Source organism: Rhea pennata, chromosome 1, assembly GCF_028389875.1.
Source record: "Rhea pennata isolate bPtePen1 chromosome 1, bPtePen1.pri, whole genome shotgun sequence".
NCBI lineage: Eukaryota > Metazoa > Chordata > Aves > Rheiformes > Rheidae > Rhea > Rhea pennata.
This window is the reverse complement of record NC_084663.1, coordinates 116086428-116230606: the sequence shown is the minus strand read 5'-3', so window position 1 is coordinate 116230606 and position 144179 is coordinate 116086428. Positions and strand designations below refer to the sequence as shown.

Genomic DNA, 144179 nt, shown 5'->3' with positions numbered 1-144179 from the left:
GTAACTTACCAACGATGAGTAATTCTCCCAGCGCAGAGGCAAAGTTTTTACATGCAGTTTTTGGTGGAATTAAGTCACGCCGTAGCTGTTTTAAATGTTATAGCCACAGTCGTTTCATTTAATATACCAGAAACCTGTTGTCAAGGCAGCTATTAATTCTTTGACAGCATTTCCATATTGCAGGAGTTGATTTAAATTTTCACATGTGATTAGTGTTATGGAACTGAAGAAAGCAGGTTTTGTGGGTGTTGGTGGGTTGCTTGTTTTTTCTCCAATCCCTTTGGAGTCAAGGGTGATCTGTACATTATGAAAAATGTGTGGAAAATTGCTGTGTTTAATCATGGCAAATCAAGCCAAGGAATCAAGTGCAAAAGTGTGGTTTGCCTGGTTACACTTCCTCATGGAACTTACTCTTTAAAGATGCACGTTTTTAAGAGTGCTCCAATGTGTTTTGAGGTGGAAACACTTTATTTTTCCAGAATCCATGCTGGGGAAAATAATAACCCCTGCCAAACCATAAAACTGTGTCGTTTAAGCATTTACTACTATCATCACTTGATGCTTTTGCTCTGGGAAATCGACGGTAAGATTCCTGCTGGCTTCAGTGGCATAGGACAGGCACTGATTTTGCACCGTTGCAATCCATGGGAGTGCAGGTGTGGGAGCAAGCCTCCTCTGAGCAGGCTCATTTATCTTTAAATGAAGTTACATGTTACGGCTTGAGTCGCACGTAATGACTTTCTGAAAATGAGCCCCATGGAAAATATGTACAGCTTTCTGTACAATCATTGACCCGGACCGATCCAGCTCAGGGGCCAGTGAGCAGCAAGGTTGGCCCAGGGGACCCTGCGGCCAGAAACTGGGACAAAAGGCTGGGTGGGGGGGAATGGGAGCTCCCCACTTTGGGCAACGGTGAACTATTAGGCTGGCTCAGGTATATAACAGGTTGCCTCACCAGATAACGTTGAGGCTGAATGGCATATGGCAGCAGAGGGAAAGAGCCTTCTGCTCTTTATCACTGCCCCAGTGCTCTGGCTTTGGTTAGTTAGCCAGTGCTGGTCTTCTGCCATGCTGTAAGCATTAAAAGTGCAAGAAAGTAAAGGGTCTTTGGTGGGGAAAAAAGTTACCAGAATGAAATACCAAACTCTTTACAATGCATTAAAAAAAAGAAAAATAGAACGCAAGAGTAATCTTGGTGTCAAATCACTAAACGAATTTAGCAAGAAAGAGGGCGTCTCTTGGTAATATAGTCTCTACTGAAATGTCTTTCTCAGTATTATTTTGTTAAACTGGAGACTCTGCTGTGCGTTCCAGGGAGTTTTATGGAACAGTAACTTACTGCTGGATGAGAGGAATATATTATTTATAAGTTAGTGTTTTAACATCCTAGCATGGGGTTGTTTAAGGAGGTCAGAATACAGAGCATTGGAAATGGGATTAGCCCAGCTGTGCTGCAAGCAGTGTGAAAGCAGAGAGAAAAGGAAAGTTATCATATAAATATTTATTTTTTAATCATGCCTCACAAGGCATAGGTCACACAAGATTTAAGGATTTCTAGAATCAAAATGCAGTTTGTGTCTTTATTGGTTGCAACATCTCAAATTTTAATTGAATCGTAAACAAACACGAACATCCTTTTTCCCTAGCTCAGCAGGCTTGCTATCTGCAGCTTGTTTTCTTTCACTGTGGGATGGTGTCAAAAGACTTTAGGAATGGAGAGCATTTGTAATAAATAACAATCCCCTTTTCCTTCCAGGAGGAAGCTGTTGTTTTATTTCTGTGCATGACACCTCCGTGAAGAGCTCATGCAACATGAGCTGAAAATACAGTTGCGCTGGTCAGCATTGCAGTTGGTTTGTGAGACTTGCTAGCAAGCTGGCATTTAGTTGATTCACTGCAGTGTGCTTTTTATGTAATTGCTTTTTAAAACTTCCAATTATGTTTCCAATAAGAATTTGTATATGATGTGCTGAAGTAACTTAAGAAGTTCCTGTAAAGCAAGTAAGTGTTCCCGGCGGTAACCAGTATGGTAGCAGCGTGCCTGTTACGCAGGAAGCGTAACATGGGTGTCTGTGCTTGTGCGGGGTCTTCTCTGAAGGCACTCGGTGCTGAGCCTGTGCCTGAATTTGGACACAGCCCACGCAAAAGGTTAAGTGGACTCGCTGCAACCAGTGCAAACAAAAACTCCTGTGCTCTCTCTGTACCTCTGCTAATTCTGCCGAAGGAGAGAGCTGCAGAGAGAGATTGGGGGTGAATTCATGGAAGACCAGCAGAATTTTACCTCTTGTGCTAAGTGTCTAGAATTGGTCCAGATTATGGAGTAATTAAGAGCTCAAACTCACAATGTTGTTAATGCAGTTTAACAAATTGCCAGACATTAGCCGAGCTGCAATAATTGTGTGTGCTGTTAGTGTGCAGCAAACGTGCTCTAGCGCAACTTTGCTGAAAGTGGTAGAAGATAAATCGCATTACCTTGTATTTGCCATGAGTGTAACCAAGTTACAGCTAATAAGCAGTAACTCTATAAGCTTAGGCGGCTGGCTGGAGTCTGACTGTAAATCTTGCACGTGTCAATGGCCCTGTGATGGCACAAGCATTTGCAAATGGGGAAACTTCAGGAGCTGTTTGGGTCAGTTAGAAGAGCGTGTGGATTTCTTGCGACTGTAATGTCTGGCCAACCAGTGCTACAAGCTGTTGGATGCAGAAATGTTCACATGTATAAAAGCCACCATAGGTGTGTTATTCTTTAGATGTACAGGCATAAACGGCAGTGCTTGTAGGCAGCAATGGTGGTGGTAACTGTTGTCTTTGTGTGGGGTGTTTGTTTCTGAAGAGGCAGAGGTTAAGAAGTGGTTTTCAAGTGCAAGTTATCCAGTGTTTCTGTTTTCACTTCCAAATGGCTTGGACCTGCTGGGTTCGGTTTCATACAATTTGTGCAAGAAAATATCTTGCTCTTTGAGGATTTTTTTTTTGTTGCATATTAAGCACTGAACTAGCACGTGCATAGCATTGTCTTTATGAAACAATCTTTTATTACTAACTTTTTTTGGATCAATATGTGCAGCACTAATACTGTTGCCTAGATGCACCTTAGCTTACTGAGATGATTGTACAGGGTTGCACAGTTGACTACAGAGTGGGAGTGAGGCACAAAGATGAGAGACCTCCTGGGGCTCAGGCATGCGGAGATGCCTGGCAGAAGTGAGATGCTTTAGAGAGCTGTAGCTCTCATATGGGGCGCAGCCTCTGCCCCCACCACTACAGAGCTGCCTTTGCTTCCTGCTCCGCAGAGCTGAAGCTTCCTCTGTGTGTATACGGAAATGTTTTTTCTCTTTTTCCCCGCATACTGGATGAGTTACGGTGGTGTGGTGGTTGTGCTAGGGTCTGATGGTGACCGTTCTGATGATAAGGCTCTTTAAAGCAGATTGTGTAGGGCACCGGTGAGCAGTAAATGCAGATTGATGAGTTAGGAAACTGCCAGACCTCATCCGTAACAGTTTGTGGGAAGCAGGAAAATGATGCTTGAAAGTCTGTAAAAATAGTGGAGGCGGGGAGGAAAAAAAGGAAAGCATGTAGATTTTGAATTAATGTATATATTTTTTAACTTCCATAAGTTCTTTGAGCATACTGTGTGCCCAACTGTCTTTTAGAATAAAAATGCCTCCACTGTTTTCATAGGATGCACAGGATTGCATTGATCTGTTCTTTCATACAGTGCATTGCTGTGCGGCTGCTGAAAATATTCTAGCAACAGTTGGGCTTTTGGTGAGAAAATCCTCACATCTTGTATTAGACCCATTGTAGGCTCTGAAAACCTGATTTCTTGACTTTCACAGATGGGCAAATAACACTCTCTGGTCCTGTAACTGAATAGTTCTAGTTGTCAAGTCAGGGGAGAAATAAATAAGCCTCCTGTTGTCTGCTTCCCAGATGAAAACTGTTTTGTTATTCATTTGCATTAACCTGGGTAGAAAAAGGTATATCAAGAGTATGCTCCAGGCTCTCTAGCATTTGAATGGAGATAAAGACTGCCTGGCAATCTCCCTGCAGTGCGAAGCCATCCAGAAATGAGTTGGGAAGACTACTGAGTGCATCTGAGTCCCTGTAGGTTATGCCCGATCACTATGGCAAGAAAAGAGTCCAAGTCCTGGCCAGGAAATGAGGGTGCAGGAGAAGGGGTATTAAATCGTTACTATAAAACAAAATTCACTTGAATGGCATTTTTTCACAGGCACATTTTTAGCATGCTGACTAACATACCTAGCTGGAAGAAGCTAAAATAATTTCAAAACAGCATGGGAGTAAGCTAAACATTGCCAAACCCCCAAATCCATTGTATCAAAGGACATTCATGATGTGGTGTAAACTTTCCAACTTGAAATTATTGAACACAAGTGATCAATCCAAGTTTAAGAAGTGCCGATCTGAGTTTAAAAAGTGCATTTATGTGTAATAAACAGAGCTTTGAGGGTCTTCTCATGGATAGTATTCAGGGCAAGAAGTGAGGACCTGAGGCTGTCAGTCTCCCGTCTGCTGTGCCCAGCCTCTTTGTGCAGGGCTGAACTGGGGTACTGGGCTCAGGTTGAAATCCTGCTGCTTGATGGCTCCGTGCCTGTGGCAAGTGTCTCAGAATAAGATTTTCAAGTAATTTCTGGCATGGGAAGGCTCCATGTCAGTGTTGAGATCAGACAGTTTCATCTCCGAAGGGATCAGATGCTTCGTAGTCAGCCAAGTTCTGCAACAGTTAGTATTTCAGCTTTCCAGTGAACACTTTCAAAACCTAGAAGACCCAAAATAGAGGTTGCACGTCGACATGTCGGCTTTGTCCTCCCTGTTCCTCACTACCACTTCCTTCACTTTGTAAATCGCTTCTTCCCTCATTTAGTGAGATGGGATCCAAACCTAAAGTGCCTCTAAAGGAGGAGAGATGCCGTGTTGCAGTGCACAAAGGCTCTTGCAGGCAACTTGTCATCAAAATGTCCTAGATTTGGAGCAGAATTACTCCCAGGTCTCCTATATGGGGAATAATTAACTGATCACTGCAAATTTGTGCAGTGAATTAAAATGATTACTGCAAACATTTGCCAAACCTCTCATAACTTTCACTGTAAATGATGTGTAATACATGCCAAAGGTTGTTCTGTTCAAAAATGACTAATGTGTAGTTTTTCAAGAGTAACAAAGGTTCTTTTCTATTTTTCTCTGCACATTTGGTGATTATTTTAAATGTGGCTGTAATACACATAGAGGAGAGAAACTGTGTCCCTACCGCAGATCTGTATCAAACATGTGTAATCAACTCCTGCACGTCTTTGTGTTGTTTTCAGAGTCCTTCCTGGCTTTTTCAGAGATGTTTGTTTTTGCTAGTTTTGTTGCTGTCTTGTATTTCTTATCCTCTTAGGCAGCTGGACAGTAGTGCCTCCCATAAAGGCAATAAAGACAGTAAGTGGGATCTGACATACTTCTACAAATCTGTACAAATTCGGAACCCTTATTTTAAGTGCTTTTCTTCAGAATTCATCTGTGCCTGAGCACCTTATAAATGATGATTATTTTCTCTTGTGATGCTGCCTGCAGGGCTGGGGTCAGACCCCCATCCTCAGGGTGCAGCGTGCCAATGCTGGAGAAGGTGCCAGCCCCGCAAGGTCTGTGGCTGAAAGAGTAGCAGGGGGAAGGGCTTGCAAACCAGCTAGTGTGGCAGCTCTTTGCTGTTTTTCTAAACGTATGTCTGCCAAATTGGTGTTAGGACTTTTTTTTTTTTTTTTTTTCCTTCCCCTGGAAGTGATAAAATGGTGTGGGTAAATCTGGATTGTGATGGAATAGAGACTGGTTTGGGTTCACGAAGGGAGGCTATGGCAGAGTCCAAGGCAGCCATGAGTTCTTGTCTTAAACTTTAACAATGGAAATGTTTTCTTTCTTTCTTTCTTTTTTCTTTCTTTCTTTCTTTCTGAAGAGGGGTGAAAACTGCATTTTTCTTGATTTCTTTTTTTATGGCATTGCAGAGTAGAATTAGCAAGATGCTGCTGCAAGAGATGCAAGTGTAAGCAGTGTACACCAGAAATGCACGTAGCCTTGGTAAAAGACCCCAAGGCAGAATACACAAGTAAACATAATTAGAAGTTGCAAGATGAAGGTAATAGGAAAAAAAGGCTAGTGAAATTCATTTTCCTTCTGCTTTTATCTTTTTAAGAAAATTCATCTTAATGTTTTAGTAACATCTGAATAATTTCTTGGTAAGTTTTTTCTGGTGAGCACCTTGCAAAAATCATTGTAAGTTACTAACCTGCTATTCTGTAAAAATTGAGAAGTCCTAGTATTTGATGATCCTTCAAGCTGTCGTTCCTGGAGGCATATGAATGAATGCATGACATTTCAGCTTTTGCAGCTTTTGTTTATTATTTTAAAACAGGTCTTTATGCTTGACGTCGTTAGCTGAGCATATCATTGAAGTTGGTATTTGGTATGGTTTTTTAAAGAGAAATGAGAAGAACAAGAGATTTTAAAGGAGGAAATAGGTGTAATCAGTTATTTTGGGAAACCTGGACTTGGTAAATCTATATAATATCTAGGGCTACGTGAAAACTTGGGACCCATTCATAACTTCCCTTGAAACCCTTGGTCCTTCCTTGCAGCGGTGGCTGGCAGAGCAGGTTGTGGTTGCTGGCTGGAGGAGAGCTGGTACTTTTCTTCCATAGCCTTTTTTGACAGCAGGTAGTTGAGCTCAGTGGTAATACTTAGGAGGGCAAAGTTGTGCATCTGCTTAAATATTAAGAGAACTGGAGTCTGTATTTTGCAGTAACATGAAGTAATTTGGGGATTAAGCAGAATGTGGCCATTAGGGATTCTTCTGGAACACAGTAAAGCAACAGTATGTACTGTAGTTAATATCTGATTTATGCTTTTGGGCAAGGGAAAATCAAGAAATCAAGACTTTCTGGGAGCATGTCCTTGAGTGAACACACTGGAAAGTAAGCAGGGTTGGCAGTGCTGGAGCTGCCGCTTTGGGAGAATGGGGCAGGATTATTTGAAAATAGAAGTTGTGGAAGGAAGTTTTATGTACAGTTTTGTTAGTGTGCACAGTGCTTCACAGGTAGGAGAGAAGCCTCATTTTTCTGAAGGTCTTACTGTTGTCCCAGTTGAGATCTACTAATTCAGGGAATTATATTTGTTTGAAACCTCTGTGACATTAATGGGGCATTTAATAGGCAGGAAATCAGGTTGCTGCTGATGGTGTGAGGGTTATTATGTGTGGTGAGGGAATCAGTGGGAGTGTTAGACTGGGAGAGGAGCTGTGGAAGACAGCTGGAGAAACGAAGGCATCACATCATGGAGTCATGGCTGATGAGATTCAGTGGGGAGGGGATCTATGGAAATGTCCATGCAGATGTGACCCAGAGAAAGAGGAGAGATGTATTTGATAAGGAGGCAGGAAGGAGCTGGGGTGAACAGGTTGTGGCAAAGATTTGGGATAGGAGATGGGGATGGAGAAGAGAAGGACCGAGAAATGGAGATTTGTCTCAGTCTGAATGTGGCATATTTGCTCTCACTGTGGGGGCTGGAGGCTTGTCATATCCAAATTGGTGAGTTCTCCTGCAAAACAAGAGACTGAGCCACTGTACACCTGCAAGAAATCTGTTCTCTCTGGTTGAATAGTTGGGCTTGGTCTCCCAAAGTGTGAGGTGCCATGTGAAATGGGAGCTGGGACTGCCTTGGCCCTCTCCTTCTGTTTCTGTTCTGGGAAGAGTGAACAGCTTCAATGCTGCAGGACAGGCCCGCCTGGGCTGGGAACAGCATGTGCAGGATGGGGGAGATGATTCAAGGCTTAGAGCTGACATCCCCAAGCAATTTGGCAAGGTATTTTTGGTGGAGGCACTGGAAACCTTGTCTGCCCAGCTCCCTCCCAGGCAGAGTGGCTTTTAGAGGGCAGTTCACAAAGACCCTAATTTTAGGCTAATACTCTCCAGTGCCTACAGATGCAATGTGGGAGACTTTGGGAGGAGCAATTTTGGCCATCAAAGGTCAGCTGTGCTCTCTGCTTTTCCCTCCTGGGACGTTTCTGTCCTCGTGGGGACTTAGCAGGCCTGGGCACAGAGTTTGGATCCAGCTGTGGATGCTCTTCTCTGTGCTCTTCATGGGGTGTTTGTCATCCGGGCTTGTGCTAAACACAGTGAAGTTAGTACAGCCCTAGAGCTGGGGTATTGTTATAGTCCAGGCATTAGTAAAGCTTTTATTATTTAGATGTGCTCAAAGAAAAGTTAAACTGAAAATAAGAATTTTATTCCAAAGCTGGATGCTTTCTTTCAATTTTTTGCTATAAGAATAATATCTAAGGGCCGCAATCAGTGAGCAAAGCCTATTTCTGTGAGGCTTTCCTCCCTGCCTTCGCCAGCACCACATAAATGACAAGGAAATAATTGACAGTCGAAGTCTACGACAATATGGAAAATACCTACAGCTTTGTACGAATTCCTGAATCAAGGATTTTGTATCCCTGTGTGTTTGTATAGCAGTTGGCAACTCAAGTGTTAGTCCACATTGGAGCTTTCAGATGCTACTGCACTATAAATAAAGCATAAGCCATGCTAAATTCTTGGGAGGTGATCTGGGTGGGTGACGTCTCAGAAGAAAAATATTTCAAGAGAACATGCCTCTTGTGTGCATAAAAACAGATAAAACAGCCTGGAAAATGTATAGGCAGTATGTCAGTGGGGCATGCTATTTTTGCATAATTCTGCAATGTAGAACATCAGTGAAATGTGTCTTGTGAAGGTAAACAGTGAAGTGCTTTGACAAATGTTTGTTTGATGCTGAGTGCAAACGTGTGAGGAAAAAAGGCTGAAGTCTTTGGAGGCTCATTGAGGGACCCAGTAAAACCACAACTCCTGGACAGTGAGTTCAATGACAGATAAAATGACAGATAAATCCATTAAGAGAAAAATCAACATCCTCTTTACTAAAATGCACAGAACTATAGACTTAGCGTGATAATAGAAGCTCGAGCTCATGTTAGGATGTTGTTAAAGTAGAGTAGCAAAGAGCTTTTAAGTTACCCAGGGGTAACATCTGATTCCTCAGAGACTGCCTTTCCGTCTGCAGGTGCCAACAGAGGCCGGTGTTGAGTGAGGGTCTAGGGGATTGATTCGCACCTGTAGCGTTGCTTTAGGAGGTAGAGCGCTCTGCACATGATAACGCTAACTCACATGTAGTAAGTGAGGTTTTACAAGTAAACTTTAAGGTCCCTGCGCCTGCTCCAGCTTTGCTTGTTCCTGCCCACGCTGAGGCCAAGCCTATGAGTTGACTGTCATATATTTTGAAATGGTTCCCCTCCCAGTGATGCCTCCCAGTGATCCCCATCCAGTTGGGATTTTCCTGAGCACAGTGCGTTTAGGAGAAGCCCAGCTGGCCCCCGTAGCTTGCCTGTAATTTATGCTAGTTAATAGGCAAGCTGCAGACAGGCAGCTTTTAAAGAACAGTCTTGAACCTGCTTTCGGAGTGTACGGCTAACTTCAAACTCACGGAGAGTGGCCAGCTGCTGTGAGCTATTTCTGCACAGGAATCCCTTTAATGTTTAATGCACTTTTTGCTGATTGAGCCCCAAAATGAGTCACTTCAGGGAGCAGCACTGGACTTTCAAAGCTTCTGCCCACCTGTTGCTTTCATTGACTTTTCTGTAATGTGCTCAGGCCCCAAATGAACCAGAAAGAGAAGTAAAACAAATCCAGCAGAGGACAGCTGGAAGAAATAAAGCATTAAGCATTTTCAGCAGGTATTTGAAGTTGTTTTACTTCTATTGAATTCTCTCAAAAGACTATATTTGAATATGGGAAGATGAAAGCTTTTAGAAAGTTTTATTCCTCTCTGAGCTACTGATTCATTCTATAAATGACAATAAAATTTCTTGCTTCACTGCAATCTATAAAAAGATATTAGTCATGTCCTAATGTTACTCAGACTTTGGTACAGAAGGGAGAGACCGCAGCTTCATGCCTTTCTGACTGTACTTGCTTTTCACTGCTCTCTTCACACCAGAAGGTACTAAAACTCATTCTATTGATTTTTTCTGAAAAATACTTAGGAGGTCTCAGAGATAAATTAATTTGTGCAGAGGCCTTTCCAAATGCTCTGCACAATGCGCTTGTCCACTTTCACAGCCCCCTCACTAGAAGGGCTTCGAAAAGCCTGGTGGATCATCTGCGTTGAGTTAGCCTCTTTTCAAGGCTGGGCCACACTACGGCTGCCTTAAAGATGCTAAAGACTCCCCTTTGCTGAGTGAGGCTCCTAACTGGAGTTCTTGAGAGCCAGCAATTTGGGATATTGCCATATGAATGTCGTTTTGTATGGCTAAAGAAGGGACCAAATTTCATGTTTAGAGTCTCTGCTAGTAAAACTGACAGAGCAATAAGAGGATTATCTTCTTCTGACCTCCTTTTTTAAACCTAATAGATGAATGCCAGAGGCCAGGGATTCATTTTCCACCATGCCTGACCTATAATTTGTTGCAATATTATGTTGAAGTAATTGAGTGAGTCCTAAAAATCTATACATCAGTTTAATTCTGGTCATCTTTTAAGGAGGTACCTATGATTCCTTGTGATTTATTTTAGAGGCCTTTTATATTAAGTAAAATTTCATTGCATTTTTTGGTGCTTTGGTGAAATTATGCTGTGCTGAGCACAGTCACTTTTACCTAACTAGACATTTGTGTCATCACCACTGTATCTGTCTGACTATCTCACACATACAAATTAATTTATTCTCACTTTACTTTAGTGATACAGGAAGGTATTTTCTCCATCTGTAAAGGGGATATGAGACAGAGGGAGATTTAAGATGTTTGCCTGTCAATTCATGGAATTTAAATTTGAATGTAGAGTCCTAATCTAGTACCATAGCTATAAGATACGGCCTTTTAAGCTTCATAAATAAATAAACTAAGAAACCTAGTAGAAAGCCTGTATGCTGCTCTCTGAAATACACGACTTGCAAAGGAACAGAATCCTCTAGAATTTAGAAATTCAGAAAAAAAGGTGCTGCAGCTATAAATGCACATGCCCTTCTTTGAAAAATATCCCCCATGTGGTTGATCCGACTGTTCTCCTGAAACCCTGTTGAATATGTGAAAATAAGCATTGGTGCAAAGTGTAAAGAAAACAACAGGAACATAAGTACACCTGATATAATGACTGCAGTTTATTTCATCAGACTAATAGCAGAAAATGAGTCTAGCCGATGGGACAGCATTATATAATGTTGTCTAATTTATTGAGCAGTACAACATGATCTGAAATGGACTTGTTAGCATTAGCTGTTTCACTGTAAATCATGAATCTGAGGACTCAGGGTTTCTGATTGTTTCTGGCCAGATGCAGTTATCTCAACAACAAAGCTTGAAAGCCATTATTTGATTTTTATTGTGACATTGTAAGAATGCTAAAAGGATTAAACATAAATATATGTGAAGAGTGTGATTCCTGATGCTGTGAGGGATACAAACTGTGCAGCTTAACTGTGCTGGGTTATCATGGTTTCATGTAGAAATTGAATATTTTTTTGCACTTTGTGACAAGCTGGGAGGGTAAATTGTCACTAAGCGGTGCAAATAGCTGTTTTCCTTGGGCCATTGTAGGGGATGTGTATGCACATAGGACTGTGCAGTTGGAGTTTGAGGACCCGCTTCATGAGGATGCTCTGAGAGCTGAGTCAGAGAGCAGTCACTGAGCCCGTTTGGAAATACCTGAACTTTTGCAGGCCTCCCCAAAGAGGGTTTCTCTATGTATGGTGTGGTTGAAACAACTCCCTTGCTTCATTCGGCGTGGTTGGTTTTGCCAGGATCAGGAATACTACTGGAGTTTAACTTAAGGGTTCAGCTGTAGCAGCAGAGGGCACCTTTGCATTAATGTAACTGCAGCCAGGTGGGATTGCTGTGGTCATCTCTGGACAACTGACGTCAGCACGGCTGGCGTCGTCGTGTTGTGAAAAGGGTGGTATGGCGACCAGGGTTAAGTTTCTTCATGTGCCTAAGGCTCCCACTAACCCAGAAGAGCTTTGCACGTGCATCAGCATACACGCAGGGCTGCGACACGCAGCAGCAGCAAGCAGCGTACGTAGCGTTTGTGAGATGTGCTGGGTCCTGAAAGTGCAGGAGAAAAGGTAGCTCAGGGTGTTGTCTTATATGGCAGCAAATTAAACTGGGCACTGAATCAGTTGCTGCCCGCAGCTGTCCATACTGGTCCTCTATTGGAAGCTACCACCCTTGCAGCAGTGATGGTGAAATATTCATAATGCAGCTGCTTAGCATATAAGCCTGAGTTTGTAGTAGTTGAAGTAGTTTACTTTGGTGCACCAAAGGTGATCATTTCAGCTGCCACAGTTTAACCAACCTTCCTGTTAATAGTTATGGTTCTGCGTTATAGATGAAGAAATAGAAAGCAAAGGAATAAATTACAAAATGTAAGAATGGAGAAAACAAACTATTGCGTTACCTAAATTTTTTATTAGTGAAAATAGCGTTTTGAACTTCACTTGAACAATGTGATTTGTTTGTTTCGACGTTCTCATTAACTCTCAGTGGAACTAATATAACAGTGCTCTTCTTTGCAGCAGAATAATCCATCAAGTTGCACCTGATTTTTCTTCCAAGTCCTGTGGATTAATCTTTTAATTAAAAATGCTATAATTTTAAATGCTTTTTAAGTAAGAGAGTGGTGAAAAACATTTGAATGCAATTCTTCATTAGTTCAATGCAAAGCCTTTTTAATTTATAACCAACAAAAGTTTGAGCAGGTTTTCCAGAATGATTATTGTTTTTTCATTATTTCTGTCACTTTCCTTGATTAAAAATGTAATTATTTTTCTTCTAATCGTGAACTTAATTCTATTTACTCACTTGGCGTGTAAAACTGTTTCCTGGCTTCTTTCATGAAAACCATTGTAATCTCACTGAAAAAGCTGAATAGCTGTTTCATCAACGTGTCTTCATCTAAATGGATTTGAAAATATTGGTAGAATTTTGAGGTTTTACTTGAGGCTTTTCTACCTGGCAAAACATTATTGTATTTAAACCCGATGCTGAAGAAGCAAGTTAGTTTATATGATCAGTCACAACTTCATGGTCAGTCCAGTCCAGGATGTCGTGTTTGCTATCATGTCAGTTAAATTAAAATTAATGATTACCTGTCGTGATACTTAATGTGATTTATCCTGATTTATTCTTCTCGATTTGCAAATTCAAATCGATGGCAGTGTGCATAGCCTTTACTCTTGTGCAGGGTTTTCCAACAGCGTTCCGTGGGAAAACTGTTCCACCAGAGACGCGAATCTTTTGAGTGAAATCAGTACGCAGCGTGCTGTGTACTCCATAGGCGTGTGGACGTGCTTCCTCAGTCCCCTTCTGCAGATTCCCACGGACTACTGCAGGGACCACACACCACAGTCCACTGGACAAGCTGCTGAGATATTCAAGTATGGACTTGAGACATCACTCCAATGCCATGAGCTAGGCTGGCTTTATTGCTTCAAATTATCGTTTTGATACCTGCTGGTACCACAAGGTGGTCTTTGTGAATTATATCTTTTCTCAAAAAAACTATAAAAATGATATGCTTGGCATAGCCACAGAAACAACAAAATTGCTTCTAGTGTTAACAACATTTAAATGCTTTCATTTTATATTAATATGGAGAACTGCATTTACTGTTGTTCAGTTATGTTACTTAAAGCTTTAAATAGGGGCTAAGCTGGAAAATATGTACAGCGGGAGATCTTACATATATGTTCACGCAATGTGGCATTCCTCTCCTGAATATTTCCCTCAAACTCCATTATTGAATTAATTGGGCAAAATCACACGCCTATGGTTGGCAAAAATAACTTTTGTTTCATTTTGATGGATAGTATCTTAAGTGATGTACACTGCAAGGAAACCTGTAAGTAGCATTCTTATGGGATCTACAATTCGGAATTCAATTTAGTATGAAGTTGCTGGCTGACAGGTTAACCTGAGAGCTGTGCACTCATCTCCATTAATCTTCACCTGGAAGTTCACTAGAAAAATTGTAACGCGGAGATGGCTTCATTGCCAATATGCATGCTGACAGTCCTGCTTTGCATTGATCCTGCTTCCAGCTGCTCGCTTGAGTTATGAGCTAGTTCTGTCTGGAACTCTGAATAATTTTTTAATCTTGTCTCTTTTTAGTAAATTTCCTGTCAGGCTTATATCTAAAGTTAAAATCTGAATAAAGAACTACTTGTTGCATCGTGGGGTGAGATTTACCTTAGTCATGTAAGTATTCGTATAAAAATGTCCCTGGAGTTCAGTGGGAGCCAGCTTACATTACACCAGTGCTGAGCTTTTTTCAAATCTGGTCTTACAGCGTTTAAATATCTTCTTTGCGAATGGTCATTAAACTTCTGTGGGGAAAAGAACATGGATTCTGGAAAACTTGAATAAACAAATTACACTTGGCAAGCAGGATGCTGCTGTGTTTTCTCTTCTCGCAAAAAATTCCAGTAAAAAGGTCTCTTGGTCATACAAAAATGTACCCAAAACACAAGCTTTTTTTGGGATAAACTGGAGTGCGAAGCGAGGCCATACCTTTTCCTTTTCCTTTTGAAACAGCAGCTCCCCTATGTTTGCGTTTTTCATGTTATATTGACAGAGAAATGTCAGGATATGTTTCCTGAAAACAAAGGAATGAATGCATGCATGAATGAACGAAGTCTTTCTCTCTGTCGTTCCTGAAACTGATTATGGGCCCTTATTATCCCTAAGCCCTGCTAGGTTGGGCTTAAAGAACCCAAACAATACAATAAAACCCAAAGCGTCAGAGCAGGTGTTGCCTGCTTGTTAAGACATGTATAGGGCTCATTTCCTTTTCAAAAACATCGTTGGAAGTCAGGTTTTAAGGAGGAAGATCAAAATGGACCTACTGAGCATAAATTTAAAAAATTGGATTGTGCTCTAAAATTATGTGTCTTAAGTGTGGTATTGTAGAAAAAAACATTAACCTTGCTGAACCGCTGCAAGTTGCAATAAATCCCCTTATAGAGCCTTCCTAGAGTTTTTCTGGCATTCTTACTCATTAGTAAGATTAATTACAATCCTTTTAGTTTCTCGTCCGTTACTGATATTCCAAATCTCATTAGTTGCTTTTCTTAATGTTCGTTTCTCTCTCTCTCTTTTTTTAAAATACTTCAGCAAAAAGCCATGCCTCAAATTAAGCACTGTATTTTTATGAATGAAGATGCTCAAGGCTTTCTGGCATGCTCTTGTATTATTCAGCAGGCCTTGTTTTCTGCATGCCCATGATGAAATCATTCTTGCAAAGATTTTTACCTGTTGGCATACGTACCTCCATTGGTTAAAGCCATCCATTTACGGTTTTCTAGTCTTTATTTCAGGCAGATAATGGAAAAAACGTTGAAGCATGCTGTGTACATGCTTACTTTGGGCTCTGTGAGCCTTATTTCTGCAAAACCCCAAAACAGCCAGCTTTTGCCTCCCAACCAAAGAGGAGCCTGACGCGAGTGAAGCCAGCTGAGCAGAAGACGTTGGTTCCAGTGGAGACATGGAGATGCCATTGGCACATATGGCCAAAGTTTCCTATATCTCCTGCATAGAAAAACCCCATTTCACGCATTCTCTTTCTTTCACCCACATATTCAAATTTCGCTGGCGTGTTTTTCCCAGTCAGTTTGGGAGCAGGCAGCATAGCCCTCTGCCTGAGTTACTGGGGCTGGGGGAAGTTGTTTTCCTTCAAAAGTTCAAGGCTCCCATTGTGTAAAATGTTTTGCAAGTTAAGTTACGATGGGAAAAGTACGTGTAGGGCAGCCTTTGCGAGCTGGAGCGGAAAGGTACCCTGCAAAAGTGATTATACATTCCTTTTCATGTTTTTTTAAAAGGCGGAGAATATGTTCGGGCATGTTAAAACCTGTATGAAAAATGATAATAGAATGCCTTCATCCTTTCCCACAGCTGGGTGGAGATAAGGCACACCAAGCTTCACGTCTGCTTTCTTTTGTCCGTAACCCTTTCCCATTAGGCCTACTGTATGGTCTGCATTTTGAGATTGGATAGAAGTGCAGTAGGGAGCACTCCAAAAAACGAGGAGACGGGGAAGGGACGAAAGCGTGCCCTCCCCGACTGCATGGCACTGGCACCGCAGAGCCGCGGCCGTGCTCCCTGTGCGGCCACCGGCGTCCTGCGGGCACCTTGCTGGGGGACAGAGGGAGGGGAGCAAGGGGGCCCCCCGGGACTGCCCTGGGCTCCACGGGCTGCCGCTGAATTATTTAGCAGGAGCAGGTCGGTTCTGCCCTGCTCTTTCCATCTCTCTTTCTTTAATAATGTATTTTTTTTGTTTTGAAGCAGTGTGTTCACTTTGTGCAGAATTGCCTAAGTCATTCCTTACGAGTGATGTGAAACCAAATTTAAATCTTTCTATCTCACGAACCACTTTCCTCTCCCCTTTCCCTCTATCCGGTGATGTTAATAGAGAATATCAATCAGAATAAAGTGGAACTCGTCATGGGCAGGGGTGCTAGAAACCAGCCTCAAACCACCTCTCCAGCTGTCTCGACAGTAGTCTGTTTGGTTCGTATCAACCCCATCACAGGCACGGCTGGTTGAAATTACTTCTCCCTTGTGGTCTGCTGGGCTGATAAGTGGTCAGACTAAACGATACCCTGTTTATTAATTGGTGTGCTGGGATTTCAGATGATGCTTGGAGAAGCAACACTCTTTCTTACAACAATAAGTTGCTCTTCAAATGTTGTTATCGTTAAAAGGGATTCCCTGGCTATGTACATAATTATTTATCTCATAATTAAACACAAAATGATCCCTGAGTGTTGAAACACGGTTTTTCCCTTTGAAACACTGCAAACAAAGGAATCCCGTCGGCTTGTTCTAGCTCTTTTTTAAGTATAAGCCTCCAGAACAAACGAACAAACAAAAATGCCACAGAAAATGTTACAGCTAATGGGTTTATTGTTTGCTATACTAAGTGAGATTTCTGAACTATTAGTAGGCTAATTGCAAGCTTGCAAATGTCACCCAGAGGATGATACAGTGGCTGCTGCAGCGTGTGAGCTGGGCTGCAAGGAAAGATGTTTGTTCCCCAGTCTGGACTGTCAGCGTTTGGCTCTTGAAAGCTTAAAGGAATGAACTCTTTTTGCAGAGAGACAGCAAAGTCTGGTTGTTTTTTAGATACTTGCCTAAATATAGCTGCTGTGGAAATTTCAGGTGTTTCTTTTTTAAGAAAAGATGTTTTTGTCTCTACCAATTTCTATCTTGTTAACAAAGGGGTTATCAAAACATTTACCACAAGGTTCCTCTGAAGCACACCAGTTTTTCCAAATGGAGAAGTGAGATGTGCTGCCCTAGGGGTGGGGACCTGCGGCTCTGCTTGCTGCTGTGTTTGGTTCCTCCTCCTCCTCCTTGCTGGGGCTGCAGATCTCCTGGGCCAGAGCAGGGGAGGAAGAGACTTCTCTGCGGCCAAACGCTGGTGAAAGGGGCAAGGGGAGCAGGCTAGAGGCTGGGGAATGGGGGCACTTTGGGACTGAGCCATGGTTTTAGCAAGCAGGCCGGAGTTGCTCAGGCGCAGCCTGGCCGGTGAGAGGGACTGCGGACTGGAGAGGGAGTGCTAAACTCCTCTCCTTGATGGTCAGTTTTTAGAAAAGCGTTTAATAACGCTTTGTTTCTTTGATATTTTAATTTACCTGTTTTCCTGTACTTTGCTCTCCATGGTCTTTTTCTTTTTTTGACGTGAAAGTGTGTGCAAGAGGCAAAGAAGAATTTCAATTTGCGATTTAGAAACCAAGGAGGCCAGGCTTACCTTTTTATTTTTGTGTGAACTCTCCAGACCTCCTTGTTTCTTTGGGCATCTGATCCAAAGCCCATTGAATTAATTTTCCACTGATTTCACGAGGCTTTTGGGCCAGGCCCAAGGAGAGGTGTTTAGGAGAGCTGCTTATTTTCTGCATGCGGAAGAGTCGCCGGATTACTCGTGTGGTAGCTTGTTCGGGGTTGGACTGATATGCATAAGCTCAACAGCTTCCTTTTGAAGAAAAAGAGTGCTTCAGCGGGGTGGAAAGAGACTTTTTTCCCTGACAGACCTGAGGTTTGTGGCCAGGAATTGGCGCGTTTGCAGACTGGGAATATCGGTTGTAGCGTCTCAGAGCGTCCGTCTTGCTCGGCGCTGCGACGACCGGCCGCTGTCGGAGCGCCCCAGCGAGCAGCCGGGGCTCTGCGCAAGGGAAGACTCGCTTTGCCCTCTTCCCAAACCGAAAGTGCCAAGACTAACCTAGGGGGGAAAGAAAAAGGCATCACGTCGGTTAAGTACGGGCACAGCCGTGGGGTACAGCAGCGCAGATGCGTATTAGCGGCACGCTGCTGGTATGGTGCACCAATGCCGCACACTGGTGCAAGCTTTCTTCATGTGGATGGCACTTAGGTCGGCAAAACAAAACAGCACTTTTGCTGGCTTAGCTTATGCTGAGCTTTTTTTTTTTTTTTTTTTTTTTTTTTTAAAAAAAGTGTTACTACCAGCCTTGTCACAGTTTAGCTAGTGCAGCTGTAGCATAGTGGCCTCTGCAGGCATTAGCAGAGGTGACTGGTGACTGACACCTCTGCGCTGGCAGGTGTTTGGAGCGGAGATCTGTCCTGAATCTTGAGACCCTGCTTAGATTTCTGCAGCGCGCAGAGTTGTTTTTCCTCCGTTAATGTGCAAGAGAGAACTTCTTGAGCCAAATCTTCTGTGATTTGAGCTGCTTGAAAACTGCAAATGATAAAGTGCAAAATACTGTCTTTTTTTTTTTTTTTTCCCTCCTCCTCTTCTAATTGAAGAAGGTTGACTCTGAAAAGTGGTGGAAGAGACAGAAAAAAACCCCAACTAAACAAGTTGGGTAGGGAACTGCGTTTGACACGTTTTGATTTTGCTGTTGTATGATTTGAAGGCGGATGCAGCCCGTCCAGGCTGGCCGACACTTCTGCTATCTTTTAAGCTGCAAAGGTTGCTCCTGATGGCAGAGCTCCCGGAGGCCGCTGGAGCATCGGCAGGGCTGCGAGCGATGGCGAAGCTTCGGCGATAAGGGCCTCTGAAACAGCACGGAGAATATTATCTTTCCGAAACAGATGCAAAGGCTGGTGCGGCGGCGCAGTCGTGAAGGCCGCCGCGGGCAGGCCAAGAGGGAGAAGCGGGAGCGGCGTACGGGGGTGGTCCCTGGAGACGTGGCAGTTGTCTCCGTCCTGGGGACGTCCCCGCGCGGCACGGGAGAGCAAGGCGCGCCGAATCGGCGCGGGCGGCCCGGCGGGGAAGGCGCTCGCGGGGCGGTTGGCGGACGAGGCGGGAGACCTGGCTTCCCCGAGGGCTGAGATGAGGTGCCGCAGCTGAGGGAGCTGCAGTTCAAGCCGTGCGCGGGGGAACCGCGCTGGGCTCGGGTGGGCCGAGTAACTCGCTCGTAACGCGGGCGTGGGGGAACGCGATCCGTGTGTCCGCAGATCCGCGAGGCGTACGTTTACTGCGGTTTTTATTTTCATACGGGCTGGGAAGGGTGCCACAGAAAATATCAGTAGCTTTCTCAGCCACTAAAATCATCTACCACTCTTTAAATTTAAAGAGGAAGTGAGCTGTTTTCTTTTAGGACTATTTTGGGCCGTATACCCGTGTGGAGCATTGGAATAATGGAATGACACTTGCCGCTGCTGAAAATACAAGGTGCTGCGTAGATTTACTGCGTCTTCATGTGGTGTTGTGGCGGGTATTTCACCAGCCTGGCGTTTTTGAAGAAGGACAGCTATTGTCTCGTGCAATGTTTGCATTTGGAAAATGTATTTTAGAATTAAAAAAAAACCCAAACCCTTAGTTTTTTAGCACGTTGTAATGTTTTCTTTATGCGACTATACCCTACAGTAACTGCTACAGGTAAGAAAAATAGTCTTCTTATAAATATTAAGGCAGAACATTTTATTAGTGACCTTCTTTTATAAAAAAGCATTGAACCGCAGCTGACAGTAAGCAGTTTTCCATGAGCTATCTGGTTATGCTTCAGTCAGGCACAGTCCGTAGCACTCTCTCTAATAGCTCTGCCTGGTGACTTTCCAATAACGTTTCACTTGGGGCTAGACAATCAATTTTTCTTTTTTGGTGAATGGTTTATTCACTGAAATGTGGTTTGTGAATTTGGGACGGTTAGGAAACTCTGGAACCGATTATAACGTGCAGAGGTTCAAGACTAAACAACCCTGCTTAGTGAGAGCTCGCAAACGGAATTAGGCAGACTTGCGGTGGGATCCTTGGCCCTGAGCGGTCGCTGAAACCGCAGCTTTGACTTAAATTCACTAACCATTTTCGACTGAAAAATTCATTTTCCAGATCGATTAGGAGAACGGAGAAAGAGAAAATGGTGCGGCTGCAGTACCTTCACCCCTGCCACACACATGCACCCGCACGCACATATGCATGCACACATGTGCTGCTTTCCATCTTGTGTGCAACCAGATGTCATTTCTCCAAAATATGGGAGCTCCAGACGAAAGTCCTCTGGCAAGGCAAAAATCTCCCTTTTCCACATCTCCTGTGAGAGGCACCTTCGCAGGAGGGGATCTGACTTACTGTGTTATAGGATGTTGCTAGGAGAGCTGTCCTCAGCTTGTCTTGTAGACAGTTGCTTATTCTTTCTACATAATATGTAAATATTGGAGCACAAAGTGAGAAGTCTGGTACTGGAAAACTCCAACCTATGATCTGGAACACATCTTCCAACTCCTTCTCTGATTTTTTTTTTTTTTTTTTTTTTTTTTTGCGGGGGGGGGATTGATTTCAAAAAAGAAGAAGAAAGCTCTTTTCTCAACCTGCTCTGATGTCAGTCAGGAGCTCAAATGTTCAGAACCGTTCTGTAATGCTGGCTTAACACACTGATTGCAGGTAGCTTATGTGCACTGACAGCAGCATTTTGCCTCTGTTGACCATATTTTGCAAAGCCAGAGGAGAACTTGAACAACTACTGTAACTGCTAAAGCATGAGGAATAAGTCTGCTCCATCAGTGTGCTATGCCTTTCATATTGCTCAGAAATAGCTTGAGTTTCACATCTTTTGGAAGGATGAACGCTCTCACTTGATGAAACTGCAGTCCATGAATCCCAAAGTTGGTCAGTTCATAAAATCCAGGGCAATGATCATCTCCTGAACAAGCCATTAGGATCTACCTGGATTTCTAGTGCACTAAGCTTCCTAGTAGTGACTAGTGCACTACCCACTTGTGTCCCATTTTACTAAAATTTTGTTAATCTAGAGGTCTAGATTAATCTGTCCAAGAGAAATTATTATGCAAAACTTGTATAGTCTGCAATCCTTGTTCATTAAAATGCATCCAACAGGTATTGGTCATCGAGACACTAGAAGTACTGTGCTTTCTCTTAGTCCTTTGGCTTGGCTGCGTGCTCTCTATCAAAAGGAAAACATCACCAGTACAGAACAGTAGAAAAGATAACAAAGCATATGCCTGCTGTTGCCAAAAACTCGCACATCATTACTCGTGTGGAAGAAAGGCCACCTGACTGTGAGCTCCCATGCCCATCTCTGGAGTCAGCTTCAGAAATTGAGATTTGCACAGTGATTCCTTGTGCCGGCAGCACTAGTCATGCTGGAGGCAGCTGGCACCTGCCTGCAGTTTGTGGCTCGTCATGGGAGATACCACACGCAGGCTGGGTGGTGGCTGGTTTTAGGCTGGTCTCCCTGCATGTCTCCTGGAGCTGACTTCCAGGGGCACTTGCCAGACTCCAGACAACTTCACCATTTGTGAAGGAGAGAGGGAGCACGAAGAAGGCACAGTGTATTTTAACCTTGTCTTGCTTGTTTTGTGAAGATGAAATTGCTATAAATACAACTATTTGAATTTATGTTTTTTTTAACTTAGCCTTTTCTACTTGTGAGCATAAATAATATCTTTTTGCGGTCTCTTTCTGTTGCAACATTAGACAATCCTAACTGTTGTTTTTACCTCTGAGAGTGAAGCTCTCTATTCTTCATTGTATCTGCCTTGCTTTTTTTGAAAATGTTGTGGCCTGTATTAACCTTTACCGCGGATGACAGGGATTGCACACATTATTCCAGATGAGGTCAATATCTTCTCTAGCAGCATTCATACTTACTATTTCTGCTGGGAAAGGCTTACTTGATGCATCTTTTGATTGTGTCTGCTTTTTTGTCACTATTTTATCACCCTGTGGCTCATAGCCCCTTGTGATCAATACGAGACAAAGGATCTCTTCTCTGTTATGACGTTTTTCCAGCTTTGTGTCATCAGCACATTTCATTAGGACATTTTTTTCTTTGTGTGTCATCACTGATAACATTAAAAAAAGCTGGTCCCTTAAGCCAGGTAATTCTTTCAGCACAACCTCTTTGCAACTTCCTTATGCATCTCATAATTCCCATGCTAGTTTTCATCATCTTCAGCTTAACTAACAGCTTCCCAGAAAGATTACATCTTCTGCCCTAAAAATGGGTAATCCTTTTGGAGAATGAGATCAGATTAGTTTGGCACAATCCGTGTTGAATTTTATTCAATTTCCCATTTATTTCCATATTGTTCGTTACTCTTTCGCTCAGATGCTATTCAGGCCAGATGGACGGGTATGTCATTGCTTGGATTTCTCTTTCCTTTTCATAAGGACATGTACCTCACTTGTTCTCCAGAGCAAGGCAGGATCCTGATCCACAGGTTTTCGTATAAAGTCCTTGTACTCTGTACCTGCAGCTTCTTATACCACTTTTGTCATAGTTTTGGAATGCAGATTAAAAACTTGAGACGGGCACAATGAAACTCTTTGAATTTTGCCTCACAGTTTGTCCTCCACCATGCCCGCACTGAAAATTCGGGCAAAGCATGCATTTTATTTTGGGGGCATATTTAGAGTAACTTCTGTATCAGCCCCTGATCTATGCACCATAGCACCTCTTCCTTTTCCCCCTTGTCCTCTTGTGACTGGTTTCAGTTTCCATAGCAAAGGTACTGTAGCCTGACTTTTGGCAATTCTGCTTTTCCCTTTTTTTTCTGTCGGCTGTGGAGCTCTCCCCTGGGATGTGCTCCTTTCGGATTAAAATTCCTCAGAGGTTTTCCCCCTTTCGAATGAAAGAAACAACACCTGAATTGTGGCCGTTGGTGTTGTGTGCTCCTTCTGTGGGGAAAGAGCTATCAGCAGGAGCTGTGTCAGGAGATGTGATATATGAGTTGTAACTAAAACCAGTAAGCCCAGTAAGAATTCATACTGCAGTATGAATTCGTTTCTGTGACTGCGTTTAAATGATCAGGTTCTTTCAGGATGTGCAAGATAAAATCTGGGTGTTTAATTTAACTCTGACAGTGGCAAGCTGGTACAGACCAGCTGAATTTTGCATGAACGCTTTCTCTCCTTGTTAGAGAAGCAGTAAGAGCTTTTATGCCATTGTAATGCCAGGCTTGAGAACCTGCCCTGCTGCGGTTGGTATGATCACATAGACAAAAACAGGAGCTATTTGGTCATCTACTTGCTCGCTTCTCCTTCTAGGCTCTGGATAACCAGTATTTACAATTCCAAGTGGCTGTTTTTGCAAGACTACATCTGCCTCTTTACCTGGTGGGGCTCCTCTTGGTTTCACCTGTGCGTGGTAAACAGGCTTCGTGCAGTCATCGTTAGTCTTTCTTTTTGGCCTGGAAGGAGATGGCTGTGTGAACTCCTGTCTCTAGTGTTTCCACCTTGCTCTGTCCTGCCAGAGCAATCAGCTTGTGGTGTCACTGCCTACGGCATCCCTGGGTCCTTTTCTTGGTTGATTCAGTCTCGTTCTCCACAGCTTTGGAAGCACTAGTGCATGTGGGTTATTTAAGGGATATAAAATTACCTGCTTTCTTCTGGGTAAACTTGGCTTTCCTCTTTGGAGTAACTGAGTGCCCTTTTAAATTTTAATATGGCCGTCTTGGGTGTTTCTGTAGTGTAGGAGAGAGGAAAATGAGATAGCAAAAGACTGTTTGACTTGCCCAAGATCAGGTAAGAGCCAGACTGCCTGGCAAAAACTGAGCCTTGTTCTGCCAAATGAGGGTTGCAGCCGCTGGCCTGTCCTTCCTAGCCCAGCCTATGGGCCTTAGCAAATCGTTTTAGTGAAGGCTGACTTTTGCTAGGTATTGTTTTAAAACTAGGAGCTCATGGAAGAGATACAGGTACCAAAAATTTTGCAACGCGTGCTGTAAAATTAAAAGGACATCTTCCTCTCTAGTATTTTTCTGTAGTTTGGCCTCATTGCAGTAGTTGTTATTGCTTTTACATCTTTTCTACTAATTATAAGACATACCTTATAATGCATTTGTTCCTCATTTATCAGAAAGAATGTGCCTGCAATGTGAAAGCCTCTCTGATCTTGCATTCACTTGAGTTTAATTTGCAGAGTGTTTCTGTAGACCTCTGGAATCCCTCTCTGCTTCTTAAGTTAGGGTATCTAAAATTAGACACTTGAGTTCATATCTTAGGCACCATCTCAATGATCTGTGTGAGGTCTTTGGCATTGCTTGAAAATCAGATTACGTACCTATGTACTTAAATGAGGATAAATACTTCCTCTCCAATCCCTTCTCCCCCAATTACTGACCTTATTTTTTTTTTGTCTGCAATATTGTTATCCTTCACATCCTGAATTCAGTGGCTCCCCAGTCACTTACAGCAAGAGCTTCAAACTTTATTGCTCTAAACCATCGCGCTGGGTGGTTCTTTCATCTTTGCACTCTCTGCCAGGTCCCGGTTCTGTTCTCCCCTGTCTTCTCCAGCTGCCTCACTGTTAGCAGTGCTGTTGCTGCCTGGCTTCAGTTAAGCAGCGAGTGCACTGATACAGACATTTGGAGGTTTGTCTTCTGTTCTGAACATCTTTTTCTTGCTACTTCTAAATTTCTCTTTATTATGTATTTGGCACATCCTGGCCTTGTGTATCAACAGTTCTCTGCTCATTTGGCACAGGCAGAAAGTGCTTTTCAAGCTTCGTGTAATAACAATAATAAATAACCTTAAGATAAATAAACAAACCACACCCTATTTTTATTTCAACTGCATTTTGGTAGTGCTTCTTTCCTTTTTTTAAGCAGCATGTAAGTGCACACACAGTCCTTACAGCTGCCTTTCCCGCTCAAGTCCTCCTCAGAGGCGAAGTGGGCTCTTATTTCCAGCAGCTCCCTCGCGGCTTAGCGCTGGAGTCCAGACTCCCTCCAGAGTCCCGGAGCGGGTTATAGCATCCCTCCACTTCCCAGGAAGCAGTGCACAAGCTGCTGCTAGGCTGCCCCACAGGCCCCAGGGAGTTCCCCTCGTGGCTTCCCGTAGATTTGCTTATGTCTTATGATCTGAAATTAGAATCCTTTCCCTGCTTCACCCTTTTCTTTTAACGTGTCAATCCTTGCAGTTTGCCCGTAGGGAAGAAAGGGGGATTTTCCCACTATTAAAAATGAAAGGGAAGGGAGGGAGAGAAACTCAAACACATAAGATACTTTTAAAAATATTTAAAAAACAAACCAACCCCCATCGTGTCAATTATTCACATCCTTTTGTATAAATATAGAAACCCTGAGCGGGGGGCTTTCCCTTGGGCTGGCTACCTTCTCTTCTTCTCCATTAATCTATTATCAAGGCTCCATGAAGCTTAGTCAGTGCCATACTTCTGTTTTTGTTTTCTTTGCCGGTGACTTGAGGATGACTAATTGCCGGTTATACTGAGGTTGCAGGTCTCCTGAGGGACCTTCCTCCCTCCCTCTCTTCTTGCTTTTTTTCTCCTTCCTTAGAGATTCCCCATAGCAGTGGTGCTGCAGCTGGAGGAACAAGGCTTTCCACATCTTTTCTTTATGAATTATCCACAAAGATAATTCTGTGGGTTTCTTTTGCTATCCCCTTCTTCACCTGGAGTGATCTCCCAGCCTTGTTCTCCTAGCCATGACAGACGCGACTGTTGTGTATTAGTGAGCTGATTGTGAAGAGTGTTTGCAATTCCAGCTCTGCTGGCCAGCTACAGCTGACCAGGCATCACGAGGACATTCACCCGTACCCTGTCTGGCTAATCGCGATCATTAGACTCCAGTTTCAAGAGGAGCCATTCTCTTTGCCTGGTACTATTTGTTGTAGTTGGCTTAAAGTTCATTCTCCTCACAAACGAAAGGTTTCCATGACATTTATGTGTATGTATGTATGTGTGTATATATATATATATATATATATATATGTGTGTGTGTATATAAAAAACCACAATATTTATCACTGCGTTTCACTAGTTTAAAAATCAATCAGCTTTGGCAATTCACTACATTTGAGCTTGGAGCTCAGTGTTACATGTAGTTTCAGTGCTGACAGCTAGAACGGAGAAGCCTGGAACATTTCTGAATAATATTTCTGAAGATGAGTGTGCACCCCAGCCTCGCCACAGAAAGCTGCCTCAGCAAAGATCTGCGCATATAGCAACCTCTCTCCTTCCATCTCTCCGTTCCCTGTGTGTCACCGTGCTCCATATTTTGGAGGGCAGCCCAGGGGTGTGGGATGGGAGCCAGAATCATCAAGAGACCAGGACGCATGGTAGAGCTTGTACCTTCTTCTCAGGGTAGATGCTACCATTGCCTTCAGTGGCAATGCACATTAATAAGCACTTTCTGGTAATAAAGGCTAACAGGATATGGCCTCCAGTCACAAATAAAGGGTCTGATTCTCCATTCCTGTAGACAGGATTGAACACCAGAGTTTCAGAGGCATGGAGCTGGTGTAGTGGATGGGAAATTCAGCCCAGAGCCACTGATTAGTATTAGATATTTTTGGTATGAAATGGCTACTGCATTCTGTCTATGCATATAGAGAGATACATCCTGACAGTTTACGGTAGATTTACTGAGGATTTCACAAAACTAGATGAAGATTTGGTTAATGACTGACCTCACATCTGCAGTTGCATTTTGAATCTGACAAAAAAGATACATCATAAAATCAAGACATAAAAATAGAATTGAAAGAGAGCTGTCATTCTTCTAGCCAACTTATCATGTTCACTGGACAAGAGGATATACTTGCATGCTAATTTTTGCTAGCTGGAAAGGAAGAATTTTGCTTGAAGAAGGAGGTGTTTAGAAAACCACAGCTTCCATATTCTTCATCTATTAATGTTCATGTCAAGTATTTGAAAGCAAAAAAAAAGAATAGGTGTGTACTCCCCCCCCAACCTCTTGGCCTTGCAAACTCCTCCTCCCTAGAATCACAGATAGCAGATGTGGTAACAATTTGCTACTGTAGTATATGCTCCTTCCTTGCTATGCATTCATTTAATCTATTCATAGTATTTTGCTCTGAGCTTCCTCTGTTTGGATCGACTGAAGTTGTGTGCTGAGCCCTGTGGGAACTCCTCGGCCTGATTTTTCAGGGCGCTCTTTTGTGGCCATTAAATAAAGACAACTGTGTTATTTTCAGGTCTGAACGTGCAGTCCACTTCCCCATCGGTCAAGCTCCGCCACCAGAGCAAGTATCAAGCCGCAGCTGGAGCAGAGGCGCCTTGCGCGGGAGGGGATCTAGACCGGGAACTGAGCCATAGGGCTGTGCTTTTGTTCCCTTCACTCCTGCCTTTCCTGCTGGTGGAGGAGCATGTAGGTCCCCTTTTGCCCCAAAGAGCCTCTTGGAGAGGAGGCCTTGTCCGAGTCTGCTTCAGCACTGGAAACCCACAGAATTTCTGCTCCGGCAGAAACCTGAGCTGTTGAGGCGAAATGGGAAGTTTGGGGGCGAGGAATGCTCCAGTGTGTCTTAATGGCAAACAAAGAGAAGTATTAAAAACGTGTTCTCGAAACGTATGGCTTGATTTTGTTTGGGAAAGCCTCTCTTAAACTGTAGAAGTTAATAGGAACAAACCTTTTCAGAAAAGACTGTGGATAGTGATAGATCCTTTTATTCAGGAGGAGCCATGTGCGCATGTGTACTCGTCTGTTTGCAGAAGAGGATATTGCCAGCCCTTTGATGTCCTAGAGTTTTCTGAAAACTTGGATAATCGAATTTCCAGTTGTAGATTTTTTAACTTCTTTTCTTTAACAAACAAGTCTTTTTTTAAAAAAGACTTTCACATACAGATGGAGTACAAGGGAAAAACTACTTTTGTCAGAGGAGCAAAGACCATGTGTGTGGGGGAGTGACACCTCCATTGGTCTCTCATCGAAGTGACCAGAGTTCATTTCAGCCCAGAGCAGATTTTTCTGGCTGAATTGCAAACTTCTCAAAACCCTCATCAGAATGGAAAGTCTGATAATGCTTGGCCACATCTGTGTGAGTTTTTTCTTTTCTTTTTTTTTTTTCTTTTGGGACAAGTTTTCTGTGGCAATAGCAGACGGAGCTGAAAAAAAGATGATCACAATTGCTTTTTGTGATCAAATATTTTTTTGGAGGTGAGGAGCGCTCCGTGTGGGGTTATTCTCCGGGCTTTGGATGCAGGTGGAAAGCCACTTGCCTGTAGGACCTTGTTTGTCAGCAAAATTGCCGCCTTGTAAATTATTGGCAGCTGGCATGGTAATGAGTCCATTTCAATATAAATGAGCTTTGTTTTTATTAATTTCTGCCAGCTCCTGAGCAATTCATGAACTGCTTTTCAGATCTCAACCAACAGCTTGGAGGAAGATGGGAAGGTGGGGAAGAGAGAGGGGAACAGAAAGGGGAAGAAAGAAAATGAGAATGTTTTTAATTTTAAAAGGAGCTGGTGACTCTCATTTCTGTTTGAGACTCCAGCCAAGTGAGGATCACGGTTTCCCCACCAAACAGCTCTAATAACATGAAGGACATCAGTAATCTCTTTCAAAGTTTCCATTCCTTGCTACTTTTGGAAATATTACTAACTTGCAAAACTCAGTTTGCAGTGTTTTCTTGATGTTTCGCTACTTTTGTTTGGCTGTATAAAGTGAGGGGTCGTGTGACTCAAGAGCTTGCTTGGGCACAGCACCCAAAACGCCAGTGAGTTTACAGTTCTTGGTGTCCCACCTTAAGTGACTAAGAAGTACTTGAGAAGAAACTTTCCAGTGGTATCAGGCCAAGAAAGTACTGCGATTTTTACACACAAATGCACATGTGTAGCTTAAATGCACGTGTGTAGCTTTCGGACTAGCCTCATGACTCACCTTGGGTGTGAAATAGGTGCAGCCTATCTTGTAGCCGCAGCCTCTTGCACCTGTGCTTTTGGGGATGCACGCGGTCCTTTGACTGTGCAGAAAAATGCACGCAAGTGCTCCACATCTGATTCGTCCTTGTTACTGCTAGTGAAATTGCTGCTCAGATTGCTCCCCTTTCCTTATATTAGAGAGTCTGCATAGCGAAATTTCGTCCGAGATCTTTCCCTTTCAGGCCCTTTTCCCTAGGCAGTTTGAGTCCTCACTGCCAGCAGAAGTTAAAGAACTTGGAAGTGCAGAAGTTAAGCTATTGTTTGTTGATCAGGGCCATTTCTAGTGTTCTTTTCCTGCGCCTGTCCTGCAGAAATGGATACAAGTACGTTTTCTGACCCCACATTTTCTAGGCCTGTATGAGAGTGCTTGTCCTCAGCAGTAGCGTGTTAATTCCTGTATGAATTTTTATTGTGAAAAGTGGTGGGAAGAGGAACTCAGTGCCTTCTGTAGTTTGGGCTCGTAGTGTTTCAGCGAGTTCTTAATTTATTCTGTTATCATCAGATTTTATAAATCAAATTTAAACACAGCATTTATGTGCTATACTGAATAATGTTTCTTAGGTAAGTGATGATAATAGGACTTGGCGGAAAATGTCCGCCTTTATGTCCGTTCCTGCTAATCCTTTGTCTGATTTTTTTTTTCTCCCCTCTTTCTCCCCAGGTTTTTGGCATATAGTCATAGACTCTGACGAGAGAGTAATGGAGTCGCTGAGTGGCAGGTGCTGACAGATTCTGCAATCCCAGTAACTGTTCATTTTGATATCATTTGCAATTCTATACCTCTAAATGCCACAGTTCTCTTGGGGAAAGTTGCGCTGGATACCAGTATTGCCTTGTAAGGTACATGTGTGTCCATATATTTTCTTGAGGAGTTTGCTGTGTTGTATAATGGTACGTGGGAGGGGAAAAATTGGCTAAGCTGCATGTGGTTTGTGCTTACACCCATTTAGCAATACAAAGACATTTGAATTGCTATCAAGCAGCTACTGATGACATCCCTTCCTCCCTCTCCTTCTCCTCTCAGTTGAATTGCCTGCAGGGCTTTTTTGGAGTCCATCCCGTGCTTTAACATATGCAAGAGTGTCTTACAAAAAAGAAATGGCTGGTTAAAAGGTTCTTATTTGAAAACAATTAAACATGCTGTTGGAGTTTCTGAGAAACCCAGAGGCTTATTATGGAATTTCAGTCACTCTCTTGCCCTTTTGCAAAAGCACATTTTAATTATAATAAAGTATGTGTGTTCACACTTAGCTATTAGCCTTGTACATTTTTCTATGTGGTTGTTGTGAGTTGAGTAATAATCTTTGTTGTTGGCTGGCAGATTTTAGCAAAAGTTTACTTCCGTAGAATCATTGCTTGCTGTGGCTTTAGTCATTGTTCTGGTTCTCACAGCCTTCAAGCTCAGCTCCAGGAGAAAAATACAGATTTGTCACCAGGGCCTCCCACCAGAATCTAATTTTAAATTTACAATCTGTTGTCTTGCGAGGTGCTTCAAATTTATTTGGAAAGTTAATTTATTTCAGATTTTCTTCTGGAATCTAAAGGCCCAACTTTTGGCAAATCTGAGAGTTAGTACCTAGTTCTAGTTGAAATGAATATTTTGTTTTTGTGATTATTATAACAAATATTTAATATGAGGGGAAGGGGAGACAAAGGAAAATGACTATATCCAAAGAAAATGAAACTCTTAAATGGGACTATCATCAGCCATTGTCTAGAGCATGATCCTCCTCCTTAGATAAAACAGATCACTATTTTATCTAAGACTCATCCAGCGAGAACTCAATCTCTCTACTGAGTGTAGCTGATATTGTCTCTTAATGTGCAAGCTGGGTAAAAGGTGACTTCCCTATCCCCTTGAAGACTTCCATGATTTCCAAATTTTCCTCACTCTGAATCAGGAAGAAACAGATCCATGGAAATGGTGAGGCCTTTCCCAGACAGCTGGAGGATTATGCCGCCTCTCCAGGATGTGGAGGAACAAGTCGCGCCCCCCTCACTGGCCTGATGTAGGCTGTGGATATGAATTTTCCCCACCTTCAATCTTGATGTTCCCCAGCTTTGGCAAGTGGCTGAGTTACTGAGTTGCTGCCTCTTCCAGGAGATGTTCACATCTCCCTGCTTTGCTTTTCAAAATTCGCCCTCTTGGATTGAAGAAGCCTTTCGTCAAAACTAGTACATTCCCGTGAAAACTTTGGGGTTTTGATGAATCAACATTTTCTGTTGAAAAATTTCCTACTAGTACTGCTTACGAGCCACATTTCGCATGTGCTGATCTTTGCCATCTTTGGAGAATAATTCAGAACAGATTTTTGATGCGTTACACTCCTTGGCTATGCTTGATAGACCTGTTTTAAGCATCAAGGCAGGTCACACTTGATTTATGTAGTGTCCTGTAGGTACCTTGACAGCACTTTAATGGTCACCTTTGGATTCAGTGGGTGAGCAAACAAGGGGAGCCTTTGTCCTATCAGCTTTTGTGTGCAGCTCCCATTAACATTACTCATTTTCTTAATTTGATACAGATTTTTTTCACTAAGTATGCTAAATTCAGCTAAGCCATAGATGGGTAGCATCTGGCAGTTGTAGCTGGAGCAGTTTAGGATATTTCTGCCCCACATGTTTGCTGCTGCCCTGGGGAGCAAAGGTTAGGGCTCGCACCCTCTGTCCAGTGCTTGGCTGTGCTAGCAGAGGGCTCCTCATCTGCTTCAGTGAGAATTTGGCCTTTACAGGGGCACCTTTATGCACCCATGCAAGCCAAACTTAACAGCTCACAGCTGCCAAAAATGAGGGAAGCACTGCCCCATGCTGCTCATTCTTCCCTCTTCCTCTAGCCCCTGCTTCGCTCCCTGGCCCTTGGGCAAACTACCCCTTCCTTGCTGTTCTCTGGTTTCCATGTGCCTTCTTTGTGCTGGCTCTGGCATGCTTCAGGTCAACTCACCACCCCTGCAATAAAAAAAATCATATTTTTCTAGATATGCTTTCTGCTCTCTTAGTGAACCCAGCTGGCTTTACTGCATGGTCAGATAAGTGCCTGAATTGGTTTAAGATAACTGATGGAAATGCACAGCCGGGAACGCGGAGTGGAGACAAAAACAGGGGGTAAGAGGAAGGGGTCCCTGTTCTGATGAGAGCAAGTGGTCATTTGTCTCAAGCCACCCCACCAACCCAACACCCTTAGCTTGACGTCAGCACCAGCGAGGCTGGACCTCTCCACTCAAGGTGCGTTCAGGCAGTCCCGTCCTCTCAGCTTGGCTTTTGCTGAAGGACAGCGATGCACTGCGGGGGTGCTGATGTCTGGAATCACTCCGGCTAGATAAGGGGGGTGCTGATGTCTGGAATCACTCCGGCTAGATAAGCTAGACCTGTCCTCAGCTGAGTTTCACTCTCCCTGCAGTACACATGCCTACCTGCAACACGATGCCAGTGAAGTCGGTGTGATTGAGGTAAGGCCTCCGAAGTCACCCTTCCCAGCTCAGGGCGTGAGCTATGGGCTCATCAGCCCACTGCTGTCTGCAGAATTTGCAAATGTCTCCTCACCTAAAGCGCCAATACACCGAATTCGAAAGGGAAGGCTGTTTACTTTGAAGGCTGACACTTCTTGCCAGCATCTAGCAGACACTTCTCATTGTGTGAAGTTGCTCAGTAAACATTGCTGCAGCCATCTGCGGGAGGATGGCCGTGCTTCTGTCTGCGGAGAAAACACTTTCCTTCTCGCAGGAGAGTGCTTTCTAGCTGTGTTACTTCCTCACAGGACACAGCCTGAGCTGCTATTCCTTTTCTTGATGAGTAGGTTTTGGTTCTGTTGCTTTTGATTTGGTTGAATTTTGCCTGATCTGCATCGAGGTGGTGACGCGACGCTGCTTTCTCTGTCCTGCTGCCTGAGCGCAAGGCAGCCCCAGGGTTTTGCTCAACATGTGTGCCTTGTTTGTATGATGTGCTAGGGACACTCCTGCCCGTCCAAGGCTTGGCATTTGAAGGTAAAGAGCACTCGTCAATCATTTGTGTTTGCAAGAGAACCGTTAAAACTGCTATTTCTCCTTAAATTGATAGCAAAAAGCAGTTGCATGCCTTGAGACTGGGGGAAGTGACTGCATGTGATGATGGGCTTTGCAGCTGGTGGAAATCCTTGCAAATGGAAGTGTGGTTAGTGAGAGCTTTGGAGTCAGAGCAGCTAGAAGCCTTGCCCCAAGAGACTTTCTTCTGCAAGACTAGGAGTGTTTAGGTCTGGTTTTAGGCAACAGCATAGAAAGCAAAATGCAGTTTTTGTGCTACCCTGAGTTGCTTTAAAATATTTTAGAAGTAAAAGCTGACTGAAATTTGTTTTAAGTCTCACCCTTATCAAAGGACTGTCTCTTTTAAGGAATAGTAAACTCGGTCCATGGATTTATAATGCTGTCATTTTTTTTTTTAGATCAAAACTTGCCCTCTGTTCACTGCATTTATATTTCTAACAGGTACATAGTAACTAAATCTCATGACAGTCAATGGGAGTTCAGCCCTTAATTTCGGTAGACATAGGGTATTTCCTGGTATAGTTTACTTGACATGGGATTATATTTATTTTAGATACAGAAAATGTATAGATATTTCTGGAGGTGCTTGTTGCTCTAGTGCTGAACAGATTTTTAGCCTCAAACATGACCTACTTAGCTGGATAGAAGAACTGAGAAATATAGTCCTCTGACTGTTTTCAGAAATATTACTGTAGAAGTTCAACTCTACCATATGGGCCAGAACAGCCTAAAGCAGAATTGCTGTGCTTACGTTTAACAGAACTGATTCATCACTTTTTGTGTAATTTATGTGGGATTAATTTAGTCTGTACAGTAGTGATAGTGTGCGTTTGGATGGTGAGGAAGAATACATGAACATACTCATTGTGTGAGCATCTGGCTCAGTACCCTTTGGCATATCTTTCTAAACGAGAAGAAATTGCCCTGAAAAGAGATTGTCCCAAGGAAAAAAAAATAGATGATTTTACTGTCAAAGCAGCATTTTTTTAAATCAAGATTACTAGAATAACATCAAAACTAGAAAGATTTGTCTTGGAATTTAAAGATTTATGGATTTATTCATCAGATATAATTCTTATGTGTATTTCAGGATCTCTCCTATTTCATTTTGATTAGCAACATACTTTAACATTTACTTTTCTTGCTCTTCTGCTCTTTGGCCAAAAAGAGCCAATATTACAAATAAAACGTTTCTAACTCTTGTCAAGTGAGATCACAGTTTGCAAAGTATTTTGCAAAGCTGATCCAGATCATTGCTCCCATTTTCTAGACAGAGAAACTGTTTTATGAAGGGGCTTGCACAGCTTAACACAGGACGTTAGAGACAGAGCTTGGGTCTCTCAGTTCCAGCTCAGTTTTCTCTTTGCTAGATCAAAGCATTTAGATCTAGCTCTCTGCTTCAGAGTGAGTAGGAAGGAAGGGTTATTTTTATATCGTCTGAGTCACTCATGCTAATTTATTTTTCATAATATGGCTTTCTTGTGTGAGGCTCTCTGTACCTGATTAATGTTGCACTATTTTTTGTTCCAGAAATCAAACCTATCATTAGCTTGCTGCCGAATAGTTGAATTTGTACTTTGCTATTTGGTGCTTTGAATTGGAGCTTCTGGCGAAAAAAGTAAAATCAAAGATCAGGCATTTATCCTTCTACCTTTTGGCATCTCATTACATGCAAATGAACAATAGCCGTTGATTTTTTAATTTTATACTGTTGGCTAGGATTGCAGAGGATTAACTAATGTTAATAGTCAAATAAATGCATGCAAAAACTGAGATTACCAGTGTACTTTTGTGATAAATTGACTCCAATTCAGAGCAGTATTTAAGGTTCACTCCTCATTTACACCAGCATGGCGATGGTCTTTGATTTTTTCCTATGTACAGATTTAACTGCATTATATTTATAAGTTTACGACACGGCTGGTGGCTCCCTTAATTAATGCTGTTGAATTAGTTTGTGCTGTTAGAGTAAGTCCTGCTAGACGCAGGAGGAGCTGTAGCATTCATTTCTGTGTGCAAGTGGAAAGTGGCTCAGGGGATAAAGTAGTGCTGGATTTGCATGGGGGGGACTGGGTGCGCGTAGTGTTTGTGTTACTTCTTCTGGGCACGCCGACTTTAATGGTTCCTGCTCTTTCCCCTTGCAGACTGTGAAACCATGGGAAACGCAGAAAGCCAAAACGTAGAGCACGCTTTCTACGGGGACAAACACGCCAGCCTGGGCCGAAAGCATACTTCACGCTCGCTTCGCCTCTCGAATAAAAGTTCTCGCCGGACGAGGCACGCTTCTTCAGGAAAAATTATCCACAGGAATTCGGAAGTGAGCACCCGCTCTAGCAGCACCCCCAGCATTCCCCAGTCGCTGGCAGAAAATGGTCTGGAGCCGTTTGCGCAGGAAGCCAATCTAGAGGACTTTGGGAGCCCCATTTGGGTGGACCGGATGGATATGGGCCTGCGGCCTGTCTCTTACCACACCGATTCCTCTGTTACTCCCAGCGTGGACAGCAGCACTGTTCTCACGGCGGCCTCCGTCCAGAGCATGCCGGACTCGGAGGAGAGCAGGCTTTATGGTGACGAGCCTACGTTTCTGGCTGAGGGCAACGGCAGGCCACATCGGTATACTACAAATGGGACGAACTTCATGGAGACCGCCAGCTTCAAGAAAAAGCGCTCCAAATCCGCAGACATCTGGCGCGAGGACAGTTTGGAGTTTTCACTTTCTGACCTCAGCCAGGAGCATTTGACGAGCAACGAGGAAATCCTAGGCTTGGCAGAAGAGAAGGATGGCGAGGCGGCCCGCGGGACAGAGGCAAGCAGCAGCCCCCAGCAGCTGGTCACCTGCCAGCGCGCCAATTCTATGACTGACTTGTATTCCCCCCAAACCCCAAGTGCTACGATAAACGGAGGCCCACGAAATGCCTTTAGCGGGTACTGTCGGAATTTAATGTCCGATATCCCAGATCTTGGGAGCCATAAGATGGCATCAGTTACTGCTGAGGACGCACCTTCCTACAGTAATTATAATACGCTTCCCTGTAGGAAATCTCACTGCCTTTCAGAAGGGGCCACCAACCCGCAAATTAGCCATAGTAACAGCATGCAAGGCAGAAGGGCGAAAACTACTCAGGTAAGGCAATTTTATTCTATGTAAAATGGAAGTGCATGACATTTGCTAAGCTTCTTTTGTAGATGGAGATATTCTGGGTTCTTCCAGGCTCTGATTTCATTCAACACCCCCTTTCCAAGAAGGGGGAACAAAGGGAACTGTAATCAGGAGAGAGCCGAGTGAAGTAGCCACAGGAACTGTCTTGCTCCTATTAATGTTCCATTCCTTATCCATAACTTCGTTGGGGCCTTTTCCAGTCTTCCATTCTCTGGAAAAGACAAATCTGCAGTTTGCCAACTAAAGATTTTTCTGTATGTTTTGCAGTGCTGACAGTGCCTTTCTTTTCAGGGTAGCTGCCAAAACTGATCACTCGGGGAGCTCGCATGCATCAGTTCTCCCTTCTCTGCCCTCCCTGCCCCTTTTTCATCCCACTGCATGCGCATGCATACCCACCCTTCAGCTGTTATGGCTGGAAGCAAAGGAGAGCCCTGTGAGCGTTTCCTCTGCCCTCCATCAGAAATCCTCACTGGACTAAAATTTCACTGAAATTTCAAATACCTGACATTCACATCTGTCCAAGACAACACTCGGAAACAGTGCTGTCCCCTTGGAAGAGATTGGCAGCCCTGCAAGCTCTCGGGCTACTTTTGCTCATCCACTGTAAACTGAAATGTCTGGAGAAGGTGCTGCTTCTGCTAGCCATGGAGGACAGAGGAGTACCTTCATCCATTAACAGACAACACACAGCCACGATGAGCTTTTCTGTCCCGTGCCCCTCCTACCTTCTGAACACTATCCTTGTGACCATTGTTTTGGTGGCTGCAACTGTCTTTGTTATGGTTTTGCCCTTTTTTTCTGGCTGTGCTACGTCTGATTGAGCTACACTGCACTGTCTTGTGCTGCAAACAGCATTTCTGCTCGTATGTGGCAGCCTGCCCTTATAGGGGAAAAAACAGAATGGGTTACAAACCCCATCCACCTGTACAAGTCACATATGATGTATACATGCAGGCATATTTTACTCATTTTTAGTTCATTTGGCTTGCCTGCTGGACCCTCTCAGATCAGTGCTCCAGCTGCCTAATGGAAGAGACTGTCTGTGACATCTTTCACGTTAACTACTTTCTAGCTGTGGGCATCTGCTCAGAAATATGGCCAGGGGACACAGACAGAACAGTCTGACCGCACAGGTCAGAGCTGTGCACTAAATTGCATGGCTCAGTGGCTCCCCTGATTTTTATCGCATGTTTTAGTACATGTGTCATGCAGTGTACACACCATGCCACGTGACCCAAGGGGGAAAAAATAAAGCAGCACGTTGCATCAAGGTCGGAGGCTGGCAGGCTTGCGTCCCGCTGCCAGGCTGAGCTTCTGGCAACGCATCAGCAGTGGAGATATTAGGCTTGACAGCGTGAGTCAGGCAGGTTGCAGTGTGCCACAGTAGAGGTGCTGGGCTGCGCTGGCGCGGAGGGCGAGAGGAGCCCCCCCAGCAGCTGACGGGGTGGGTATTGGCTGGCACTAACTTGTGAGCGCGGATGGAAAGGGGTTGCTGAGTGACTTCCTGGCTGTGCTTGATCTATGGAGATATATACTGCTTCTAAATATAAAAATGACGTCCTGAAACAGATGCTGTAATGTCCCACAACTGCAGCTTTGTACTTCAAAATCAGCTATGTATTTTTGGAGGTATTTTTACAGCGCTGGCATAGAAACTCTTTGGTGCTCCATTAAGACAGCATAGAATAAAAAACAAGAGAAGAATGAAAAAAAAGGATATTACTTGGAAGTCCTAAACATAGCAGCTTTCATTAAAGATTGTTAAGTGCTACTGCTGTCTCCTAGCCCTCTTTCAAGTGTATTTAAGAAAAAGAGAGCAGTGTTGTTGGTGAACAGTGAAACATTTTTTTTTTCTTCTTGATGCTTACTGCTATTAAGAAGGTTCTTCTGAGGCACTTAGTGAAAATCATGAATTTGTTTTCCACTTTGTGAGGCCTCAGCTCTATCCTGTGAAATTGCTTCGTGGGCTGGTTTCACTAAATGCATCTCTTGCGCTTGGAGACAGTGGCTGTAAGGAGTCTCAGCAGTGATTATTATTGCCATGAATAAAATCAACAAAATTAAAGCTTTGGAAAGGTCAAAGACTTCCAAGTCTTTAATCCTAATGGCAAGTAGTAAATATAAGGTACTTTGTCAGCAATGATTTCCATGTTAGCCAGACCTACCTTTAAGAAGTTTAGGGAAATGACTCTCATTATGTGTTTAATAAATAGAGTGAAAGGGATGTACAAATTTGCACACAGAATAAAAGGATTAGTTTCTTGATGAAGCTGATTAGGCGACTTGGATGGGGTGAAGGGGAAGGAAGCTACGAATTTATCTTTGTACCAGGGCTATCTGTGCGGTCCCCAGTCCTGTAGTATCTCAGCACTTTGTTCTCCCTCACCCAGACCCACTGGTGTGAAGTACAACATGATGATTACCCTAATTTACAGGCGGAAGCTGAGACACAGAGCAGGTGGCTGTGGTGCACCATTATTGTGCTCTGTGGGTCTGCTTGGTCTGTGCCAGCTGGTACTTGGGCATGCTTGGTACATGGCGGGTGGCATGCCCTGCCAGTGGTACTGCTTTGGCTCCCTCTACCCTTCTCAGTCTTTCAAAACTTTCTCATTGGGCTTCATGTTCTTGCTGATCTTCTTGCGCGCTGCCCCAGAGCCTGCAGTACACAACCTCAGTTTCATGCTCTAAAAACAATTTAGTGGCCTGAGGCAAAACTTTCTTGTTATTTCTGCAATTGTGAATGTCCATCCCCTGCTCCCACCCCCCAAAATAGTAGCTGTGTTGTAGGGACTCCACACAGGTGACCCAGGCAAAGTGCAGTGTGGTGTGGATGCAGTCAGTTTTTCCTCTTTGCCCCCAGAACAGCAAGCATTCACTGCCCCTCTTTTATTTAACAATGTAGAAGAAGCTAGGGACTTTGAGAAACTTACTCAAAGTCACCTAATTTAGTCTTAAAGCAAGGATTGAGGTTTGTACCTTGATCACTGTTGCCCATCCTCACAAAGGTTTGGAATTGTAATTGCCAATGTCTTTTTCACCTTCTGAAAAATCAGTGGTGAGACACTTGCATGTTGCTTTTAGTCTCACCTGCCCTGATGCTTAAAGTGCTGTAAGATCCCAATAGCCACTTGTAAGTAGTTCTTCACTAGTGCAGTTGCCCAAGAGGTTCCTAAGAGCTGAAGACACTGAGCACATGGTAGGACTGAGACCGTGGCAATAGAACGGTGCCCTTGTATTTGATTGCTGAATCTAGCCACTGTTACATGCATGTTATGTTTTGTCTAGGGGCTAAGTATTTTAGAAGTTACCAACTTCTTAAAGTTTCTGTGGTGTACTGACCACTGCTGCTGGAAAAACACATCCTTGCATGTATGACAGAAAGGTGGAGCTGGAATCACAGCCATACATGTTCTGGAATAATGCTTCATCCCATACTTTTTACAAGTATGTGATTTCTGTTTTAAAAAGATAAAACCCTTCTTTAATGGCCATTGTATTTAAGAGGATTTTTAAAATTTCCCTCTCTTCCAAATTTAAACCTTAAATTGAAATGTGGGAGTCACTTTTCCTTAATTGAGAAGGAGAGCCTTTAACGCTGGAGAGACAATTATCTTCAACATGCACAGCAATTAATATTCACAGAGTGGCTTTGGGGCACCCACGCAGCCATTCTGCTTTTCATAACATTTTAACATTAAGGGTTCAGATCTGCCGAAGCCAGACTTCCCATAGAGCTCTGTTGGAATGCTGTTTGGCTTTTGGAGCTGATGTGATGTAGGTGGAAAAGCTTAATTGGCTGACATTTTCACCCATTTTTGCTTAAAGGGAGGCTAGTTCCTGTTGGCTACAGCTTGTTCTGACTGTGAGTTGTGAGATCCCCAGGATCCTGCAGTTTGCTTATTGAGATCAAGATTTTTTGAAATGGCTCTGTTACGTCCAGCTTGCAGCTAAACATCTGCCTCCAAGATCTGCCTCCATTTTCTGGTGTCTGTTCAGAGAGAGGCTTAACCTTGTCTTCCTCTGCTGTCAAGAGCCCTAATTAAAGTCTCTGGAGGGGAATTAAGGAAGGGAAACCTTGAGATACAGTTTTGTGCCATTTCCACACCTGTCTTGCCACCTGCTTGTTCCATGTTCTCCCTCTGTGGGTGATTTTTGACTGCTCTTTTCTCTAGACCCTCAAACTGAGAGGATAGAAACCTTGCATAGGGTACGACCCCCTTCTGACATTACCAGCTTTAGTACGAGAGCGGTCAAGGGGACATATCCTGCACATACAGAAGATGTTCTGGCCACACAGCATACTGTGCTCCCCATGCTGCTGGGCCAGCAACATGTCTGTTGGTGTCTGCAGCGCATCAGTGTGAGGCAACCCTAACCGCTGCTGGTCTCCAGCTCTGCGAGCCCTGCTCCTGCCTGGCTGATTTTCATCCTGGTCAAGGTGGTGATGGCAATGGCAGCTGATAGCAAGTGGCCACTGACGTCTGGGATGCCTGCAGGTTTCCAGCACTGCTGTTTGGCTTGTAGGGAGAGAATTAGTGGTGGTGCCTGGTAGGTGTGAAGCAATGGACGGACTGTCTTTGCTGTGAGGAGTGATTGTGTTTTGAAAGCTGTATTTAGATTATGTATTCAGGTCATGATTCCAGTGTGCATTAAAATCCAAAGAGAAACAATGTCCAAAGGCAGTTCCACTTGGTGGACCTGTCCTACACAAGATGGGGTGCCTCTGTCCTCTTGTAGTGGCTAGCCCACTTGTGAGATTTGCAGGCCTGTTTGCAGTGTGTTCTGGATTATTCTCAGGAGTTTCAGCTATAGCATTAGTGTTGCAGCGGTGCAGGCCAAGGATTTTACGTAACTTTTAAGACGGAACAGCAGTAAGATGTGCTTTGACTCTGCAGGGAAAGCAAGTTCCTTCACAGCGTCTTCAGTCCAGTGTTTGTTGTGAAACTGAACAGGGGGAGAGTGAACAAATTTCCTGTCTAACTCATTTGGAAACAGCAAGTGTTTCAGTGCCAGCCTCAGACTACGTCCTTGGCGCATTAAATCCCCTGTAGTCAGATTTTCAGTTTTTTTCTATTTTTAGGGCTGTGCAGAGAGCCTGAAGGAATATGGGATTCATTAAAAAAAATCCTTTATAAAAAGTTTTGCAGAATAAGATAGGGATGAAATCAAGGTTTCCATGGGAATTAGATCAGGTTGTACACAGAAACCAGTCTAAAACTAATTTAGAATATCCTTTAAGTAGACAGTGGGGGGGGGGGGGGGCTTTTACCTTTTTTCTTAACCACCTTACAGAATTTTGTGTCAGGTTTGTGTTTCATTACATTTTGTAGGATAGCTACCCTCTAGAGAGCTGATACTTTTCTATAGAAGCTATGTAAAAATTCTTCACAAATGGTGCTCATTCATAGAGGCTATAGCCTGGGAGCATAAACAGGACCGCACTAGGTCAAATGAAAGATCCATCCAGCCCAGTACCTTGTTCCCCGGTTATTGAGTGCTCAGACAAAGAAAGAAACTGGGGGAGTTTGGGGTGATCTTCCCTTCAGGGCAAACTCCCTAATCCCAGTGATTTGCAGCTTCCTGAGTGAGGAATGTATCCAACACTGTCAGATCAACCTGTCCCCCATGAATTCTCTTCTCTGAATTTTCATTTTCTACTGTTGGCTTCCCACAGTATCCTGTTCACTCTCTGCATACCATTAGTGACCTTACAGGCTTCTCTTATAGCCCTCCTCAATTACCTCTTTTCCAAGTCTTCAGCTATTGAATCTCTTCTCTGATGGAAGTGATTCTGTGTTTCTGTATTCCAATTTGTAGTCTGGGAAACGTAGCTGTTTTCAACCTAAATACCATTCTTAATGATACTGACCCAGATCACTAAATCTTAATCATTTGAGTCCAGATGGAATCAAAGAGAGAAATAAAGACCATAGAATCATAGAATCGGTAAGGTTGGAAGGGACCTCCATGCTGATGTTCTTTATCGTTAAATTGCAGTTAATGACACATAGCTTAATAAATGCCTAAAAATAAAATGTTACAGTTTTTCTGTGATAGTGTCCGTCTAGCTGTTTCATATCCCTGTTCACGCAGTTCTGTAGCACCTTTCAGACTGAGTCCTTCCGAAGGTCTGAGATGCAACCTGAGCTGCTCTCTGAACCTCAAAAAGTCAAAGATCCTCAAATTGACCGGTTTAGCTAGCCTGACTCAGGGGCTGAATCCCATGGGAGAGCACTCATCAGCCAAACCACTTTGCTGAGCCCACTGAAAAACAACCGTACTAAAAAGATATGTACAGCTATGTTTTCAGCTACTAGCCAAACAGCTGGCTGAGCGCCGGCACCAGCTCAAACCAAGGGGTGGAAGAGGGCTGGGGGGGAAGGCGTAACCACCAGTTTGTGGCAGCCCAAGCTTAAACCAGTGTAAACTGCTTGTGAATCCACATCTTTGGTGCCAGTGGTTACTTGCGCTGGGCACCTGGATACACAGGGAGTGTTGTGGTTCTCAGTGCATCTGAATGACCAGACCCATCCGACTAGACCAAATGAGCTGTTTATAGCCTGGCTACCTGGAAGTGGATTCAGCATGAGTTTGGCAGAAAAACTTGAATAGAGGGCAAGAGGCCTTGGCTGCTGTGTCACCATGCTCCCATTCCCAGATGGATGAGATTAGATCAAGTCAGGATATTTTAAAGCAAACAGCAGTCACTCCCTTCAAAGAGCACACCTCTGCCTCGGTGTTGTCAAGGAAAGGGGCATGTGAAAATGAATGTTTTAGTCTCTGGTTGGCAAATATTTTGATCCTCTTTTGAAGATCTTAATTGTTTTTCTGCCTTTGCTTTTGGTCTGCAGCCAGTGGAAAGAAACCGGCAGTCCTGAGATCTGATATAGCTCCATTCAGTCAGGTTTTTTAAACAGCAGGACTTTGACATTTATACATTTGAAGTGCTTGTACCACTGGCAGTAATTGTATTCTCTGTAAACCTATATATGCTGTGTGTTTTTAGAAGTACTTTCCATTTAAAAATCACAGACAGGTTGCTCCAGCTGACTGACTGATGGACTGTGCTTACTTAGATGGATGCAATTTGCAGTAGTGATCCTTTCCAATGAAGCATTCTGCTGAAACGTTTCTTTTGAGAGTGCTTCAGCCAGCGATCCTGTGACTAGTCATCATCCCAAATGGCAGACGTTTCCCCGCTCCCTTAAGTTACATGACTGCTCAGGTGAAACCTCCCAAAAGACATATTTTGATTTCAAGGTGCTGTTCCAGGCATTCTTTTCCTCTTTCCCTCTTCTACCCACTTGGTTACATTTCTTAGGAAGAATTGCCTCTTCTTGGCACTGAGTGAACAATAAGTAACCTAATCCTGTATTTTACTTTGAGGATTTTGGTCAAGCATGTTGCCATTTATTTAACTTGAGCGTGGTCAGGCTGTTTGCATTAGTTTATGGTTAGCTCAGTCCCTGTAGAACCTTTCTTCGTCTGGGTGGTCTACTGGGATAAAAGCAGGATAAAGTTTTGTGGAGTCCTTAGCATGTCATTTGGGAACAGAGGGATTAAATACTGCAGTGCTCAAGAACTGTGAAACTTCCTCCCGCTGCTGGAGGACCAAAAACGAATTTCCACCGCGAATCTGGACAGGTATCACAAGTTGTGTATTAAGGTTCCGTGTGCTGGGACCACACGGAAAGACACTTTACTGGATTATAGTTTGATTCTCATTCATGGTATTATATACTTTAGCCCCCAAAAGTTAGTGCTAAAGTCAGGCAAAAGCTGATTTGTTCAGATCCCATGGTAGAGCTTCGAGCTGTTTCTTGTTAAGGGGTTTGTTGTCCTTTAACGGTGTATTCTCTAATGGACATGGATTTCTCTCTCTCTCTCTTTTTTTTTTTTTTTAATTAAGGAAAACCAAAACATCATCCCACTTCCCCTTCCCTAATACTTTAACTTTCAGAGATGCAAGAGTAACTTTTCAAATATGAACAGATTGCAGACTGATGCCACAAAATTGTCATGAGTTGGTAAAGAGCTCCAAACTAACTTGAAGAGAAGGTTAAAGCTGTCCCTGCTATTTTACTGCACTTTTGTGGAGGACAGTTTCATTTGCAACATTTTTCTGTCTGTACAGCCTTCACTAAGACTTACACTGTGCAGATTCACAAAGAAGTTCTGAAACCAAAATGCACTGAAATCCATTCCTTAATACTCTCTGAGGGAATGCACGATATTGCCCAGAAACCTGTGACTGTGGCATAAACTGTTCAAGATAGGAATGAGGCTTACTGCTAGAAGAACTATCTAGAGGTCTGGGTTAGTATTATTTTGTCTTGAGTAAATTGCAGTTCAGAGAATCACAGCTAAAGTTCTACTTGCTGATTAAACCACTCCAAGCAGCTTTAATAGTGTATATATGTGGGGTTTTTAATTCCTTCAAACACATGAAGGACTGTTGCACCACTGTTGTGACTGCACAAGGGGCAGGAACCAAAGCTGCTTTTATATATCAGTATCTGATCTCCTTGAATTCCCAAAGTGTCAGCTCAGTGTCTCTTTCTGGTATCCCCATACAAAGCATAGCTGGCTTGTAAGTGTGCCTCGCCGGACCTCAGAGCCCTCCTAGGAAGTGTAAACCCGTCAAACAGAAAACTCCTTTGGTTTGCCCTGCATTGCTCATGTTGATTTGTGCCTATCAACTTATTTCTCTAAAGCCTCCTAGCAATCCAGTATAGCCCGACTAAGTCTCATATAGTATTGCCCTGTTACACACAGGCCTGTAGATACCTTCTAAGCATTCTTCAGTATCAGCTCCCAGTGTCCAGCTGACGTTGTTCGTTATGGTACTAGCAGATCTCATTCATGTAATTCTTATAATCCCTCTGACTTCATAGTGAATTGTGTGGACATGATTCAGTATGATTTTAACAATTTTCAAACCTGTATTCCTCCCAGAGAGAATGAGCTATTGAGCTGCTTTTGTGTTCTCCATTGCAACCTTAAAACCATTTCTCCCTATTAGGTTTAGATGAAATTTATAAATGGTCCAGCTTCCTGGAAAGTTTTGACTCTTTTCAAGACAGGTAAGTGTAGGTTAACAGATGATCAAGTTACTCTGGTGAAAGGATTTCATTTTGATTTGGAGAAAATTGTACCTAAACAGAACACCTTTACCACTGAATGATGATACAATTAGCACTGAATAGAAAAGAAAAATAGTATAAGGACAATCTTTTTCTATATAGGAGATCCTGTATAGAGATACCAGGCATATAAAAGCATGCTAACTTTAAGGTTGTTTAGCTATTCTGTTTTAAGTTTATTCTGTGGTGCTTGCCTAACTAGCAATCAGACAGGTTATGCGCAATTTCAGGATGTTGCTGAATGTTCACAGCTAATTGCTGTGTTGCTAAATGGGACAGAGGAACTGAGAATTTGTGTCCTCTTGAATGGAGCTCCTTCCAAGAAAGAAAACATTCTGGCACCTTTTACTAGCCAGTAATTTCAATCTAATAGTTAATTTAGAAAAAAGTATTATCCAAGTAAGGAATTGTTTATATTAGAGAAGTAAGAGTTTTCCTGCTAAATCGGTCCAAGGTGCCTAAAATGCCCATGAATCACTGCTATCAGTCAAGCAGAAGAAAGTGATTCACTAGTGTATTTAGCAGTGCTTTTGGTGGAAAGTTTGATAAGTGCATAGCTATTGTAAGCACTCTGAATGTTTCCAGTCATGAGCCAGAGTGTTTGGGGAAGATTTATCCCATCCAGTGGCCTCTTGCTAACAGAGGCCAGTACCGACTGTGTTCAAAAAGCTGACAAGCACTCTTGGAACCTGCCCCCAAAACTTTTCATCTGATCCTCACCAGCTGAAGGTTACTCTTTTTCTCTAGTATAAGGGCTTTTGTATATTGTCTAAATCTAGCAAGCATTTTAAACAAATGTGACCATAGTGGGCATCCAAAGGTAGTTACCTCACGAGAGTGCAGAAGGTAGAGCACCGGTATGTTAGCCTTGTATAGCTTGTGTTATACTCTTCTTTCCCAATAGCTTGCTTTGCATGAAGCCCCGTGTTTATGTGAGATCTAAAACATATATTTAAGTGGGTTGCAAATGCTTCTACTAATATTTTACACAATTGGTTTATCAGTAAAATTGTATTTGATGGGGCTGTGATAATTCCACTTCATTATGCTTGGCTGTTATTAAGGCTGCTTTAGCTGTTCTGGCATGTAGCCTTCTTGCTGGGCCTCATTTCATTGCTTTTAATAACAACGACAGCATTCAATCTGCCTCTAGTTTTTAACTCTGCGGTGCATCCATCTGGCCCAAGGCATTCCACCTTTCACTCCTATTTCATTCCTTCTCTGTGTGATAAATTACTGTCTGCTGAACTTCTTTTCATAAATTCTGGATATTTACAATCAATAGGATAGCACTGTCAATGTAAGAAATGATGCAACGACTTCATCATCTTCAACAACAGCAGGGGTATAGGATTTTGATGAAAGTTGCATTATCAGTTGCTGCTTTGCTATCAGGGCAATTAGATAATGTGGTACAGTCACTAGAGCCTGTTTAGTTCTCTTTAGCCAATAGTTTTTATGCTATTTTCTCCCTGCACTTTATGTAACAATATTAAATCAAAGCCACAAAGCCTCTGTTTATTCAATTTGTCTTCTTCATGGATTAAGACCTGTTCTGTTTGGAAAATTCCAGGAATTAGTATTCCCATGGCTTCCATGATCGGTCTTGGGTGAAATGCCTTTTTTTGCTGCATGTTTTCTACTTTGTGCGATCAGTTTAATGATTTCCACCTCCCTCTTGCTTTACACTCCAGCCCTCATATGCCTGAAGTTAGGTAAACAGCAGTAGGAAGCCTAAGGGGCAGTACAAATTTTAGTTCCAGTCTTGCTTTTGGTTCCTGTGATACTCTCTCTGGGCAAATATGTTCCTCTGCTTGGACACAGCTGTTTGCCAGGCTGAAACTATAAAACATAGGATCTCTGGCAAGGTGCAAAATACTGAGTTCAATGTCCAGATTGTTACACAGAGTTAAATAATTTTTTTTAAAAAAAACAGTGAAATGAAAAGGAGCCCCTTGATGATAGCCATTTGAATTCCAGAATAATTTGCTGATGATTAGTTATAGTCTGCTTGTAATGTCCCAAACTCCAGGCTTCAGAGATATGCAGATCACAGTGCTCAGATGTCTCCCAGCTCCTGCAATGTGGCTGGCACATGCCAGTCTGGATCCTAATGGGCGGCTACAGAGACTCTGGGCAAGAGTGAGAGAGGTGAATTTTGAAGCTTGGGCAGTGCCTGTAACTAACTGTTGACCTCAGAGCCTTTACCTGGGAAGTCCTTTCATCCAGGAGTGAGATCTTTTCATTAGAAAGCTCTTGTGGCATATCCTGTAATGGCAGCAGAGCAGTAATAGGTCTTCCTTGGAGGAGACATTGCTGTCGTCTGTGGGGCTCTTTGAGAAATGGAGCAGGAAGCACAAGTAATTCTTAAACAGGAGTACGTGGTGTTGCGTTTGCATCTGGGCAGTACCCTGTGGTGGCCAAATCAGTAGGAGCACTGAAGGCTGGATCCCAAAGCCAGGAACCCCTATCTCCATCGATCTCGGCACTGGAGAGCAGCACTGCTGACAGTGCTGGTGCCGTTTGGGATACTTAATCTCAAGCATCCTAGTTTGAAAGTTTGCCGAAGTAATTTTGTGCCCCCGGTGATGGCTAAATCCAACCCTTCTACTAGATATTGCTTACCTTGGAGTATTATCCATTCAGCCTCGGCATATTTCTGAAGAAGCATAATACTGAACCTCTCTTAACTTTCTGCTTAACTCTTTAATTGAATGCCTTTCAATGTGCAGATTACAGCACCGTGAGATGGCCACAGCAAATCCAGTCTGATTCTTGAGAGCTTTTCATACTGTCCAATGAGAACTGGCTGACATAACAGCACGAACTCAAAAAGTCAAAGACCTGTGTAATGAATACTCTTAACCCTACTAACCCTTACAGCAATCATCGCATACAGCAGACTTCATAAAGCACTAATCTCACTGAATGCTACATTTCATAATTCATGAACATGAACAGTATTAGCAGGCTGTAACTTTTGAACCATTCTGGCCTTTGTATACTCAGGCACTCATCCTACCAAAGGGCTTGAATCGTTTGGCTAGCAATCTCCGATCGAGAGATTTAAGAGAGGAAAAGGGAGTGCAGAGAGCAGAGGAAGATTAGGGGCGCAGCTCTATCAGTATGGTGGAAAGATCTTTTGACCCATCCAAGCTATCACTTGCATTATGGAAAGATTATAAAGATTTTTGCAAAATGCACCAGAATTTAAGCACTTGACTGTAGATGACATTCACTCTTTGAGTTTTCTGTCTTCCCATTTTTCTGTAAATTGGAAGCCATTATGCTCTTACATGAGTTACTCGCTATAATTCCCACTGGGATGGAGAAACCGAGGCAATTAATGCTGTGTCTCATCAGGGTTATGCAAGCAGGCTGTGTCACACTGAGCGCTAGGAGTCCTGAGACCCTGCATTTCAGCACGGTCCCTAAACGCCTCCAGGTAGACTTTGAGTTGTGAAAAAATGCTCCACATATGCTGAAAAAACCCAGGAAGGTTACTGGCTGGTTTACAACTCCTATCTCCTTCAAGTCTGTGGGTCTGCTTTAGTGGCTCTCTTTTTCTTTCTTTCTTTCTCTTTTTTTTTTTTTTTTTGGAACAAACTAATTTTAGATAACTACTTTAAACAGGCTTTCTGAGAGTTACATAAGGTAGGCTTTTCAAATTAAGTCTGTATTTTCTATATAGCATGGAGAAAATAATTACTAGAAAGTTATTGATTAAATGATTTATCTAAAATAAAAATCTCAAAACCTCAAATAATTTTTGTGGCCACAGTTACATAATATTCACTGCAAAATGCAAATTTGTTTATGCTATAAGAGTGACACACTTTTTCCCTTTTAAAAAGGGTGTCGATTTTGTAGAGAAGCTGCAGAGGGGGGAAAAAAAAACCAACCCAGAAAACAAATGCAAAAAGCAGTCATTCTGCTTATATAACCATCCTGGTAAACATCATGGACCCGACTCCGTTCTGTGGTGCTCCAGTTTTAGGCTGAGGGGACTCTCTCGACAGAGAGGCAGTTACTCGGGTTTGTAAGCGTTGCGAGTGTATAGCTATCTGCCGGTCGTGGCTCCCTGACCGGGGTCACAAAGCAGTGTTACGGCCCCATCCAGCTTTTTGTGATGAGTGCTAAAATTCACTCCTGGCACTGTTGTGGAAACACTGGTTTCTGAGCAGTGCTAGTTCTGCTCCCCAAACATCCGTGGTTTGCGGTGTTGTAAGAAACGGGAAGATAATTGGCCTCCAAAAACAAGTGCATTGGAACAGCAGGAAAAAAAATGTGTTGTTATGAAACCTGCTCTGTAGGAGTAGATCATTGCACTTACAGGAAACCCTGCTCAACTCATTCAAATGCAGTGGGAGTAAAGGAATATTGGCCTGTCCGGAGCAGCTTGTCTATCGGCTATGTGTTACATTAAATAACCAGACTGACTAGGATAACTGTGTTCGCTGAGCGGGGAAGGAAGTGGTTATTCTTCCAGCTGGACGCCAAGTCTCCCTCGAGAGGTAGCATTTATAAGGAACTAGCTCATCCATTGCAAATTAATGCCTTGTAAGTTAGTCAAATTCAGGAACATAAACCCCCCCCCCCCAACCCCGGTTGCTTCATACAGCTCTTGCGCCACAGGAGGAGGAAGATTTCCAGCAGAGCTTGGTGGAGGGTTTCTTAGTTTCTGCAGAGCAGCTCTTGGTCCATAGACTTGTGCTTGAATTGATGCCTAGAAGTTAGTTTTCTTTCAAATTAAATATTCCATTCTGCCACCTCTTTTCAAAGTATCCTCTTTTTTCATTAAAAAAAAAATGTAAATCAAGCACCAGCCTCTTTCGTAGGAGTGGCAGAGGCTGAAATTCCTGTTGTTTTGGCTGCATTTCTTGCCTCTTTGCATCTTCTTCGCTGGCTCCCTTGTCTTCCAAGCATCAAACATGAGATACGTTTCTCCACTGAGGAGACTTGGTCTTTATTAGGCTGCTATTCTTAGTCTGAGCTGCCTGTCTGTCAGCTGCTGAGCTGCTCCAAGTTGCTGCTCAGCATTTTAAGACAAGCTGCAGTTGATGACAGCGAACCCGAAAGTGCCTCTTTAGGCAATAGCCGGCACTTGCACGCCACCCTCCCAAATCTCAATTCTGTTGTGTCATCTCCTTTCTTGCTCAAGCTGTCCATATTCTCTTCTGATTCTTCAGCTGCGAGTTCTCGCAGACGAGGAGACGTCTTCTGTTCCTTTTGTATTTTTGCAGGGGCTCTTGCAATAGGATTCTGGTCTGTCGTAAGACTTGGGATGTGGAGATAACACAGACAGAAATAATTTCAAATACGTTAACTTCTTAGGAGAAAAAAGTACCTTTGCAGTTATGTAATTTGCAAATGACAGTCTTGGAATATCTAAAATCTATCTTCAACTGTAGGTGTACATGCACAGTATCAGTGTTTTCTTTTCAAAATGTGTAGGTTGGTTGCTACTTTTCCTGACACTGTCAGTTTTTGCTACCATATGTTCTTCTTTTGCAAAACCTTTAGCACTGTTAACTTAGCCTAATGTAAACAGATGAAGTTACATGTTATATTCCAAAATACTAAGGTTGTAGAGGCACCTCCTGAAATTACACTTGTGTTTAGTCTTTCCTAAACTATGCTGCAAGTTCTACTTGTCTTACTTTTTCTTCCACTTGTTTGTCTTCAGAAGAAAGATATGAGGAATTTCCAGTGCCAGAAAAAAAAATACTGTGAAAAAATGTGTTATGACTTGGGAATTTCAGATTCTGTTGGTGTCTCCAGACATCAGGCTTTGTCAGGCAGTGCATGGCAGTCTCTTCATCTGATGTTGTCTCTTTCTTGTAACTAGGATGTAAACGCAGGTGAAGGGAGCGAGTTCACTGACAGCGGGATTGAGGGAGCAGCCACAGATACCGACCTCCTTTCTAGACGCTCCAATGCTACCAACTCCAGTTACTCTCCGACGACCAGTCGAGCGTTCATTGGCAGCGATAGCGGGAGTAGCTCAACAGGTGATGGCCATCGCCAGGGTGTGTACGAGAACTTCCGCCGGGAGCTGGAGATGAGCACCACCAACAGCGAGAACTTGGAGGAGGCCGGCTCTGCCCTCAGCGATGAGCAAAGCAGTGGTACCCTCAGCTCCCCAGGACAGTCCGACATCCTCCTGACGGCTGCCCAGGGCACGGTACGGAAAGCCGGAGCTCTGGCAGTGAAAAACTTTCTGGTGCACAAAAAGAATAAGAAAGTGGAGTCGGCCACGCGCAGGAAATGGAAGCACTATTGGGTTTCCTTAAAAGGTACAGAGCGAACGTGCAAGTGTTCCTTCAAATAGGCATCCAAGTTGTCATGTGGGATATATATTAATGCAGAATTTGGCCCATAATTCAAAGTCTGGAGGTTGTAAATATGATTTAGTGTTTAAATACTACCGGTTTACAAAGACAGGCTCCAGTTCTACAAGGGGCTGTATTTATAGCAGCTGCTTGGGGGCCTGAATGTGTAATGAATTGTTTTCCATCTAAGACAAGTACACATATGCTGCTCCCCCCCCCATTAAAAAGCAAGATAAAGAAACCAATAGCGTAGATTCTTAACAAAGGCTGGCATGAATTTCAATGTAATTAATAAGAAGTATCAGGAAATGTCCCTTATTTTTCAGAGTAGGGTTTTATTTAACAGTGGGTGACAGGCGCACATTGTGCCCTGCGTGTAGTCAAAGTCATATGACTGTGCTGCGACTGAAGCAGGGTTCATACCATACCACAAATGCTACTGGCACCATCTAGGATGGCTTCTCTGGTCACTGGATATTTTCCTTTAGGAAACATGTCTACTGCTTGCTGATAAACTAAATAACCTGCTGCAGCCAGCACGGATCAGATAATTGAAGTTCACTAGAGACGATGGTGGCTGCCAGTGTGCGTTCAAGCAGGAGACTTATGTTTGTGCACCTTTCTACAGCGCTTAGTGTTGTTGGTTTCTGATTCTCCAACGCTTCTATCTGATTCAAGGATAAAAAAAAAAAAGACAGGAGAGTTACAGCACAGCATGAGACGTGGAGAGGAAGCTGTGGTTTGGTCATCAAGACTGGCCTGAGACTTAGGAGACTTCGACTCTGGTTCTCCAGCTCATCTGCTGCATGTGGTGGGCAGTCACTTCAGCTCAGAGCGCTCTGCCCTCCCACTGACTTCCGTAGCTTTTCAGGCCACCAACTCTTTTCTTTCTGTATCTTTACAGATTCTGGTAGGATGGTGCTCTGATTTGGGGTGTGAGTACTTGCAAATGCAAATGAGTATTAAGGGAGCAGCAAAGATTACGGCTGGCCTCTGAAAGCAGCCTCCAATTAATCTTTGTGTAGCAGCAAAATGGAAAGCAAAGTTTGCCGTAACTGGGACCTTCCTTTTCCCAGCTACAACTGACTTGATCTGTGATTCAAGTAGGAAAGTGTCAGAAGAGGGCGCAGCACCAGGCCACATACCCTGATACAGATGGTATTACCCAAAAGTTTAGAAGGCTGAAAGCCCTGTCCTTCCTGCAGAGCGTTGGAAGCAGTATTGTAATACTAAAAAGCATGGTGTGTGCTAGCTCTTCCCTTGTTGGAGGGACTCGGGAAATAAATAAATAAATAAAAAAAGCCAGCTTGGCTGGGTGAGAGGGTAGAGGGAAGCCCTAATCTCCTTGGAGCGGGGACCCTGTGGCAGGAAGGTCTTGCTGTGAAGGGCCGGTAAACAAAGGGCCATCTGGAAGGAAAAACGGGAAGGATGAGCAGAAAGGCAATGTTATTGTAAAGCACTTTGACTCAACTTGAGTGTTTGCTCTTTAGATTGCTGTGCCTTTAATAGTGTCAGTATTTAAACGAGGCTTTGAAGTTAACAGCTGCTTTTGTTTGTCTGCAAATAGTTTTCTGAGAGGCTGAGCTGACTGGGAAACAGTGCAACACTTTGCACCAAGAGGACTCTCTTCGGTGGGAGAAGATCAGTGTGCCAGGTTTAATTTAAAGCAGTGTAGATGATGGTGAAAGGTGGGAGAAAACTGAGGCAGAAAAAAAGGAGACCTAAGGCTACAGATTTGCTACACCTTTTTTCCAGAAAATCATATTGTAAAGGTGATTTTGTAAAACAAGTAGGTTGTATGCTGTCCTCGACTAAAAGGGGTTTTGTTTTCGACTGTGTCACTGTGACTCACCGCTGAAACCTTATCATAGAATAAGGATTTGTTTTGTTCCTTCTTTTCTTTTTTTTTCTTTTTTTTTTGATATGTCAGTCTTCTAGCGAGCACAGCTCCTTCCAGACCATTTTTCTTTCAGTTATTCATCTGCATCCAGTAATTAAAAAACTTGATCTTTGCCTTCAAGGGACTGCAGTAAATAGCAGCTGCAAGAGGCTCACACAAGGCAGTTTAGGTTTGCCTTCGGGCTCGTCTGCTCTGCAGGTCTGGCAAGGCCAGCTCGCAGCTGCGGACTCTGCGAGGGAAGCTGCACTGCCATCCTTGCTTTGGTCACCTTGGTGGGACAGGATGGCCTGAGAGCCTCCCTGTAGAGATTTGTAATGCTTTTTCTTAGCCTGAGCTGCACTTTATCACCCACGATCTTCTTGGCTCATGGCACTCTGTTTTACCAGTCTCAGGGCAAACAAAATGTCCCTGCAGAAGGTGCACCACGTACCTTGCTGTGTGCCAAGGTGCTCCCCTGTGGCGTGGAAATTGCTGGGTTGTAGGGCCGACTGGACTTCTGCTCCTGGTCTCGACAGTGAGGCTGAAAAACATGACCGGGTCCCGGCAGATTAAGTGTTCTTTCTCATCCCTGTGGCAGTTGTAAGGATGATTTGTGCTCCTGATTATTAGCACTGAATAGACATGGGATGGCTGTTGCGTTTGAATGCGTTGCTTGCTAATATCTAATTGTCTTTCTTAGGATGTACGTTATTTTTTTATGAGACTGATGGCAGATCGGGCATTGACCACAACAGCATCCCAAAGCATGCCGTTTGGGTGGAAAACAGCATAGTGCAAGCGGTGCCTGAACACCCCAAGAAGGATTTTGTTTTCTGTCTCAGCAATTCACTTGGGGATGCGTTCCTCTTTCAGGTTGGTTGTGTTTGTATGTTTTATGTAGTTCTCTTTTTCTCTCTTTTGTTCATCTTGTTCATCTCACAGACCAAGGAGAAAATCTTAGCTCTGTTTCAAATCAGTGGAAAAATCCTGCTGACTCCAATAGGTTTGGGATTTTCCTTGGGCCAAGTAAGGGGAAGGATGCAATATATTCCATAAATGCCACTCAAGAGACCCAACACCAAATGTGAAGCACTGTCAAATCTGCTGTTTTATTGCCTGACTGGATCCTCCTTGTGTAGATGGTTGAACTTTGCTGTTAATTCCTTGAGAAATATTGTTACATTCCCTGTAAGAAATCAGGAATTTTGTATTGATTGACAGTGTGGTTATAACACACAGATCAGGCCACCCATCATACAGAACACATGGTGGTGCCTTAAATGTGCTGTAACACTAGCTGCATCTTACAAGAAACAGATATCAAAGATAGGACCTTACAGAGAGGCTGGAGGGGTTTACATGACCAAAAGGTGTTTGAAGTGCGAGAGAGTGTTTGGAACTCCAGATGTTCTTTTCATTTGCAGTGGCTGTTCACAATGCGGTTGCCATCTAATCAAATAGACATTAATCAGGATTTTGCTGTTGTCTGACAGCAGACTGAAATGGTGTATTTTTTTCTTTTTTTAAAATCAGAAAATAGAAATGTCTGTCATTCACAGAGTACATTTTTTAAAGAAAATCCAGAATTTATATCAAAGGCCGAACTTTACCTAATATATTTCACTGCAAAATATTTCTACTTTTTGGTTACTACTATGTTCCTTTCTTACTGCTAATTCTCACTAGTCAAGATTAACATTCTTTTATTTGTAATTACTAGTCTGTGTTGAGGTAGTTCTGTTTCCTCCTCTTTCGATCCAGTTTTCTTCACTGGAGGAATACCTTATTTATTTCGCTTTCCAGTGACAATGTATTTAGAATGTCTTGCCTTCTTAAGCCACAGGCTATTCCATTGTAGGCTGTGCCCCCTGCCATCACTCTCATACTCCAGAACAAATTCTCTAGGTGACCTTGCTGAGCGGGGAGGTTGGACTAGACAATCTCCAGAGGTGCCTTCCAACCTTACTGATTCTGTGATTCTGTGAAATCTTTAATAGTATGTTGTCTCATTGGACCTCTCATCTGTTAGAAAAAAAGGGGCTAGAGTCTCAAACTAGAGCAAAACAGCACAGGTTTACTGACTCAAAGTGGTCTGGTTTACATCCTTGAAGATGCTGAGTATCTGACTGTGCACTGGAAAACTACATTTTTTGTGAACCTCTGCCACTTCAGTTTGATTTTTTCCTCAGTTCATAATGGAATGCTATGCTGCTCCTTTTTCCTTCATCCCTTTCTCTGAGAGGGTAAATGTATTTTGCCACCTGGAGAGCTTCATTCAGGAATTAAGCGTGGTTGCTTATGGACTCAGCATGTATTTAAAAGGCCATAGTACTGCATCACCTCCTGATCTACTGATAAGAATTATAAATTCTTTTACTTATAGTTTTCTAAGGAAAAAACCTTCATTCTCATAAAGTTAATGTCGATGGAGGCTAAATACTGGAAAGGTCACATTCAGTACATTTCTTTTGTGGCAACATTGGGCTTTATTCATTAAGAGCTCTGTGTCATTATGTCATGGGTAGATTTTCATCCAACTTTGTGGAAAAGAGTAAAAGTGAACCTTTTCAAATGAAAAACAATAATTTATGTTGCCTTGTGGAAATCTCCTCTGTTGTGGAACCATGCAACTCTAATGAAGCAGAAGCAGAAGAAAAAGAAGGGATGGATCTGGGGAGAAGGGAAGGAGATCAGCCATAATGGTGGAAATAATGTGCAAGTTATTTTGCTGTAGGGCTTGCTCTGATGGATGCAGAGCAGCTGAGCATGTGTATGTTCAGGGGTGTTACTTAGTTACTAATGTTTTTCACATATAGCACACTTAACACACTGTTGTAGTAGCTGTTGTGTTGAAAAGACACCACAGAGCTGAAGAGGGCTATTTCTATCCTGTGGAGACTGTGTAGTTAGGGAGAAAAACAAGATTGCTTTGTAATGTGTACAAATACCAGGCATCTTGTAACAATCCTTCCCATTGCATTGCATCTAGAGACATCATACACCTCCTACATTATGATTCCTTGCTCAGTCAGTTCTTATCATGCCTACACAAATCCATTACTTGCAAATGTCACATGCATATTCCAGAAGCTCAGAGCAACTTGTGACACCTCATGCTTATATATCAGATGTTTGCAGCCTGTTTACATGGTCCTTCCCGTTGAGAAGTAGAGAGATTCCCCTTGCCCACACATCTACCAAAAAAGTCTTCAACTCTCCTTTTCAGATTTTTTTTCCCTCTCCCCAGAAAGCCCAAACAAGAATTGAATCTAAGGACTTACAGATAATGCTTTAAAGTGGAATAAAATAAAAATATGACCTCTTGCTGTTATGAATTTGCTAGGAGTTAACAGAACATGCCATCTCATTTCAACTCCAGTGGTACTGCCTTCCATACAAAGAATGTCTTTATAGCTGGTGGGGCGAGATTCCACCACCTGACTTTACCCAGGCTGTCTCTTACTCTGCAAATAATTTCTCTAATTTCAGCAGAAACTCCTCAGCAAGGAGGGATCAACATATCTTCAGCAGTGACAGTAAGACATTGAAACCCACATTTATTAATGAGAGCTGGTTTGTATTATTACCTGGATAGTGAGCCTGTTAAAATTAAGCATGGGGCCGACTGAAGACACAAAAACAGAATGGAAATTATCAGTCTTTTCATTGTAGAGCCTACCTTCTCCTTAGGTCTTCTAACCTCAGTTAAGGAAAATGATGTCATTGTGGGACACATGTGCCTCACCTCTTTCAGTCCCACAGAAGTTATGGGAGCATCAGTTTGGAGTTTGGCCTGTGTGTAAGAGATTTTCAGAATCAAGCTTCTATAGGAGTCTCTCCTTAGCTTTAGTAAGCTGCATCCTTTGCTGTTAATTGTGACTGCTAGGAGAGCAATGAGGATGACCTTCTTCATCTGTGATAGCAACTGGAGAATCATACCGTGCTGTCTATTTATAGATCAGCTATCGTCAGAAAGTTTAATTAGAACAAGGTGGCTTGGCACCTTGTTACTTTTTCAGCCATAAGCCAAATACCAGTGTGATTACTGATGAAGGTTGACACTTGGAGCAAGTATGCTGCAACACTGAGTTGGCTGTAAATTTTGTTTTACAACCTACTCTAAAGGGCTGAGGTTTAGTAAGAAAGCTAAGAAGATTTGCTTTTTATTTTGAAAGGCTGGAAAGGGAATGTTTTGAAGTATTTTTCTTTCTGTGTCAAAAGCCTCTAATCAGAATAGTCCTCTTCCAGAAAAATATACTGGTATCCCATGCACCAGCTAAATATCTTCACTCTTCCCAAACTGTCACACACATGCTGAGGGCGGGACAGTACAAGAGCCATAAAAATTATGAGAGCCTGCCTTTAACAATACAGGTCATTTTCAAAGTACTTTGACATCTTCAGAAATGGGAAGGTTCTTTATATGTGCATCGTAGTAAAGCTAGTAGTAGATATCATGGGCGTGTGTTAGGCCTTTGATTTATTATTAACTGTTGCATGCCAAAAAAAAATCTCTCCATACTGGGGCATTCTCTGCCTTAAGGAACTGGGAGTCTAGAAAACGTCATTAAATGAAGAGCTACCAATTATGACACATTACATTGAACAAGCAAGGTAATTCTTAAGCACTTACTGGGAAACACTATACAGCTGCCAGACACAGATATAGGTGTAATTGTAAATGCTGACTGCCTGATGCTGAGCTAAAAATGACCTGCCTAAGAATGATTTTTTATATTACTTCTCTTATAAGTGGATTTAAGGCTTTGATTCTTAAGATCAAAGGGAAATCAAACTCCTTGGAATTGCATTTGTTAATCTCTAATAAATTTTAAAGAGAATCCTGACTTTTTTTCCCCTTTTTCCCTCTCTTCAGACCTCTAGCCAGACAGAGCTTGAGAACTGGATCACTGCAATCCATTCAGCTTGTGCAACTGCGGTGGCAAGGCAGCATCACAAAGAGGACACAGTCAAACTTCTGAAAACAGAGATAAAAAAGCTAGAGCAGAAGATCGATATGGATGAGAAAATGAAGAAAATGGGTGAAATGCAACTCTCCTCAGTAACAGACTCCAAGAAGAAGAAGACCATCCTGGATCAAGTAATCTTGCTTGCTTATGTGAAATAGGCCCCCAGCAAATTATTAAGGCCTTCTTCAGATTAGCTGTGGCTATGTCAGCTCCCTCTCTGCCGTATATGTGTGCTGGCAGAGCACCCAAGTGTAGGTGGGATGTATGCTGGCAGGAGAGTGGTGTTAGCTGCCCTAGTGGCACCACTTCTCCAAGCGACGTATCCTAAGGTAGAGCACAAGTGCTCTTCTCCTGGCACAGCTGCCTCCACTTGCGGGTTTGGCTAGCATCAGGGATGTTAAGTGAGGGCTTTAGGGGAGGGAAAAGCCTGCCAGGCCACAGTAGCAAAATGTCCTAGAGAGGAGCTGGTCATAGACCAGCAAATGCTGCTGTCCTGTTGTCTGAAGTGTGGAAGAGGTTGCTTCTTCTCTGGCAGATGGGTTGAAGAAGCGTTCCCTGGTTCTTGTTTGTTGCGAGAGTCGGCCTTGCCTTATGGCTGCCAACCCTCATTGCCTCTTGTGACTGGTCCTTCCAACTTCAAGTGGACAACTTGGTTGCATTTGGGAAGCAGCAAGCCTAGAGCAGATGTCTCTCCCGCTGTCACAGTGGCACCTTATTTTAGGAAACTAACATACGGCGCCTGCTTCATTAGTTTGTAGCTCTTCTACCCTGGCTGCCAAATGCACTTGGAATGCAAAACGTGGGGAATGGCGGGGGCCTTCGTGTGCTACGCTAAAGAGATTTTGTACCCCCTAGAAACCCGTGAGAAGGGGTGGGAGAAGGGAGAGAGACTTTACCTCTGTTCAAAGGGTTTGTTCAAAGGCTGTCAGTCACAGCAAGAGGATAGAGCAGTCTCTCTGTTTATGTAACTCAATTTTTCAAAACACTTAGAAACTGTTTCCTATCAGCAATTTGAATTATTTAAATAAGCCCTCACATGGGCTGCTTATAGTGCTCTTCCACTGATAAGATTAATTATCCCCAGTGTGCTTCACTTTTTCAAGTATAATAGCAAGCTGCGTTGATTCTTACAGCAGTGCTGCTGTTGCGGCTGCTGATCCAGGGTGCTCTGTTTGTGGAATCTGGGGAGTTTTGGTATTTTGGTTTCTCAGATGCCCTTGATGCATGAAAGAAGCCTCTTAAGGGACTGCTCAGAAGAAATCCTGGAATACAAAGAAAATCAAAAATGGAATTTTAATCCTATTAATTAGCATTGTATCAGAGGAGCAGTTGTCCCATGAGAAAACTTCTGCCATGAACACAAGGAAAAGACTTTATTTTCCATTTAATGACAACTTTTCTAAAAAAAGTGGGGTAAGGAGGGGAGGGAAGAGTGAGGAAGAAGGGGAATTAAGGTTTCTTGTTCTTTGAAAATGAGATCAGCATTGGTAAAAGAGATATATTAGTGGGAACAGTAACATTTTTTCAAGATGTTTATCACAATGTTCTTCCTCATCTCTCTTTCTCTTTTCCTGCATCTCACTCCTCAATCTTTGTTGTATGTAGATCTTCGTTTGGGAGCAAAATCTTGAACAGTTCCAGATGGATCTATTTCGGTACCGCTGTTATTTGGCTAGTCTCCAAGGAGGGGAGCTCCCAAACCCTAAAAGACTGCTTGCTTTTGCCAGTCGTCCAACTAAAGTTGCAATGGGCCGCCTTGGAATCTTTTCAGTCTCTTCGTTTCATGCACTGGTAAGTTTGAACGGAGGCCAGGGGTCATCTTTGCCAACCTGCAAACGGCTTCATGTGTTCAACAGAGAGGTTAAGTCAACCAACAGCAGTCTGTTTCTGTAGGGTGAGCCCTTACCTTAGCATGCAAATTCTGCCTCCTGTGCATCTTGGATGTAAACTGAAAAGCAGATGCTTGCAAGTCCTGGCCTTATGAAAGCAGAAGAACCATGTTACTCATAAAAAAGTGATTTTGAATTTCCAGTTCTGCACTGTAAACATGCTTTCTATAAACAGATCTTCCTGTTACAAGGACAAAGGCTCTGAGAACTGCTGGAGGCAGAGGGTGCTTCTCTGGCTGCTCACAATGAGCCGGTCCCAAAATACAAAGTCTGCGTTTGGGATAGTCTGTATCTGTTCTTTGTATCTTGTTTCCATTCTCCTACTGGCCTAAGCCAGAAAGCTGGATGTACATGATTCTGCAATTTGGAAAGACTAAAATCTGGCTGTGCAGGCTCATCTCTAATGTCTGTGTACGGGGGCTTAATCCAAAAGCCCAGTGAAGTCAATAGGAGCCTTTCCCAGGCCCTCACTGTGTGTTGGCTTAGACTCACTAGGGCATAGCTTGTTTTCTACCATATGGATGAAACTACTGACCAATTAGTCTAATATCCTGCCTCCAGTGATCAACACCTGATGCTCCACAAGGGAGGGGAAATGTGCTTCTATACTACTTATAATGTGACAAGCAAGTCATCAGTTGTTTAAAATGGTTGTTCGAATTTAAATAATGTAACAATCCAGCTCTTTAAAGTACAAGGAAGTGTATTGGAAAGTGGTGGGTTTTTTAATGAATTTAAGTCATGTGGCTGTAGCTTCGGCTTGGGCTCCTGGTGCTTCACAGAAGTAGCTGAGCTCCACTGTTCTGTACGTGTCAGCTGTACCCTTCAATTGAATCCAGAGCAGTAATTCAGTCCGGGCCATTTTTATTCTTTTATATATCAAAAGATTAGCGTCACATCCTGATAATTGCTGGTGGATTTATATTTTTTTAAGTAGCGGTCTGTAATTTGCATTTGTGCTTATTTTTTTGCATCTAGCAAAGCACTGAGTGTTAGCTTGAAAAACAGTCTGCCTCCTCATGCTGGTCTCTCTTGAGAGCCAAGCGAAAAAAAGATATTTTGAACACGTTGTGTTGGAAAAGACATGTGCTTTCTTTTCCTTTAAGCAAACTCTTGTGTCCCCCCTTACCCTCAATAGCATGTAGATGGTGCAGTGAGTCTCAGGATTTTGAGCTGGATGCCAAACAGTGATAGCATGGCACCCTTAGCTCTCCTGAAGATGTTATTCAATACATCAGTATGTGTTAAGTCTGCCAGGTGCCTCTGCAAAAGTGACCTCGAAGTAGAGATAAGAAGCTGCTCACACCAGTCTGGAAATCAAGAAGCTTGCAGTAGTATTTCAAGTTCTCCTTGTCCTTGATTTCTCCACATTCCTGAAGGAGAATCACTGCTACTCACAGAACAAATGTTCTCTGGATGCCCAGGCCAACACTCTGTTGTTCACATCTTTATATAGCATTTGAACTTACTGTACCCCCAAAAAACAGCTTCTCAGCTCCTTAGCTTGGGGCATCGCTCACAAGTTTGGCTCTTCTAGCTGCGTTACGGAATAGCAGTCACATTTTGGTAGTTTTGTGTGTGGGCATCTAGTAAAAGGATGTTCCAGGAAGCGTGTCTCCAAGCCTATAAGGTGACGTGTGTGCCTCGCCATACTTCTTGCACTGATTCTTACCCGCTGTGTCTCTCAGCAGCCCCTTTTCGCGGGAGAGGAGCTCGGTGTCCTGATTCTACCTCGTGATGGGAAATCTGCTTAAACTTTGGCCTAAACACTTCACCTCTGACTAACATACCACTAATTTCTACTAGAGTTTCTGTGTTTGGAAAACACTTCCAAAATATTTGATCTGATAAAAACAAACAGCTTTTCATGCTGAAAGGGTTGCCATGGGCCATTCTTCAAGTATCCAAACTGCTAACACTTCTGGGATTGAACGGATCATTTCACTCATTTTTTTCCTTCTTATGTTTTGCTTACTCCTTACAGATAGCATAAGGAATATGGGATATGGGAATATGGGGCATAAGGAATATATTAAGGGATATACTTAAGGAAGCATAGGTTTTAAATACTTTGATCCATTTGCAGGCCTTTATCTGGCCGCCTAAAAGTTATGAGTCAGTTCTAGGATGCCCAGTGTGGTTTCACACAAAATAGCAAACAGAAGACCAAACTTATTTAAAAAAAAGGGGGAAAAAAAAAAGGAACACCTTCACTGGTGCTGAGGATTTACTGTGTAATGATTATTCTGCTTTAAATTATCTCAGATTAAATGCGGTATCGACCCTTTTACTTTTTGATGTTTGATGTCCAAAGAAATTAGTTGAATTATGGTGGGAGGGAAATAGGCTGGCAGCATCAAAATTGTCCCTGTTGTGAATACATATTGTTACTCTAGTATTTGCCATTTTTTTCCATCAGATTCCACTGTTAAATTATGTAAGCAATGATATGGTGGGATGCTGCAACTTTTGATTTTAAACCATATGGCAATGACAGGTGGCGGCTCGCACAGGGGAGTCTGGAATGAGAAGAAGGACACAGGCCATGTCCAGATCTGCCAGTAAACGGAGAAGCAGGTTTTCTTCTCTTTGGGGGCTGGATACTACCTCAAAGAAAAAGCAAGGGAGGCCAAGCATTAATCAGGTAAGTGGAGTGAAATGTGTGATATTTTCAAGGCTTATTTGTTAGCATGCAGAGCGTAGCTCATGCAGAGAGTCACTTATATCAAGCGCCGGCACATCCAAACTTCAAGTTGCTTGTTTAATCTTTTGCAGTGCATAGTCATCACATTCCACATCCTCTTCAAAAATCAGTTACTGTAATTACAGATAAATATATATAGCAACTCCTGTTCAAATGAGGTTTCAAGTTCACACCTTTTTTAGTGGAATGGGTTGCATTTCTACTGTTTCTACTTTTGCTAGATACTTTCCCTAAGCTCAGGGGTAACAAAGCAACAGTATAAAACAGACACAATTTCAGCAGAAAAAAGTAGATAGTAGTTAGTTTCCTTAAATTAAAGTTTGAATTTGTAGATGATGATCAACATAGCTTAACTTGGGGAAAACTTCCTAACATAACAAAAAGCTTTGTATTTAGTAGAGGTAGTCCCAATTTTGCTTCAGATATTGAGAAAGCATAATCTGTAATGTTCCCACCCAGTCACTCCCCAGATCTTTTGCTAGAAAATGAGTTTCAGCGTGCTAGAAAGGTACTTCCCTATTATTCTTTCCAAACATTCCTAATTACAGCTTTCAGTTTTTGAGAGCTATACCTCATCTAATTGCAGGAAATGTAGGCTTTTATTTTTTTTTTTTATTTTTATTTTTCTTCTTTCACTTTTTTGAGGGGAGAAAAGATTGAAGCATGTTTTGTTTTGTGACCTCTGATTTATTCTTCCTTCTGTTAAAACGGCAGTGAATGTTCTGTTTAGCAGAGAATATGCTGTAAAATTATTTAGTTTGTTTTTAGCGAGACATTAAAAGTTTACCATTAGGTAAACTAGTGGCTGAGCAAAAGCTCTCTGTTTCACTAGAAACTAGCAGATGCCTCCATGAAAAAATTCTAAAGTCTTCGTGCAGGTGCAGTGGCACCCGCATTGCTGGGTACCTCTTTTCCCCAAATCAAGCAAGCCTTGTCCTGAGCTCGGATTCTGTCCGTACTGTGACACTAGGTGTTTGTACCTTGGATTTTTCCTGAACCCAACATTTTTTTCATTCTGTAGAGATAAATGTGTCCTTTATGCTTCCTCCCTCTTGCCTTCCACATGTACACACACACACACACACGCGCATACATGCAGATCTCTCACTCCTCCATAGTGCACAGGGATGAAAAAAGATTTTGCTCCAGATTAAAAAAAACAAAACAAAACAAAACAAAAAAAAACAAATTGGAGAGACTCAAAAGTGAAGTTTTGGAAAGCTGCCGGTATATCTATAGGTCATGTCTGAATGTATTCCCTCAGCTTGTATGTAGTAGTGCACAAAGTACTTGCAAAATCGAAGCAATGCATTCTGAATTCCTAAAGAGAAGTGACCTTTTCCCATCCTGCATTGTTCCTGCCTCATTTTAGGCACAGTATGGTTAATAATCAAAACCAGCAACTTGATTGTAAACCTGTGGTGGTGTGAAATTATAAAACATAACTTTTCAGTTTTAATTACAAGCTTCTGCTGGAATAACCGTCCTGCTTTTATCTCCTGCAGACAGCTGATAGGTAGTGTAGAGCTGTGCACATGGTAGAGTGGGTTGCTGCGTTTTGCAGGTGTACCAGCCTGATGCAGTCCCATGCTGATTTGAGGTCGATCCTGTAAATATTCCCATTCTGTCATTCCTCAGGAGGCCAGTTAATTTGGGTCTTTGACTCATGCTGGATCATCAGCTCTTACTTTGTTAGAGCAGAGTTACGCTGAGCCCAAACTTGTGGTAGTTGAGTGTTTGCTAAGTGCTTTTTGAAAGCTTATTACAAAAACAACCACCAGCTGCAGAGCTCCTCTTCTAAAGATTTCATAGCCTTAGTGGATAAGCCTTAATTTCCCCCATTTTACAGAGGGAGAAACTGAGCACAAGAGGAGATAAAATTTGTCCAACTCAACAGAGGAAATCAATGAAAGTCCTGTAAACGCAATCAGCCTCTAGTCTTTCAGCACTGCAAACCCTCACTAGCTTGTTCTTCACCCTCCCCTTCCTTTTTAACAAGCTGGTATTTTCCTCTTCTATGTTTTTTGAGATGAAAATTTGTATTTTTCAGTTTGATTTCCGTATTAGGCATTAGATACATTGTTCATTCCCCAGCCCTTAAGATACAGCACTTCAATCAAGTCAGGCTGTCCGTACCGGAGATGGTGCAAAGGTGCTTTTGCGTTTTAAAACTGCTTTGTTCTCCTCTTCAGGTGTTTGGTGAAGGAGTTGATTCTGTAAAGAAATCTCTAGAAGGGATCTTTGATGATACGGTCCCGGATGGCAAGGTAAAACACCTGCTCCCCAGCCAGACTCCTTAGCCAGCTTAAATGCAGCTTGGGCAGATGCTGTGGGACCTTGTCAGGAAGGCGGCTTTGCCACGCGGAGAGCTCCGCTGGCAGTGAAACCGCCGCGGCTCGCTCAGGAGGGAGGACAGGGAGCCCCCAGAAGAGAAGCGCACCCGCTGCACACTGCAGGGCTGGCGGCAGCTCACTGGGGATTTGAGCCCATGGTCAAAACGTTTCATCCTGAGACCAAACGGAGGTGCCAGACCCAGAGGGAATATTAGCACTCAAGGGAAGTGCCTGCCCGCAAAGAAGGACCAGGCTCCGCTGATTCTGCAAAATGACTAATTATGGTGGCCATATGGGGTTTTCATAATTTAGCATTATTGCGGCTAGAAAGCGCAGAATTTTCTCTGTCTTGTTTTCATATGCTTCTGTAAGCTTCTACTTTGCAGTAACTGTGACAACTGCTTTCTCTTTGCCCGGCTATAAAACAGCAATAAGACAGTGCCAAGGTGCACAGTCTTCATACAGTGAATGTGGATTTAGCTGCATGAGCCCACTTGAGGCAAATAGATGTTGTGAATCTCCATCATTCTTCAGAGATTCATACCTTGAGATATAACTTGGATGTATAAAACACAGGAAATTCAAAATAAGTGCTAACATGTGCTATTTTGCCGTTCCTAGGTATAGAAACTGTAGCACCTACAACAGTTCTGTTTGTTTTGGATGGGGTAACTGGTACAGTGCATTGAAGTTTTAATTTTAAAGCTCTTTTTTAGCCTTGTTATTGTTTTTGTTACATTCTTAGCATTCTCAATAGCCAGAGGGTGAAATCCCAGGATAAGTACCTTACACTAGTGTAGCTGTGTGGGTGGCATGGGGAGACATACTTTATAGGTACTCAGGTAAAATACAAAATTTTCTAGTTCAGACAAGCCTTTAATCTACATTTATGAATAAAATGTCTTCACTACAAGAGGACTTTATGATGCAGCATATAATGTTCCTTACGCTGGTTACAGATGAAGAGAGAGATTTTATTTTGCTGATAGAGTTGTGATGAATTTTGTCTGTTCAGAGGGAAAAAGAAGTAGCGCTGAGCAGTGTCCATCAGCACAACCCTGACTGTGATATTTGGGTTCACGAGTATTTTACCCCGTCTTGGTTCTGCCTGCCGAACAACCAGCCTGCTCTCACAGTGATCCGTCCCGGGGATGCCACAAGAGACGTTCTGGAAATGATTTGCAAGGTAAAGACTGCGAGCACTCCCGGGAGGGTGGGGAGGCGCGCGCAAACCAGAGCCCTCTCACTTGAACCTCTTAGTGACTTTGTATTCTAGTGCTCAGACCACATGCTGTGTTTGAGAGGTCGCATGATGGAAGAAAAATCTGAATCATACTGAATTATTCAATAAAATTAAGTTAGCACTGCATACAGGAAAAACTCTTACAGCTGTAGCTAGAGTTGACTTGGGTAAAGGAAGAAGGATGTAGGTTGGTTTATGTCTTTCCCATTCTGGATGCTGTGCGTGAGCCTGTGAAGTGCCTCTGCATCCTCACTGTGCTTCTTGCTGCCATCTCTTACCTATCTGCCTGCTCTCCCTCTGTTGGAGAAAAGCCGTTTTCAGGACACTTGTCCCCTGGCTCTGGCTCAGCTGCTGGCCCCCAGCTAGCTTGCTTTTGCTGGAAGCCCCCATGGCCCAGCACTGCAGTCATCTATCTTCCCTGCCAGACCTTGCTGGACTATGGCTGAGGGGAGAGCAAGCTTCTGCCAAGCACTCCCTTTACCCATACCCTCCTCCCTTGGAGGACTGGGATGATATCACCCTTCCCCAGGTGCCAGGCGGTCCCCATTTCCAGGTGTCCTTCCTCCTTCCTTCCCCTGCTGCTTCCTCCCGCCCCCGGCAGGCACGGCATGGGGGAGGAATTTCAGAGAGAAAACAGCAGTGGAAGGAATAGGAGAAGTTGTTTGTGTTTGTTGTCTGCATTGCAGAGTCACATTTGCCTTGTGTAGGTGGCAGGAGGGAAGAGAGAAGAAAGCTTTTATGTGCGTTTTGAAAGGGGGGAAAAAAACACCTAGATTTCTTTACAAGATGAAGTATCAGAGACATATGGCCATTAAAAGAGTTACAGTGCAGCAGTGAAGTTTGAAGCTTTGACAAATTAAATATAAGCTTTCAGTTCTGGCATCCACATAATGTATATTTTCCACTAAGCAGCTAACTGCAAGCTAGACCCAACTCATGTCATGAGCTGTTCTGAAAACTGAGTCCTCTTTTTGTACAACAACAACAAAAGAAGAGAAAACATTTATTGCTATTAAGAGCTTAACTTTGGGGACTTTTAGAACATGTTGCATATATTTCTAAAGAAATAGAAGGTGAGAGAAAAGCGTTTGTTTAGAATAATTACACCATGTGCTCATCTCTCTGCCAGGTGCACTGTTAAAGACTGCTGCAGCTTGTGAAAGCTCTTTATTGTAGTCAGGAAAAGATGACATTTTTGGAGAGAGACATACCAGGGAAGCTGGATGACACATTATTAGTAATGTTTTATTTTTAGGATTTTGTATTTTCCCTTGGATAAGATGATTAACTGACTGGGCCAAATCCTTAGCTGGTGTAAATTGGTGTAGCTCCATCACTTTCAATAGGTATCTGCTGAGGATCTGGTCTCTCAACTGGTTTTTGGTTGTTGTGGGTGGTGTTGTATAAGGCAATGGGGAGGTGGGTGAATGTTTGTTTTTCAAAAAGCTGTTATCTATTTCTTTCCTATCTGTTAGAGTTTTCATTCTGGAAAACACTGATGGATGCATTCTTTTCTATAGCAATTAATAATCAATCTCTTTCTTCTGTCTCTTGCATTCAGCTCATTTTTTCCCCTTTAAAATCTGATCCACATCATTTCACATGAGTTTGCCATCTGCCATCTGAGAACCAGTCAAATTCTGGTACAGTAAACATTTCAAGATCTACATTTCATATAATCCTCTTCATGTTTGTAGATGTGGTTAAATCTATCCATGCTGTTAAACTGAGCTTGATTATTCAATGGGGGAACATTAAGTGCACTCAAGTCACTTTAGAAAATGTGTTCTTATACTAACATTGCTGCTTGTTATTATATAGTGAGTTAGGTTTTGGAGGCTGTTCTGTGACACTTTTATTATTCAAGATTAGTGTGGGGAGATTCTAAAGGATATTTTGAAGTGGCTTATTGAAGATTTCTCTAAAGATTTAACTAATAACCTCATTTGGAAGGCAAGAAAAGTCGGTATATATGCATTAAATTGATTCCTGTAGGTGACACCTAGCAGTGTGAGCACGTGTATATGTACTACTAAATTTTGCATAATGGTATGTCTTAAAATTCAGTACAAACACACACACTGCATGTGGATTTAGGCAGAACCCGTATGGAGAGAACAGTACCAAAACTGGATCATGGAAGACTCCATGGTGTTTAGTTTTTTTACTGAGCTGGGTAAAAAGTAAGAGAGAAGTTGTGTTTCCTCACAATTTACCTTTTTCAAATGGACTCTGTGTGAAAGGCAAGAAACAGATTTCTCTTAAGTCTTTGGATATGTGCTCAAAGTCTCTGATAAGTTACTTAAGCATGACGCTTTATGAGCTTACTTTGATTTTGATCTGGCACATCTAGTAAAAAGACTTGGACCACAAAGATGCAAAATGGGAGTAATATGGTGGGATCACTCGCGTGTTTCTATGCTGCTGTCATTTCAGTGCTAATGAAAGGGTTTCCCACATCAAGCTGAAAGAATGTGCATTTAAGTTACGTTGGGATAAGGAGGGCAGGAATTCCCAAAGATGGGAGCACCGTTTGTTACGAGTCCCTTTGCATCCTGATCCTTCGCCAAGGCAGGAGGCCCTTGAGAGAATGACAATCCCAGCCATTTCGGACCTGTCTTAAGTCAGCCTGAATTGCCCTCTGAGGAGCCTACATCCCTGCTTTAGCAAGATGGGAGCCTAAATGGACAAATAGTTCAGATTATGTGCTGAACTTCTACACTGATGGAAATCTGTTGAATTGGATTGCACCCCAGACTGTAAATTCTTCTTCAAGAGCATGTCAGTTAAGCTGTTGAGTTATGCTTTAAATGGGATTAGCTGCTTAATGTAGTGCAGACATAGCCAAAGTTATTAGGAGAGAAATAAATAAACCAAGACACCTACTTGGACTGCTAAAAGGTGCTTTGGGTGGTCTCAAAAGGATATTAGTATCATTAAAGCTGTACTGTTTCTGCTCCCGCGTTCCCACATACGGATACAGCTAGACTAGCAACAAAAAAGAATGGCTAAAGAGGGACATTTAGGGCTGTCTAGCTGTGTCCACTTTAAGAGGACCTTGTCCTTTCACTTCAGTAGAAAATTGTGCCCCTATTTGAAACACTTTAACTAATGTAAAATTTCTAGGTAGCAGGTCTCACCACAGCTATACAGATTTTAATTAACGAGATGTTATGGCTCATGTGCTGTACCATTTCTACTTTAATGGTGATGACTTGCATTTCTCGACTTGGTTGAGGTTGCGCTGCAGTGGATAAATGGCATCCACCACAGCTAATGGTGTTTCTTGGAGTAAGTGAATGGCTCAAAATACAGGAGTTTTATTCAGTGACCCCTTTAGACAATACTGTGCTTTGGAATATATCGGCGTTCTAGTACCGCATCTGTCATCTTTGTATGTGGCTCCCTCCTAACGTCTAAAAAGGCCAGCACGAGGTAATTTTCTCCTAAGCAAATGTCCCTGCAAAGACCCATGCGAAAATGGGAGCGTTGGCGCTCTGCTCCAGGCCTGATTCAGTGCCCATATCAAAGCAGGCAGAAGGTCTTTCACTGACTTTGGCAGACTGTAGATCAAGCTGACTGTGGGGAAAGCTGCTCTTTCGAGGTGGTATCGGAGCGAGAATTGAGGAGCGCGTTGCAGGCATACGTGAGCCCACCCTGCCGGCGCCCCGGGGCGGGCGGCTGCTCTGAACTGGAGGCCGTGTAGCCGCCGGGGGGGCTCACGCCATGCCTCCTGGCCATGCGGGAGGGCAGGTTAACTGGGGCTCTGTGCCTTGCTAGTGCAGCTAATGCAGCTTCTGGCCTGAAGCTGTCTTGCACCCAAAAGACTTGAGGCCCAGGCTGCATAAATTTACATCCCCCTACAACAGATTGTGATTTGTACTGGCCTTCTAAATAGCCCCCTGGCACACTGAAAAAAGGTCTCTTTGCATGTTCTCTGTGATAGGAAAGACGTTCAGAATTGCTCTTTGGAAGCTACAGCAATGCTCAGCTATGGGTGGGTGCCTTCTCTGAACCCAGAACTTTATTAGATTTCATTTAACGTGTCAGCTTAAATCTGGCCGGTGGGTGGTTTGCTCAGTAGCCCCGTCTGGCCATATCGGAAGGTGAATGCAATGCAGCATATGTGAGAGATCCTTGGCACAAGAGCCCACGGGAAGACAGAGTTGAGTGGTAGGAAGAGGCTGCTAGGTTGCCTGCTTCCTTTTTTTGCTACTATATTCCTTCCTTATAATATTTTTCCCTATCAGTTTTGTTTTAAATGACTCACTCAAGCATTTCACATACTTTCAGTGAGACTTATCAGAGAATTTTCCTTCTGACAACAGCGGTGCAATCTGTGTTTTTTTATCTCTTCTCTTTTTTTTTAAATTTAATTTATGTGCAAGACGTTTTTGTGTCTGACTGTTTGTGTCTATGGATGATAAACTAATCAGACCAGCAGCTAACCTAGGACTCATATGTATCATTTTTGAACAATTAACACTATTTCTGCTTCCCTTTTATTTCTGGGACATTTGTATGTCTGTGCATGTAAGAGAGGAAGGTGGTAAAAATGGTCAGTAAACAATGAGTGAAACTTGGGAAATGTTTTTCTAAAAATAAGAAAGAGAAAAGAGGGGAGAGGGTGAGGATCTTCTATATTCAGCTATTTTTATTTTGGCCATTGATTAAATTTTAAATTGCTGTAATTAACCAGGTATTTGTCCAGATTACGGAGATTGTCCCATTTCGGATACTCAGTCCTGTATAAGGAGACCTTGGTCTTTGAGCTGACCGTGTTTGAAAGTCGCAATATGCAGAACGCAGCAATAGGCCTGTCGGCAATTTTTTTGTGGTAGCTCTTTTCTATTCACGGGCCAGTCCAGACTTTCAGAAATGTTCAGCGTGTTCTGAATATTTGCGGAAGGCTTTGCTGGGTCGGTGTGTGATCTTTTCCACAGTCACTGCTGCCCATTACTCATAATCCGCGCTGTGTGATCAGTCAGCTGAGTCCCGGTGTGTCATCTTGGCTTGAATCGGACGAGCGAACCTTTAAAAAAACACGAGGCCAACAGAGAATGAGTTGGAAATAGTGATGTTCTTGCATGAGTTTTCAGATGGACCATTGCTTTTACTAAAGCCTAAGAAACTTTAGAGATTTCTGAGTAGAAAATGGTAAGAGAAATGTGTAAGACATGGTAATGGGATTCTGAAAGTGACGGTGAGGTGAATTTACCTGCTGTATTTGTGAATCGCTTTGGGGTTTTTCCTTAGCTTTAGTCAACAGTTTATGAACTTCAGAAAGTAACTTCTGAATGACATCCTTTGTGTTTATCATCTTTCTAATGTGTTTTGATTACACACTGCATTAACCTCTGCTTAAATTGAGCTTATTATTCGTGCTGAGAAAAGGTCGTTAACATCTCCCAGACCAAATGCCATCTCCTCAGCTAATTATAACTAATTCATTAAAATAGCGTGACCTGTTTCCACTGGGACATAATCCAGTATGCAACTCTTGGCTTCTTTAACTTTTTAAAGCTAACCTATCCTGTGCTGTTTTGAAATTAGAGGACATATACAGGTATTTTTATATAAACCTTCTTGAAATTTTCCACGCCATACCTACTTGTTAAATTATGAAGAAGCTAAAAACCAAAACAAACAGGAAAAAAAAATCTCCTTTTACATTTTTTTATTGTTAGCAGAACATTTATTTTCTTCCTTGCTATTTTAAATGCACTTATGTACAAAGGAATGCTCTGATTATTCTGCTTTAATCAAGTTTGCTTAGTTTGACAGTAGCCTGGGATGGAGTGGAAGTGCCAAATAAGCAGAACTGAAGAGGCTGCATAGAGTAATAGCGCTGCCCTTGACAGGAACATTTAATTTCTGGGGAAGAAGAGAGTGTTCAGGTTCCTGTTTAGGTCAGGAAATCCTTAGACCTCTTACGAAAGATGGTGCTGGGACAGTCCCACCTCTTTCTTTCTCCCTGTGACTGCCTCTCCATTCTGTGACTGTAGATAATTCGAGACATTGCTTTTCTCTTCTAAATCCTCTTTTCCACTTCTTGCAGACCCACCAGCTGGATCACTCCGCTCACTACCTGCGTCTTAAATTCCTGATCGAAAACCAGATTCGATTTTATGTACCAAAGCCAGAAGAGGATATCTATGAACTGGTAATGCTGCATTCAGAGCAAAATTAAATGACACTTTGTAGGATGCTATTAATTAGTGTTTGTCTGGTATCTGTAATTTGCAGAGTTATGCTTTTTTACTTACAATTAGAGTGCTCTGCTGGCCATAGCAGCTTGGCCTACAGTAAAGCAGTTTCCCGACACATTCCATCCTCAGGAAAGAATTGGTGTTTTGCTTGTGCGTGTGTGAGGGTCTCATTTGCTTTATAGTCACAGCATTGAGGTCTGAATATTCCTTGTTTAGATTTCTTTGTCTGACTTTTTAAAGGGGGTTTAAGTGCGTAAGTTGTTGTTGTTGTCTTTTTTTTTTTTTTTTTTTTTTTTTTTTTTCCTAACTGGGAAGGTAAAAGTTGAGGTTAAAAAGCTCTGGAGTTGTGTGTGAAAATATGCTTTCCTAATTGCTTCGGTCAGATGTTTTCATATCATGCATCTCAAAAGCAGACTTCAAAGGAATTCTGAAATGAGAGATGAAAAAAAAGACCAAACAGAGTTAGTGTCATGTTTTAACTCTATAATTTTAGACATGCACACTGTAAAGCTTTTTAAAGCCTTTTTTATTGGTAGCTGTTTTATTTATAAAAAGCAAAACTTTGCCAATTATGGATGCTCTTGTTCATTTAATAATTAAGTTCTGGGGTTTGCCGTTATCAGTGTTAAGAAAAAGAACCGGTGAGAAATAGTGTTAGTGGAGCACTAAAACTGGGAAATTAACACGAGCTGGGAAGAATTAAAACTTAGAGGAGACAGATTTTAACTTTCATTGCCTCGAGGAACTTTTGTGACTTTTCTGATGCTGAGGGACTATAGAGTTGACATAATCATCAGTTACTGTTTATTCTGCAAAATGTAAAGTTAAGCCAAAACTCTACGGTGGGAGAGACTCTGTGCATGCTGAAAGATCATAATATAGATAAGTACTGTCAGATTGTACCTAACCTAATATCATGAAGACAGCTTCCATTTGTGTGATTGCCTGTTTGTATGTGTGTGGTTATGTCATAGGAAAATTTGAATTACTTTTATTTAAGTGTTTGATTAAATGACTCTCTTGCAATATGATATAATAACACGTGCATTTTTGTACTCTCCTGAATGGCTGTTCATAGTATCATTTAATGTTGATGTCACCTTGCTAGAGCTACCTTCTTCTAATAAAGTGCTTTTAAAGTACATTACTGCAGAAAAGGTAAACGTAATTTCTTAAGACGATATTCCTTTTCTTGCAGAGCAAATCAGCTGCTGAATTTAAGTCAGAAATGGAGGTTAAATATCTATTTTCATTTCCTTCTCAAAACATTATAGGTGATGCTTTGTATTCTAACATCATCTTTTAAGAATTCACAAACTCACTTTATTACGTGTTAAAAAATATCACTAAGGGCTCAGGTGGAGGGTATTTAGCACTGGGTATTCTACCAGGCAATAATACCTTTAAGTACCTTTTATTGTAAAATAAGTGCTGGAATGTTTTGGCTGAAGCTTTGCGTGCCAGACTTTCTACTTTTGGTAAGATTTAGGTGGCACTGTTGTGTTAAGCAACCCACTGCTTTAATTACAGCCAGGAGACCGAAGGCCTCCCCAAAGATCTTGCTGGTAGGATGAGGCTAGGGTGAAGGCACTGGAGCTACTGCCCTATACTGTTATTAAATCTGCCCGTGTGGAGCAAAGATGAGTTGGTGCCTTCCTTGTCCGAGGCAGGGAGACCGCTTTGGACTGTCGTCCTTTGGAGTAACACCATCACCGTCTCCCTGCAGAGACCGGTGGTGCCTCCAGGGCCGTTGGAGGCACAGCGTCAGGTGCCGTGGCCTCAAGTATCCAGCTTGCCTCCAGCGTCAGCAGGTCCTCGTGGCCCAGAGATGTAAGCGCTGCTGCCCGGACCAGCGCTCTGGTTTGCATGGCTCAGCTCAAGCCTGTGGATCCCAGTTATTTGCCTCTCTTTTTGTAGAGATTCTTGCTTGAAATGGCACTTTGGGATGTGGACGGTGAGAAGCTCCCATGTCCTTGTCACAGCACGAGGACCCTCCCCACTGGCTCCAGATCATGCAGGATAGATGCTGCTCCTCAGGATAGCTGCCTTCATTAGATGCTGCCTGGATCAGATGCAGTTCTTGTTCTGAAAATACTGTGTCTGAAGAATCAGTGGAAGTCATTTTTTTCTTCTTTTTTTTTTTCCTTTTTGTCTTTTTAAAACCTCTGCTGGAATCTGATGGTGATTTTTGTAAATATCATTCAACTGTTCTAAAAGTCTTTAATAATAGATTCCTATACTTGAAAACTACATTTTAACCATATAGCTAATAAGGCATCCTCATTGAATTTTACAGCACTGCTATATACAAAAATTTAATTGGTTATATGATTACTCTGTTGTACATAACATTTACAACTAAACACATGCATAAGTATCAATAGAAGCTGGAGATAAAACTAATATTTACCTGAGGGCTCCCAGTCACCTGTGGGTGTGATTTTTTTATTATTATTATTTTTTCCAAAGAAGAAAGGATGGTTTGATACTTAACTTCTGGCCTGTGCTATGGAAAAACAACTTCAAACCTGTGCTGTGCCAGACTTCATATATGACTTAGGGTACGTCAGGGCTGACTGCCAGAGATGTCAGGTCAGAGCCTCTAAATATCTGGCCCAGGTGACTTTGTCTGGAATAATGTAATTTCCCCATCTCAGATGGTGCGACAGGCACCAATTCAAAGGTATTTGTTAGAACTGGAATGGAGTACTATATGACGCAAGGCACAAGAATGTAAGCGATTGAAAAGCACAGTTCCTGTTAACTTAAGCTGCAAACTCTGATGAGGGGATATAGCCCTGCAGAAGTGTTGCTTAGCACCTGAAGGGCAGAGTGAATTGGGACTGTATGTTTAGGCTTCTAAATTATTACTTGGAGCTGTGAATTTGTTCTGGTCTCCCAGTGAGGATGTTTATGATGATTTCAGAGGTTTGGGGGGATATTAAAGGTGCAACTTCTTGCTGAAAAAAAGAACTGTATATAAAATCTGAGAGTCTTATAATTAAGAAGTAGATTTAAGAAACAAGGTTCCTCTATGCGATTTTAGGACTATAAAAATAATTAAATTCCTGCAATGACTTATTAAATTAATATGAGCAGCAAATGTTAAATAATGACTAGTTATTAAATACAGAAACAGGATTGGAAGCCCTGTTTCTTGTGCGCTCAAAATTGCATTGACTGAGTAAAATAGATGTATCCTTGCCTTTATGTTGGCAGTAGAAAAATGCCACATTCTCCTTTAAATGTGTTCCTAACAATAAAGCATAGCTGCACTACTAATACATTTCACAGGTGTGGAGAAAATTGCTCAATAAATAAATAATGACCACAGTCCCTTTCTTTCTCCTGTAATTAAAAAAAAAAATATGTTCAAAATGAGTACAATAAACCTGTCCTCCCACAGTAACATACTGTTTTTTGTTTTTTTTTCTATTCAGCTATACAAAGAAATAGAAATCTGTCAGAAAATTACTCAGCACATTCAAATAGAGAAGTCTGATGCATCCTCTGATACTTATGGTAAGCTTCTCTCCCTGATCTGTTTTCGCCTTCCTACCAAGTCAGTTCTGGAGTAAGCAGGCTCTTACTTGCTAGTCGTTAATGTACCTGAAAGGCCCGTTGAACAGCACATCTGATTTCTGTGCCATCCGCAGAAAGGCAGCACTCCTGCCCTGAAGCGGGACGGCGTTTATTTGTAGTGCGCCAAACACAGTTTCTTCTGGTGCTTGAACCAGGTGGGATGTGTAGCTTTGAAGAAAGTTACAGTGACAGAGAGGACAAACGCTTTCTTGGTTGTGCAGTTCCTCAAAACACAGCCTGCGGAGGTTGCGCGGCCGAGGCACGTGCACGGCTCTACCACCGCTTGACGTGGCAGAAAAGAGCGTCCTGCTTTTGCGGGCGGTCACTCGCAGTGTGAATATCTCTTTCAAGGCATTTGGGGCGGCTTTGCAGCACGCCCGGTGCAGAGCTGAGGTTGCAGCGGGGCCACAGCGGGCTCCCCGTCCGCGTCTGGGTGCACGGCCACCTCCGGCCGGCCCCCTGGGGTGCTCCCTGCGGTGGGCAGCTGCTGCAGGAAAGGCTTGTTAGTCCTTTCGCCGTCCTGTCATCAGCACCCACTGGGGGTTCCTGTTTCACCCAACTGTCCCTGAGGTTTTGGGTTTTGGGATGTGGTGCACACTGCCCTTACACGGAACCATCATGGGCTTCTCAACCCAGAATTTGACATGTTGCACCCATAATTCTATAACTACATATATGCATAATTATGTGTAGTGTAATTTTCCTACTTTTTATATTGAGGGTGGTGGTAGTTTTTAGCCTTCCAGTGTTTGAAGAGCTAGACCTTCAGCCCAGTGAGTTTGCCCTTTGTTTTGGCAATTACTGTTCCGTTGTGTTTTTTTAACATTATTTTTGCAACCTACCCTACAGGCAACCAATCTGCATCTTTTAGTGTTTATCTAAATATTCTGTTTTAATGACTAGAATAATTCTGAATCCCCAAACTGCTTGTTATACGGCTGCAGGCCATTCGAATATTGAGCTCTGCTACAAAGCAGTGGTACTGACTGCGGTTTGAATCCTGAAGGCCTAAGAAAGAAATAGTAAATAGCACAGCAATGGCCATAGGTTCAAAAATTATGCTGTGCCTGAAAGCACTGCAAGAATTAGGGATGTCTCGGCATTTCCTGTTTATTCCTTTCCTCCCCCCCCCCTTTTTTTTAAGTGAAAGAAGGGAAAGACAATGAAATGCACTGTAATGTCCTGTGAAATGAGATCAGCTGTTTGAGACATGGGGTGTAGCGTATCATTGCAGCGGCCCTGACCCTGCACAGAGTGCATGCTGAACGGACCAGAGCCAACTCTGAGAGTCTCATTGAAAGAAATGGCAAAACTTACTTTGACTTTAAATGGCAGCAGTTTCTATATTCTGTATGTATCTTATAGAAACGGTGCTCTGTCCGTACAGTAACAAGTGTATACTGAAATGCTTAGATGTGGGGGGACAGCTGTGTTGATCGTGCCTTGGTGTCTGGTGTAAGCTGGGGTTCATTCTGAGATCCTTTACAGTCTTGTATGTTAAGTACATTTGAGTTTTTAGTACTTCCATAGTGTCTTTGCAGATTTAACATTGGCAATATGTGTTACACAATCTAGCGAGAAAGCTGAGTACGTTCATTAGCTACGGCAACACAAAGATCAGAGCTTTGTTGTTTTGGCATAAATTCTTTTAACAAGATTGCCTAAGGGTTCTTGCTACTGGTTTTATTTTTAAAAAAATCTTAATCAATAATATGACTGCACAAAGTATCTAAGTACCTGCATAAGTCTTTCTGTGAGCAGAGATGCTTTGGGGATTGGTTCTTAATTAACTGGGCGGCACTTGAGGCTAAGCCCTTTGCAAAAATTTCAGTAAGTGTGTGGGACTGGGTCAAGAACCAGTATCACAGTCGGAAGTCTGGGTTGCTAAACGATCTTGTATTCTGATGATTACTTGTTCTGTTCCGCTTCATTCAACTCTTCTCATACTTCTTGCACATTTTAAAAACAGAGGTTTAATTTCCCTGTACCTGGATTTCTCCAGAAGAATTGGAAAAAAGTTCATTTTGAAAATGTGTAAGATTATGAAAATGACCATGACGTTAGTTGCTGCTGTTACTAGCAATACAGCTATAGTAATAATACTGCTAGTAATTATCTGGAATTTTCAAGATACTTCAGAAGCAGCTATTAATTAATTCTGACAACGTAGACTTAGTGCTGTTATCTCCATTTAACAGATACGGCATCAAAGGTGGAGAGGTGAAATGCTTTGTTTAAGGCTACAGTTAGACAAGCCAGTTCAGCTCACTAGCCTGGCAGAAAAGTAAAATAACAAAAGTGAAGAGATTTCTGCTGGCTTTACAGGCTGTTTCAAGCCACTTAAGACTTTCTGGTGGCAGGGAAGGAGCAGAGATGCTCCTTTGCGCATTAGCAGGCCTTTAGGGGCACTTTGCCATCATGTCTGAGCACACCTTGAGTTCAAGTGATGTGAAGAGGAGGGAGCAGAGCATTGCAGGGAGAGCTCAGCTAGGGACATTGTGCAGTATTTCTACTCCCACTAGTGTCCTTGTGCTAAGGGACGTTCCTGAAGCATCTGACAAGCCTGTTGCACCTTGTCTTTATTAGATTTGTCAGCTTGTTGCTGTTGATGTTGCTGAGCACATATGTGCACACCTATACATTATGTATATAAGTATGTATGTATTTGTACATACATATACATACACACATATATATACATATGTACATATGCACACACACATTTATATGTATTTGACCAAGATATATCTCATCTGGGGCAGTTCCCTGTTCTGGTGTTCATGGATGTGAAAGCACTGGTACCCCAGCTGCTGTCACAACTGCAAAAGTAAACACTGTTTAGCTACACCTGGGATATGGTCACATACCTTGTCTGCAGAGGACCTCAGTGTACTTGTGAGATGACCGCTTTGAGGCTGTTGCCAGTTGCATCACTCAGCTGATCTTAAACAGCACACGTAATTGCTCCCTACACCCACTAATTACTGCTCAGTTTGTTGTTGTTGTTGTTGTTGTTTTTTTGACTGAAACCCAAAGTAGAAAGCAACTGCACGTGCACTTAGCCTTGGCAGACTGAAGGAGGTAGTTATCCTCTCACAGAAGAGAAATGGAGCTTTGAGCCAGGGTGGGTGCACTAATCTCTTCACAGTTTAGCTACAGCAAGAACTTGAGATGCAGTCCAGCCTTGTTTTAGCTCTGTGGTAGTTTGAGTGAAGGTAATGCTGTAAAACAACGTTTATATTTCAAAAGGGTATTGTATTGTGCTGACTCAAGCTGCAGTCTTCTGCTAAATGCATCACTATGCTTCTGGTTTAGGATTTTCCAGGTAAGCTTTGCAGTGATGACAATGAGTAGTTACTATATTTTACATCTATTGTTCTGTTTAGTCAGGAGTTTTTCTCTCCACTGAAGTAGATGTGTTGAGTAAGCTTCACAACTTTCATTTTAGTCAGAACTGAGAAGCCCACAAGCAGGTTCCAAGTAGCTCAGTAAGTCATGGATCACCATATGCTGCTAACTGCTAGGCTGCCACATTCTTCTTCCTTTTTTTTTTTTTTTTTTTTCTTTTAAATGATGTATGAAAAAATAACTTCTCATCCATAAACATCAACTTAAAGGGAGTCCTAAGTAAGAATAGGCTCTCAGCACATCTGCTTCCTCTTGGCTGGTGGCTGATTCCATGACGAACAAATATCTCCCCCAACAGGTTTATAAACGTTTTTCTAGGAAACAAAAAAGAGACCAAATGGTTGCCTATCCCCATTTAGGGAGTAAGTTTCAGAAAAGCAAATGTTCTACTTTAGATAATTCTCAACAGTAAATAAATAAAACCTGTTTAACCAAACACAGTTTCCTTTACACATTGTTATCTTACACAATGTCAGATCCAAATGGCAAGAAAATCACTGGCAGCAAATGTAACAGTACCATTTGCACTGCTAAAATTAAGGTGGTGTCAATACTTCCATTGTAAGGCTGTTCTGTGGGTTTACAGCGTAGCTACAAAATGTGTGCTGAGCTGAGATTTGGCAAATAACAAGTCATGCAAGGAGCAGCTGAGAAAAGAAAGGGGGAGAAGAGGAGGGAGCATTTTTACAAACTTGTCTAGTCCAGGAAATTCAAAAAATAAAAGCTGATATTCTGCTGTTATGCTGCACTGTTATGCCCTGAGTGGGTTAAGGATGGCATGCCAGCAATAATTCTTAGTTTCCAGGCTTGCATTGTACAGCTTTTGTCTGCAAACAGCAAACTTCTTGAAATGACCTTTTGTGGCAAGAGAATTTGAAGTGAGTTCAACACTTTGCAGCTGTGATAGCCGCAAATAAAACTGTAAATGATTTATATAAACTCAGAAATTAAAATCAGGTTTTTCTTATAGCAGCTTCTATATTTCAACTTTCCCTTTATATTTGTAAAGTTTTAAGAAAAGGGAGAAGGGGGGAAGTCTCATGCTGAAAGCCTTCCTTACACAAGCAGTGTTCGTGATTGCATGGCATGGGTGTACTTTCATGAGTAAAGGCTAGCTATGTAAGTAAGGATTTTAGGAGCGGGCTGCTGCTTTGTCAAGAATTCTGCCCACTGTGGAGAAAAGAGCCTTATCAGTAGAGCATGCAGTGGTTAGGAAATGCTGAAAATGATTAGCTTGTCCTAACCGCGTTGCTGCGTGTCTCCCTAGGCTTCTCGCTGTCCTCTGTGGAAGAGGAAGGGATTCGCCGGCTCTATGTGAATGGTGTCAAAGAGACGGGTCTGGCTTTCAAGAAAGGTAAAAGATACCTCCCTATTTTAAAATGCTTTTGGTATTCTGTCTTTTTTTGTTTGTTCTCCTAGCATAGACCATGAGCTTATGGAGATGAATGCTTTACAGTCCCACCAAACCAAGATCCTTGTCCCAAAGACATTATGGTCTTTTGGGAAGAGCCTGAAATACTCTTCTGTTCTGCTGTTAGAATCAACTGTGCTGTATAGTCAACCTCTTTTAATTTTGAGTTGTTATGTATATAGCATGGTTAGCATGCCCCTTGCAGCTAGAAAGAGTAGCAAGGCCCCTCTCAAGTCAGTTGCCTGGTGAGAAAGAAGTAGAATAAAAGTCATCCTGTTGTCTTCGGTGGCTGCGACTCTACTGTTGCTTCCAGTGATTACCAGAAGCATGGCAGCACTTGGACCAGAAGACAGCAGAGATAACTAGCTCACCAGGTTAGTCCTAATGCAGAACAGAGTATGGTTTCACTGCAGCTTAACTAAGCTAAAGTCACCCCTGAGGCTTTCATGCCCTTCCCTTTTTTCCCACTGTTGGTCACCCGTTTTTATTGCGCTCTGTGATACACTGGCACTGCACAGTTCATGCAGTCACGGGACGGGCTGGTCAGGGAGCTGGGCCAGCTGAAACCTAACCAAGTTTTTAAGAATAGTAAGGGGAGCATGCAGAGTGGGAAGACTATCTTCTCATTATAACCCACCAGTGTACGCAGAGTCCTCAAAAACATCTTCAGAGTTTTCTTGGTGAGTTATTACATGCTACTGCACCACTTATTCAACAGTTTGCTGTTGCTGAAAGCAAAGTGGGCTATTCTTCCCCAAAACGCTCCAGCTCTGTGCCTTGTGCTGACTCTTTGCTAAGCCGATTCAGCTCACTGACATGACAGAAAACTGCCGATGCAGAAATATATGAGTGGTCTTCTGACTCGTTTGCAAATGGAGTTAGCTTGTGTTGCAGTGAAGCAAGTGCCTGAAGTGGCACAGTGGAGGGTCAGGGCTGCGTGGACAGAAATCGGGAAGGAGGAAGCAGAGGAAAGGGGAGGGGGACTGATCTTTTGGCTGCAGGGAGCCTGTAGCGTTTATCTATACCTTAACAAAACAGTGTTGGTAGTGCTGGAGGCTTCTGCGTATATTGATGAAGCAGGAAAAGCCAGTGTTTCCCTCTCCTGTCCCTCTTTACCCCCCTCGCCCGTGTGCTAGCGGTGGTGATTCCCTGGCTGACCAGGACAGGGGATCTGCCAAAAGCCCTGAACTCAGGTGGCTCCCTGCCAGCCTGCAGCAGGAAAATAAAAGTCTGCGGGTGTCTTGTGGCGAGCAAAGAGAGTATTAGAGTCGAGACAGAGGGGGAGTTCTCAGAAAGGCTTCCTTATTTTACTTTTAGAAAATGTTTGAACAAGAATTTAAACAAATGCATGAACATAGGCTGCCTCCTGGGGGCTGAACTGCTAAAACAAGCTTCTAGTGATATTTTGCTCTTAATAATTGATATAAAAAGCCACGTCTGTGTGAGCACTCCTTGATGGGATATTTTTATGAGATACCCACAGTTACAGAGAGCAGTTCCTCCCATTATTTACATTTATGTCTGCATTTGACAGCAGTCAAATGCAATCATATATAGTAAGTTTAATCAGAAGAGTTGCAGTGTTTTCAATGTTTTTTTTTCCAGTTAAAAAGTCTTAAATACTATCTTCTCCTCATTATTTTTACCATTTATGATTTTTTTGTTGGTCTGCTTTAGCTAAGCCATTGTTGGAGTTTGAGATGCTTGATTGTACTGAGATATGTATGATGCTTTATCCCAAATGATATAAAAACAGGATTACAAAGAGTAAATGAAACCCCAAATACAATGTTTATGGTTGCAGGCATATTAATGTGCTACTATTATGACATGGCATCACTAAGTAGAATAAATGAAATAATACGAAATGCTTGAGTTGCTTCGTTTTGTCCTTGTTTCAAATATGATTTTATGGTCCATTTGCTTGGTAGCTGTTCTATTTATTTCATTTTATTCTTTCTGAAACCGTGTTCCACACCACAGTTTCTGGGCACAATTACATGCATTTAGAGAGATCTCAATTTTCCGAAAGAGGGTTAAAGCTCTTAGCCTCCTCCCTTCCCCATTTCAAGCTTTTCTCTCAAATATGGGTATCCTGTATCCTGGAGGATGCAGCCAAGCTCTGCTCCCAGCTCAGGCTAATTAAGCCATACCTTTCATCCTGCCTGAAGGGTGGTAAGGCTCATCAGTAGCCTGATCTCCCAGACCAGATGATTGCACTGCACTAGGGTGCTTCATGGGCAAACAGCAGCTCTCAGCTTGGGGAGCAGAGAGGTGGGCTCTCAGTTTGACAACAGGGAGCCCTACCAGGATGATAACTGGGATGCCAAAATGGTCCTGCATTTGGTGGCTGCTGCAGCATGAGCTTTCCCACTGTGTGAGGCTTACATCAGTTGGGCCCACAAGCGGGACCTGGGTGGATGCAGGGACTGGAGTAGAGCCAAAAGCTGGTGGCGGGTGCAGCTCCTGTGGTCTGTGCTGTCAACAGCAACTCCCTGATGTGCTGCTCTCTGATAGAAGATTATTTGGGATTAAAACTTGGTCCAGCATGCTGCTGCCAGCTTGGGAGCAGGCCCCACTGGCTGAGTAGAAGGTCAAGTTTCCTGAGGGACCTTTGGAAGGCTACCCATCACCTGTTGGCATTGCTGCATTGCCCCAAGGCGAGCAGGAGCCAGCTGTTTTCTCTGCAGATCTCCATTTTCCGTGGGCATTGGGGCTATAAAAAGCTCCTGAAATTGGATTGAAAAAAACATGACTAACTTAACATGCGCTAGAATTTACCTTTTGAAGATTTGCCTGTTTTGTTTCTTCTTAGATGTAGCAATGAAAAACATTCACTTATATGGAAAATGATAAACTGGGTAAAAGAAAGAACCAACCTAGCCTAATAACATAACTGTCCTGAGAGATTCATTGATGTGTTCCTGCTGAGGTCCTGCTTCACCAAAAGCAGAGGCATAGACCCAGTTCACACTTGCTTCACACCACTCCTTCCTTCCCAGGCATGGGTGGAGAGTTCAGAAGCCTGAATCTATCCATAAATGCAGAGTGATGTGAAGAAAAAGGGGATATCTTGCTGTTGGTACATTGTGAGAGACTGCCAGGGCACCTCAAGCTTATAGATAATGGAATACCAGCTTGACAACAGATCTTGCAGAAGTCCATCAAATTTCTGTATCATTTGCAGTCATAAATGTTTACTTTATGTCTAGACATAGCACTGTCTGGCACTTCATAAATACCGTAGCTGAGCTCCTTGATGTCTGTGGGTAACAGAAACGTTACTGTGCAAGTCTTACCTGTTTCTTTGTACATTGCAGGCCTTAAAGCTGGCGATGAAATTGTTGAGATCAACAAGAAAGCTGCTGAAGACTTGGACTCAGCTTTGCTGAAAGATGTCCTTGTTCAGCCGTTGCTGTGTCTTACAGTGCGTACATATCCTGAGATAGAGGAAGGACAGAAATTAATGCAACCACCGCCACGTCGCTCGGAAAACCCATCTGACCTGAGCGACAGCATGCTGACATTTGCTGGGAGCAACCAAGGTATTGGCTTCACTGTGGAAAGTACCATGAGGAGGATACAGATTTACAGTATGCTGATGTGATCCCATTGATCCGTGTTTGTAACTTCTTTGATGAAAGTGAGAGGGATTACAGCCAAGATGTGCTGGGCAGATAATAAAAGACAGCTCTGGAAACAGTAGGATATAATCTGCAGTAGCAATGAACATGGTCAGGCTGTGAAATATATGTTGTCATAGATCCAGATATGCCTTGGGCAAGTAGCAGGACTGATTGCTGACATACTTCTGGTCTGCTCGGGAGATAGCTTTGTCTCTGGATTTGCCCATAGAATATATGAATGTCACGGCAGGGAGAGGGGACAGGCATTCATTCACCCTCTCTGCAGCTAGCCAAGATGAGACACATAGATAATGCATAACGACAGTTCAAAACCTAAAGGCATGGATTCACATTATGGCCAAACATGTCTAACTGGTCCCACAGCACATGGTGGTAGGAAGAAGCATTCTTGCGCACCACAGTGGATTGTTCAGAGAACTAAACTGGTAGAAAACTGGAAAATGTGAATTATTTTATACCAGTTTAGCTTCCTGAACCAGATAAGGAGAAGCACCTATGCCGGGATGAAAGAAATGGCTGCAGAAGAGCAGGACCAGCTCTTTTGATGGCTGCTAGCCGTTAGATCTGTACAACAGCAGTACTGGAAATTGCACTGGGATAGTAGGAAAGTTCCTGCACTGTGTCTCCTCCTACCTGTCCTGCATATTCAGAGAAATGTTTCTTAATGCCCTCTTCTCCAAGCCGGGAGAGGATACTGGGTATACATGTTTGCTTTATTTTTTTGGAACAATTTAAAATATAGGAATGGCCAAAATGTAGTTTCTAGATATCCCAAACCATTTTGAATTGAGGTAAATACTGTCTTCCAATCAAAAGTGAATGGATTTTGAATATGTCAAAATGCTTAGTTATAACGTCAAAGTAAAGGTTTCAGAAATGTCAGAATAGTTGTTTTGACATTTATAAAACATTTTTGTTTTGGACATTCTTAATAAAAGCTGAAGCGAGGGGGAGGGGGGGCTGGTAAGGAAGCTGGTCGAGCTAGAGCTGCACAGCTGTTAGGTAAAGGAACTTCTCCTTTCACCCATCTGCTAAACTCAGCATTTTCAGGAGGACATTTTTCTTTTTAATTTTCGCTGAACTTTTCCCAGTTAGTTGATTTTTCAGTACAAAAGCCTCTTAAGCTCACCTGGTAAATGTCTGTAGCTGACCACAAGATGTCCCTATTTCCCACATAACACTAGTACATTGTGTGGGGGGGGGGGGGCATCCTCTTGTCTTCACCTCTGCTTTTTCACTGAAATGCATGCCAAGTATTGCACCCCAGTTCTTCACTAAAGTATATGTCTACCTTGGCTGTGAAGAAGTGGGAATTGGGATTTTCATGTCATGCAACATAGTGATTTCTAAACTATGGTGGTCACATTTGGTAACAGAGCTGGTCTCAATAAGCAGCGTCTCTGCCACCGTCATTGCTCTATGCGTTATCATTTTGAATAGTTATGTCATCAGGGGATCCTTTTCCTTACTGAAGCTTATGGTTTGCCAAATCCATCTGAAGAACATCTGAAGTGTTATTACTGATTTGTTCAGTAATAACACTGTGCATTATGTGAAATGAAACCATGGGACACAGCTAATCAACATGTCACACCAAAATTAGACCACCTGCCTCTGCCACTTTGAAGATTCAACTTCCTCTGTGTTGCCCTCTTTGAGTAATGTCTGTCCTCGTAGATTTTATATGATTTTCCCAGACTGGCTTTTGCATTTACTGTAGTGCAGTGGAACATCTGCTTTTTCTCCCCATTTCCTGCAGTAAGCATGTTAGCTGTCTGATGGCACAAAGTGCCTGTTTCTTAAATAGCTCCCCAAGATTGAGGCTGAGGCTCTCGCTTCCTTTTGCACTCAGATTTCTCTTGGCACAGCTGTCTGTTGCTTTTGATGTGCTGTAGTCAGGTCCTTCATTTTTTTCTTTCATGCAGTAGGAGGTAAAGAAGGCTAGGACTCTCTTGACGCTTACTTTCCTTCAGATTACCGCAAATGCTTAGGTGGGAATTGCTATCATTCCTCCTCAAAGGGGAGGCAGGTAGTTCTTTAACCAACAGAAGCAGCAAAATAGTGCATCAGCAGATGTGCAGGTGTTTATGACAGCTTCTGAAAGTGCCTGTAATTGCTATACGAAATATGCCTCTAAAGAATGGCATTAAGACTGTGAAAAACTAAACAACAGCGATGTTCTAATTTGGAATTACTTAGCCAGAGGTGGGAGCAAAATCAGTGATCTGCATCAAAATTTAAGGCAGGTGTTTTGATATTCGCCATCAATTTCTCTTTTTAGATGATAGTGGAATGCAGTGTTTTACTGAATGGTTACTTACTGAATGAAAAAGCCCTGTGCTTTTTCAGGGATTTGTTATCTAAAATTATATCGCTGTGAAATTTGGAAAGGAAGTGTATGGTCTTATCTGGGGGGTTGTAGCTGATTCTTAGATTTTTGGTCTCAGCTCTGCAGCTTCTTGTGGGGAGCAGTCAAGTATGAAATACCCACTGACCCATTTATTTGTATCCTTGTTGATTACTGGCAGCTTGGCTGGCTGTGCAAATCAGCTCAGTGATTTCTATTATATGCTTTATTTATAGCATGAAGATTTATTTTTCTGTCCTGAACTAGTATAGCCTCCATTTCAGCAGGAGAGTGAAACATGATTGGGCCAGAATACCAGCAGGTATAAATCACCTATAGATCCACCCATTTTCCACAAATTCAGGATCTGGCTGACTGATTACACTCATGTTCTGTCATTACCGTTTTTCACTGTAGCAATTCTCCATGTGTCATGAAGGCAGCAAGGGACAGAAGTTTTATGTAAGGCAAATGATTCCATATCTTTTCACTAGAAAGGTATTGTGTTACAAATTAATTTTTTTAGGAAGCTTTCCTAATGCCTTACTTGCTGGGAGGTCTTCCATGAGCAAAGATTGCTCTGGTTTTCTGGGTTGACCTCCATGGAGTGACTGCCAGCGGTCTTGTTAAATGTGATGTGATTTACAGCTGTTTCATTATCTGGAACTACATTATATATACTGAGGTTGGGGCTAGTGCCTGCAGATCAGCTCTGTGGCAGCTGTTATTTCATTGTGTTTTCTTAATAGATTATTCTTGAGATGACCTTGGATTTTACATCTCTAATTGATATAAAAAGTAGCATCTTGGATATGATGTATACTTTCCCCTAGGAATTTGCTCTGCTCGATGCTTACAAAACCGCAAGTTTTCTTTCTTTCATCTATTAATATTTGTTCCGGCTTTCAATCTTCTCTCCTTCTGACACAGTCTGCATAAAGCTGGTTGAGGAGGACTAGCTCTCATTCTGTCTGGAGAAACACAACATGTTTTCCTTACTGCCTAAAAGGAGCACTGAGAGCTGCCTCCCTTTGCCACATGCAGTGTTTTGTCTCCAGGGTCTGCCCCATTTGACCCAGTGAATTCTCATTAGAAGCTGAAAACTCACACTTGCATTGCCCCCAGATCCAGCAAAGCATAAGGGAGATATTTTGTTATTAGAAGAAGCTTTGGAATTTGGGAATGTGAGTAGGGAGTAGTATCTGTATTTGCTTGTGGTCTCCCCACAACAAAGTACCTTTTCATACTCTTTTCATATTCTGAGGTAGAATTTCTGAGGTCTGGGCTTTATATACTCATATATTTTAGAGACTCTAGCACAAGGTGCAGTGTGTAGGCATTATCTGGGAGCCATATAAATCACTATGTAGAAAGTAGCTGCTAAAAAGGAAGTGTACCACTATTTTGAAGGAGTATATTAATCTTGTAGATATGAAGCAGCTAGATATTTTTAAGGAATCTATTATTTTGCCGTTCAGAAAGTAGGAGAACCAAGCTAACGCATTCACTAACGAATGTGGTATAAAGATGAAGCAAACTTGCAAATGCACTACCATTGTTTTCTACTCTGTCTTTGTCCTCTCTCAACAGCTCTGAAGTCAAGTAATTTGGATTTCAGAACACATTGAAACTAACAGTAACCTTAATTTCTTCTGAGTTTTTTTCCTAAGGCAGGCAACTACTTTCATCTCTTATGTAGCATATCAAAAAATATTGTTATCTTTCAACACCTGATGTTGCAGTTCTAGTGGCATTTATAGCAGCAGCAATCTGAGGGTCTTGCATATAATTAACTGCAGATGTGCAGAACTGTTGTCACAAGATCTGCTTTTTAAAAAGCTTAAAAGCAAAAAGACTGTAGAAGTTTTTCACTGATCTCCTCTGTCTCGGTGAGGACTGTGTTTTGAAGTCTCCCTCCTGGCTTTTCTGAAGTCCCTCTGAGCTGCTGCTGAAATAAGCAGCGTGGCTATTAGCACTTGATTTTTCAGACTGCAACGCCGCAGTGTCTGAAGCTACCCGTTCTCGCTGCGGCGCGCGCGCCTGCTTTACCACGGGCAGATGTATAATCTGAATATTCTGAATATTCTTGCTGTGTTGCCGCTCCCCCTGCTGGCCCCGTGCGTGCCTGTTGGCAGTGCGCTGGAGCTGAAGGGAGGTCTGCGCTCAGCCCGTGAGCTGCGTCCCATTACTTGGTCTTGGTTTTAAAATCCAAAGTCATTTAATGTAACCGTATACTGAGCGATAGAGTGAAATGCGTTAATCGCGGAAGGAATGGCTGTTTTATTCTAATCACAGTATCCTTGGTTTCCAGTGCATGAGCACATGAGTATTCCTGTTTATTCCAACCAGACTACTCAAGTACATGACCTTAGACACGTGTTTGACTAGGCTCCTGGACAGGTCAGGGTGAAAAGTGACTGCAGGGCAGCTGAAAAAGGGAAGGCTAATTTTGCCTGCATTTTTCAACATAGAGGTGGTTTCATTAGATGACATTCTGCAAAGATATTTCCATATTTGAACAGTGTATTATGTATTTGAAGTACAAATGCAAGCAGCAAGATTCTATCAAAAAGGAAAAGACATTTACAGGATTTGTTCTATAGCCCTCCAGAAAAGGCAGTTTTCCGGTGTGTTCCTATACTGTCCTTTGCTCATTCTGTTGACTGTAACTGAGACAGTTGTAGTTGAGTTTTGCAGTGTCTTTGTGAAAGTTAATCAGTTCTGTAGGACTTCCCAGTGGGACAGAACAACCCAATGTAAAAATGATGTATCCTTCTTCTATGTTTCCGTGTTTGAAAGCCAATCAGAATTCTTCTAAAAAGGAAAGAAAATTACACTAACCTTTTGTTTAGTGGATTTATAAATCGAGTTTTGTCCCAAGTAAAACTTAATCTCAGAGAGACAGATCCCTAACTATTTGCAAGCAAACTGTTCAGTTTAATGGCAAATTTTATTTCTGAAAAGGCCTCAGTTGTAGTAGTGGGGCTATTTACCAAGAGCAGTTAGGAAAGTCACTTTCTGTTTAAGGAAGTTATTGTCCAGGTAAGTTACGTGCTTCTAAGATGAAAGTCAAGCATGGATCCCCAGAAGCCTTTGGCCACCGGCATCTCCACAATACTTCTTGTAAGGGTGTTCACACCTGAGTGTAAGAGTAAGAGACACCTGAGTGTCTTGGCTAGGGTTCGACTTCAGGCTTCACATTCTGGCAGATCTTGATTGCAGATCACTGCGCTGGTTGCTCCGGGTCACACACCGGTGCCTTAGCAGCCTCACAGCCTTGCCTTTGATGGCAATGTCAGCTAAGATACCTGTAGTGGCCAGGCATAGGTTTGTTTCCTACTCTGCTGTCCCTTTTGCATCCCCTCTGTCACCTCTGGCTGAGGGACAGTGAGGAGTGGTAACACATTAAACAGCAGCACTCGGATTTGCTGGAGGGCATCTTCCTCCGGGGCTTGTATGAGGACTTGGGCACTTCAGTTCTCATTAGCTCCAAAATTAGCTCCAAAAGCCCCACTCAGCTGCTGCCTTGATGCTCCTAAGGCTGCAGGTGTACCAGAAGCATCATGACCGCCGCAGGCGGCCCTGGGAGTTTAGGCAGCTCTCCTCAGTGGCTCTCCCGTTTCCCCCGAGTTGTACCGTAACAAATGCGTGCAGGGCCGTGCGATGAACTGGATTAGGGAAGCCAGCAAAAAATAAGTGGATAAGTGGTTATTTCTGTTCAACTCATTGCCTGGCTGGGCGGCAATGGAAAGAAGAGAACAAGTAGGCCTGGCGGAGCCGAAAGACAGTGCGCCCCTACTCAGTAGGTGACTTCCGTCCTTTCGACTTTCAGGTTCCCCTTTGTTTAACCAAAGTGCCTTGCGGTTTGCGCGTGCCTCCGTGAGAGATGAAGGCACCGGAAAACCATGAGGCAAAGGTTGTAGGTGGCCAACCTTGTTGCTTGTGACTTGCAGCACTTCACATGCTGGCGAGGGGCTGCCTTTGCTAGCGCCTCCTGTTGCTGCCCGGTGGCCGGTTCAACATGCTCAGGAATAAGGCATCAGGATCCTAAAATGATAAACGTGTAGGCTCTTTTGTATGCTGCTTTTTGTGCTAGCAGGATGCACACTTCTGAGCCACAGAAGAAGAAGATGCACACTCCACAACTGACAGGGCTTGGCTAGGAATATTTATTTCCATTCCAGTTAAAAAAAAAAAAAAAAAATCTGGCACCAAGAGTCAGGCTTTAGGAGCACTAAAAGATATTATGGGACTCTTGTTAAAATCTCAAGCGATAGCAACCCTGCAAATTGGAAGTGTGGAAAATTTTAGCCAGCCGTTGGCTGGTACTTAAGTTTGACGTAATTCTCCAGGCCTTGAAGCCCCAGCACCTTTGCAGCAGTGGTATAAAACTTCCTTTTATGTTGTTAGTTCAAGCCGTAAGTAGAAGTTATTTAACGGGCTTTAGTCATAATGTCGTGGGTATTATCCTGCCGAGGCAACCTGGGAGCTCTTGAGACCTCCACCCATGCTTGTGGCCACATAGACCTGTCCCCTTTTCCTGCTGCTTTTTGGGTTTCCCTCTGCAATTCCTTAAGGCCAAGCGGAGCCCACACGTTGTTGTCCTTAGCAAGCCGTGGCGCTGAGGCAGTGTTCAGGTGCTCCAGGAGGAAATGGGTGCGTTGTCCTCAGAGCTCCCTTGCGGAGCTAAGTAAAGATTTACAGGGCAAAAATAAAATGATGTAATGAACCTGACAGAAATGGGACAGTAACGGTAAGGCATTAAATAGCTGTTTCAGGAATGTGCAGCGTTATTGAGGTGGTTGCCTGTGTTTAACAACCAACAGATAAACCTGCTAAAGTACACCTTGCCTTTGGCAGCTTAAGACTATTAGAAATGCCCTGAGCACATGTACTGTGTGACTGCTCATTAAGACGTAAGTGAAAGATTGCTGTCTACTGGGTAAAAGCGTTTACACTGCAGGAAACAGATTAAGTGGTGTCTTAGTATACAGGAAAAGAAAAAGTGACAGTTTAAAAGCAAAAAGCAACCCCTCCCCAAACAAACATTATTTGCCGTGGCTCGATAAACAGCTGCAGGATTCATTTCACACAACTTCTAGTGGAAAATTAATTGTAATGAATAAATGCGGATTGCTCTAACTGAATTATGACACCTAGCAGATTTTTCTTTTATAGCATAAGGGTTTTAAGTCTCTTTTTCACACATTAATAAACAGATCAGAAGGCAGTAAAGATGGATATGAGCAAGGCACAGCAAGAGTAACTTTGTACAGAAGAAAACACTTCTTCAAATAGATCTTATATTGCCAAACATCCCTTACAAGCTTTTACATCCTTTTAATTTGATTTTATTTGGTGTCCAATTTAGATACAATCTAGTATGCGGAATATTTTCTGATTTTAGTTCCAGATTTCTGAATTTCAATTTTCTACATTATTTCCAGACTCAATACGGTGGAATTCTTGTAAGATTGTGCCAGATTTTTTTTTTTTTTTTTTTGCTAATAGTGGTTGAAAGCTTGCAATAACAGCAGCTGAAAGTTGAGTGCTAAAGAACACAGACCTAGATCTCTGTCCTCAGACTTGATTTAGAGAGCCTAATCTGTGTTCTTCAGCCAGCTTTATGTATTAACATAACACTCATTGAAACAAGAGCAGTGGCTTTTTAATTGCAGGAAAAGGACAACAGAACTGAATTTCTTGTTCGTTTAGGAAACATCTTAGATACCATCATTTCTATTTCATGAAACATACTTCAGTCCAGTACAAATACAAGCAAATGTGTTAGAAATGTGTAACCAGTTATTTCAAAATCTTTATAACAGCTTGCCATTTTATTTAAATTAATAAAAAAAAGGAAGAAGCAGCCCATCCACTCTACTATCGCTTTTCTAATCAAACCCTGTTGCATTAAACTGAAACATATCAGAATAACAGATGTGTGTTATCTTCACCACTGCCTTTTCACTTACAGCGTCGCTATTTAGTCAAATGCTCCTTTATAGACAAATACACGTGACTTACCTAAATTGAAATGTCTAATTGAAAATAGAAAGTACCATAAGAGTAATCATGGGATTTAAATAGAATTGGTGCTGCATTCAATGTGCTAAATCACCGTTACCTTTGCAACATGCTCGTGTTTCAACCTAGTACTGAATAGGGCATGGCTGCTGGACCAGTGGGTTATGACAACATCATAGCATGCTCTTGGGCTGTTTACATATATATAGCAAATTGAAACATTTTCTGTTCTGTTACAGAAAAGTGATGGTTTTCCACTAAAATGTTTAAATGCTACATGCTAACAGCAAAAAAAAAAAAAAAAAAAAAGAGAGAGAGAGAGAGAGAGATACTAACATAGGCTGTTGATTCTTGATTTTCAAAAGTAGTGGCTTTGTGAGTTGCTGCACCCATTGCATTTTGTTCAGGTTTTTCTGCATTATTTGAAGAATAAACTTAATGGCATGAAAGGCATAATCCATAGGGGGATATTCACTGGCCTGATGGTGTGACAGGATGCAAGCAGGGAGTCGTACCTGGAATGCCACCTTTCTGAGTCCAGCCCCAGAGTGTGCCCGCTGAATTAACTCCTCCTGATGGGATTATGGGGGAGGAGGGGAGGAGAAGGGAATGTTAAAAGTAATTAACACTGGGATTCAGCTTCTGTGAAGTGTCTCTTTAAGCTGCCATGGAACTGAATTGAGGTGTGCAGGATTTTCCTAGCAGAGTTCATTCCATCCCTGCTGAACTACCCTTCCACAGAAGAGCAATGAGTGGTTTCAAATTAAAATAGGATGCAGAAATGCTGCATGTGTGTGTGTACATACATAAAAATAATACATATTGTTTCTTATAGAGGATGCTACTCGCTGTGGCATCTCCACTTTTTTTTCATAGTCAATTAAAAATGCTGGCTGTTTGTTATAACTTGCAGTATCTGGAAGTTCAATGTATGTGAATTCAGATTTCCCATGAAGATTAGTTAAGGTGTAGTAGTACTGCTTCTTACAGCTATTTGAGTCAGAGAATGAGGTCCTGAAATAAGCTGTATGCACACAGAGCTCCAAGGTTGGGATTAGTTCTTTTAGTTCTTCTGTCAGTTGCAGATGATTCATCATCTATTTTACAAAGTTAGGAAAGAGTTATTATTTGTATCACAAGTGTAGCTTCCAAAGAGTGCTAAGGCATAGTTGTGCATGATTGCTGCCACGTACCGATGAAACAAAGTTCAGTTTCCAGTTAATGTGACAGACTCCTAAAAACTGCTTAAATTTTTTCTCTCTCTTCTTTTTTTTTTTTTTTTTAATGGGCATCGAAACTCTCTAGCAGATGTATCAGGCCAGAACTGCAATTGATTTAAAATTCTCATGTTCAGCTTCTTCAGAGGAGTGATCACCCAAGACTTTGTTCTTGCCAGTACACACTTACTGATGTACTGGAGTTTCCATTTGAAACCACTGATGTGTAAAGGTAGGCAACTGTGTGCCAACTAAGAACTTACCTAATAGAGGTAAGAATTTCAGCATGGCATTTTGGCCTTATCTCTGAACCAGCTTTCTAATCTAAATACTATGCCTGGCCACAGCCTGTAGTTAAGCCTGGCCCCTGCCCTAACCCCAGGCAGCCCTTTGAAGTCGCTGAGTGCCTCTGGCGTGATGTCTTGCTGGCATGTACTTAGCTGCGGGACAGGGCCTGACTGTTCAGGGAAACTCAGTACCTGTTGTACTCAACTTTGCAAATTTTAGGAGGTTATGGTCATGTTTTCACATGCATCTCCATTTCAGCAGGGCACCCGCTTTGTGGCGACCCAGACAGCTCTGTTGAGACTGCTCCAGAAGAAACAGAAGTGCAAGACTTGGAATCATCTGATGAGGCTGATAAGATGAGCAAGGTGAGAAATTTTTATTTTCACATGACGCAGAGCAAAAGCACACTAGACTCACAGCTGATGTGCTGATTTCACAGCTGTACACAATTAGAGCATCCTTCCTGGGAAAATATTGATCTTACTTTTAAGGTGTTTATAGATGATACTGAATGTAACAAATTACGGCTTTGATTATGGACTTGTGCCCCTTTCCCTTGCAGCAGTAAAGAGCAGGCGTGGTTCTCATCTTCAGTGTCTTGTGATAATGTTTCCACATATTTTTAAAATGGGCTAGCTTATCACCTCCTTTCTCCAGAGCAGGTCAGTTGAACCAAAAGATCAGATGGATTATTACAATTTCTTACTCTTTCTTGATTTCAAGGCATGGGAGACATGTAAGTTACAATATTTCCTTAAATCAATAGCATAGTGCATGTGGTAGCTTTTAAATGCAAACCAATTATATCCAAACTACCTTAAATTGAAGCAAAACTCCAATTATAGCTAAGAGGCTGTGCAAATGGATTGCTAATTGCCATCTATTAAAGGATGGGTTTTGCTGTGGTTGGAGTTTGCACTTGCTCTGGTGCTGGGGAGCTTCACACAAAGTTAACTGTGATGATTACTGGCTTTTCAGGCAGAATCAAGTAAGATTATTTTAAAGGTACTGATTGCTTTTAAGTATTTGTTGCATAAGTGATGTTGAGAGTTTACAGCTACTTTTCTACAGAATGCATGTTCTCAGGAGTATCTGTTCTCACTGAATTTGTGTTTATGTACAGGTGTTTTTTTTTCTCAGCTCTTATTTTAGCTAAAATGTGTCACAGTGAGTCCTGAATTGGTCTCTATGTTATTCTACTTGGTTCTTGTAGTGAAAGGAAGGAAGAGACCCTGGCCTCTTGTTTCCTGATCTCTTATGTCTTGCTAGCCTGTAGTTTTGTCTTTGATAACCAGAGAGTGGAAGTCAGATAAGAGAAAACATTCCTATACATGAAATACATGTGGAGCTTGCATGCAAAGAAAGTGATTACTCCTGCAATTTCTTTCCAACTTTTCTTACAGAACCTTTTCTTGTAAGTACAAAGAATTTGTTTTTGAGAAAGTGGAGTTGTTTACTGATGCTCTTGGATTTTTAACCGTGAATGCATGGGATATTCATGTGTTCTGAAAAGTCTTTTCTGTTAAGCACTGAAGCTGTGGAAGAGCACTGAGCAGAACACACAGCTACTTGGGGAATAGATGTTCTTGTTGTGTTTTCTGTAGCTTTCTATTTGTGAACCATGTAAGAGGCTGCAGGGTTCCATTTTGCATCTTGCCTCCTGGATCTTCAGAGCTGTAATTGCCTAAAGCAAGGCGTAAGGATTACACGATTAGCCTAGTGGCTCAGCAGATTTAGTTAAACTGAGAAATATGTGTTAGCAGCTCTAATGCTTAATATTCATACAATGGAAGAGTAACTCATAAGTCTAATAAGCCCCAGTTCCAGGGAGAGGAAAATCTATCTTTCTGTAAGTGAAATGTTGATGTTGTTGCATCCTTTTCTTTTAAACTTGAGAATTGCCTTATGTTGTTTGTACGGTGTAGAGGAGAATAAGGTATTTGCTTCTTTGCATTTTGTTTGTTATGGGACAGAGTGCTTGAAAGTGTTTCTTGTGGAAAAAGCATACATTTATCTGCAGTATTTATATAGTGTGCCGGTCTTGGCAGACTGGTGAATTCATCTGTCCCTTTTCATGTAGAAGAACTCTGTGCTCAGGGATCTTTCTTTGTGGTTCTTCTCTAGCTAAAGCTGTAGGAATCCTAGAGTTATTTTGCTATACCCGTTGAGAATTCTAGTAAGTGGTAGAAGGGAGGAAGTCACTGCTTCAAATATTAATTTTTAATACAATAACAAAAATCCTCATGAAACTAAGAAACTTTTAAAAATTAAATTAATGAGGGTTTGCTTAACCTCTTTGCTTTTCCATGTGCTTAGGAAAGTCGATCTGCATGGGGAGTAATGAATCTTTCTGCAACATGCATTGCTCCATAGAAAATCGCTACCCTGCTGGTACTGTGAGGAGGAAAATCAAAGGTGCTTTCCTGTCCACACCTTGCCACACCTTTCCATGCTCCTAGGATTATGTAGCGGATGATTAGGCTGACGTCCTCTATGCTGTCTTTCCCAGGTTATTTTTGTACACGGGAAGTAAAATGCTCTGCCCTCATACCGCCAGGAGGGGCATGTTCCTATACGCGCCATTACTACCACAACTTCCAGTCTTTCCCTCGGATGGAGGCATTAAGGGGAGACTTTCTGATTCTTTCTCGTGTTTATTTACTGCCCTTCTTGGCAAGAGCAGGGCAGGAGTACTCTTAGCCACTCACAGAGGCTAGCAGAGGAAATCCAGTTGAACGGCACTGGAGCCTACCAGCTCAATGCAAAGTTCGCCTTCTTGCAGTGCAGATGCAGCATTAGCAGCTGAAGATCTGAAAACAGCGTTTGGATTGTTGTTGTTTTTTTTTTTTTTTTTTTTTTTTTTTTTTTTTTTTTTGCCTTGCAATGGCATGATTCTGAAACAGGGCTTAATCCTGCAAATGCCACTGCTCTACACCTTCACGGCTGTCTGCTGATGCCCGCAAGCTCTGCTGAGGAGGAGAGCTCTGAGGAAATTTCCCAGTTCTCTGGCCAGCAGAATGATTCTAGATGAGAGTTAATAATTCATGGGAAAAGGAGAGGAAGGTAGTGCTGCGACTGTCCTTCATGTGTTCTTGTAGCGCATGCTCGAGTAGGCTTTTTATGAAGGTAAGTTGTGTGCAATTCTACCAAAAGCCAGACCTGGGTCCCTTCTGACTTATCTGTAACTCTGTCACGTAGGTGATTGATGGGTATGTATCATAGGAGATAGTTGGATGTGTCTTTTCTCCTCCTCCTCCTCCTCTTCCTCCTCCCTTCCAGCTGTCCCTTTCCCTTCCCCCATCTCAGCATGTGTGCATGGGGGTGTGAGTTTGCTTAGTAGTGGTGCATTTGCTTTTTAATCCGTGAAAGCCTCCAAGCTGTTGATGGTGGTGGAGGATTGGAGGGTGCTCCAGTAGCTTTGAGGATCCTTCCCTCTTCAGAAAATCCTGTCTTCTCTATATCCTTAAGAACAGATCCACAAGGAAAGACTGCAAAATATGGAATTCACTTCTCCCTTGCTGTCCTCAAAGGAATCATTATAATAATAAGCGAAAAACCAGGATGACTGTAAGACTGTTCTGATAAAATACTAGAAACCCATTTCCAAAGTAGGTGGAGGCATTTGCAGTGTGGTGCTGTGGGACAGCTGTTACTCTCTGAATTTGCTCCCACTCTAATTTCATGATGCCTTCACTGTGTCAAGCAGTTCTTAGGTTTAAATCTGCATAAACAGTAGTGGGCAGGTATGCTTTCTAGGTATGTGAGGTTTCCCCCCCTCCCTCTCTTTAAGTGATGCAGCTGACTCCTAACTTTCCCCAGTTTATGTGGGAGCCAAGCCTGAGGAGGAGGAGAGAACTGGGAGGGTGAATTGTGGAGGGGGAAAGGAAAGCGTGATCACTGCCACCTCTTCAGACTTGTGTTTTTGTAGCACGTGAGTTCAAGTTTTAGGCTGTTTATGAAATCTAGATGGTGACTGGTCTCCATCTGAGACTAGTCAGTCTCAGATCAGTCTCTTGCACCGCATATCTGTCCTACTAGAGTAATTTCTTAAGTAGTTACTTGCCTCTGTGATGACCTAACTGTTTTGGCCCTTCAAATAGCATAGGATAAATTGAGGTACAAAGGAGGTACTATATAAATAGGTGCTTAATGTTGCAGGTTACCAAAAGCCAAGGTAAGGGTTATTACATCAGAAGATCAGTCTTCATGCATAGTGTTTCCTATAACGAACTGAGTCCTTTCAATTTGACAAGGAATGTGTTTTTAGAGCTGTAATCAATTAAAATACTGCAGGACACTTACTTCTCCTTGTTTCTAATTTAAGACATCTGCCTCTTGAAATTAAAGTTAATTACCTTGCAGCGCTTGGGCTTAGAGGAGCATGCTGTAATGCTCTGTGTGTGTACATGCTTATGTAATTTAGAGGTATTTTTTTCAAAGAAAATAGGTCTTCTTCTCTCTGTGGCATTATTTAAAACCAGAGTTAAATCTCAAAACCTTCAATGTGTTGCAATGGATGTGAAAGGATTAAAATAGAGATTTGAGGGGGTAGGTTTTCCAGTAACAGAACTGGCTTTTTTAAAGATCTTTTAATTTTGTGCTTCTGTCCCTTCAGATATTTAATATTCTTATGCAGTGTCGTTTGTAGCCAATCGGCTCATGCTCAGCCACAGGCAATAGGCATTTATATTCCAGGGCTGCCTTCACCTCTCCTTTTCTGCATTTCAGCCTTTCTGCTGAAGTTTTCATCTTAATGATTCCATGAAGAGCAGCATTAAATTCTCAGCGTTAGCTCATAGTCAGTTCTTAATTCTAGCTGATGTAGAGAGCGAACCAGGCCTATGGCAAATGACACATGAGGAAAGGCTTTGCTTAGAGAAATATGGTCGTGGCCCTTTCTTATTAAAATGCAGCAGTCTTCTGTATTGTGTATCAAGTAAGCAGCATGGAATATTTGTCTGGAGTGGGAAAGCATTTCAAATCAGCCGAATATGTGGAGAACTGGGATTTTTCTCATAGCCGAGCTTGAAAACGCTGAATGACAGTTCTCACGACACTGCCTTTCCAGCGATGTCGGCTCTTTGGAGAGTTAACCGTAAACTCAAGAACAAAAGCAATGTGAGATCCAGCGACTCTCTGTACCGTATGCTGTATTTGGTGAGCAGATCTGCTGTGCAGTGTGACTAGACTAAGTAATTAGCAGTTAAACGGATTTTCGTGCTGTTTTAATTTTAAGGTTATAAATTTGAGACTAAGCTGTAATGTATATAGGCAGTAGAGGCACTTTGTTATTGTGCAATGTCATTAACAATCCGGGCAATATGAGAAAGGATGCAATTTGCCTGAATTTGGTTTGGGAAACTAGTAATGCTTAGAATTTACTGCCTATTGTGGGACACAGGTGTTGCATGCTGTTTAAGAAGACTTTCTGTCTCATACCCAGGCACCTATGTATTTTTATAAAGTGAGTGCCAGAGGAAATTGCAGTCCACTCTCTCAGAGCTATAGGGCAGGCAGCCAGGGCAACATGAACTGCTTGGCAATTTTAAGGAAGTGCTCCTGCCTGAGAAGGATGTGAGCTTAGCTCCTGTGCTCAGCCACTGCCGAGAAGAGGTTAATGCCCTTGAAAAGTAAACTTCGTTTTACAGCCCAGTCGTGCAAGCTCTTTGTCGCATTTTAAGGTTGCTAGATGGGATTGCTTGCACAGTTGTGCCTAAAGTGAGATGCAGTAATTCTCCTAGAGAAATCCCAGCTCAGTGATATCTTTTTAGCAGCTGGCAAACAGAGCTGGTATTGGGAGATAAAGGGATTTGGTTGTATTCCAGACATTCCCTGTTCTGTCTACTTTTGGTAGGAAAATGGTGACAGACACTTTTGTTAACGCTGTTTGAGATTTTGAAGCAAAACAATTGTATTATGAATCTCACTGGGTGCAATACGCATCTACCAGGTCTGTCTAGCAATTCATTTTAAGCCCATGTGAGGTAGAAGGTGGAAAAAACTACATTCAGGAAGCAAACAGTTTGTTCAAAGAGCAAGCAGGAACAGGCTTGTGAATGTTAATGTGCTTGAGACTTTTCCTGTCTGAAGAGTAGCAGGTGAGTGATACTTGGGGGGAAACGTTTAAAAGATGTGAGGAGCAGAAGGGGCAAAGCAGAACTTAGGAGTGGTGTTAGCTGGAACTGGGCTCGGGTGAAGTCAATGAGCATTTTGTAAAGTATACGTGTGTAGAGATAAGGTTTTTAAGTCTTCCAGACTTCCTTTTTGTAATGTGGGTATAACTACTCCTTAAGGGGCAGACTGTGTGCCTGTATAACATATATTCAATGTTTAGATGAAGAGCTGTCGACAGCAGGGTATGAAGCATGAACTGCTTAAAACACTTTATATGGAATCAAGCTCCAAAAATAAACAACGTTTTTATACATTTTAACTATTCTTAATTGTGCCTTTCACTCTTAAAAGAATGTGCCGCTGCATATGCCTTCCATATTCTTTCAAGAAATATTCCTTGTGAAGTTAAATGTTCCTGAGGAAAACCCTACCTCTTCTGGGTCTCTGTAGGCTTCGATTAACATCTATTAATTGTCAGTGCTTTGTCCCTTGCCACCAGAGCGGGTAACTCCAAGTTTTTTTCCCCACGCTGAAGCCAGGCTTTCACCTCCTGTGCTCTGTGGGTTTGGGGCTGTTGGGATCAAGACCAAGCCTGTTGAAACCTAATGTAAATGTAACCAGAGGGTCTGGGTATGCTTCATGATTAAGACTACCACCTCCTGTCCTTACAGGAGGAATCTTGGTGAGAAAGAAAAAGAATCACTGTGACTAATAAATCCAGCTCTCAGTGAAATGTGCGACTACCAGAAGCAGAATTAGTTAGAAATGGACTGGTCCAGCTCACTGAGGTTTTTGTTTGTTTTGATGTAGATGGGGAAGGGGAAAGTTTTATTTTTTTTTTTCCTCACTCCCTCCCTTAACTTACCACACCTTTTTCCTTTCTGCTTGATCTGAAGTTACATCTTGGATACTGCGGATGGATATTTTACTGCAATAAACAGACTCCAAGAGGCATCTTTGAATAGTCAGCTACAGTTTGTTTATAGCTTTTACTTGTGTTCTAAAGAAAATTATCCCTTGGATAATAAGCGTCTTTACTTGTATGCCTTACTGTGGTACACTTAGATAAGTCTTTATAGCCATAAGATAGCTTTGGGGAAAGCAACCGTGTTATGGAAGGAAATCTGTTACTTGGCTAAACTACTTAATACTCCTCTAGGGCTTCATGGACACGAACGGAGAGGAAAATAGCTATATGTGTGCAGCTTAACAAATGCAGAGGTTTTCAGCATTGGGTCATCAGAGGTCTGTAGTAGTTCAGGCTTGTCCTACTGCTATTGCTGCCTGCTGGTAGGTTGGCATGAGTGAAGGGATTTCCCAGTGCAAATTGGTGGTGTGTTGTAGGTGAGGTTTTGTTTAGTTTAGTTTAGTTTAGTTTTGTTTTGTTTTTTTTGTTGTTGTTGTCTCCTGCACATTCTATGTCAGAACAGGCTAATTTCTGGTAAGTTGTTTTAATATGGACTATAGGGATGTAGAGGCTGTGTTGGTAAGTCTCTAAATCTGGATTAAGACGCAGCGGCAGGATTAAGCTCAGAATTTGAGAGAGATGTAGTCAAGCTGCTCTTTTCCCTCCCGTGCCCCCTTCCGGCCTCGAGGAGGGAAGAGGATATGGTGCTGGGCTGCTTCAGCAACCCTAGAAGCCCAGGGCTGTCGTCACTGACACTAGAGACCGAACCTGCTCAAAAACTTTTCAGTGTAACGGAAGATGCACAGTGATGATCTAGCAAGAGGGAGGTGAAGAGAGGATAACTGTCTTTATATATAGACAGCTGATTAAACATTAAAGAAACCAGCTAGATGTAGAAGCTCTGAAAAAGCTGACTTATGGAAGACATTTGTCCTGCAAGGCATGCTCCTTTCCCAAGAAGTTTGCTTTCAAAGCCCGCGGCTTTGGCTCTGCGGATGGCTCTGCTTTGCTGCAAAACTGCTTAAGCAGTTTCTGTCTCTGCGTTGTCTGCTTGGTTGTGTTGACACAGCCGTTCCTGGGACTGTTGCAAACCAGATTAGGGAACTGTTAGAGGGCTGGAATGTGTGTTTTGTTTGCACAGTTGTTTTTAGTTCCCAGTTCTTGCGCTTGGGTTTTTTGTTCTTTGTTTTTTCCAATTCTAAGTGCTGGATAAGCCTGTTTAATTAAAGTTCATTCACTTCTGAAACCAAAAATGTTACTGAATCAAATAGTTTTTCTTCATAACTCTCTTAAATTTTTTTTATTACATTGTCTCCTCTTATCCTCTGTCTCTGAGTGACAGGACAGACAGATATATAAAATGGTGTGTGCAGTTGTGGACTTTGGCTTTCAAAAAACTCCCAGGCAGCAATTGCTTAACTCCAAAGGCTTTTAAGCTCCATCTTTCTGCAGCACTTACCTGAAATATTACCCCAGTCTTTCCTCTTCTTTCTTTTTTAAAGAGTACAGAGCAGGTTGCTGCTTTCTGTCGCAGTCTACATGAAATGAATCCTTCTGATTCGAGTGCTCATCCTCAGGAAATCACCGGACCCCAGCTGGCCACCATGAGACAGCTCACAGATGCAGACAAGCTGCGAAAGGTTATTTGCGAACTTCTCGAAACAGAACGCACCTACGTCAAAGTAAGGGGTCTCAATACATGGTTTCAATCTATTAATATTTCTCCTTCTTCTGGAGAACTTTACTAGTCTCTTTTCTACTTCAAAATATATTTTATGCATATATCCTTTCTTTAATTTACTATTCTAATGACAGATTGCAGGATGCATGCAACTTTAACAAGTCTCAGAATAAGTAGTGTTGCAGCATTCTTATTCCATCATTTTGGAGTGACTTGACTTGGTTGATAGGCAGGTGAATACTGTTTCATGAGATCTTACGTTGATTTTTTTTTTGTAAGTAAAACTGTGTAAATATCTTAGCTTTCACAGAATTTAAGATAATTCTTTTGCCTTACGCATGACAAAGAAATATTCATTGGTAAACTGTGATCTTTGTCACTTCAATAAATATTTAGAGGCAATTCAAGGAACCACCACAGGAATCTTTTTCTGAATTTTTAGGACCTAAACTGTCTGATGGAGAGATACCTGAAGCCTCTACAAAAAGAAACTTTCCTCACACCGGATGAGGTATGTTAGTTGTTGCTTGTCCTTTTGTTAGATATCTTATCCTCCCCCTTCTAAGCTTGACCTTTTTTCTGAAGGTTACGGAGAAATTCTGAAATTAATTTCTTTTAAAATAATGGATTGAATAGCATATCAAGCTACTGCTCAATAATGTATATATATATATATTTTTTTCTTCTGGCATGGCACTGATTTACAATTGGACTGAGAATTACTGAACTTCTAGAAAACACAATTTAGTTGTGAAGTGAACTTAACGGTAATATTTTCAGCATGTTGCTCTCTTTTCCTTTTATTAGCTGGACGTTCTCTTTGGGAACCTGACTGAAATGGTAGCATTCCAGGTAGAATTCTTAAAAACTCTTGAAGATGGAGTAAGGCTGGTTCCAGACCTGGAAAAGCTTGAAAAAGTAGAGCAATTTAAGGTAATCTCACTATTTAAATTCTAAGTAGACTGACACTATTAAATTTTACATAGTGATGCACTGTATCCCAGAAGTTGTCCTCTAACACCCTTTATCACATTTGTCTATTATCACTCTTCATGTAAAAACATGCATCTACCTGCACCTTAGATTAATTTATTAACTAATACTGAATATCCTGCTATATATGTAGATCAAACTACATTTAAAGCACTAGAATTTCACAATGCCGTGTGCTTTTAGATGCTATTCTTGCCTTTCTGTCCCATTGCTTGTCTTGAGCTGTAAGGAAAAGTTAGAAATGGAATATTACATAGAACCTTTGTTCTGACAAGTCTAATGCAGCAGTTCAGAAGTCCATTGGGGAAGTAATTCCGAACTGTAAATTGAGTTTGGTATTGTTGGGGCTTTTGATGGATAGCAGAACTATATGGCAAGCACTTTGAAGTATCAGCAGCTGTGCGTGAAGGATATGTAGAAATACAAACTAAAAGTATATAAACTTAATTAAAAAAAAAAGCAAAATGTATCTGTTTAAAACAGACTGGCTGTTTACTCTGTGCTTTGTTATGTCGCCTGTAGTCATGTACTGCATGTATGGTGTTTAGTCTTTAGGGAGTTTTACTCTTGCTTTGAGCAGTCACCTTGGTAGAGGACAGGATACTGTGATGAATAATTACAATATTTCCACTGGCTTTGTCTTCAGCTAACAAACATACAGCCCTTCAAGAGTTAGTGAAAGAAGTTGTCTTTTTGTGTGTGTAGCTTTGCTATCAGATGCTCGTTTTAAGTCAGTATTTGTCATAAAGACTGCCCTCATGTAATTAGAATTTGACTCTTCTTTTTGTAGGAAGTGTACCCAGAATCGAGAGTGCACGTATTCCGTTTAGTGGTAGGAGTCTCTGTAGTCACCATATGCTCTGAACTGAACAGGATGAATAAGAAAGAAGCTCATATTCAAGAATATTTCTACTTCCACCTCTTTCCATGAAAAGTGTATTAACCTCATTGACCTCTCTCTCCTATATGTATAGCTGTAGAACAGAGTGCAAAATGGGACTTTAGGGTTTGGTTTCAGTTCTGCTGAGTGCTTCCCTCTGACCGTAGCTACGCTGCATTCTTTTTTTTTTTTTTTTTTTTTTTTTTCCCCGCTCCACCATTTTGTGGAGCTTATTGTAGCTCCAGTATTTAAATACAGCTCTGGGGTCTATGTTCACAGTATAGTCAATGGTTTCTCTAGATGACCTTAGCTATGGTAACGGTCTAGGGAGTCCAGGCTGGGTGTGCCTGGCAGTGTGAGAACACTCTTAAAAATGCAATGTCCTGTCATCTGAAATAAATGGAAGCTCTCCATCCCACTGTTGCTTGACCACACTACAGTAGGGAGAAAAACAGTCTTGTTCTGATTTCTTGTCTTCAACCTTGTGAGGAGTTTCTGTACTTGTTGCTTTGATCTTTCTCTGTTGGTGAAGGTCCTCAGCTGGGAAGCTCAGTGGATACTTGTGGCAGCATTCAGAAAAGCCATGCTTGTACAGCCTGCTGTGGAAGACCCCCCACAATTTAGACTTTTTGACTTCAGCTGACCTGTCAGAAGGGGAAATAACTAAGATTTTCATATGTGTTTTATGCTTTTTTTTCTCCTCTCTCCATCCTAGAAAGTATTGTTTTCCTTGGGTGGATCCTTTCTTTACTATGCTGACCGTTTCAAGCTGTACAGTGCCTTCTGTGCCAGCCACACGAAAGTCCCCAAAGTACTTGTGAAAGGTAAGAGCCATACCTTGGATAAATAGATCTAGGTGTGCAGAGAGATATGCGGGAACAAAGTGTTAGTTTGGGTTGGCTCAGACTATCCTGCTGGATGTTGAGATGTGGCCACTGTGAGCCAGACTATGCAAGGCAAGATGTGATGGAGGAGTGGGAGCGTGCATACCTGGATGCTCTCCAGGAGTCTGTGTAGTGTTAGCAGAGTGAGTCCAGCTGGTCCGAAAGGTTCATGGAGAACACAGTGCTGTAAGTGCTCTACTCAGCCCTGGTGAGGCCTCATTTCGAGTACTGCGTCCAGTTCTGGGCTCCCCAGTACAAGAGAGACTTGGAGCTACTGGAGAGAGTCCAGCGTAGGGCTACGAAGATGATCAGAGGGCTGGAGCACCTGCCCTGTGAGGAACGGCTGCGAGAGCTGGGCCTCTTCAGCCTGGGGAAGAGAAGACTGAGGGGGGATCTTATCAATGTGTCTAAGTACCTGAAGGGAGGGTGTCAAGGGGACGGGGACAAATCTTTCCAGTTTTTCAGCTGACCGGGGAGGGGGGAGGTTGGACTAGATGATCTCCAGAGGTCCCTTCCAACCTTAGTGATTTTGTGATTCTTAGACCACCATCAGCGTAGTGATACCTGAGGAACTCAATACAAAAGGTGATTGATCTCTCAGGTAGTTCCCTCTACTTTATTCTCCAGTGATACCTCTTGTTTCTCTTAATATGAAGCAAAGAAAGTTTTCATACATGGGCAATGTGACATGTGTTAATGGGTCACTTTCCACTTGGGAACCAAAAGTGGCAGTAGTTATCTTGACCTACGATTCCTCTTAAAGTTTATGCTCTGAATACGTGCTCGTGGCAGTCCCACTGAAGCTTCAGTAAGTTTGGTTGAATACTGACAGGCATTAGGAATGGATCAGCCTGGGAGGATGTTTTATGGAAACTGTCTAAATATTTTAATTTCACTGCGCTTTTTCTCTCATTTGTTCCTCTTCTCTCCTGTGTTCCAATTTGCCTGAGAAGCTTCCATGTCAAAGTTTCTAGCAGAGCTTGGTTTGCTGAGGTGGAGATAAATAAACTGTGGTCTGGCATATAAATGCTTATGGACCTCCTTGTCTTGGAATGTATTTTCTCCCTTACCCATCATCATCGCCCCATGAAAGTGTAAATCTCTTGGCGTTAGCGCTGTTGCATGCAATTCACTACTGGCCAAGATGTTAAATAAACAAGCGGTTCCAGTTCTAGGATCAATCCTATTAAGGGGGAGCTCTTATTCTTCCAAGAACATGTAGATATCTGACAATCAAAAAAACCTTCAGATTTGCATAAAAATAATTTTAAAAAAGTTTTTTGCTATTATTATTTTTAAACTCTTTACCATGCTGCAAAGAGAAGTTGGCAGCTCCATGGAATACATGAATAAATGATTTGTTGTTAGTCACATTCATACTTTCTGTTGGCATTAGCTTCTTTGACCTTAATGTTAAGACTATGGCCAAGGTAATTCCGGTTGTTTTGTTTTGTTTTTTCATTACTGACTGCATTTATAAATGAAAAATGTGTATGCTTGAATTACAGCACAAACAGAACTTCAAATTTAATTCCAGAGATAAATCTCTTAAAAAGCCTGAGAGTGTGTTTCAAGTGTAATTTGGTGTCTTCAGCTGTGGTGCAGGTGACTTTTGGTTTTAAACAGAAGTTGCTTTATTGAAAGCAGGTGACTATCTGCAAAAAATCCATCCAGTGTTGCAAGGGGACATGGTTCTAATAAAAGCAATTGCATGGAATTGTTTTTGCACTGAACAACTTGTATGTTTAAATATGCCTTCTTCTCCATCCTCACCTCCCCACACAAATTTATGTTCTAATAGGGAGAGCAACAGAGAAATTGGGTGGGTTGGGGTGGGGGGGGGGAGGGGAGGAAGGAGGGAATTTGATAGCGGTCAGGTGGAAAAGATGATGAACAGCAGTCAGGTGGAGAAGCCCAGTCTGACTGAGCTCTTAAAATATGATACAGTATCGTAAGTTTACTGTTTCCTGCTTCCTTACTAACTCTTGATTTTATTGGTGTTTAGTATTACAATAAGATAAAAATACCCCAAACATGCCTGTCTGTCTAGTATTATGAATTCTTGTAAATACCCAGTATGGCCCTCTTCTTTAAGGAAGCAGATGGTTAAAAGGATTTCTGCAACTCTAAAATAGTTTCAAGGTCAAAAATACTATGGATAATTAAAAACAGTATGTGTTTTTGTGGTATGTAAGTGCCTGATGTTAAATCATAAATAGTGTCTATGTGGCAAAGTGACAGCAACTCAAAACCTGAAGGGCATAAATCTAATACTGTGGATCTGAGAAATCTGCACTTCTTCAGAAAATGTCTTTGGATAAATGAATTTCAAGCCGGAAAATCCACTTTATCAGGACAGCTGTTATTATTTCTGATTTATTCCATTGCTTCATTTTAATCTTCTAGCTAAGACAGACACGGCTTTCAAGGCATTTCTGGATGCTCAGAATCCTAGACGGCAGCACTCCTCCACGCTGGAGTCTTACCTCATCAAACCCATCCAGCGAATACTGAAATACCCTCTCTTGCTGAAGGAGCTCTTTGCTCTGACTGATGTAGACAGTGAAGAGCACTATCATCTTGATGGTAAAGACCTAATCTGTGCCTCTCCTGCCTGCTTTTTAGCTTTGATCTAGAATCCTCCTCCTGCCTCTTCCTCTCAGGAGCTTAAAAGCACCTTTTGTCTTTTCCCCTTTCTCTCTGTCTTCTAGTGGCCATAAAAACAATGAACAAAGTTGCCAGCCACATTAATGAAATGCAGAAAATCCACGAAGAGTATGGTGCGGTGTTTGACCAACTCATAGCGGAGCAAACAGGGGAGAAAAAGGAGGTAACAGATTTGTCAAATTTAAGAGAACAAGGCTGCTGTTTTGGAGTCTGAAGTGTGAATGTTACATTTTGTTAAATTATATCAAATATTTATCTTTCATGCTATCTTATCTGAGTGAGTTCTGACACAAACAGATAAATCTCAGTTCAATCCAAAAACTGCTTTTCCAACTACAGTTCAGTGAGTGGAACCAAGTTATAAAAGCAGTAAGTTAATTCACCTTCAATGTCGTGCTTGAGTCAAAATCCCAGCCAGCTTTTTTGATGTCCATGTGTCAGCTCTGCTGTTTCCACATAAATAATCTTGCCCCACCAGCCTGAGCAGACTGGCATGCTGAAGCAAGTCTGTACATAGTTCTCTAATCACTTTAAATAGATCACAATGTGAGATCCAGGGTGTGAGAAGCTGCCATTACCGTTTTGGAAAGTGTATTAGTTGGCTTGATGTACAAGAGACCTGGGCTTTGGCCTAGGTCCTATATAGCACATACTGAAACTCGTGAAGTTTGAGCGTGGCTCAGTCTTGGGTGATCATTTCAGGCACCTGTGGAAGGGGTCTTAAAGGTTTGAGCTGAGGACTGGACTCACCATTTACTGATGAAACATTGGCCTGTGAGTCCATTAGTGAGGGAGAGTGATGGGTTGAAAGGGGACAATGAGGAAGAGGTGGAAACACACTGAAGCAGAGTGCTGAAGGACTGATGAGAGCAATGACATGGGTGAACACTGGAAAGAGACATGACCATGTGAAGAGATGATAGTGAAGTTTTGCCAGCAACCAGGATAAATATCAAACATAAGAGGTGTTGGGCAAATACAAGACAAAGGTGATCTGGGTTGTGTGGAGTCAGAGAAGCTTTGGATGTGAGAGTTAGATAATTCCAGCAGGGAGAAGCATGTAGTGGGTAGATGTCAGATACCAGGGTTGGTGTTGGCAAGTGGGGTGGAGAGGGTGTATCAGGACTTCTGTTTGGAGAGCAGTTGTTGTTTGGTGTTAATTTGGGAGTAGATGCAGTAAACACATTCCTTAGTGTTGCTCTTGTGTTTATTGGGGAGAACTCAAGTTGTGCTATCTGTGCTGTCCTTCAGCAAATGTCAGATTTCACCGAGTGGAGGGTGGAAGAATAGTGTAAAATGTCACCCAGACTGCGGATAGCCCTTGCTTTGTCACCTTAGGAGACCAGAGGTTAAAGTAAAAGATCTGGTTGCTGCAGTGATCATTGGTATGCATCTCCCAACAGTTGACATGATTGCCTTTCTTAGTCCGTGTCCAGCAATGTGGACATGACGAGCCTTTGGACAGAATCAAGAGCCATGGCCCCTATGGAGAGGCCATGCTCTGACCCCTTCCCCAAGTGCTCTCTCTGAATGTTACCCAAACTGAATGGGTGTGATTGTGGGGGGAAGCTTTAAGTGGTCAAACAAAATAGCAAGGAACTGGTAGGTGGAAAGATAGACAAAGGAACAAAAACACCAAGGAAAGCATCAGGTGTTTTTGGCAAGTCTTGGCTTCCTACAGAATCATGAGAGCCAGACACTAAGCTTGACTTGCCCTAATTTATGCCCACCAAACAAGGATTTACATGCTGTTTGCATGTAGCAGTCTGCTATAGTCTCTTTGCACACTTGCAGTCATCTGACTAAATATGTCATTCCAAAAGTTTGTGTGATGCGGGGCTGTTTGTTTCTCTCTGTTAAACTGACACTGTATCTCTGCATGCCTTTGTGATCCACAGGTGGCAGACCTTTCTATGGGGGACTTGCTCTTGCACAATACTGTGATATGGCTTAATCCTCCTGCTTCACTGGGGAAATGGAAGAAGGAACCTGAGCTAGCAGCATTTGGTTTGTATCTTAGTGATTTTTTTTTTAATTTTAGATGTTTGAATAAGTATAGACTATGCCTTAGCAGGTATCTATTGAAAGAAGTTGAGCATTGCCTTCTGCATGTTGGCTGGAACTTAAACAGTGTTTGTCTCTTTGCAGTAGTGGTCAAATTCTGCCTGTGTTGATTTAGGTTTGGTGAAAAATTTGGAGATGACTGCTATAGTAGGGCAAGACTTGCATAAACACATATCCAAGGCAATATATTGAGAGCTATATAGAAAGATATTTGTCTCTGGAAAGATACATTGCAGTAGACTGTTTTGTTCCAAATAACTCTGTTTCGCATGCTGTTGGATGGAGCTGGGGCATGAAGAGCCTTGTCATTTTTCTCTGTCCCTTTTTCCAGAAAGGAATTGTATATCTAAACCTTGTTTAAGAGCTCTTAAATTTGTCAATTGTATACAATTGTATATCTAATTGTATAATAATTGTACAATAGGTATCCAAAGCACATTGTTTTGGAGTGGTCTCTCTCCTTCTGAGTAGTCTAGCTTCAGTGGACAAACTAGAAGTTGAAACTGCTATTGGCATAGATTTTAGGGTCTTCCCACTGCATCAAAGTGTAATCCCTTGGGAAGGCACTTAATGACTTATATTCACTAAATCGTGTACTTTACGAATTAAGTCAAATTATCTGGAGTGTGCCAGGTTTTCTTAATTTGTTTTTTAAACTTGCTCATGCACAACCAGGCTTTTGTTGTGCTGTTTCCAGAAAGCTATAATGGTTAGGAAGCCAGTTACTTTGATTTTATTTTTGTGTTACACTAAATAGCTTATAAATTAAGAATTTTCCAGCTTTGCTCTTGGTATATAAAAACTGACTGCTTTAATGTAGTTGGGAAAGCTCCTGATCATGCCTTGAAGCTGAATGACCTTATAAAAGCTGCTAGGAATATGCAGCAACTTCTAATTATTCCAAAAAGCTTTAAATTACTTTCATAAAATGTCCAAAATTAACTGTCTAAGCAATCCTATAACAAAGGGTGCCTTTGAGGCCTGAAGAAAAAAGAAATGAGAATTGGAGTTTGAAAAGCCAAATTCCAACTTCATGTGGATTTTACATGGTAAGAAAAGAATCAAATGACACCTCTGCCAGTGTTGTTTGCTTTTTAGTCTGGTACAGACCACTGTGCCACTAACATGTAGTTCAAATTCTGTCTAAATGCAATGTCATCTGATGACCGGCTGCAGGTACTTGGGTGCTGCTCATACATCTGAGGTGGATATAGTGAGGGGGAGAGTTAGAGATTTTTTTCTTTATTTTTAGATAGAACTATTGCTGTTTGAAGAGCCGTTCAGAGAACTGGTAACTTAAACACTGAAGGTTCAACTTGTTCCTGTTGAGGTTTCCTGCTGAAAGCTGTTGAGGTTGAGTTTTGGGATGGGGAGAGTATGTAAGAGGACAGGTCTAATTTCTCAGGAGCTGAATGGCCTACACGCTTGGGTGTATAGGAGACTTGCTTTCAAACTTACTGACTATGTGGCTTTTGTTTTTGACTTTTCTCTAGTGTTCAAAACCACTGTGGTCCTTGTATACAAGGATGGTTCCAAACAGAAGAAGAAACTTGTAAGTTGCATTTACCGTTTCTGTAGCAATGTTTGTATAGTTCTGAGATAAAGATTTGTTTCCCATAAAGCTATGGCATTACTGTATGTGTGCTTCTGTAGATGATCCTTATGCTCTGCCACACAAACAAAGATTGAGTGATACTGAACAGCCTACTACTCAGCCTGGGGACAGTCCAAGCATTCTTTTAGTTTATCCTCTGCACTCTGCTAGGCAATTCATGTTGTCTACCAAATCCATTCCGTGCTGTGGAGTGGACTTCCATGAAACAAGATACCACCTTGAACAGGTCTTTTGTGTTTGGCTCTTTGATCCATGTGTGTAAATCTAATATGAGAGCTGACATCTGTCAAATTTGTTAATGAAACACAGTGCCGCTCTTCAGTTCTGACTGTTGATTTCTGTATGTTTAGCATGTCACTGAGCAAGTGTTGGCTGCTCTTGGCTAAATATTTCAGGTGTGCCTGCACTGTGTATCAGTGGATCCTCCTGGAATCTGTGATTAAAAAGCTAAACTGACACTGAACACATGCACAATCGTTCACTACAATGGTACAGTGGGCAACACAGTGTTTAATGTTGTAAAAGCCCTTTTACCTCCTACAGGTGGCATAAACCAAAAAAGCATGTGATTTGAAATGCTTTTGTGGTTGTTTTCTAACATGAACTGGTCACAAAATAACTTTAGAGCAACTAAAGCAAAATGAATGCAGGTTCATGAGTATATATAAATTTATAGGAGAGAATGCAACGTTAGTTTTAAATAATTTTTGAAAGCATTGATAAGAGTAGATTGGTCTCGTGACAGCTTTTCTCTAGAATTTAACAAGACCTTCCTAGAGGTGCACTACGGTGACACTGCTTGCCAAGATGTTTTAGTGTGGGAAGGAATTTTGGAACAACTCCCTGAATGGACGTTCTCAATGCAGAGCAGAGGGGATTCTTATGTCTGAATTCCTGAGGTATCTTGTTTCCTGACAATATTTTGAAATTCATCCAGGGAGGATCGCATAGGGCTTCAATTTATGAAGAGTGGGATCCGTTCCGTTTTCGACACATGATACCTTTAGAAGCATTGCAGGTTCGAGCATTGGCAAGTGCAGGTAATGTTCCAGCTGCATGAACTTGGCAAAGCTTTTATAACTTCTGGTTTCAGTGCATTCGCTGACTGATGTTTGTCTTAAGTGTATGCATATGCAAGGAAAAGAATCCACAACATCAACATCCATAATAACACAGGAGAGTAATGAAGGGGTAGAAGCTTCAGCTGTGTATTTCTAGCTTGTCAGTACTTTTCTGAGGTCAGGATTCTGGAAAAACGGGTCAAAGTCATCACTGACTGGTTCTCTCTGTTCCTCTTCTGGGGACTAGAAGGAAGTTTTGCAGCTGTGAAACCACAGAGCTAGTGAATTTTCGTTCTTGCACTTGATGGTTCCATGTGAAGCTTATTATATTAAAAATCTTGAAGTTTAAAAAAATCTTTCTAATGCATAAGTGAAAATCGAAAGAATGTAATGTGAGAATACAGAATGCCTGAAGAGCTGTGGTTTCCCTCTTTTCTTTAGGATTGAGTGAGTACTATTAAGTTTTGGGCAGTTTAGGAGTTCCTAAACATTTACCCACTTTCAGCCAGGAGATAATGTTGTTGTTTACAGTGTAGGATCTGCCTACAGTGTAGGACAACAGTCCCAGACTGCCTTAAGACTTTTTTTCATGATTACAGAATGAACTATTTAAAGTGAGATAAAATATGAGAACATATTTTATGAAGTGCTACTTACTTTTTCACTTTAGATGCAGAGACCAATTCTGTATGTGAGATTGTCCATGTTAAATCTGAGTCCGAAGGCAGACCAGAAAGAACATTTCACCTCTGCTGTAGGTAAGTGCATTTTCATTTTTTTCCATGGCTGCTGCGTCTCTGGATCCTAGCTTGCTCGTTCCTTTCCTCTAGGGCAATTTGGGAACAGCTGGCAGGGAAAGTGGGGAGAAGGTGTTAAAACCCTAAAGCTGGCAGGAAGGGTTTCATAAAATGCATTAAAATAAAGGCATATATTTGGTCAGCTGTGCACCTTTGCAAGAATATCCTTATTGCAATTTTCCTTTTACAAATTTACACCTAATTAAACTCTAGCAGTGGATCTTTATGCAAGGTTTTGTACTCATGTGTCTTATTTAGCCAGTGCCTTTCATGCTGGAAAGTTCCAAACCCTATTCTTAGGTCACTGCCTTTTATCTTAAAAAGAAAACCCTGATCATTTTTTGTTACAGCAGTGGTCATGGTCACCCTAATTTGTTCTAGGCCTCAGGTCAGAACTTGGTGCACAAGTTCACCAGAGTCCATCAGAGCTGATGGAAAGCCAGCTCCCACTACTAGGCAATAGAGATTACAGGAGTTCTGAGATTTAATTAGCCACCATAGGTTAGCTTGACATTTATCTGACAAGCTTAAGCATATGGTTGCTATTGGAGGAAAAGGAAGCCTCAAGAAAGGTAAATGGCTAAATGTTCTTTTAACGAATAATGTATCCGTTTCCTTGAATGTTCATTGCAGTGACTATAGATTCAGCTTTGCTTTGAAAATACTATATTAAATTGCATTTTATCTGCAGAATGAACATGCCAATTGGTTGAAACTGTCTTAAATTACAGTACTGGTCATTAATTATCTGATTTGCAGCAAGCTTGTAGCCGTTCCCAAGAGATAACTGCCTCATGTATTCTTCCCCATTTTTCAGTTCTCCAGAACACAGGAAGGACTTTCTGAAGGCTGTGCACTCGATTCTGCGGGATAAACACAGAAGGCAGCTTCTTAAAACCGAAAGTTTACCCTCATCCCAGCAATATGTTCCTTTTGGTGGAAAAAGATTGTGTGCTCTAAAAGGTGCAAGGCCAGCCATGAACAGGGCAGGTACTGTAGGGCTACAGACTTTCAAGATCCCAGTAACCCCAGCACCATTATAGGACATGTGGTGGTGTGTATTAATTGTACATTAAGATAAGCATTCTCTCCTGTATATGCAAAAGCTGCTGTTTTTTTCCATGCTTCACCTCCTTGAGAGCCTTAAATTGCCACTTAGATTTACCTTGCTTTGCACTCAAGGCTCAGCTTCAGAGTAGTCTTTCTGGCGTGGAAGGAACAAGTGGGATTCCTGTCAGTACTGACTGGCTGTGCACTTTAATCTGGAAAAAGGTTTCAGCCAAACAAAGCAGAAGCCCACTACATATTTCATAAACAAAAAACATGTACAGAATTTCTGAGCTAACTATAGCACTTTTTAAACTAAAATGCACATGAAAAATCAGCTCCTCCAAATGACCGGTTTGGTTTGAAGTGACAGCTCTGTATGTCATCCATTTTGGCCTTTTCAGCCCTATTGCTAAAGGGCACATGCTTCTACTTCTCACATCTGAGAGGCATGCACTTTTTTTTTTTTTTTTTTAATTTTTTGCAATGGTCTGTCCTAAACCGTGGATTTTCCTTTTCAGTTGACTTCAGGCAAAGCAATGAGAAAATCCCAGGGAAAAGCAGGTTTTCATTTTCAGAACACTAGATGATGGAGGGAAGAAACACTTGCTTCCAACTGAAAAGTACACAGCACTGCTGCATGTTTCTGCATGTTTTGTTCTGGTCTGTTTTCTTGTTTTTGTGGGGATTTTCTTGTTTTGTGCTTTTTTGTTTGTTTTTCTTTTTTTTTTCTTTTTTTTTTTCTGCTTGTTAGATCCAGCAATGTAGAGAACCAGGCTTTCTGTTCCTCTTCTGTAATGGGCAGGCCAGACCAATAACGTTCACAGCATGGCCTCTCACTTGAAGTGATGCTAGCCATCTGCCTCAGAGAGACTTAAAGTCAAAAGCATGAAGATTCAAAGGAAGGCCAAAAAGCAACTGTTTTTACCACAGTGCTTCAATCAACCTACGGGGCTTATCTGCTGTAGATGCCAAATCTTGTTTTAGTTTGGCTCATCAATGCATTTACATGATGAAATCTGCTGGGATTAAAATCTCCTCTTAGAGACCAGACCTCTCAGTATAGTTAAAACTTGCAACTGCTGAGCTGTTGTGCTTAATGCATGCTTTGAAGCTCAGGGATATTAAAATGTAACCCCCAAGCTGCTAGAGTTTAATAAATACATACTTAAAGTTCTAAAGTGCTGTTTAGTGGAGGGGGACAAACTGTAACCTTGGAGTTCACCTGCTTACGATGGAGCTACGTGTGTGTGCACGTAAAGCACCGGAACGCCTGCAGGTCCTTCAGCTGCAGGATTCATCCCCTGCTTTGTCTCTCAAGCTTCTTATGAAGATGTTTCAACATGGAAGATGTGAATTTGCTAATTGGGCCAGTTGCAAAAGCTAGTAGACCAGCTGATGCTGAGTAAGGAACTTCTGAAAGCTTTTCTGTTCTTCGGGGTTTTTTTTTACTTTCTAGTAGGGAGGGAGCGGGGCAGGGAATAGCACAGCCTGGACGGGGAACTCGCTTCCCTGTGAAATAATATGACAAGTCCAGCATGTTCAGTGCCAGGCTAACTACTCGGAAACGCGCAGTGCTGCTCTTAGTGGCACAAAGCAGTTTGCCGCGTGGAGGTGTAAGGCTGGCTGGGTTTCGCTGTGTACTGACAGCAGGGCGCTGCCTGTGAGAAGCCGAGCTGAACAGATGCACTTCTGGCTGGCTGGCTGCCTACCGCTTAGGAGGAACAGTAATTGTGGCCCGTTATCCCAACCGTGGATCTGAGTAGCAGAAACACCTTTTACAGCTGGAGCGAGCGCTGTGCCGAGGAGCCGAGCGAAGCGTGTCTTGCCTGTAGGGAGGATGCTGAGTGACTAGGTCGTTCGTAGGAGTCTGCCCGTTTTGTGCCTAGCGATGTTACGTAAAAGGCGCTTGGAAGATTAACTTTTTTTTTAAAGAAAGTTGTACCTTGTGTAAAAAGCCTCTGGGGTTTTATCTTTGTGTGTGCGCAGTGTCAGCCCCAAGCAAGTCTCTTGGGAGGAGGAGGAGGCGGCTGGCCCGAAACAGGTTTACCATTGACTCAGACGCCGTCTTCACAAGCAGCCCTGAAAAAGAGCCCCAGCAGCCCACGCACAGTGGGGACACTGACCGCTGGGTGGAGGAACAGTTTGACCTTGCTCAGTATGAGGAGCAGGAGGACATCAAAGAGACGGACATCCTCAGCGATGACGATGAGTACTGCGAGGCGATGAAAGGCGCCGTGGCCGACCGAGACCTTCAGGAGCGGCTGGAGGCTGCCACCATCGCCGGCAGCCGGCCGTGCCGGGAGGACGGGTCGCGCGCGGCGATGGACGCGCATGCTTCCAGGATGACCCAGCTGAAGAAGCAGGCGGCCTTGTCCGGCATCAACGGCGACGCGGAGGGCCACGGCGAGGAGGTCATCTGGGTGCGGCGCGAAGACTTCGTGCCTGGCAGGAAGCTGAACACGGAGCTCTAGGGCTGCCCCGTTGCCCTGCTGATGTGGAGGGCGCCCTGTCCTGCCCCCCGTCCCTCCCCGGGCGCAGCGCGGAGCCGGGCCCCGTAGGTTGCACACTTGCACACACCCTTTCGGCAGCTGAATCGGTCCAGAAGCCATGCGGCCACGCTTTTAGGTACCTGTAAAAGCAGAAACGCTCAAAATCTGACCCGGAATAAGCTTAAGGTCCTGTCTTATGTTACCAAGGGCTTTTACACTATTTTATTTATTCTAAAACAATCAGGGGCTGAAATTTAAATAGGGGGAGAAAATCATCACTGGAAAACAGATTACTGTGGATGTCTTGCCTACGTGCAGCAAACTGGCTTACGCTATAGCACAAAGAACAAGGGTTTTATAGCCGTGAAATGTCAGTCATAGGCCCATCTCCCTAATGAGGAAACTGCCTTTTTAACCTGTACAGTCGCAGTATTCTTATTACTTTTCCCTCTTTAAATGTAAGAGAATATATATGTATTTTAGGAATGTGTGAGGAAAGGTTTGGGATTTATGTTGTGTTAAGTCCTCTTGGTCTGTGGCTGGTCTAACTTAATGTCGATGTTGGAAGCTCTAGTTTTACATAATATTATAAAGATGCCAAACTCTCTTAAAAGAGATCCAAATTTAACACTTGAAGAAATATTTTTTTGTATTTTGCCTGAGATGCAGGGGCACAAAGGGATAAGAATTTTACAGTGTTAGCTTAGCTCCAGGTCTAGGATATGAGGCTAGTTTTTTGCAGAGGGTTAGGAATGGTGGTTTTATATTAAAATATGAACTGGAAACTCTTATTTAGTATAACTTTCTTCAGGAAAAGGATTATTCTATATGTTTGAGACTGGAGTTTAGTTAGGTAATAAAAACAAAAATAAAAAATAAAATAACGTGACTGAATTGTAGTGGACTAAGCTGATCCGTGGTGTAACCTCACTGGAGCTAGTGTAGCAACATCACGGGTTGGTTTGGCACTCGCTCTGGCAGAGTTTGGGCTTGGGGACAGGGAATTCATGGCCAAAAAAACTGACCTCATCCACTTCCCTGCTGTGGATGAAACCAGTGTATTTTAATTCCTTTATAAAAGCTTTTCCACTGCAGTAGAATACGAGCAAGTTCTAAACGAGCAAACCTCTTTAACATTTTAAATTGTTTATTTAAGCATCAAAAACAGGGTAAAATGTGACTAAAATATTGTGGTTTTTAAGTAGATTTCCACTTACAAAACACAAAATAGCACTTTTTTTTTTCTTAAAGATTTATATAGCTTTCCCATTTCAGTTTCACCTATGGAAAAAAGGAGGATTATATGAAAATTTTCTTTTTTTTTGTATCTATTGATGTTTGACACATTAGTAGGTACTTTGAAAACCTGAAATTTTTATAATAGCTTTAGGATTATATTTTATAAAATCCGCTCTGACTATATTTTAAAACATAACAAAAATTATTCCCTAAAAAACAAAAAAAATCCATCACTGTCTTTGTGTCCCAGCTAGCATTTCCCCCCCGCCTTGCCCTCCCCTCCTGGTTTCTGGTGCACTATACTTGATCTTATGAAAGCTTTCTGTATTAACTTTTTGCTATCTTCTGATTTCATTTTTTCCTAAAAGCTTTAGAAAGGTTTCTATACCCTTTGTATTATCACATCATTGTTTTATATCATCTACCAGTCGGTTGTGTCCCAATGTGTTAGAAAAGCAGAGGTTTTAGCTGTCCTATGCTGTACCCCGTGGATTACAGTCTGTTCTGAAATACTGGAAGGCTGGTACTTGAAAGGTACCACTGTTCTTGTACATAATGTCATGACATGTCTATGTCAAAGGTTCTTATATATTTCTTTTATAAGCTGAAAGAAGGTCTATTTTTATGTTTTTAGTTCTATGAATGGAACGTTGTAAATGCCTGTCAGAAATAAAAATACTGGGAAAAACAAAAATGGTGGCACGTGTTACGTGTGTGCTACGAGTACAGCTGCTCTTCTCAGCTGAGGCAAGCAGGAAGCAAATAGATGGAGCTGTTGGGATCGCTCTCCCTGCTCTCGTAGCCTATGAGTCTTTTCAATGCTCCTGCTTGCTCCCTTAGCAGTAGGTGCTCTGCATCTTGCATGGATATCCCCTATCACAGCTTTCAGCAAAGCAGTTGGCTCCACTTTTTAGCAGGGTGAGCTTCCATTTGCCACAGCGTGAAAGGCCGCTGCAAAATTTCCTTCCTTTAGTGAGAAACCAAAGGAAATCTCTGATTTTTTTTTCTCCCCTTTTCTCTGATTAGCTAACTGTTATTAAGCAGCCCTTCTCCCCCAAGTCCCGGAAACTGCATCAACTTCTAACGGAAGAGGAGTGCAAAACATGCTAATGCTTGTTTCTTCAAGTACAACTGAGGACAAATCAGAACAAGTACAAATTCCTTCAAATTCCTTGCTTTAAATGCCCCAGCTGTTTTCTTCAGATACTTACTTGTCTCTTCCAGAATTTAGTTCTTACTAGCTACAATAATATTTCCAGCAGCTGACTTCAGTTTTCAGATTACATAAGAGCTGGTTCTAATGTAATAGGATGATTTTTTTTTGATGCAAGTCATGATAGTATGCAATGAGTTTATCGTATATCAAGCCTTAAACAGGTGGAAAGTCTAATGCTACCGAGTGATTCCTGTATTCTCACCTGCTGGTCTCTGTAGCTTATGTAGGTCCTACAGCGAGGTCTGAGCTGTCCAGACTTGATTTGGGTAGCGCTCAGCTCAAGTTTTGCAGAAGTCAGCACTGCCATTTTCTGTATGACACCTGTTAGCCAGGTATGCCTCTGTTTCCTTCCCAAAACTGGTCAGAAGAGATGTAAGTGCATATTGGGAGGCAGGGGAAGAAGCAATTTCCAGTTAGGTATAATGGTCCGTAGGTATAATTCTGGGAGAACTCTTCAGTCGAATCCTATTTGGCTGAACCCAGTCCTTATGGGATCGTGACACTTAGTCCAAGGGTGAGGAGGTGCTGTGGGCAGGAGGTAGCTGCCCACCGTAGCTGCTGCAGCCAGGGCTGAGCTGCCCCACAGGGGAGACTCTGACCCCCAGCACTGTGGTGGCCCACCAGCTTTTGTCAGGACAAGCTAATACTACTCACATAGAGGCAGTTTGGTGAGGTGCATAGATCCCTGGCAGATCATCTCTAAAACGTGCAAGAAATTAGGAAGGTGGGAAAAAAACTCTTTTATTTTCAGTGCTGCCAGAGGAGTCCTACACAGCTCCTTGGTCCTGCCTGCAGTGGAAGAGCAGCAGCAGCAGCAGCCACTCGATCTTTAGTGGGGAAAGCACACGCATCACTTACCATTAAGGGTTGTCTTCTCTGCTTTGCTTGCCCTGGTTTCAGAACAACACAGGAAATACTGTGCTTCTGAGGCTATTATCTCTGCAAATAAAATGTCGAGGATGTGACCCTGTTGCCTGTGTGCTGTTGTTTTAAATGTAGCCGGATAATCACGGAGACAGCAAATAGTGCTGCCTCTCCCCAGGGCTCATGTTCCCACTCTCAGTGTCTTAAGCTTGCAACCTGTTTTCTGTTCCCTTTAATTTTATTCTTAACAATCGCTGAAGTGGTTTTGCTGAAACAGTAGCCTTATTTTTTTTCAGTCCCTGCAGTTACTAGAGCTGTCCTGCACATTGACTGAGGACCAGGTGCACCAGTGTTGCTGAGTGAATCCAATCCAGAATTTTGGACACTTATTGTGGCTTTGCATTATTTTGGGCAGTAGGAGGGGAAAGAAAGTTTTTGAAAAATTACTTCCTCCGTATCTCTTTTTCTTTCTGCCAAAGTCTCTTAATAACACATGGCACCTCTGGGTCATACTTGGGCATGAGTTTGAGGTGCATTTTGCAGGGGTGAAATTCTAGAGCAACCCTAGACCCTGGGTAAATTGTTCCCATTTGAAGGCTGGCAAATGAAGGCAGGTGGAGCAGTATGCTCAAGGTTGTGTAACGAGCCTGTGATGCTGGCAACCTGCTTGCAGAAAGAAGGCTGTTTATTTTTCTCCATTAGTCTAGACGATGCTTCCTTTTCATTAATGTAAAGAAGTAATTAGCTGTCGTAAAGAATCATTTCTTGTGGCAGAATAAAAAGTGGTGAGAAAAGCCACGCTGACTGCCTAGTAACCGTGGAATTATTTGCGCATTAGGTAGGTCTGGGAATACAGCAATATTGCAATAACTAGTTTGCTTTCTCTTTCTGAGTCTTTGTTTCCAATCAGCTTAATAGGAGGAGGAGGGATGATAATGAGACGGGATAATTTTAACTAATTTAATACTTCCCACCTGACCCTCACCATAAACCAGCTGGAACAACAGCCACCGTAGGCTGAAATTCATCTGAAAAGAGGCAAATTGAAAAAGCACATTCAGCAACTTGGTAGTAGGGCGCTTGATTCTCGCCCACCGCAGGGACAGCCAGTGGTTCTGAGCAAAACGTTTGAAGTGCAAGTCTTCAATTAGTATGAGATGAACTGCCTTTGGGAACACGTTGGCTGATTGCCTTTAATCCTTGGGACCTTGCTGCAAAAACATCACTGGACTTTTATCCGTACTATCTTTTGATATACAAAGTCATGTTTTCTACTATACTGCCAAGGAGATTTGGGAACAGAAAAGTGCCCGTAATCCCCCATTTTTTGCACCTCAGACTCCCAAAGTCAGACTCACAATGATCCCAAAATACAGCTATTTTCCAGAAAGGATTGCTTGGGAATGATTGACTGCAGGGGACGGTAGCTAGGGTATGCATCGAGCCTCCTGCACAGCCCCTTGCAGCATCCCGCCTCAAGCAGTACCCATAAACTTATGTCTAAGGAAGAAAAAGAGCAGAGCAAACATTTGTGATACTTCCCCCACTGCACGCTCAGCAATTTTCCAAACTGGATGTCAGCTCAGTGGGTAGGATTCAGATGCCTAAATGAAGGCACATAGTGTGGTTTATGGTGTAGTGCCTTTAAGGTGTCCTGCATGAGAAGGAAATTGCCCTAAAATGAGGTGTAGTATATGCAGCAGTTCCTACAGCAGCAGCACCCCTTGCAGCAAATTTAATGTTTGCTACTTGGCGTAGGATTATTTTCAGTTTGTACCAGATTAATCCGAAGCCTTTGGGAAGTCAATGGCAGTGGAATCAAGGAAAAAAGAAAGTCAGAAAGCAGCACATAACTAGAAGATCACGCACACGCAGGCAGTGACGAGCGGCTTGTGCATGCCAACTCGCTGTGCACTTCACTGCAACAGCTCTGAAATCCTTCCCGCTTCTCTGGCATACAAACACCATGCCACCATGAGCCAACTTTCTCTGCACGAAACAGAGGAAGGCAGAGGGGAAGTGCCCTCCTGCAGCTTTCCCTGCAATTGCGTGTGCTGTTGGCAGATGCGAACGAGGACCAGCACCGTTTCGGAGCGCTAGGACGGCCTCTGCTAGGGTGCGTGCTCCCGAGGTGGGCACGATCCCCGCGTCACCTCCACGCAGTTAGCTGATGGCCTGTGTGCAATTACACATTGTTACAATGGCCAAACAGCCTGCTCGTGGGGAAGAACGGTTTGAAATTAAATAGGTGTCCTGAGGAAAAAAAGAAATAATTAGAAATAGCATCTTGAAAGAAGTAGGGAGCAAGAAGGCCTGAAATTAATTAACATTGCAGGAACCGGATCAAAGCCAGAAACTGGGACTCACAAAGCTGCAGGGACATGTGAGCAGAATATTAAGTGGATGCGACTGTGGCTGAAAGCCGAGTGGGGTCCCAGCTGAAGCCTGACTTGTGTGCTTGAAGCTTGGCAAGGAAAAAGACCATCATTTCTCCACGCCAAAGGTTCAACATGAAGCTCTGAGTACTGTGGCATAAGCCTCACCTGAAAAAAAAAAATCACTGGACAAAACTTTGCATTCGTTCATCATACCGACGAAATATTGCAATACTCAGCCATCCTTCACCAGTTGCTCTCCTGCTTTTCAGGACCCCCAAGCTGCCCCATGTAAGCTGGCTGCATTGTTTCTAGGAGACCTTCCCAGCGTGGGGCTGCTAGCTGCTGTCTGTGCCATGAACCCCTAAGTACAGACCCCAGCATGGATTTGGCTTGACACGCAGTCTGGGATTTAACACAGGCAAAGGAGCATTTCGCATGTGGCCACTCTGTTGTGGACAGTGAGGGAGCTTTACAGTGTAGACATAGGCCACCCTGGATCAGCTTGCCCTGTTTGTTGCCAGAGAGTGGTCTTGAGGGCATTTTGAATTTAATAGCATAGACATAGTCCCAGAGCCTTTCCATTAAATTCTTAGAGAAAAAGCCAACCACTCCGCACAGTCACTGGGTCCATCCAGTGTGGTTCATCACTCCTCAGGTTGCCACCATGGAAACTTGGTGAGCCTTGATGCTCTCCTCCCTTGCAGGGCCAAGCGCCGCAAGGCTCCCCAAGGGGTGCGGGAGGCTCTGCCGTGCACAGCCAGGGCAGCACAGGCAACGCGCAGGACAGCAAACCTGCTTGATCCCTGCGCTCCTGTGGCCCAGGATGATTTCTGCTCAGATTTCCCTGCTGTGCCTAAGAAGGTATTCCAAGGGTTTTCTGACTGACAGCTCACAGACAGTCAGCAACTGCTCAGGAGAACATGGGCTATTTGCTGTAGTGACTGGTGCAGTTTTGCTTAGCTGCTCAAGAGAAGGTATTTTAATATCTTCATTCTTGTAATAGTGACATCCATTTCTTGCCCTTTCACCTCATATCGTCCTGCAGCGTCAGCTGCAGATTGGAGCTGGAGAGCCAGCTGACTACTCCCTGCCCTTCAGGTGCAGCAGCATTGCTGCTAGCAAGCAGCTGGCCTCCTGGTGCTCTAAGCATGAACTAGAAACTGAAGAACTGATTTGGCAGATGTTGCAATAGCAGAGACCCACACAGAGCTTCCCAAGGGTTGAATTTTGGGACAAGCTGTGCTGCTAATAATCTCTAAGGTGGTCCCTGTGAACAGCTGTTCTGCCAACAGGGTGGCGTGGTCACCAAACTGAGGCACAAACCAGCAATAAAACTGATGTCTTTTTCGTAGAAAAGTTGGAGGAGAAAGCAGTTGAGAAAGCTGGTATGAAATACTTGCCTCTAAATAACATTTGGACCCACTGTGCTCTATCAGGGTGAATGGGACATGCTCCTCAGATGTTGCCCACCTTATAGTGGTGGCTTGGCAGCCGATTTGTTATGCCAAAAGCCAGCTTGGTTTATGAGCGCTTGTCACTGCACCTAGTGAATGTGTCAGCAGGGAATGTCCCTGGCCTCTGGGCCAGCAGAAGGTCCCCTTTGGAGAGGCATGTCTGATGTCCCCTGACCCCTGTGCACAGAAGGGAATGAACAAACCAACATTCACCAGTTGCGTGGAGGGCACATTTCCACTCTGTGGCCAGTGGAGGTCCCTCTTCTCTTACAAATACCAACATGAGAAGAGCAGTGAGTTGCTTCCATTTTTTCCCCATTTATTTAGTTATTTTAAAAGCCTGAGGATTAATTCTTTAATAAAACAAATTAAAAAAAAGAAACACTGATTTGTTCTGTAGGTAATCAGAAACTGTATTCTTCAATTGCATTATGGCAAGGTATTATGCCCAGTTACAGGACAGCTATCAACCTTGTACAGGGTGTTATTTGGATTTTACGTCATTCAGTCAGAGAAAGTAATTTCTAGGGATAGATTCAGATTCACTTCTGCTCAGTGGCGATTAAGCCCCTTTAATTAACTCCTCAGCAGGTATTAGAGAGTTTAGTATCTTCATAGTTGTTCAACCACTAATCACATTGGGACTGATCCTCCCAGCTTTACTTGGGCCTTGAAATCAGAGTGTCTCCTCTGATTAAGGAGTGCAGATTCTTCCAGAGTCTTGTTTAGTATTTCGTATTAACTCTCCAGCTCTCCTGGGATGCCACCAGGATTTGGGAAGCAGGTGGATAACACCTCCTAATAGGCAAAGGTGCTGAAGATTATCAGCTACTCAGTGCAGTAAGGAGGCACACGCTGGTGACTGGGACAGACAGACGTTGTGGATACAACCAGACTGTGAAAAATAAGGGCAAAGGAGCTTCATGCTTGGACTGGTATCAGTGAGGCCCAGGGCTGGCAGGAGTACAATGTAGCTCAGGCGAAGACCAAGGGCGAGGGCTGTAGCTTAAATGCATTGAGGAGAAATAGGTTTTGTACCTGCAAACCTTGAAAGTGGTATAAGCTTCTCACCTCCCTTGTTGCTTTTGCAGGGTCTGCTGGGCAGCGTGGCAGCTAGCAGCCATCCTCCAGGGCCATTTGCAGGTTTGTCCTGGGTCTCCCTAGAGCGCCCCACTGCGTGGCTGCGCAGTGGCTCTGCTCACCTATACCTGAGCCTGACCTCAGTGAAGTCTGCTTTGAGAATTGCTGCCAGTCCTCAAAAATGGCAAGTGCATAGCATTCAGTTCTCCGTGATCCTATAGCGAGTTTTGGAAAAAAAATATCTGCACTAATAATGGAGAAGGATGTGGGAACATGTTTACCTTAGCGGTTGGTGGATGTGTAGTGCAGAAGCATCTACTTCAGCCTCTCCCACAAGTATTTCCTAATATAGCATAAAAAAGCCCTTTAGATCTCCAGTAAGTAAAAGTAATGAAAAGACTCAACTACAAGAAGAGTACCAGCTTTCTTCTAGGTCCCTGCAAGAGCAGGCCATTAGATGAGATAGTCCATCAATAGGAGATAAAGATAGGAAAAAAAAAAGGGTAACTTAAAAATATAAGTAAATCCAATCCACTGTCCTCCAAAAACCTCAAAAAGTGTGATAAAATGAGGCAGTTGGTAAGTAAAGAAAAGCATGAAATGAAAAAAATGATGTTAAAATGACTTCTCTTCCCCTGCCTCCCCTTTAAAAAGTAAAGAGCAGGCCACTGTTAAAAGTAAAATAGAACAGAGTGTGCCAGGATGAAGACTGCCCTTTGAAAACAGTGGTTAGTTCTGGCAACATTTACTGCAGCATGATGCAGAGAAGTTGGAGATAAGGGGCTCAGCATTTCCACGGGGAGCGGGAAGAACAAATTTGGGGAGCTGCAGTACGAGCTGCAGGGAATAGCCCCCGGCAATAAGCTGTGACTGATGTTATTTTAGAAAGTGCCCCAAGAGAAAGTTTCAGTAAGTCGTGCCACTGAGGCGAGACCATGAGTCTGAAGGTCATAAACATCAGTGCGGAAGATTAAGGTCTGAGAGGGAGGATGAGACACCATTAGGAGACGAATGAAGAAATGAAGAGAGATTTTTTTGGGGGGGGGAAGTATAATCTTACTCAGTTATGGGATGGTTGTCACAGGAGAGGACTTTTTTCATCTAGGGTATTTAGGCTGAATAGTCTGTACTTGCTGAGTGAGGTGCTAGTCTGCAGTGAGGGCTCTGGGACACCGCAGAAGCTGGGGGTCAGAGCTGCTCTCTGCTGGCCAGGAGAGCTCCAGTGGGCTTTCTATTTTATGTTTGATAAACAAGGTTGTCACGATCACTTGTTTTAACCCTGTATTAGGCTCAAGTCTGCAGTGCAGTGTGCAAGCTGTAATTGCTCTCATGCTGGAAAAGCCACAGGAATGCTGTTGCTTTCACCTGGCTGATTTTTATGAATGGGCTCTAAACAAACATCATTTTGTGTTAGCAACTGGTTAACAGTTTTCCTTCTCTAAACCTGTACTGCTTTTTAAAAACTGCATTTTAAAATGCTGGTTTATGGCGCTACACTAATAAATAAGCATAAAAAATACAGCAGCAGCAGGCGAAGGGTGCGCTTAGCATGAATCACGGGAATTAACATTTTTCAGAGCTATTGATTGTCCTGAGTATTTTGTCAGCCCACAAAGCTGTACCTTCCCTAGCGTAACTCATACTGGGGACCAAATAGGAAAAACTGCAATATAATACTGCTTTGATCCCAAACACACAAGCTGAGTTCAGAGTAGTATCATGCCATAGACAAGTAGTTGCCACGGCTGTGTGAGAACTGCAGCATCAGTGTGTGATACTGATATTTGGCTTGTCCTACCAGCAGCCAGACGTTCTCCCTGTTATCAGTTATTCCAGTTATTACTGGAAGGTACATCTGAGGGGGCAGAACATATCTGATTGTGGGAAATATAATATATTGACTCAACTTGCTGTGGGGCTCTTTCTTTCTCTGGTCCTGAAAGCAGGGAGAAAGAGAAGAAATGAGGAAGAATCAACCCAGATTGGAAGCAGCTATGTTGCTTTTAAGGCTGAGCACTGGGTTTCCTCCAGTTGCGTAAATAAGAGTAAGCTGAGGGCCGGATCAGTTTGACTTCTCTTTTTGTGTTGGAGCATTTTCTTCCTATAGCTCCTGCCCCACTGTCCTGGCACCTAGTGTCAGCCTCCCTCTCAGGCTATTAGTTAAACATCCTTGAGACAGTCTCAGGTGATGTGTGCTTCTGAAAACTGCTGATGTTAGTTAGTCGTGTGAAGGGATGACGTCACTTTGCCAATATAATTAAATGCAACCAAATTGGAGCCTGAAGGGCCTGTTAATATAGCATAATGTAAATGCTAAACAGAAATGCTGACAAAGCAGTTCTGTTTTGTCATATAAACATATAAACATCTCTCATGATCAGGTACTGGCTAGTTAAAAAAAAAATACAACCATTTCTGCTGTCTGCTTTACTTTCTTTTGTCGGCAAAAGGATCCTTCCAGGAGGAGTGACGGGATTTAATGTGAGGAGAAGATGCGACCTCAGTTCCTTCCAGCCGTAGCCGCTGAAGTTGGGTTTGCACGGCTTCCGCAGGCGTGCTCACGTCCTGTCCTGGTCGGTTATTGCTGCGGTCTCTCCTACAGAGCACAACGGTGACACCGTCGGTGGGGACCCAGCAGCCTACTGTACTGTGAAAACCGTGGTCACACGCTCGTGGCAGGAGCTGGAAAAAAAAGCTTTGAAAGTCAGCAGGCTCAATATACCCAAGACAGCCTTGATTTAAAAATAAGTGAATCAAAATCAAACTACAACGGTAGTTCAGTTGTGTTCTGGCCTGCTTGTGGCTAGAGAAAATTCTTCCTGCTGTAGCTTTTTCTTCGAGAAGCCAAATAAGTTTATCCCATTCAGGCGGGAAGATGTTCACAAGCGTTGGACTATCTTTAGGCTGAGCACATAAGTCTTCGATGCAGCGAGAAAACATGCTTATTTTTCACCTTTAAGGAAAAAAAGTGTGCAAAGAGATGCATTATATTCTATGTTGAACAACATTTCAAACAAGCACACCTTTTCTTCAGTGTGATAGGTTATTCTTTGGTCTGGTTTGGTACTTATACAAATGGACAGTTTCTAGTAAGATTGATTCATTTTTCCTGATCTCAGCTGTTTAACTTCCTCTGCTTGCAGAGAAACATTAGCGGACATGTAGAAACTAACTATGACTCAGCTGGGCACTGACTGAAACAGCTTGGCCGAAAGTGATGTGACACGTTATGAAGTTGTGCCTTCAGATAAAATGGGACCTCAGCTGTATTTGATTTTTTTTTTTTTTTGCAATTGCATATTGAAGAGAAGTGGATATACTTACCTGATAGCAAGTTCTGAGTATCTTCTCTGCGAATGAAGGTGGTTCCACATCAGCTCCCTTGGCTGTGTCAAGGCTGGGAGGGTCAGAGAGAAGAAGTTGTGTTACTGCAGCGGTGCAGACATATACAAGCTCTTGAATGCTGATCACAGAGCTGTGTGACTTACAGTGCATAATATCACTATTTCCTGTGGCTTGTGACTTCACCATGTTGGGTGCTAGGAGCTTCAGCTGGCTGGTTTCATTGCGGTGTGGTCCTGCCCTAAGGATTTAGCTAGAGAAGTCTTGGTGACCAGCACCCTCGAAACAACAGCTGGTTGCAATGAGTAACAGCAGATTTCATGGCCGAATGTTAGGCATTCATCTTTGAAAAAACTGCCTGGAAATAATAAGCATGAACACATGTTGTAACATAACATTTTTTCCTCCTTTCCTGTTCCTTTTTTTTTTACCCCAGACTTTGATTCAGCGTTGACTTTCAAACGGTGTGAGAAAGAGCTATAGACCACCCTTTGGACTCTGCACCAAGATCTGTTTAGAGGACTAGTTCCTTAGGGTTTTAGGCTCTGTATAAAAATCCTGTTTCACTTAAATGACAGTGCATTAGATCAATCAAGAAAAAGGTATAGAACAGAGCCCTCTGTGTGCATCTATATTAACATTTTCGTTTGGGTCCAGAGTGTGCTTTCCAGGTGCATCTCCCAATCATCCCCACTTACCATGCTTTGGCCCATGTCGCAGGGTTGTTTCGGTGCAAGTGACCTGCAGCCCCTTTGGATTAAACCAAACTAGTGGAGCTGCTCCAGGAGCACACCTACTGCGCTCCAGCCACTGGCGGGGGAACACGGGGGTCAGAACTGATGCCTTGGCTATGTGGTAGTCCTCCAGGACAGACCGTGGATGCATGTGCTCGTAGTGGCTCTTGCAACAGCTGGGGCAGCACTTCCAAGAGCTTCGTGTTCTGTAGAAACCAGATCCTGTTCCCACCATGCTCGATGCTTCAGGTAGGTGGTGCGGCTGGTGTTTATTCCTGCTGTCAAGATCAACCTTTCCCTGTCCCAAAACGTCCAGGGCTGGCTGGCCTCCCTGACAGCCTTCTCTAACCCCTATTGCTTCGGAGCTGCATTCGCCGTTACACTGAATATGGTTTTTTCATGCTTTGAGCACTTCTGCTGCTTCCTTGTGCCTGTGGCTGCTCCCTTGCATGGGCTTGGGCCTCTGACGGCCTGGTGCTTTTCATCCTTTTTTTACCCTGCAGGGGCATTCAGATCCTTACGCAGCCCCTGCCACATGGCTGGGGGTGTTGTGTTCCTCTGCGGCGACGGCAGGGATGGCAGCCAGCATGCAGGGCCTGTCTGTGAGCCCTGGCTGCATGCTGGGCATGCAGCTGCCAAAAACCTGGTTGGGCTGGAAAGTGAAGGCTCAGATGAGTTTGTTGGTACCTGCTGCTCACATGATCCAAAGTTAGAAAGTTTGGAGGAAGGTCCTGGAGACCTGTACCATGTAGCACCATCCCTGGCAGGATGGTAGGAATGGGCTGGTAGGAATAGGGAAGTTTCCAGTCTCCACATGGCCATAGCCATCCTCTTCTGTGGGGTTATATGCTCCCGAAATGGCATCTGGCCATGACAAAGTTGCAGCTACAGCTCAGGAGCCTTGGCTGTGCCCCTCCAGGCTTGATGTGTCACCAGCCATGTCCCAAGGATGGTGTGGGCCCAAACACCTGCCCTGTGCCAGACCCACGCTGAGCTGTGCAGCCCTGCTGCGAGCCACCTGTACTTACTTTGTCACTAGGGACACCCTGGGTTTTCGTACGTTCCCCACCCGCACTGACGTTTCTGCCTCCCTCACATTATCCATGCAAAAATACTGTGGCAATAGCTTGTTTCTGCGATGCTACTCTGTTTAAAAAAGACCCTCTCTACTTTCTTCTTTGATTGCAGTTCTCTGTCTCTCTCCCTGATGCCTTTAGATATTACAAGTGAGGCTGGCACCATTCTGCTGACTCCATGGTGGTCTCAGTTTTGTAATCATCCATAAAAGGCTGAATATTTTGCCATATGCTGTATTCTGTTTAAAACACAAGAAAAAAAAAACTTCTTTATTGTGAGGGCAACAGAGCACTGGAACAGGTTGCCCAGAGAGGTTGTGCAGTCTCCTTCCTTGGAGATGTTCAAAACCCAAGTGCACAAGGTCCTGACAACCTGCTCTAGGTGACCCTGCCTGAGCAGGGGGGTTGGACCAGGTGGTCCCCAGAGATGCCTTCTCAGCATATCAGCGATTTAGTGATTCTGTGATTCTATATTTCTTTTCCCAGTACAGTATATTAATAGCAGCTCAACAAGGTATTTTTACCTTTCAGATCTGGTCTACCAGGCCAAAAGTAGTTACACATTTTCATGTTAAGTTATAACAATTTATTTACTATAAATCAAGAAATGTTTCTATGTCCATAAGGAAAACATGCTATGTTAGAAACTTAACTTATTTTTCCTATTTTGGAAAAACGAATGGCTTATATACAGCAGGTTTAATATATTGGGCAAAGAAGTAGAAAAACATAACTGAGGAATATTATATGATTAAGACTATTTTTTTAAGGGACCTCTGTACAGATGCTATCTAAAATATTATGAGAGTATATTACACAGGTTGGCTTTGACCAGGAAATGATTTCAAACATTTTAATTAGGTTTTGCAGCTGATGTAAGTGAGTATAGCTTAGCAAACACAGCAAAACCTCAGAGACCAAAAAATCGAAGCATTCTAGAAAATACCTGAAAAGTTTAAAATTGGAGATGGAAAATCCCTAGCTAATTATCTCCATTCGTCTAAGTAAAACAGGATGGTTTCCCATGAGCATTTGCCAGTATGTTGTACAGAACTTTTCCTGAGGGCGATAATTCTATTTCCAGAGATCCAGGTTGCTATCTGTGCTTGTGTGTATGGGCAACATCTGTCTCACACCGGAAAAACATCTCATTAATCAAATTAGCAAAATACCTATCACACAATTTGTTACTGCTGATAACTTCTACGCTACCCCTGAAGTTTGGAGAGCAGACTATCTTAGCTGATACAACAGACGAGGTCTATGGAAACACTGAGATGATCACGCAAAAAAAATCTCACAGCAAATATGCTTAGGGGACAGCAGCTATTTAATAAATGAGAGAACCTTGCCTGTAAAATTAAAACTCTAACAAATCTAAAGATTACAGCGCATATCCACCAGGAATTCAGTCTTGTAGATTCTGAACATTTCAATCTCCGCCTAGCAAAGCCCCTAAGCAGCTACTTAAACGTAGTGTTATTGATCTTGCAGCGATCGCTCACCAGCTTAAAGGTAGGTATATGCATAAGAGCATTAGAAATTCAGCTCTCAGCCATGATTCATAAGCTGCTCTAAAACAATGCGTGACAACAGCAAAGGGCCAAACCAGAGATCACCCAAAACAGATTATTTTCCAGCAGAATAAAAAGAGAGGAAAAAAAAAGTTCTTAAAAAATGAAAGGAATGAAAAAGAGCTAGATATTTCATAACCATTGCAGGCAGAAATGGAAGAAAATTTGCTAATCAGGAATCCATTGATAACACACAATTCTACCCACTTTGAGTGGAGCTGCACTGTTGCCTTTTAGAAAACAAAAGGAAGAAAACCTGTCTTCCAGGAGTTTAAGAAAGAAATGTAAGCAAGTAGTCTGTAAGAGATTTAGGTATTAGGAAGTACGATCTGGGGATTTGCTTCAAAAGTTTATTATAAACATTTTATTACTTCCTTATAACTTTTCCTTTAAAAAGAACCTCCCAAAATCTGCTATCAAATGTTTATCTCATAGATAAAGCAAATGGTAACTTTCGGATAATAAAGTGGCTGGGATGAATCTCACACAGCCCCTCACCCTGTCCTGTGTTTCAAATCTCTTGTGTGGGATCGACAGTACTTCAAAGGCTGATGGTATCCTACTACTTTGGGGTTAAATAAGAAAGCTGGAATAAACTATCAAGCCACTACTGTAACATATTCATCTTCTAAAAAGTAAATTTGTACTTAGTTTTTAAACTCAGATTACTGGACACAGTAGCATTTCTCAAACAGTTTTGCCTTCAAGACATATCTTTACCCTCGCTGTTGCGAACAGAAATGCCATTATGATCATTTTCCAGATGAAAACTGAGAATAAGGAAAGCCTGGACATGTACAGTTCTTCTACAGCAGCTCAGAGCACTGATCCAGATTTGATAAATCTCAGCCAATGCCCTTTCCGTTAAAAGGCTTTCCACATGGCAAAATAGAAAGCTAATCCATATGTTTGTTTACAGTGACGTTAGCACAAAATAAAATGAGCACCTCAAATGCGAGCTGTCATCAGCAGAGCGCAGAGGCCCGCTGGCTTTGGCTGGTGTAGGGGCTGAGAGATGCTGCCCAAATCCTGCACCTAAGCCAAGCAGGATAGAAAACAAGGCTGAACTTTTGCATGCAGGTCACTTCTGTGGCCCGGATACAGGTGCTGGCGTATTAACACAAGCGTCTGCACCCCGGCCCTGCTGGAGCTGGTGCAGGGTGACCTCTCAAACAGGCTGGGCTTGCCCTAACCAGTCCCTGTCTCAGGGGGCAGGAGTGGAGGGGAGGGAGTCCCCACCACAGGACTCCGCAGAAGAAGAATATGTTTCCTGAAAGATCTTCCTTACCTCTTGGTCCTGTTTGCTATTTCTCATTCTGCCTTGACCTCTAAATATGCGCTAAAAGGCGCTAGTGTAGATCCCAGCCAGTACCCGTGCAGGGTGTGTCCAAAGCTGACTGCACTCCAGCCAGGCAAACGCTGTGATTTCTCTTAACAAAACAGAGGCCCAAGGTTTGATCTAGTACCTATTGCAATTAAGGGAAAGTGTTCCAGTGACCCTAACAGTATTGAATAAAGCTCTCAGAGTGTAAGCACCTTTGGCAAGATCATTTTTTAAACTTGTCTTAAAGTGGCATTTGTTACGTGCCCTATGTAAGCTGATAAATGAAGCAAATAGATAAATTATATTCGTAAAGAGAGCATCTGTGCTTTGGCATGGGGAGAAGACTGCTGACCTCTCTCACCCCAAACAGAAGGGTCCCAAACTTTTGCTTGGTCACCGAAGCTTTTATTTCTTTTCCACACAATCAGTTTAAAACTTCCCAAATCTCAGCAAAAAGGTACCTTTTCTTCCCTATTTATCCTGCACTGGCCTGCCAGGCTCTGAGAGGACCCGGTGGTGCCCGGTCCTGCACTTGCCCCCGTGCAGGGAGCTGGGCTGCTCCTGCCCTTTATCCTCCCAGCCCCGCTGCAGAGGAGGCATCTCCGGGCTGCGAGGAGCTGAGGGCAATACTAAAGGTGCTGCCAGAGGCACGTGAGCCTACAAGGAGGCAGGACTGATTATTTTTCTCGTTTTAAAACTTATCTCATAATGTAACTCACCTCTTTTGAGGAGAAAGGGGAAAAGAAGAAAAGCTATTACCCCACAGCAAAGCTTCCTTTCTCTGTATGAATGCAGCCCACTGTTAAATGCCTCAGTGAAATCTGCAGTCTCTTTATAATGAAATAATTCCCTGAAGAAATACTGTGAAATTTGAACCTCTAATTTTCAATAGCTGTAGGAAAAAGACATACACATGAGAAGAGAGGGGGTTTGCTTAAGGCGTATAGAGACAGGCATGGATAGCATACCTCATTTAGAAACTTGGAGCCCCTAAACCCCTTATGTTCACCAATGACTTTAACAGTGATTTTGACTATAATAGCATTAAGAAGTGCCGAGAGAAATCAAGCACTTAGTATTGCAACTCTGCAAGAGCAGAGAGGGAACCCATTTCTCTCCTTTTGAGTTATACAAATAAACAGTCAAAGAGACGATGGTCCCTGACCCAGGGAGCAGACCAGCCCTGTTCATACACATATAGAATCACAGAATAGTAAGGTTGGAAGGGACCTCTGGAGATCATCTAGTCCAACCCTCAGCATAGCCCAAACAGGAATTGAACCCACCACGCTGGCATTGGCAGCACCATGCTCTAAGCAACTGAGCTAAACCTGCCCAACTAGGAGCAGTTCCCTGCAGAAGTCCCAGTCGCAGCAGACTAAGGGAAACAGAAGCACAAGGAGAAGCAATGACTTGCCCTGTGTCACTAAGCAGAGCCCACATCTCCCGACTCCCCTCTCCATGCCATATTCACTGGACCATTTGCTGAAATGATGATAAAACAGTCCATCCATAGGAAGGATTTTCCTCATTGTTAAACACAATGACATCAAAGAGTCCAAACTATTTTTTTTTGTCAGCTAGATAAAGATATTAGGTTAATGCCTTTTGCTCCTCAACAGAATGTTTTAGTCAGTGAACAGAATTAATTGTGTTGATACAATGGATTTATTGTTTCAACAAAGCAGCAGTCTGTCTTCATGCAGTGGATAAGGGATTTGACAAAACTGATGCTGATATCAGGGGGTTCTTATACAGCTGAATTATCAACCTGATAAAACATCACTAGTGTAAAAGAGAACATGGAGGAAAACAAAGAGTCAATAGCCCAGAGGCATTAACGCTTGTAAGCAGTACATAAAGAATATGCTAATTTTACAACTCTTGCGGCTCTTTGCTATGAGCAAGGTGCTACTGATACAGGTCATACGCTGCCACAGACCCCTGCTTGCAAGGGTGAAAGACCTCTTCCAGGAAACCTGCCTGATCTGAGTGCATGCAAGATTTGTGAGCAGAGAAAGCACTCAGAGCCAATATCAGCCCTGATCTCTCACTACTGCTGCAGCCACCGCTCTGCGTGTCCTTGGGGACAGAGCAAGGAGCTGGAGCAGAGCACAGGGAACCATGGCAGTGAAGAACAGCTCTGCAAAAATCCAGTTACAGGGAAGTTTTCTGAGTTTGCTATTGGGAAGATTTCTGTGGAGTCAGGATGTGAAATCTCTAGGTATAGAGATGTAAGCCAATTTTATTTGCTGCTCTGTTCTTGCTACTTTTGTTTGCAGCAACAAATAAAAACTGGTTGTGCTCCTTCACTTCTGGGCTGTAGCTTTTCAGGCAGCACTCCCCAGATCACACTGGGAGCTTTATGTTTAGAAAGAAATGTCAGACTTTTGCACTTGTGTCAAAGAACAGGATTAGCTGCATTTACGTGCTATGTAATGTATGGTACAGGCTGTCCACATCAGCCTGGCCCTGCATTAACTCTGGGCTGCCGTCAGCCAAAGGCACTGAGTGCAACCAGACTGGTGGGCAACATTTTTAATGTACAGGCCGGAGGAAGAGAAAGACATGGGGGGGAAAAGGGAGACCAAAAAATGAGGAAAAAAAGAGATGAAAAGATGAGAGAATAAAGAAATGAAAAGATGAGAAAGTGGGGAGATAAAGCCACTGTCATCTGATTTCTTTGTCAGAATAGAAGTTAACGTCTGGAGTGTAAGAGGTTGTGTTTGCTACTTTTCTTTGCACTTAAAAAGTCATAATTTGTCTTTCTTTGAAGTAGACTAAGCAGTGCAGAAAGTTTCCTAAAGCCCAAACCCCTCATGTACTTACAAAAACAGCAGCCACAGCTGAGAATGGGTCTGAGACCAACTTATCCTACTGCTCAGCAATTACTGAGCTGGCAATGACCAGGTTAGTCCTAGCATTAGGGAGCAGCATCACCACTTGAGAGGGTGTTGCAGGCAAACAAAGAAACCCTGCCAAGGAGGGTTTCTTGTCTCAGGAGCACCATCATGCTAAGTGGCTACAGCATTTTGGGGATGCTACTGGGGGGGGGCGGAGCTGGTATTTCTGCGGCACTGTGCCATGGGACACTGAATTGCACTAGAAACCAACCTGAGTTGAACTCTGCATGCAGCTCGATGTGTTGTGAAGTGCCCTAGGATGTGCTCGACCTTATTCTGCAGGCAAGAGCTTTCAGTGTTCAAAAGAATGATAGTGTCACTGGCTGTCCAAAAGAGGTAAGTAAGTAACAACTCAGGACTGGTGGTGAAGGCATGAGAAGGCTGTAGAAGAAGAGGCTGGAGTGTCTAGGTGACGGAGAACTAACACCAGTCAAAAGGAGCATGCATTTTTGGATGCACAAAGAGATGAGAGCTGCTGAAACCATGTGGATGGTCTTTTCTAGAGAGGGGGATTGGATTTCTATTTCTCACTACTGCAGTGGCACTCCAACCCTAGAGTGGTCAGGTCAGATAAATTGCTAGATAGATGGCCAAGGCCAACAACTGACTGACCTGTATTATCCAAAGCCTTGCTGAGAGACTCTTATTTTTCATATTCAATTTACATCGCTGCAAGATGTTGCCTTGTTAATTTGAAAATATACCACAGAATGGCGCACTAGATAATTGAGGAAATAAGTGGGAAACATCTTTTGCAGCAGCAAGAGAGGTGGAGGGAACCTGTATTTCTTTCTCTCTCTACTGACTGGCCTTTTCTCCTGAAAATAAAGCATGCGTGCGTGAATGGGGATTCCTTTCTTTCTCAGGTCAACTCCCTTGTGTTATTGTCCTGGGGAAGGAAAGCGTCTGAAGTAAACAGATCCTATTTACTAATGTGTCTTTTTGAAGGAGATGTGCTCTGCTCAGGAGCTGTATTGCTCAGGAATAAGTGTTGCTGCTTGGGCCTGGTGGATACGTGGCTGCACGGTGCCTTGAATTTTGATAGCAGAAGGCAAAGAGCTTCTGTGAAGTGAAAAAATTGCAGCAGCTGATAGAATGATTGGAAGGAAATTAAGTCAAAATAACTGAATGCAGATGAAAGAGCTCTTAATCTTCAGCCACTAAAAGCTTACAAATAGTTTTGACATAATGTGTAAATAAAAATGTGAATGTGATTTTTTTTTTCTTTAAAAGAGAGTACTTTGTTATGAAGCCTTAGTGACTTGACATACACTTATTCAGCGTGACAACACACTTAGTTGAGAGGATTCAGGCAAAGTTGTTTCCATTTTTCCTGATTTGTGGGTAGGAGAAAGGGTCTGTGTGGGGTAACCATAGGTCAGTTTAAAAAGGAAGAATTTTCTGTTCCTGCATGTTTTTTCTCTGAAATTGATGCTGACATGAAGTGACACAGAGGACTGAAGCTCTCTCCTCAGCTCTCCATATAATTTCTTGAACTTCCCGAATTCTTGCAAACCAGAACAGAAAAAGAAGGTTGCAAAATTAAAACAAAGCAATATAAGGAAATACATATGGAAAAATGCAAGGGAATCCAGATTTGGTGATCTTGGATTATTTTCCTTATATACAATATAAACTTCTTTACCTAACATTTGCTTTTTCTAATGCTTTGGAATTTGTTACTGTTGACAGCTGAAGTGATCCAGTACTTCCACAGGAGCTACGCTGGTCCTTCAAACATGGTTCCTGGCACTTGGCATAGAGTCTACACGTTTTTTTTTTTATACTTACTTGACTTCTTATTTTGTGCAACTGTAGTTGTCTCAGGACAGGGCACAGAAGTTATGCAGGAGGAGACTGGCATTAAACAGATTTGCCTGGGCTTATAGGGTGCTCTGGCAACGGAAACCCACCCAGTGAGCCCCAGTAAGGCATCTTTGTGGGGACTAGGAATCCCTCTTAGGACCAATTACCTCTGAATGGACAGGGCTAGAGCCAAAAACAGCATTAGACTGACTCTGAGGTGAAACTGGTTGGATTCATGGAGGAGAAAAATGGATTTTATAACAAAGCCCAGATGAACCAGTGGCCACGGTGAGGGTGGACTGCAATGTGCTGGCCATGCCCTGCTCTGAAGCTGGCTCACGGGGGTGGCTGCTTTTCTGGTCCCCCACGTCCTGGGGAGGATTTGGGTGCACCTGGGATGAGGGGCTTTGCTTCTCCCAAAGTAAATCAATGATTTGGAATTGCACAGTCCACTGAATTTTTGAGACACCCCTTTATATTTATTTTTGCTTCCTCCTGTTTTCCTCAAATAAAAGGTACTTTTCTGACCAAAGGCTCTTAAAGCCCATGAGAGAGAGGAAAAATCATGCCTGCATAGGTGACAGAAAAGATTTATTTTCATTAATTGGATCCAGAAATAGCTCAAGTGTAATAAAAGCTACCTATTCTATTTTACATTAAAGCAGATTAGGAGCACGCATATGGTCAGTTCACTCATCTCATCTGCAGGAAGGGAACTTCTGGCTGGGGGAGCAATAATTTCACCATTCATTTTGGCTCAGCAATTGTATGAACACCATACACAGATTTCACTTTATTTCACAGTGCTGAACACGTACTCTGGAGAAATCAAGCCCTCTAAAGATACTTTCAGCAACATATCCAACAAGCAAAGAAAATAAATCTAGTGACATATCCAAAGTTAATAATGTTATTTGAGACTTTACACTAGCAACAGTTTGGCTCCATTACACTTTTTTATATGTTTTCCCTTTCTCTCTGTATTATCATTATTATACAATTTGTTGCCTTTATCATTTTTATTTGACACAAAATCAGGAGAAACTGCTGAAAGAATGACTAAAGCTTTAGTAGGAAGGAAGGGAGACTGTCTTTATAGTCAGTGGGATTTTGGGCACGACTACCATTTAGATAAGAAAAGATGCCCACGAGCTGCAGAACTAATGAAACCTCTAGCTCTGTTAGCTGAATTTCCTGCAGATTTGTGTCCTTAAACCCCTTCTGCTGTGATAATACCCTCTCTTCCTCTTGCCTACAAACGCTCTTAAGTCACCGTGGAGGGCAAGGGACATCCCATGCCGCGGCTGGGCAGCGACGCTGCTGTGCTGATTGCAGGCGAACGTGTTGGCTCCTTGGCCAGGTAGCTGCTGCTGGGGAAGGACGGCTGAGCTCTGCCCACCTTCCCACCGCGGTGACCGTAATTCGGGTCTCTCTCCTTTGCCCGATTTTCATTTTTGTGATTTTTTTTTTAATTATTCTTATAAATTTTCTCTCAAATGTGGCTGCAACTGGCCAACAACCAGCACTTGTTTGGAGGGGACTGGGGAGCTGTCAGCCATGCAGATGGTGGATAGACAGCATAGTTGCACAGCCTCATTTCCTTAGGAGACAGAGAGCAGCAACAAGGGGTGGAGGTTAACGTTAACCAATCGCTGCTGATATTCTGGTAGTGTGCTAGTAAGAATTCATACTGTGGGCAGGAAATAGGATGCTATAAAATAATAATCCCTCCAGATAATTTCTTTATACCCTTATGGCAGAAACCTTCAACTTTTTCTCTGTAAACAAAAGGCAAAAATATTGTAGAACAAATGCTCAGGAAGTGACTTAGCAGGAAAATGGTTTGTCAGAGTAAGATTTTTCTTTAGGCATGCACGAAAGAAATCTGAAACACTGACTTCTCCATAGAGTGTTAAATTCTGCCCGAAATATCCTAAATTCTACTCTCAATTACATCTCAGAGAAACAATTAGCATTTCTGAGATGCTGAGTACAGGAAGAGTGTGGCCTATGTTATTTGGCCCATGAACTGTTTTAATTCCTCAGCTATAGAGCGCAGTGAGGTAAACTGTAAAAAGTTCACAAATGTTATTAGTTTGGATGCTTTCTGCGAATTTTTCTAAAGCTCTGCATTGAGGAAATTCAGAAAGGATCACTGGAAACTTCTGCTGCTTCCTACAAACCTTAGAGAAACAACACACCACCACCATCAAAAAACAAAGTATAACTTGAAACTTTTTCAAAACATGAATTAAAGGGGAAAATTCCACAACTTCGACTGATTTTGGAACAGACTTGGCGTTCTGCGCAGAGACCACATGAATGAGGAAATTCCTATAGGCAGCCTCTTTTGGCTAGTTATCTGTGGACCAGCAGGAGCCTTAGGTGTCTCTGCACCATCTCTCTTGTGTTTTAGCAAGATTGCCATTGCTTTTTGTCTATGAAGTATATCTGCTGCACAAAGCAAAAGTTGCTGCTTTTCGACCTGTCTGTAAAGGATAACAGTATGAAATGGCATTTGACAAAGATAATTATGTTAGAAAGTTTATAAAAAAGAAGAAACCCCACAGAGACAGGAGTCTGTAAGTTATCCTTTCCCCATATCTCTTCTGAGAATGGCATGGCATTTCCAAATGCCCCAAAGTAGCATGGCACAGCATTCATTCAGACATGCTGTTTGGCCCATTGGGTCCTGACGGGGTTGGTGACAGTGAAATGTATGAGAGTGTGGATGATGGAGAGGACTTCCTCTCCACAGATTATTCACTAAAATGTCTCATCTAGGCAAAAAAGAATCATGAAAATAAATGGCATATTGGTTTCCATCCATGATAGCGGCGGCATATTCACATGCCTGGAGGGAGAGGTGCTCTAGGTGCAGGATGTTCCAAGGTGGGGTAGATGAACGCACCTGAGGATAAAATGTTTTCTCTCTCCTTGAGACCTTTACTTTGGGACTCTTTATTAGGGATGTGAAGTGTGTTAGTGGTAGGTGTGGATGTAGGCAAGCACAGCATGTGGGAGCTTTCGCCCTCCATCAGCAAATCTCCTGCATGGCACGTGTACTCAGCACCATCTGCCTTTCTTTACACCGTGCCCTGTCCAGGTCACTGCTTCTCCCAGCTCCATTCAGGGGCTTCCTGATGTGAACATCTGCCCTCTAGAAATGTGAATCACAGTTTCATGCTCAGGCCATGAGGACAGTCTTTGTTAATCTATGCACCACTGGAAAGGCCATCCAAGGCCAGAAGAATCCCAGGTTTTTGAGCCATTCAACCTTCTGTTGATACATTTGTCCAGAAAATTGTATGAGGATTGAGCTGAGATTGGGGGAATTTATCCGGAATGACTGATTTTCCTTAGTATTATTAATACCTCCAGCCTCCACAGGAAGAAAAATCAGGGTTCAAATAGGGGACAAGATTATGGGTGAGAACTTGGTTCACTGTGATATTTTCCTCTTGTAACCCAGAATTAAAAAACAGGACAAGAGATACAGCCAACGCACATTGAAACCGTTCCTGCTTTAGTTAAGGACAAATATAAAGATTTATCAAAGGGTCTAGCAGCTAATAATACGTATGTTTTCTGTTTAAATGTGCTCTTATATTATCACATTTATTGAGGGTATGCTACGGGGAGGTTTTAAAGAGTTAAGGCTAATGTTATCTGGCTAATGATATCTGATTTAAGATGTGGTGATGTATCCTCTGTTTTATTGTCCTTTTACATTTCCAAAGTGCAACTTTTACCTTAATGGTCTGCTCCAGCCACAATGTATCTGTAACAAAAAGAGTCCAGACTTCTTGTAATGAACTCCCAGAAGTACTGCAGAACCTTATTTACCACTAGCCTGCTGATTCAATTCCACCCTGTTGCTTTAAAAAGGCAGCATCTGTAGCACGTTTAAGTCTTAAACTCTCTCGAATGAAAACATTTTTAAAAAACTTTCAGAATTTTCTTTTGAAATCCAGATAAGTTTCATTCTTTATTGTTAAAAGGTGACTCATTAAAGAGTATTTTCTATCTGCCTGCAGAAACAATTTCATGTTCTTTTCTGCAGGATGTAGGGGCACTGGAATAATAATTTTCTTCTGTCATAATAGGATTTTGATTGCATATGATGGTCCTTTTTTTTAATTACTTTAATTAAGTTATTCTATGCATTTGACCACAGCAAGTGATTTAATGGAAGTCCTCAAAAATTCAAAAGCATGACTTTTACAGCTCTCACTAACAGTGAATGTACAGGATAAAAATTAATTTCTAGCATGGTCTTTTAGCCTGTACACACAGAGTACAGTATGGTTCAGTGGGGGAACTTCACCACTGCTCACTCCCAGCTTTAGAAACAGCTTGAATGTACTTTGAAAAGATTGCTTATTTTAAGTAGAATGCACTTGTCTTTCGGAGGGAATATAATGTCTCCTAGTATTTAATATATACCAGTGGTATTAAGTAACAGAAAGCAAAGCTCAGTTTGGAGAGGGAAGGAGATTGCTGCATTCGAACTAGATCCACAAGTCAATTAAAATTATGTAAATCTTCAAATTCCTTGATCATCTTTGGGGGGGACCTAAAGTATGTCTATAGTTTCTCCACCGGTCACTGAAGATTTGGGCAAAAAGGCAGCAGAAGTTCTACAGCAGTTTCCCGCCTCCAGCTGTAGCTGTGTTTGATGTTTAGCGGTGATCCTGCTGGAGGAAGGTTAGGGTTTGTGAATCTCAGAGGAGGGGAATGCCTCCGCACAGCTGGGATTATTGGGTTTCAGGTTTTCTCTACATCAGCAGGTACTCTGGCCCAGTAGGAACAGATGTACTGAGGGAAGTGCTTGGTGCTAGGGACTCAACATGCGTTTTGGAGGGGCTGTGTCAGATTAACATGAGCCTGGTCTCATGGACTGAATGCCATTAGCATGTGAGTGCATTCAGAGCACTCTTGGAGTGCATCTTCTTGCTTAATTTGACTCTTGGTTTGGTTCATGTTTTCAGGCCGTCTCCACAAAAT

General features: G+C 42.6%; 1 protein-coding gene across 5 annotated transcripts; it reads left to right on the top strand.

Moving 5' to 3' along the window:
• Positions 1–35319: 35319 nt before the first annotated feature.
• On the top strand, positions 35320–119344 carry TIAM1 (TIAM Rac1 associated GEF 1). Of its 5 annotated transcripts, none has more exons than XM_062573210.1 (25): positions 35320–36315; positions 51343–51790; positions 54406–54578; positions 58582–58806; positions 60281–60466; positions 63062–63208; positions 65461–65535; positions 66617–66787; positions 72903–73007; positions 76494–76575; positions 81311–81397; positions 84775–84999; positions 95242–95345; positions 103504–103683; positions 104125–104193; positions 104490–104615; positions 106271–106379; positions 108846–109025; positions 109151–109269; positions 111005–111113; positions 112664–112722; positions 113723–113825; positions 114517–114604; positions 115461–115633; positions 117680–119344. In XM_062573210.1, exons 1-25 carry the CDS (start codon positions 35347–35349, stop codon positions 118162–118164), a joined length of 4797 nt encoding a protein of 1598 aa, XP_062429194.1. In that variant the 5' UTR covers positions 35320–35346; the 3' UTR covers positions 118165–119344. The 5 variants fall into 5 exon arrangements, with proteins under 5 accessions (XP_062429194.1, XP_062429167.1, XP_062429177.1 ...); XM_062573183.1 differs by having other exon boundaries at positions 35347–36315; positions 103579–103683; XM_062573193.1 differs by lacking the exon at positions 65461–65535 and having other exon boundaries at positions 35347–36315.
• Positions 119345–144179: the final 24835 nt, after the last annotated feature.

Bases quoted from the DNA above. Each gene is read 5' to 3' on its own strand.
- TIAM1 (XM_062573210.1), top strand. From the start codon at position 35,347: ATGGGAAACGCAGAAAGCCAAAACGTAGAGCACGCTTTCTACGGGGAC. The intron at 81,398-84,774 runs GTAAAAGATACC...TGTACATTGCAG, and splicing joins GGGTCTGGCTTTCAAGAAAG to GCCTTAAAGCTGGCGATGAA. The intron at 103,684-104,124 runs GTAAGGGGTCTC...CTGAATTTTTAG, and splicing joins CAGAACGCACCTACGTCAAA to GACCTAAACTGTCTGATGGA.